Here is a 125,759-nt window from a genome sequence, read left to right on the forward strand (position 1 = left end):
TCCCCAAGACCCTTTATGACTGCATAGTTGGGATCTATGCTTTGGTTTCTGCATAGCTTCAATTGTACAAGAAAATAGCTATATAACACTTCAGCAATCAGAACAAGAGATTTCAGTGGAAGTGCCATGTGCTCTGAATAACCGGAGAAGAAGAAACCTCTTAGAATGATGAGGTCAACAACATGCCCCGCTTCTCATCAAGAAAACATGTCACAGTTTTTACTACTTCTTGAGAGATTTGTGAGCCAAATTATAGTTCCTATATTATTGTCAAACACAGTACTCAGGTTCCCAGTTTATTAGTTAGAGGCAGACATTTTATGTATCTGTTGTGGTTACTGGGGTTTCTGTTTTTCTTTAGATTTCTCTTTGGCTCAGGTTTTTTTTTTTTTCCTCTTGAAATTGTTCATATTTTGGACAAGAAAACACATTTGTTTTCTGTGATATGCTTTCAATGGGTGATATCAGAAAACGAGTAGAAGAATGTGATATAGGTTTCAGGTTACACATAGGAGCCAATTTTCTAGGATTAATGTCTCAATTAAATGGAAGTACAACTTCAATATTCTTTTTAAAAACGTGTATCAAACCACAGTCTTTCTCCTTCCTGGCAAATGTTTTAGTTATTTTACAGACCAGTGAAGTTCTGAGAGTCAGGTCTTTTTCTGTCTCAATCACAACAGGGTAGACTTAATTTTCAAGCATGTATACATACAGATTTCTTGCAGGAAGATTTATAGCAGTGCAGGTTCGGTCAATACCTTAGTTAAAGAAACAACAGGGCTTTCACACTAGCTATGACTGTAAACTACTCTTTACCTCACTGTTCAGATTATTAACTCAATTCACTCTTTTGTCCAGAAATCACCCCCTTATAAAGACTCTTTATAGATCGTTCTTCAACACAAAGGGCTAAATGGGAACCATTCAGGCAAGACACCTTTCACCTTCTCAGTCTCAATATAAATATTGAAAATGGTTCCTATTTGGTTTCATGTATTTAAAACAGAAAATATTGCAGTTCTACGTTTACTACAAAACAGCTTATGTTGAGGTTTTTTGGGTCATCACTGTATGATGCAAGAATCGAAAGCTAATGAGCAAATTCCAGGTAGGTGAGAAATCCTTTGGGGGTTTTCCCCACTCTTTCTAAACACCGAACTACGGCAGTCAGATTTATTTTTTGTTAAGTGAAAAGCATTGTACTGTTGCAGTGTATTCCAGCATTAATATAGCACTAGCCAGAATGAAGGAACCACATACTAATCTTACGTGACTCTAAGAAATTCTCCCACACACTTGAGTCATGGTCAAGCTGTTTAGCCTAAACATGTCGTGATTAATGTAAGTAGCAAGTAAAATTGTTCTTCTCAGCCAGGATATTTTGACTCCATCTATATATTTTCTAGTTACTCCAGACCTGAAGGCAAAGAGAAATGATCTAGTCAGAACCATCTAAGTAGGTCTGATATTCTGTATAAGAAAGTGCTCTAAGACTTTTGGCAGGGACTGGTGCCTCCTCATCAACAGATTTAGTTCTTCACAATGCAGACAGCGACAACAGGCACTGTCATTTCCCCTAGAACTGGAGTGCAAAAGCCCTCAATACGTTTGATTTGCCGTCTCAGAACTCCAGATTCTCCAGGTTGTCCCTAAACATAAAATGACAAAAGAAGTTCTATTGTTCATTTTATAATTAAATATTTCAGCATTGTAGCTTATAGTTTGAATGGTAATAAGGTATTTTTGATCTTCTTTTGAATGCTACTTTTTTTATTTAAACATTTTTTGTTGTTGAGCAAACTGAGGTATATTCCTGGCTGCCACACTACAAACAATTCAATTCAGCAGATGCTGCACCTGTCACTGTTTTGTGTGCCTCTGCAGAAGAACAGAGAATTGCATTGGTGCAAATGTCCCTGTTGATCTGCTTCTGTCATCAATGCTGCCTTTACAGTTGATGCTGGCAACCTTCAACCACAGTTCTCACTGTGTTCATGCCAAACAATATAGAAACACCACACATTCCAAATTCTGGCCACAGTCCGAGTAATGCAAACTTAAACCTTCTATTTCTCAAACTTCACACTCCAACATCTGGAAGAAATAGTAACTACAATGCAAATTCTTGAGTTATACTACGCTATTAGAAAATCAAGGAAGTTGTTTGTGCATATATATGCATGAAGATCACATATTCTACCAAAAGAAACAGAGCACAATAGAGGTTTGTTGTGCTTTAGTGAAAAGGTCATTAGATATTTGAAAGAGTAATTACCTGCATCTAGTCACTATCCCCTATGATAGGTCCTTAAGAGTTCTTTATCATGCCTCTTAGACAGTATCTTTCACAAACATTAGGAGGAATGCAGGAACCTTTTTTTTTATGAATTACTTTTATGATTTGAAATAAATTATTCCATAACACTTTGCAGGGGGTCCTTTCTTTTATGAACTTTGAAGAAGAAATTGCAATGCCTAGTAGCAAAAATAGAGAAATATTGTTAGACTTCTCCATAAAGATTAACTAAACCCCAGAGCACTGCAGTGAGTTAAAGTATCTATTGCTAACTTCTGTATTTTAGAGATTGGAGGAGGTGGCAAGAGGCCAAGAGAGTTGTTCAAGGCAGAGATATTGCATGACGCTCAGGCCGTGATCAGTTGTTTCATAAAAGCAAGATCAGACTATGAAGAGCAGCAGCACGAGCCTAGCTGCACTTACCTTTTTTTTTTGGTCCCTGAGAAGACACTTAATATCAAGTTTAATGATGCAAGATTGTCAAATCCAGGGTTCCCTTATAAAAGGGTCTCCTCACTGAAGGGATATTGAACGTTTAAAGTTTTTGTGCTTCACATTTGAAATGCCTTTTGCTTTTCCTTCTTTTTCGTACCTTTAGTAGAAGCTAAAAATATTTTTAATAGTGATTGCCATGGCAATAAGTAGGCTAAGCTCTCAATATTCGAACTTCCAACTAACACTTGACAGTTCAACGTTGTGCACTGACTCCGATTTATTTGTTACATCCGGTTTAACACAACGAACTCCACTGAGGTTCATCATGGCTTCACACAGGGCAGCACAGTGTGGAATTTGGATCCAGCTGGGAAAGGAACAAGGACACATGAAGTGTAAATAATTTCTTGAAAGCAGCAGCGCTATACTTTAATACATGGGAACGCAGCCATAATAGCTTCTGCTTTCAGCCAGGGGACTGATACGGATGGTGGATATGGAGGAGTTGCTCTGTATTCTTTGCATGGGCACCTCTACCCAATCCTCCTCCTTCGCCTTTTTCTTCAGCTTAAAGGCTGTTTTACTTCCATTTTTGCAGACACAATAAATCCAGTCCTAAGTGAAGAGGTACAAGTCTTTGGAAATGAACTTGAACGTACTGAAAGTGCGGCCATGTCTTTGGTGAGATATCAAGAAAATGAACTTCTATTGATATGAAAACTGTTATTGATAAGGCATTAGGACCAATTTTATCTCTGTGCTTTGTTTTTAGTAAAGAAATATGGTATTTCTCTTGAAATCACTCTGGAATTTAGTATATGCTTGATTACAGGGTACATAAAAGATGTGTGATCAAGAAAACTTTCAACGGTTGTTCCTGCTTGACTTGCAATATAAAGGGCAAGGAGCCCAATTTTATAGACCTTAAAATATAAAAAGGACTCAAAATCCAATATACAGCTTTTTGTTGTTGTTTGCTTCAATAAATCTACATTTTATCTTCTCTGCAGGGCACAAGTTTATCTTCCAAACAGCGTCCATTTTGAAGATACACTCATCAGCACTGCAGTATGATTTTTTTGAGAAGTGCTGCAGGATTTCTGACTCCTATGGAGTAGGAGTAACAGAATAATATAAAGATTACAGCTTAAAACATAAGTACAGCAGAGTATATTTGCCCTCACTTTCTGCAACATACAGTGCTTCAGTATACAGCTGTACTGTTAGAAAATGCATAGCCTTACTCAAATCTGTAAGAAAAATATCAATATCATGCAGGTGTATATTCATGAGGCATACCAGGTGCAGGCAAATATGCCTGATTCTGAAACTACATGTAGCTCGTCACCTGTAATTTATGGTTTTTTCACTGACTCGTAGTTTTGCATCTCTATAACTTTCTTCAAATCAAAACCCTAGCTCATCATACTGCACATTACCACTAGGACCCATTACCGCAGCTTGATCCTTCATTAAGGTATCAATATTCATCCCAGCACTCTTTGCTCCAGAATCCCCAATTAAATTACTGCTTTAATTGTCTGCTGTCACTGACAGATAGGTAAGTGCATGTGCCTAGTCCTCAGCAGCAACCAAAGGTACTTGTCTCAGTGCAGAATTACAGTACAGATTTAAATGTTCTTTCTTTATGCATTAGAAACGGTCATAAATCACTGCTTCAGCACAGTCGTCTCCAAATGGTGGGGATTTTTTTCTTTTCCAAGTTGTGATTCACACTTACACTTGCCACTGACCAAATTTAAAAGTTACAGCCCATTCTGCTTTCCAAACCTTATCAATATTCTGATGCTTCTAACACAATAAGTATTTCTCTTAAAATCCAGGGACTTTTCAAAGTAGTTGTCCATATTTTGAGTGTCTGGGAACCCTTTTTATATTTTGATGGACATCCAAGAGTGAGAAAAGGGATTGGCATTGACACACTAAAGTTAAGTTAGAAGGCCAAATTCTCCAAGTTTCCTAATAAATAATGCTACTGTTTTACCTGGGCTAAGCCTCACTCTCCCTCACATGCAGAACAAGACCCACCCAAAATGATGGGGAGCAATGGCATACACCTGCACGTGGTTAGAAGTGACAGTGCCTCCAACCACACAATATTCCTTTTATTCTGTTTTGATTGGTTTATACCAGATCAGAGATTTAAACTGTGCTGAAGTGGTTTATAGTTCTAGCCAAGTTAAGAACTGACATTTTAATGGCACGTTTGAGGAATTTATATAGACAAGTCATATGACCCTAACGTGATAGCTTAAATGTAGCCCTGAGTAATTCAGCCCAGACCCCAAGGGTTCAGGCAAAATCGTAACTCTCTTTAGTCTTTGAGCCATTAAAATTCAGCTAGACTGTGAAGTTGACAGCTGTTTACTGTAAGGTTACCTCCTGCCTGCCAAATAATAGGGCTGCTATTGGCACCCTTCCACCCTCTTAGTTGAGAGAAGACTTCCTTATAGTCAGAATGGAGCTAAAATGTTACATTCCTCAAGCTGGAAAGGTGTGTGCCTTTAAAGAGATTTAAGCAAGATTGAACCAGTCCATTACCTTACTTTGGTTCTTTTCAAAGTAAATGTTACCACAATATTTGAGGGGAAAATAAATGCCAAATGGAATTTAGCCTAGTAATACTAGAAGACCCACAAGAAGATCAAGAGTAATGGCACACACTCTTTCAGAGCCTCCCAGCTCACATCTTTCTCAGGATGCCCACATTGCTGTGGGAAGACAACTAGGGTTCCTGCTTTGCTCCCTTTGCTATAAATGAAACGAAATAATTTCTCCTTTGTCACATGGAAAAAAAGCCATCATTTTGTATTACCAGCTGCCAAGAAGATGCATATTAGTGATAAAAAAAAAAAAAAAAAGACAAACGTCATGTCAAGGTCAGGAAACAGTGCAGAAAAGTCAGCAAAACCATCTCATTAGAGCCCCAAGCCCTCTTTCGCATCATTTTGTGCTTCTGTGTTTTACTGTTTCTAAAACCATTCTCAAGACTGTCGAAAACATTTTGCATTACACCAGTACTAGCTAAAAATAGGGTGGGGAACACAACAACTCCTCTTTCTTCCTGGCTTCTTAACTCTCCTATGTGCTCTCTACTGCAAGCCCATGAGTTTTCACTCCCTGCCACAAAGCTTGTGCATCTCAAAGAGGACAGACCCTCCTCATTTTCCTTCATAATCAAAAAAAACATGCTCAAAGGTACAATTTTGAACCACTCAGGACGCATGTTGACAGTTGAAATCTTTCATTTTTCAGCCACTCTACCTCTAGAAGATTACACAAAAGGGAGTAACCATGTGACTGCTTCCTGTTGTTATATTTTAAAAGAAAATAAAGAGATATCTACTCATTTCTCTCAAAAACACAGAGTAGGTACCTACCTGCACCAGCAGAGCTGGGCTTCTAATCCTCACAACGTGAGCTGCCAGTCCACCACACCAGCTGGCTCAGCTGCCCAACCTTGAGGAAGAGAAGAAACTTAAAACACCTCTCCTTTTAGCATTTTCTCTTAAATAGCTCTAAATAGCTTTTCATGCACCTGTCTTGCTTGGGTCTTAGGCACTATGTAAGAGACCCCAGGTGCCAAAGTCAGTGTGGGAGTTGGCTGTAGTGAGCAGCAACAGCTGTGTGGGTGTTTCAGGAACGCACTGGGAGGCAGTAGTTTTTAAGTCATTGGATACTTCTGAAAATCTTGTCTAAGCGCTTTCAGCAACACCAAATGTCGACAAAACCGAAATGCAATTAGGATACTCCTTGTGAACACATAAGTTCTTTTCCTGAGTGGGTCATTAGGGAAGTGTTTCCACTCTAAAACAAACTGCGGAGCGGATATTTGTACAGTCATATCATGGAGGCACCAAGCCCAGGCTTAGCACTGGAGATAGTGCAGTTCTAACACCGCAGGCTCCAGAGGAGCTTGCTGATGACTAGCCCTATGTGCTGCATGCCATCGCATCCCTCTCCATATCATCCAGTGAATTTTGCTGGTCTGGGCGGGTACCCCTAGTCTCTTCAGCATTCGTCAATGGTCTACTATTGTGTCCCCAAAAAAAGCAATCCGCACCCTTCCTGGGCATTAGGATGAACAGTAATTCCCATTTATTTTACTTGTCTTGCTCGTTATTATTTACCATGTCTTCCTTGGCTTTTGTGTTGTTAGTTCCTCTGTTTTCCGTGACTAAGATGGATGTTGAACTCTTTGCAAATGGGACTGTTCAACAGATGGCTGTTCAGTTCATGCTCTATTGCATTGATTGTTTGGTCTTTTTATAATTAGATTTTTCTGGTGCTTTGTATTATTTTAATGAATACTTATTAATGGATGGGGCTAAACAAATAAGGCTTTCCTCAAGTGTAACGACTTTAAACAGTTAAGAACATGCCTTCTTATATAACAGTAGTTGAAACCATTTTGGTCTGAAAAACCATCTTCAGACTGTCCTTGTGCATGTGCAAGAAATAGTTTTGGATGCCATTTTTTTAAAACACTTAATTAATTTTCTTCAAACCAAGATTATTTTCTTCCTCTAATGACAATTATAAAACCTGTCAGGTCTGAGGCTTCTATCTTTAGTCTTTTTTTCGGAATTATGCAAGTCCAGAATTTAAAATAGAACATACGGAGGCTCCTCGATTCGGTTCAAAAATGGCAGAACTAATTCCATGGAAAGATTTCTCAGAAAAAGCTGACTTTGAAGCCAAGTGGATCATGGAAAATTTTAGCAAAAAGTATATTTTGAGAAGGTATGAGTTGCTTAAAATGCTGTGTTGCATCTTAATCTTAACTTTAGCATTTGCTATCAGGAATGCTATAATAACATTATAATTATCTATAATATCAGAGAATTTTCTGTTCATCCTACTTAAAGGTAATGCAGTGTGAGTCACTAAAAATTATGAAACTGAATTGCCATTTTAATTTCAGGATATCATTACCTCAACTTGCACAACCTAGATACACCTAGCTAGGAAGCAAGTTTTCTTACATATATATTTTTGTACAATGTATATACTTACATAGACCTTTGGAAAAACAGACTCAATAAAATTTAACGTCCCTGATCTTTTGGGTAGTATGGTGCTGGACACTGAGATGAAGTTGCTCTGTGATGCTTCTCTTCCCATCTGTTATTTCTCTCTCTGATTGTTGGCAGTTTTTCCAACTGACAACACGGCGGTGAAGGTCTGAATCCAGCGATCTGAGTGGGTGATATCTATCAATCTTGTGCCACACGTATGCAACATTGCTAGGCAACAGGTAGCAGCATGACACCCACATTCTGCAATTTCCTTTTGGTGACTGAGACTTTTACTATATTAATTATACTGAACTTTATTTCGTGTATTTCAGGCATTAACTTCTATGGAAAATATTTTTAAAAACTCTTTGAGCTAAGATTACTTTCTGTTGCATAGTGAATGAACAAATATTGGCAACTGATAAAGTCGTCATTCTAACAATTGCTAGATATGAATGTGGTGCATGAAGCCTTCTAAAATTGCAGATAAGTGGGATATCAGATTATTCTGTGTTGAAGATAACTATGCTACAAGAAAGAATTTTTGCAAGGACTTCAAAACATAAAAGACATAAAAATATAAAGTGAGGAGATAACTAGGGAGGAAGTTCCTTTTTTCTCTACCTGCTTTCTCTACTCTTTTTTTGCTGGCTTCTCTTTTTCAGTGGCTAGGATGCTACAGAGGGACTAAGCTACAGATCTACTTTCATGTCCCATCACAGACTTTTTGTGTGACCACAGGCAGATGAGGCTATGTTATACTACACAGAGAACACAAGTGAGCTCCACTCACTTTACCTCTCTTGAATTAGCCTAACTTAGGAAAAATAGCCAGCCCTTCAGCATTATTACACCCTTGCAGGTAATATATTTTTCTATGGATCTGGGATTTCTCAAGGATGTGTTCCACAGTTATTTAAGCTGCAATAAACTGGGTCATTCTACACATTTAATTTTGAAATAATTTGCCTGTCCTTTCTGAATACGCAAAGGAAATCCCTGAAATGTACTCAAATGAAGCCAGTCTGTTTGTTGTAAAGTGCTTGTGTTAGCCACTGATGAGTAATAGTAAGTTCAGCTTTAGTTCAGACCCTCTGAGAAACCAGCCAAATCAAATTAACAGCAGCAGCGCACTCATATTCAAAGTTTTGCCAGCAGACAGAACATTATTCGGGGCAGCCCTTGAATTACAACCTGAGTTATCTTTGCAGCAAGACAAGGCTCTTTGGAGGTGTATGTTCAACTGATCATGAGTGATCACAAGCAATCAAATTACCATTCCTTGCAGAACTACCATTGGCTTCTATGCCTTGGCTAAACATGAGTAATTCAGTATGCCAGTATCATTTATGAGAACCTGAACAGAGCCTTAGTCAGCCTGGGCTTCAGATTCCCACCTGTATCACTTTATCTCCCACAGTGTTTGTGAGTTGCTCGTAACCTGTGTGTGCAGGTACATAGTTCCTTGAGACCTGCAAATGCCATATCAAGGCAGGTAGTTCCTTAACTAGCAGCTTCATTTTTACTATATTAAGATGGATGGAAAGAGGGAAGAACACTCCAAATCTTTATGTAATTTTTGGTCAACAAGACAAGTACACTTTTATGCTGTATTTTGTAAGGCAACTATTTTTATAAATGAAGTCTCTTTTAAGTGCATCCATGGGACACTGAGTCTCAGCACCATTTATTGTACAGGCATGACCAGCAGTTACACGTCTATCTGAGAGATATTTGCTGTTGTTACTCACTAGTTTTTATGTTCAGGTTATATCCATGACTGGAACGTACTTTCTGTACAGAAATTTTATCTGTATATAAAGGGAATGGCTTCAAGAATCTGAAATGCCTGAAAAATGTCTTCTTTTCTTCTGTAACTGTCCTCTCCTGACATTGGCTCAACACTGCAAAGGGAAGCAAATTCTGAACCTGAACAGCAAACCTAAACCAGATAGGAAAACTTGTACTTAGCTGTGGGGTATATCAGGAGAAAAACAAGAGAATAGTTGCTTCAGAAGACATTTTTTCCTCTCTGTTTAGACTTAAAAAACGATGCTGGGATAGTACCAAATGAGTAGCTTTGTTTGAGTGCATTAATTTCTCCCGGATGACGGGTGGGCTCCAGAAGGAAAGTCCAAGTGGACACACTGTCTACTAGCTCAGAGCAGCAGGTCCAGAGACAGTCTGTGTCTCCTTTGCTAGAGAGCAGCCTGGACGAGGTGTTGCTTGAGATACCTGTTACACGTCCAGCTGTGATTAATGAGGTTGGAGAACAAGCTCTTCAGCTACCAACACGCCTTTTTAACACTGAATCCCGCTGGCCTAGGAGAAAAAATGCAGGCTGACAGACACATAAAAATCTGGATGGGTTTTTGATTAGTTTGTTCCCTGTTGTGGCACGTTCTTGTGCCAGACGTGAGCCCAGTAAGAGCAGAAAAGCCTGCCATGTTTGCAAATATCTGTTGGTAGTCAAATAGGAGCATGACTTTGAGAGTCAGAATTTATCACTGAAATATACTGTTGTTTAAGCAACAGAGTGTTTTCAGTTGCCCTGTTAGTATTTGGATTTTTGTAATTTCTGCTAAGAATTCAGCGGGCAACATCAAAAGCTTTAGCTCGGGGAATTCATAAGCAGGGATATGATTAATACAATTTCAGATGTGTTTGTAGAAGATGTAGAACTTGCTGTGGGAACTGATAATTTAATTAGATTCTGGTTTATATGACTCATATACCTAATATTCTGAGTACTCTATTAAAAAATAAATACAACTTAATTTTTCATAGGGCATTGCTTTGTTCTGTTATACAAGCAAACAGTTGATTAGATGGAAGGCACAGCTTTGATTGGCTGTAAAAATTAGGACCTCATTGTGCTGTGAAACAGCTTTCAAATACAGCTAAAGAAAACAGGCTCCATATACATAAATACATAAAATCTCCAGGGAGAAATTAACACCATTATTTGGGAATTTTATGTTGAATCTCACAAATCATATGAAGTCTTGAATACAAGTAGCTTAAACAAAAAAAAAAAAAAAAAAAAAGTTCTTCATAAACTATTTATAATACACATTTCTAAAAATGTTAACTTTTAGTTTTGCAGCAAGATTTAATGCAACTGGCATGAGACTTTTAAGTAAAGTCTCCCTCCTATCTCTAGGCTACATACTATGATCAAAAGCGCTGGCTTTACCATTTTCATAGACACGATGCAGCTGTTGTTCTGTGGTAATCAATGAAAGTAAACCAGTGAAAGTAAGAGAATCAGCCCCACATTTATGAAGTAGAGCAGAAATACTTCTTTATAGGTTCAGGAGATGCTTGATACACGTCTGAATGTATCTGATATGCAGGGAAAACCAGTTTTCTCCTGGACTGACTGCATAATTTAAAATGTACATGCCCTGGGTATCTCTAAAAACTAACGTAAAACAAGTTTGCTGTATTTGTGGATGCCATGAAGGTCAAAAGGATTTTATAGACTTTTTTTCCTTATTTAAACAGTGCTTCAGTGATCAAATTCTGCAGATTGTTAAAACCCTGTAGCTACCTGCAACTAAGCAAAACTCTTGCAATTTACAACAAATACAGTGGCAGAGTGTCATAAATCTGAGTATACAGAAATTTAAGACTTGAAGATCTAAGAAAAAAGAATACTGTGGCAAAAGAGACAATATTTGTATAGATTTTCTATACAAAGCCGAGATCACTCTCCTTCCAATTGCCTCCAGGAAGCACAAAGAATGTTATGTGTGCCACCTATTGCAAACAGGTAGTAATATTTGCTACAGTCTTTTAGAGCTTATTCCATCCAAACTGGTGCCTCTGCAGAACCCCAGCTGCTGAGTTTTGTGCCAGGGAAGAAAGAGACGTGCAGCAGGTAAGTGTAAAATCACACACGTAGCGAATCAATTCTGCACTGACTTGTGCAGCCGAGTGCTGGGAGGAAGCCATCACAGGGAGGCCAAAGCTGGACTCCTGCCACTATGGAATAACTTCTCCCTGTTGTAAACCTGCCATGCACAAAGAAGCAGAGAGACCAGAGATGCATCCCAAATGGACCCATTTCACAGAACTCCTCCTTTGTAAAGTGCCTGTCAATGCTGCGGCTGGAATCTGCCCAAGTCGGGATGGTGTCATGCTTCATGAGAAGTGGATGCAAGGGTGCAGTAGCAGGAAAAAAATAGCAGTATGATGAAGTTGTCCCATATTGTCCAAGAGGCTGTATCAACTGAAAATATTTCTTCCAATAAGTCTCAGAATTTCTCACTTTATTAGAAAAGTTAAGTGGGATTTAGTATATTTCTGTGCATGATTACTCTGTCTTTGTTTTCAAGTTGCAGCTAATCTAAGTCTGAGTGCTATATGTTTCTAAAATTTAGAACACCAGAAGTATTTTGACACTCAGAAGACATCAACATCTAAAGCAGCTTGGCTTTCATTTGCATTGCATCTTTTCCCATCCTTTACTCCTCATCAGAGTGGACAGAGAACACTACCAGACTGCAGGGGTGACATTTTGCTTATGTGCAGGGCAGCTGACAATAAAAAAGGCAATAGAGCTACGTATTGCATATGTAGATTTTTTCCCAGTGCTGCACGGTGGGTTCAGCTTCATAGAGTGACGATTTTCTATTTGCTTTTGAAAAGCTAGAATTATCTTGAAGCTATTTAGTCACAAAATTTCCTCAATACGTATATGCATGCACAGATAATATAACTAGAAAACAATGAAAAGAATAGCATAGCTTGATTTCTTATTTCTTTTGTTGAATTATTTCAAGTTCTTTTCTTGGAGGAAGATGTGTTTCTAATAGTTTCAGTTGGAATATACAAAGCTAATGTACAAAACAGATTTCCTATTACAAGGAGCCTTAGACAATAAACATATAATGAGTCCACAAGTAATTTCTCACTGAAAGCTAACGGTGCCAGAGTCCTTGACCTAAGCGTGGGATCTTTTTGTCAAGATGGCCAAAGCCATCACGAGTACATAAATTGAAAAAGTGCATAATTGCTATATCAATATGTCCAGAAAACTATCCAGACTCATGAATGCAATCTACAGTAAGATCAGCCAAGGTTATCACCAGATGTTTCTTCCCCCACGTGCCACAGCTTGATTGTATTGTAATTAATTCAGCTGAAAAGTCTCTGCAAGAACTGTGTTTTCAGCACAATTTCAAGCTTGGTTTCAAATACCAGAAATCATTTCTGATTTCTTAAAACATCCCAGACAAATGTGAAACTCTGCAGTTAATGTATGCCAAAAGTATTTATAAAAATAGCATTTAAAAAGCATTAAAGGAGTATTCTCAAAGTAGTTACCATTAAAGATAGACCTTTGGGGTTCAGAGCCTTAGGTGTGTCTAGCACAAAGGCTTAGGGCCTCATTCGGTAAACTATTTACCCCAGACCATACTGCAAGTTCAGAGGTACAACAGAAATTTGAACTTGGGTTTCTACACCAAACCATAGTAGCATTTATCCAGTTAGCCACCCATAATATGAACAAAAAAAAAAATCCAATATTTCCCACAGTATTTTACAGCTCATCCTCCTTTTTTTTTTTTTATGGCATACCAGACCAAAGATTTACTATATTCTTGTTGTGAAGAAAGATGCTTTTAGTTATTTGAAGTTTCAGGTCCGTTTAAAAATTAATTTCATTAAAGTCAAATACCCACAGGCATGAAGTTAAGACATAAATGAAACAGAACATATTTTATTGTAACATACCACATTATTTTGCTGCAATATTTGCAGAAAGAGCACACTGAAATGAACTTCCAAACTACTTTAAACCTGATTTGGGACAATACAAGCCTGAGACAAAATGAGGTATGTTAAAAATTACGGTTCTGGTTTTCAGAGGTATTGACCACCAAAGCCTGTATTTAACTTCAGGTAGAACTGTGTTCAGTATGTCTGAAAATTGGGCCCTAAATTTAAGACAAGTGTTTTTACTTAGGTAACATCCCTTTAAGGACCACCCACAAATTATATTGTGATAGTTCTTCCCATAGGAAAATTGTCTTTTGGATTATTTTAAGATAAAAGCACAGACCAATGTCAGCCCTCTTACAAGTTGCATATTAATGTAAGGAAGGGAAGGAAGGATTTATTTGGAATCTTCTAATTGACCTCAGTGGAATTGGGCCTGGACCCACTAAAACATTTATGAAAAGCAGTTATGGAGCATGAATAGTACCCAATCTAAAACATTAATGTCTAGGTAATATTAAAAGTAATTTGTTTTAAAATAGCAGGGAGGGGAGGAGCAGGAGCCCAGCTGCATTACAGACTAAATCCCCCCAACTTTCTGTTGGTCTTGTTTTATCATCATTTTCTAAACCGTTCTAGAATTGCAATTAGATAATAGAAGTTGCTGGGCTTTTTTGGGTTTCTCCTTCCCCAGTACAGGCCTGAATGTTAGCGATACTTCTCATTTTCACCTCAGTCCTGCATTAGCCCGATTTTTAGACTAATATGCCAACATATCACAGCTTCATCCTTTCTCAGGAACGACATAGGCAGTTAAAGGCATTAAAACAAATAAGCCTCCAAAATTAATGTGTTTTGCAGGAAGTAAGCGTAGGGGTATCCAAAGCTAGAGGATAGGGGGATTCAATTCCAGGGTGTCACAAAATATTCTCCATCGCCTCAGCATGGCAGAAACCTGTTCGTAATGCTATGATAGATGCTCTAAATATGCCACTTACTCAGAGTTATTGGATATGGGAACATGCAAATCTACCAATAATGCAAGAGCCTATGCTTTGTGAAGGGCACAGCTACCAGAGAAGTAGCTGCCTCCCTAAGGATTTAACAGTAGCTGTGTAACTCCATTGTGTCTTGAGTATGAGCCTCTGCTCACGTTCATTAATCTTGATAAGAAAGGGGATTTTCCTCCAATAAACAAAAACACTAGGCCTCTTACAGCAGCTTTTAAGATAGCTCCTAGTCCAAACAGAAGCTGCTGTTAGTGTATGATCTGTAGCTAACAAGTACCTGCACAGAGATCGCCTAGCAAAAGTTAACCCAGTTAGCAATGGGGAAATGAGAGTTAAAAATGAAAAGTGAACAAACAGATTAGTGGGAAACATCTGTGACACCCCCCCCACCCCCCCCCATCCAGTACATCTTTTCTCCAGTTCCCAAAGCACTGACTTCTCCTGTGGTCCTTTCTTTATTTCCAGAACCTCCCAACATGAATAATGGCCATATGCACATTTACCTTTGAACACAGGAATGTTTAGTTGTACCTCTTCAAGGGCGAAAGAAAGGGCCATGTAGTCATCCTAGAACTGTAAAAGACATCGTTTCAGTAAAAAATTTAGCATCCCAGCTTTTGACCAGAAGATCTGCAAGAGTATGTGATGCCAATGCTTGTTTTCTCTACTGCTCTCAGAGGGATGTAGCAGCAATGCGACCGACTCATCTCACCAAGGGCCGTGACTGCTCCATCCGAAGGCTGCCCGTGCTGGAAGCCAATGCCTCACCGTTTGTCCCAGCCACTCTCCAAAGCCCTCCTGCCTGCCTTGGGCTACCTGCAGTTTTTCAGGGTTTAAGACAAGCCATTTTGGACATGAAAAGCAAAGCATTTTGATTTTAAAACTCTGTTTCCATGTCTCGTGAAAGGCGTGTCCTCAACGCTTTGTGTCCCTGTGTTTAATTTGTGCTCCCTGCTGCCACAGTTTAGGCCCCGCCGGTAACCAACCACCGCACAGCCCCCGCTCACTCCTTCCCCTGCAGTGGGGTGGGGAGGAGGAAATGTAACCAAAGGCTGGAGGGCTGAGACAAGGACGGGGACGGCTCAGTCACCAGCTAGGTTCATGGACAAAAACCAGACTGGACTTGGGGAAAAAAAAAAAAAACAGCACTACTAGTTTACCACCACTAATTTACCAATCAAATCTGAGTAATGAGAAATAAAAACTAAAGCTTAAAACACCTTCCCCTCACCCCTCCCTTCTTCCCGAGCTCAGCTCTGCTCCCGAATTCCCTAGCTCTTCCCCCACAGGGGCGCAGGGGTTGGGGTCAGTTCACCACATGCTGCCTCTGCCGCTTCTTCCCTCTCAGGGGGAGGGCTCCTCACACTCTTCCCCTGCCCCGACATGGCGTCCCTCCCGTGGGAGACAGTCCTCCACAAACTTCTCCAACATGAGTCCCTCCCACGGGCTGCAGCTCTTCACGAACTGCTCCGGCGTGGGTCCCTTCCGCGGGGTGCAGTCCTGCAGGAACGGACGGCTCCGGCGCAGGCTTCTCTCAGAGTCACGGCCTTCTCTGGGTACAGCCACCTGCTCCGCCCGGGGGTCCTCCACGGCCTGCAGGCAGCCATCTGCTCCACCGTTAACCTCCATGGGCTGCAGTTGGCCACCTCACCGCAGGCAGCAGGAGAACCTCTGCCCCGGCACACCTATCCCCCTCCTTCTTCATCGACCTGGGTGTCCTTTAGTTATTTCTCTCACATCCCACTCCTCTCCTCCACTCCAGCTTGCCCAGCAGGTTTCTCCCCTCTTAAATGCGTTATCACAGAGGCGCCACCACCGCTATCTGAGTGGCTCAGCCTTGGCCAGCAGCTGGTCCATCTTGGAGCCAGGGAAGTTTCTGGAAACTTCTAGAAGTTTCTCACAGGAGCCACCCCTGCAGCCCCCCCCCCCCCCCCCAAACCAAGCACACCTGCTTGGGCTATGTCTTACAGAGACCACTGCAGACTGTTTCTCAGACAAGACAAATTTTAATCCAACACAACTACTTTCTGTTCTTGTTCATTTTTCAGGAAAAAAAAAAGATTTTTTTTGGGGGGGGATGTTTCAAATTTTTAGGGAAGAAACAAAATCTCCACTAAGAAAATACCTGACAAACATTTTTCAAGTAGGCCTACTTTTTATTTTTTAAGGTTTGTTCCTAGTAAGGAATCTTTGATGTAGTCAGCAAGACTTTTCTTCTGCCTAGAAGACCTATTGATATATAGCCAAACAGAGAGCAGAGAAAAAAATCCACTCTTGCATGTCACCGGACTCTCAATCTATTTTATGAGCCTTAAACACTACAACTCTTTGCACAGTAGAAATTTCAAAAGATCTAGAAACTCCATTTTTTCTCCTTATGTGGCTTTTCTAAACCTGAAGTTTTACTTTTCATGAATATTTTTAACCAGCACAAACCTTTTTAGGCTTTTTCTTACATCTATCCTTTGTCAAGGAAGAAAGAAGCAATCCTGTGAATCAGATCCCATGTGCATAATCACACACCTATACGAACTAATCGCATCCATAAAAAGCATTCGGTTCAAACATTGCTGTATAGGGAATGCTTAGCCTTAAAAATTATGCTGTTTGGACTAGCAACTTTGAATACATCTTATGAGCAATACACCTGCACTAGTACTTTTTTTTTTTCTTTTTTTAACTTAAATCAGGGGACATGAACAACCTGACAGTGTCTATAATAAGCCTGCTGATTACTTCACCTTTTGTAATTCTTGCTTCTCTTTTTGTTTCACATTTCTGTTATACCAAGATGAACGTTGTTAAAATGTTTTAAAAAATCAATCAGATCTTTATTTCCAACTAGGAAGTTTAGAGTAGTAACCTCAATAAAGTTTATAATAAACTTCAAATTTGTTGCCCCGTATAGAGCCATCACCCATCATAAATAACGCAAGTTGGGTGGGCTGGACATGCCACTTATCCTGGGAGGACTCATTTACAGCATAGATTTGCCATCTTTGTTTTTAGCCACCGAGTCATGGCCAAGCCTGGGGCCTTGTCGTGCAGGTGGAGGGGTGGTGGCAGGCAGTGTGGTGGCCGGGGACGAGGGGTGGTAGGCATGTGGGGACATGCGGGACGTCGGGTGGTGGCAACAGGGGGAGTGCCAGGGGTGTAGAGAACACCAGGTGGTGGGGACAGAGAGACGCTGGGGACGTTGGGTGGTAAGGATGTGAACACCAGGGATTTCAGGGAACACGGGGTGGTGAAGATGCAGGGGTGCCAGGGGCAGCAGGCAGTTAGGGCATGGGGAGGCATGCGGTGCCCTGGCAGTTGGTTTCCAAGGAGACCGCAATGTTGTGGTTCAAACCCCCAAACATCCCACCTGGCAGTGCAGCTGCCAGCAGCAGAGGAGAGACCTGGCCAGCAAGAGAGAAAGCTGCCTGTGTCTCTGCCACACAGAGAAGGACAGCAGACAGTTTTAGGAGATGCGGACAACAGGCAGTAGGGTCTTCAAGGACACCTGTAATGTTGGTTTTCAAACCCCAAAGCCTTCCGCCTGGCAGTACCATCAGGTAAGTGAGAAAACTGCCCATATCTCTGCCTCGCACGGAAGGGGTCTAGGTGGGGCCTGTGAAATGTTTCCCTTTGAGGGGTAACGAGGTATTGACACTTTGTTTTTCCTGAGCTGCCGGTAACTGGTGCTTGCAGCGGGGATAGTCCTGTGAGGGAAGAGAGCGCTCCTGGCCATGCAGAGGAAACCCACGTCTCCTCCTCTAGTACCTTCGTGCTTAACGGGGTGGGGACTAATAAAGGAGCAGCTTTTCATTTTCATCACCTCACCCAAATTTACAGTTCAGCCTCAGCACTCTCCAGAGACGCCAACGGGTTTCTGCCAATCGGCTGCTCTTCCCTCTACCCGAAATCCCTTGTTTCTTTCTATCACCTAAAATTAACCTCTCTACATCTCAGCCATCTCTACTCTGGGATCTCAGCTAGCAATATGGATCTTTTTAGGGCACTCATCTCAACTGATCTCCAGTTTCTCTCCATCCAGATGTTTTTTGTGCTCCCATTAGTCATTTAAGTTTAAACAAACTTAAACAAACAGACTTGAAGATTTAGGTGGAGAAGGACCTTCTCCTTCTTTATTTCAATTTCACTTCCATTTTGCATCTTCCTCCTTGTCCCATTTCATTCTGACTACAGCATTTTGGTGGGGTTTTTTTTGAGGAAAAAGGCTTAATTATTGTTTATTTGGATCTCCCTGGATCCTATCTCCAAATTACTGCACCGTCAACAACCCCCTAAATAGACACTAGGAAAATTCACATGAGGGAGAGACACTGTAAATACTCCAACTGCAGGGAAAGCTTCAATCAGAGTTTGCAAGCTGTTAGACACCAGAGAGCCCAGCTACAAAGGCCCAGGAAACTCGGTATCATTAGTTCTACTCATCCTCCAGCTACATGTTTCACACTCCTATCATCTTCCCTTATTTCTCTATTCCCTCCTCAGGTCTTCAATGCTTCTCCCCTCTTACTGAATCCCTCGGTATTTCCGTTTTATTTCTTTCCCCCTTTTGTTGCTTTAGCCCTGCTGCACTTTTCCCCACAATTGTTTTCCTCTGCTCTGCACTTTTGAGCCAGCAGATCAGCAAGCGTGGATAGGATGCAGTGATTCATTCGTCTAGGTTTCACCTCAACTGCATAGCTAAAGTAGGGAAATTTAGATGCCATACTTAAGTTGCACCTGGGGAAACAAATTTGCAGAGGAAGCAATAGGGCTGAAGCTACTGGGGAAAAAAAAAAAAAAAAAGGAAAAAAAAAAAACTGGATTGAAAGTAAATGTATTCATTTATCTGCAAAACAACATTTTTTAGCATTATGGCACGTGGGCTTTGTTTTGAGATTTTGTATCTTAGTTACTTGATTAATTGTGCTGATTTTGCTTTGTGTTTCTTATTCATTTGTCTCCCTCTAATCATAGGATTCTTTAGTCCTCGGCACCTAGGAGGATAGCTTGGCACTAGGATGGGCCTGTTGTCTGTTAGGTTTGCGCCATTTTCTAATCTATTCTGAAATGCTTGTTGAACCCTTGCAGTGTTCCAAGTTGTGAACATAGCTTCCGTGCATCTTCCTCCACCAGCTCTGTTTTGTGGCCTGCAGTTACAAGGTTTATTTGTCTGGGTTAGAAGCAGCAAAGACTTTATATTTTACTGCACTTTTTAAATGCATTTTCAGAATTTCTTTAGAAAGGAAGGTTAACAATTTGCTCCTATTTAAGCGTGTTCAGCAATTTAGTCTCTTGACAAATGAATAAGGACCTTACTTAAAACCCTTTTCTAAACCTATTTTAGGTTTTTTTGTTTTATCACATCATCAGTGGAGCTCAGGTCCTGATGAGCATGAATATACCTCCTGCAGTGGCCCGAGGTAGGCAGAAACCTCTGCTTACACTCAACAGTCTGAGATGAATGAGGTAGAAGCAGGGTTGGGGTGATATAGATTTCTCTTTTGGTATTATATAGAAGTAAGATAACTTCCAGCAGGTTCAGTTTCTTCCATTTCCAAAATTTTGGGCTGAACAAGGAGGTAAGGAAGAGCTGAGCTGGAATTACTAAGCTGGGGCACGCTGTAACGTATTTAGGGCCAACTGCGTCAGGGACAGCCGTGCAATGCCCAAGTCTGCTCATATTCATGTCCTCCAGTAAGCTCAAGGGCTTGGACTGAGCCAGTGCTTCACTTCCCTAGCACTTCGCCAACAGGGATGCTCCTCAAGAGCCCCCAAGGTGAGTATAATTGTGCTAAAGTGCCTCAGCACCATTTTTAAATGGGACTTAGGGAAGGCAAGTGCAGGAGCCCTAAAAGTGAGAAGCTGATCTGCCATGGGTCTCTTTTACATCTCCAAGTAGGATTCATTTCTCTGTGCTTCATTTCCACATCTCCATTTGACCGCAAAGGATACTTCTTTCCTCCTCTTGATCTATTTAAAAACACCTTTTACAATGAATATGTAGAAGTATAATAGGAACCTGATCTCAAATGGCACCATTTAATTTTATTGTACTAATAGTAATAAATGTACTAAACACAAACAATGTGTTTAGAAATAGATTTAATACATTTAACTGGATTTTTAAATTGGTTCTCCATGAGCAGACACCCGTTCTTGTTCAGATCAGAAGTGGCATCTCAGATGGTACTTTGGAAGATGACAGAAGACCTGTCATCCTCGTACTAGGATAAAGTAGAGAAGGAACATTAGATTTCCACTGCAGGCCTGTGAAAAGAATATTTTTTTTTTCAGATACTTAGATTTTATTTCATTATATTTCCTTTTCTTCATTTAATTTAATAATATGTTCCAACTCAATTTATCCCAATGCATCTGTTTTGTATTTGGGGAAATACAATCTGAAAAGAAAATGTAACTTTTTTCCAGTAAAGTTAAAAGAATGGAAGGCAACTAATTTTAACATATTGCCACTTAATGTCATCTTGTTTCCTGATAAAATACATGGTAAAGCGTTTTCAGTAATCACTTCTTGAAACAAAACAGAGCTTTCCTGGCTAATGAATGGAGATACATTTATTTATTTATAGGACGTTCATCATTCTAACTCCTTTGTGTTTCACAAATATTAGTAAGTTGATTCATGTGGCACTGAAAAGAAGTGAAGTCTTACTAGCTCGATGAGGCACAGAGATCACATGATCTGCCCACACTTACCAGAAAGATGCACATGAAGTATAATTAGAACGAAAAAAAAATGTTGCTCTTATAACAGTACCTAACCAATAAAAACCTTCCTCTGTCATTCAGTATTGTTAACCTTAAACATTAAACATCCTCAGGCAGGCAACCAGGAACATCTAACTAGATTAAAATGGAATATTTTTTTTTTTTTTTTTTTTACAAATACATTCTTTGACTTTGTTCCTTTTATTTCCTGAGTCTTTCCATGACACTTAAGTTGTATTTCCAAGCTTTTTCCTGCAGCCATGAGGGCTAGGGAACTTATTTTAAAATAACATTGAGATTGTCATCTAATTGCATACCTTCTAGAAGCCAAGTTGTAAGCAGTCTGCTAAATAAGATTGTTGTATTTCAGGGTGGCCATGCAGCTCGTTTTGAACTTGCACTGTTTTCAGGAATTATGATACTGTACTGCATTACATTAGAATCAAAAAACGAAGTCTTTTATTGGATATGTTCCCTTTATGGTGCCTACTCCTTAAAAGGTCGTTAGTTATCTCTGCAAATTGGTGGTATTGCAAGGATATCCATACCTAATCTTGCAAAACTATTTAAGAAATATAGATGAAATACTGTGGTAATGGTATTCAAATGTGACCACTGATAAACATTTATAGGCAGTCTCCGGACACACGGAAAAGTAAGTACACTTGTACTCACATGTAAAAGTGAGTTTTACACATGTAAAGAATTTTGCATTGGATTACCTTTGCTCTAACAAACTCATTAAGGCTTTTACCAAATGGTTGAAATGATACGGCCAACAGTGAGGCAACTCCACGTATCATTGCTGTTTTGAAAGAACTTACAGAAAATTCAATGTAAAACTGCAAATTTTTTTTTTCTGCATTCCACGTTTCTTCATTATAAATATAAGCCCTAGCTCTGTAACTGCTTGTTTGCATGTCTAATGTTATGTGACTCTGTGAGACTACTCACTGCTATAAAATTAAGATGCTGCATGTGTGTGTTTGCAGGGCCGTGACCATGAGCAATACTCGCTCAATGCAATAACTACCAGTTGAAAAACAAAACAAAAATCAACGCTAATTGTGCCCATTTAAATTCAAACACTGAAAAATAGCTTAAATATGGTATTTCAGAATGTAAATTTTATAAAAAGTCTGAAGATTTTAGGATTCTGTTAGCTCTTTAATCCCTCTGTAACGAGGCTATTACATAGCATCGCTCAGATTGATGTCGAAAATAATGCAGCTGCAAGAGCAGCTGCAGCAAGAATTCACCGAAGCCAGCATGCAAAGCAGGCCCTGCTCAAAGTCCCTGCCTTTAGCTTTCTGTTGTGGGGTTTTCTTTTCCCTTACTTATTTAGTAGCTTAATTCCAGCATCCTCTGAAATGATGCCTTGCTGGGAACAACTGAGAGTTAAAGCTTTAATGGCTTTGCTTAGCCTCACAAATGAAAAACCTGGAATTTACTGTCTTCTGCAAACCAGAGCCACTCTGACAGCAGCAAATGCTGGATTGCTTTTTTTTCAAAATGAACAGTTCAGTGTTGGTCAATTAAGACAGTAACTGTCAAGAAGAAAACAAAGCATCAAAAAGGAGGCAAGATCCTTCACAGTTAGGTGAAGTTAGGTATATACAAGTTAGGTACAAGAGCATCTTCGTGCTTCTGGTATTTAAAAAGACATTTATGCCCCTGGGCAGGAGCTGATGAACTTGTGGTCTGCCACCTCAAAACATTTGTCTGTCATGCGGCCTGTAGGCAGGTTTGGAGGAAGGTGCAAGTCCAGCACCCACCCTCATGCTTCATTTTTCATGACATACGGAGGGTGGCGGGAATGAATTGCAGCAGCAGAGTGCTGGGCCACGGGTAAACACAGATTTTGGTGATCCCAGAGGGATTTGCTACCATCCTCACCCCATTTCCTAACTCTCAGTTCTGGGGAGGATAACTGACACCTTAGTTCTTGTTGGTCCTTTCAGGTTGATACTAGATTAAAAAAAAAATTAAATAATTTGTAAACAAAGCTTTACACGTAACTTAAAACCACATGAATAAGTCTCATCACTCAGTCTTTCATAGCCACCTTGTAAGAGCTTCAGAAGAATGGTTCCCAGGGAGATTTACAGTAACAGATAATACAAAAATGCAAGGCATCATCATTCACCTCCCAAATCTGAATATACAACAGCCAGTTAATAGATTCAGTTACTGGCCAAAAGTGACCTGTACTCAGGACACAAAAGCAATTGTAAACCCTGCTCCTCTTTAAATCTAAATTTCAGAGCTAAGAGAACACCTTGGAAGATCTCTGCTAATGTCAAAGTTCATAACATGATGTTTGCATCCCAGGTGTAGCCATACTGAACACTTCAAGTTTCTCCTGGCACAATCAGCTGGATAAAAGGAACTAATATAGTTCTCTTTCGACTGATATAACATGTTCGGTCACCTTATTACAAGTTAATATTCAGGTTGCAATATCTTGCACCCATTGGAGCTTTGCACAATTTTCTCAGGAAGGTCATAAAATAAAACATTAGAGTAGTATAACTTAAAGGTTACAAAAGCATGGGCTACAGAATCAGCATTAGTCTGTGACAGCGTTGGCTCCAGTCCCAGTGGAGTTTATAGGAAATAAAAGCAAGGACCAACCACATATTTAATAAAATGAACAAAACCATGTTAGAATCAACCACTGGATCACATCTTTTTGTTGTTTTTTTCAGTGGCTCACAACTGCCACTAGAGTTCCCTCAGCTGTCACTGCTTTTACAGGTTTTTGTCATTGCTTATGGACATGTCAAAGACCAGATTCGCTCACACATCCTGAACGGGAAATTCATACCTATAGGACTTGTGCCGTGTACCTTTCTATTCATCAAGGGGAGGAAGAAAAGTTTCCTTGCTGTTCTTGTAGCATTTCAAGGTTAAAATTCATATTGACAAAAATAATACAGCAGAGGTAATAAACATTCCCAGAGATTAAAATAATTGCACAAAAGGTAATTTCTTCACTGGAAAATGAGGACACCAAGCTAAAAGAAGAAATTAAAACCAGAAGCCATACTAAGAAACTAAAAGCTGTCAAAGAACTGCCTTGAATGTTAATCTGAGCTATTTCAGCCAGTCCTTTTTCACATCCTTTTCTTCCCTGATAACTTTTATGTTACAGCTCTATTGCCTGTACAAAGTTGCTGAATTGAAGCTCTGCCTGTCAGGAGCTCTCATCTGTGCATGTTTTAGCTCTCAGTTGTGAGTGGATTTGCTTCGGCTGCCACTATTAAACCTTTGCATGTCAAATTACAAAGCAATTAAGGTGAAATGCATAGCTGCGATACACAGGTTAAAAAAAACCCTCCAGAAACCCTAGCTCTTAAGTTTTCTAGGTTTGTAATGATGACTTTGGAAAGTATTAAAGTATCTTTTTAATTAATATAATCCCCAAATTACTGACATGTACTTCACCTGGTATCACGTAAGTTTTTTATCTTTCCACCTTTCCCTTTTTACTTCCTCCCAGCCTTTTTTTGCCTAGGAATATTTAAAGTTCATTATTGCCCAACTGTGAGAAATGGAATAAGCGTAACTTGAACATTTGCTAAAGCAGCTAGTGAAGTAAGGAGATGGACAGATAAATCATCCAAATGCTTTATCGTATATTCTGACCCCTGAATTTTGCCTCATTCTGTCTGTCATTACTGCAGAAATACTGTATCTAAGATGAAATCCCTTGGAGGTATACCATTAACATAAGGCAATTGTAGTGGTGGTATGAAGAAAAGGAGTCTAGAGGATGGGTCAGTGATAGCTGCCACCATTGTGCTCTGAATCAGGAGGCAAAGAGGGACTGATGCACAGCTATGGCTAACTCGTTTAATATCTCTGCTTAACATCTCTACATCCCAGTGGGACTCGTAATATTTAATTACATATCTAATGGGAAATTCAGCCTCACCCTGTGAGTTATTGTGCTTCCTCAATTTCTCTTATATTGTAGAAGCACAGCCCTTCACAGGACTTGTCCTGCCATGAAAATTAATTAGTTTATGTCTGAACAGGGCTTTCAACATACAGATCATTCTGTATGACAGAGTAGTATTAGATAACAAACCAAGTTATTCAATTGAATTATGGAGCCATAAGAAAATTATTGTCTCTTATTTCTAATCAAGCAGACTCCAAGCCAGATTAGTCCCTGATGGTGATGCTTTGGCTATTTGGTTTTATTGCAACCAGAAAAGTTTCTCCCTCTTTTTGCTCCTGTGCACTGTACAATTTTCACTGCTGTATACATAATCCACTCAATAAAGCCAGCTCTAGGTTTCAGGTTAGCGCTTACCTTCAGAGAACAGTAATTGTTAAAACAGCTCCTTGAAGGTAAATTCAAAGCCTTGTTGGTTTGGAAATAAACCTCTCCACCTTGCTTGGTTTGTTGGTTGTTTTTTTTTAATAAACATCCTGTTTAGCAATCACTTGCTGCAGGGATACCCGAGTCTGGAAACAGCTCTGAAAGTCTGAGAGACTTAAGCACCAATAGTTCTGTATTTCTTTTCATGGCACCAGAAAAATCTCAGGTTATAGATGTGCATATGATTTCATATGCATGAATGCTTCAGTGCCCTCCCACCAGTTATCAGACTCTTTTATTAGCCTCCATAGCCCAAGCAGAAGAATTTCAATACTGCCTTTAAGGGTCACTTGAGGAGAAGCTTCAAGGCAAATTGTGCTGCTAGGGTCATAGAAATTCGGTAGCTAACTTGGCAAATGAGAACTTAGTTCTGTTTGCTGAGGCATATTGTTTGCACAGTCTTCATAAAGATGAATTTCTGATCATAGGAATACATTTGTAGTCAAAAGGTTCATCGGCTTCCATCTTTCCAGACTTGCTACAATCTTTGGGACAGATCAGTGTTAATTTATACCAGTGGGAGATCTAGACTAAGTCCTTAAGATTTCCCACTTAGGCTATGATCTCCATGAACCCCTGCTGCAAAACCATCCTTATTACAAGAGCAGGAGGGACTTGCTAGCACCCACTGTTTGCTCCCTTGTTCCTTCACCCTGCATTGTGCATTTTTACACTTTTTCTTCCATTTATTGTTCTTAAATTGGAAATCAGATACAACAGTCATAAAGAACAACGGCAGAAATAAAAACCACAACAATAAAAGACAAGAAAAGGAAATGGATCTTTAAAGTCCTTTCCAACCCAGACCATTCTATGATAAGTAGGACTCTGAGAAACTAAGAAAAGGTTTTAAAAGGCCATCATATCAAGATGCAAAAATTAATTTTAGTGGACTGAGGGGCTATCTTCCTTCTGATCCCTGACATTTAAAGTTCCTACCCCCTTGCCATGGGCAGGGACACCTTCCACTAGATCAGGTAGCTCAAAGCCCCATCCAGCCTGGGATTGAACAGCTCCACTACTTGATAACTTCCTTTTCTTCTTCTTCCCATTCTCATGCCTTCCTTTTCTTCCTCTTGCTCCCTTTGGTTGACTTTGATTTGGGGAGGTTTATTGTGTTATTACTAGAGCACAGAATTAGGCACACAAAGAAAGATTTTTTTTAACTAAGTGTCCAATAAAATTAGTGACTTACGAAGCTCTAGCACTGATTTACCGAGTTTCTGTACACCCCAGCTTCATTCTAGTTACATAGATAGTGTAACCGAAAAGAAGGATCGCTACCAAATTTGTTGTTTAAATGGGGTGGTCCTAGTTAGGAGCTCAGATGTTGCAGCTAACTTTTTACCATATAAAACATCACAAGAGGTAGCGGTTGAGTTTTGCATTTGGTGAACTGAAACGTCAACAGCTAAAATGGTAGCTCTCGTCTAATAACATCGCTTTTCGATTAACACAAGTTAATCGGCAGAACTGAGGGGGCTGTAAGGGGACAACTAGGGTTGGGTTTGATCATGGTAACCTGTTTGTCTGGTATAGCTAGAGCAAGAAAAGGATCTGTATCCTCAGTCACATCCCTCTTGCTACACATTTCATCTAAGTGCTGAGCAAGGTGTCAGGCACCTTCTTTTCTGTGGATCTGACAGCTGATATGTTTTGTGTACTGCTCAATAAGTAATGGAAGTCGTTATAGGTCTCCTTTAGGATTGGGCTTTCCTAGGCCCTGGTCCCATAGGTGTGTGATTATTTTGTGAAGTGAAAGAGAGCTCTCCTCTGTACTGTGAAATCTCATTGAATTCCTGCCTCATCCTGGAGGCAGGGCTGCCCAGAGCAGTTCTGAGATGCAGACCTCTTAATAGCATGTTGGCAGATCTAATCAAGCCCACAGCACAGTCTGCGGCAACCCTCCTAAACCAAACTTTCCCCCTCTGCACTCGTTCTTTACAAGTACTCAGCTCCCACCATTTCAAAGCAATCTTTTCAGAAAATCAATAGTTCTTCATCTCCTTCAGAATGAGAGCAAGTAGGACACTTGGACGTTTGCTTTGTAATCTCTTCAAAAATTGCTTTCTTGTCTTCCCAACAGAATTAGGAAATATTGCAGTACCAAAAAAAAAAAAACCTCAAGCTTTTTCAGAACAAAATCTCAGTTGTAGGACCAATCTTTGCATTCCTTTTCATTTAGGGATTACCCTAAGCTCACTGGTCTGTTTATACCTTAGGCACACACATACATCCTTGTTCCTCACACAGAGGAATTATTTGTTCTCACAAGTCCACTTTTCAGGAGCCTGTTGTAGAAACCTTTACCACTTTAAAATTTCCGTTGTCTCTCCCTCTCTCTCCTCAGTGGCCCTTTAGCTATGAAAATGAACTGCTCTGCTCCTGCAGTGCTGAGCTGCTGAATCCAATCGAGGAAGGCTGGCCAGGCTTCACATCCCCGTCAGACACAGTGTTGACCTTTTTTCCTAATTGACAATACGGGGCTTTGTGCTAATAGGATGACATCATTACGCAGAGCTGAAATGCTTTCCCTGCTGTCTCTTTTGTCTCTCAGTATTTTTCTCCCACACTTTTAGAGGAAGTATTTCACTAGGAAGGAGTGTAAGGAAGACAGTTACACAGTGCCTAAAAAAACACATACAGAAAACATCCTCAATTTCTCTCTCTTCATTTTTCCTTAGTCACACTAGTTACCAAACACATATCCTGAGCCTTCACTATGTACTGAATCTTCCTTTTCCTTCTTCCAGGTTGTGATCACTGATGCTTCTTTTCTATATTTGCTTTGTCTCACTGACCTGAGATATGCTGCTGGGAAGGTTCTGATTCCTTCTCTATTTTGAATTATAATTGTAGTTGTTAGCCTACTGTCCTTTTACAGCCCTAATTTTATTCAAAAAACTTGTTAGTAAGATCCTTGCACGTCTCTACAGCAATAAATAGCTAATTGAAGTGCCTAATTTTGTGTTAAATTGTTGGCAGTTAACTTTTGCTGAGATACTCAATAATGTAAAGTTTTAAAATAATACTTTAAAGAATACACGACAGTGAAGAAGCCCCAAAGAAATGGAAAATATTAAGAGCTTTGTTTTAGCTGTCTTGTGAGATAGGCTCCCCCATCTTGTGAGACAGGCTCTCCCAGATGCTGCCTTAAAGCTTAAAAATATTGCTGGTTATAGATTGGCAGCCATGTGCCAAAGCTGCAGTCTTGGCTAACCCAACAAACCAAATAAATACATAAGATGTGCTTTTGCTGGAGAAGACAGAGCAGAAATTTCCCCGTTCTACCTATCCCTCTGTCTTTCTCCCCTCTCCCATGGCTGACATATTGGGTACTCCTAGCTCATGTCTGCTTCAGTGCCTAGTGGAATGGATTAACTCAGATCCCAGGTACTTCAGTGAATCTGTTTACCCCAAGCTGTTTAATTTGCACAGAAATGCACTAGGAGCTGCTGCAGTAGAAGGGAAGGGTAGTATTGACCAGCTGGGAGAAGCAGCCTCTTAAATCACTCAGTCTAGCTCTACAGGACCATGGCTGTCTGTATCCTTACTTCAAGAAAGGCAAGCAGGAACGATAAGACAGAAAAAACAGAGTGAAGAAGGGAAAAAAAATCAGGAGGGAGAGGAAGCAGATCCCATTACTATTCAAGACTATCCAAAGTTGGCAGGAATAAGGATTTATCTATTTTCTTTTTTTGCCCAATTGATGCCCAGCTATTTCATAGAGGACTCTTGGATTCCTGGACACATGACAGTAATCTTCATGCCATCCTTTCCTTCCTGCATTTACACATTGTTCAAGAAGGGAATGACAACCACATTATTAACATATCCTGTGAAAACTTCTCTTGACTATTTTAATGTATTTCTTATTTCTTTTTGCACATTATGCTTAAAGACACGTTAAGTATTTTAACCAGGATTTGTTTCTTACATTCTGTTTCTGTCACATTTACCTTCGACTTTAGCGAGCTTCCATAAGCTCTTGTGAGTAAAAGAAAGAATTAGAGTTGCATTACTTTGAACAGTAAGCCTAAGCTTACTGTCTTTGCATAGAAGTTCCTAGTGAACTAGCTATCTGATAGCTGTGAACAGTAATTATTACTACAGTTTAATATTTCTCTTATGTCTATAACCTAATGAGATTAGTGCTTTGTGGTTTCAGCCTCAAAGAGCAATTATGATAATATGGTAAATCCCTGCAAACTACTATGAAAAAAATCACAATTACCCTTGCCAAATTTCAGTCCAGAGCCCAATTTATTATTATTATTTTTATAAACAGGTTAAATATAGTGAGTGAAAATAGTGTTTAGAGTGGAAGCGCTGACAAAACCTTTACTGCAGCAATGTGGACAATGCAGCTGTAATAATGGCAAGTGTGCTCTTATCACAGCAAGAAAAATGTAAGGAGTTCTGATTTTGCACTGAATGAGCCATTACTTATGTCTATCACAAAGAAATGAGTACTGAACAAAAAAAGATACATTAAGGTGGGGTTTTTTTTCCCCAAAAAAAGAAAACTAAAAATAAGAAAGATCAGATGTGACTCGGGCTTTCAAACAATAAAAATAGCAAGATGAAAGAACTAGGTTGCTTCATTGCCTAAAGAAATGGCTAGAATCTTAAAAAGTCTGAAACCTGATTGTGAGAGACTCACTTTATGGGCTGCTAAGAAGGTGCTGACCTTCGTCATCAATAGATTGTCTGAGCCTTTGTGGTATTCGGCAGTAAAGGAAGTGCTTAAAAAGTCATCCCGCTGAAAGATGGACTGGAAAAATCTCCAGTTCAGATCTCGGCATGGCTGTTGTCAGCGCACATGCTCATTCAGAAAATCTGTCTGTAAATCTAAGACAGATAAATCTTGCTTCATTTTTAAGTGATAAAACTGGAGCATCCTCACCTTAGAGATGGATCAGGATATCTAGAATTCAATATAAGTGAAATTATTATAGGGGAGGGCAGCTAATGACCTATCTGTTGTGGGGCTTTCGATATGTTTTGTTACAGTAGTATATTTCTCTGTCTGTACCAGAGGACATTGAAGGAGTGGGATAACCCTTGTACAAGTACCAGCGGTATAATTTTCTTATACTTGCTCCATAGTTTTGGATGCAGTTCTGCCTGTTCCAACATTTACACTGAAATGAACTGTAGCAGATGACTGCCCTGTGATTTCGAATGGCCTTCTGGGAGAAAAAGACTGTTATAGATGGAAGAGTTCAGCTCTTATAACTTTCTGGAAAAGTCCCATCACTGTCTAAGTAGAATATTAATATGGCAGTTGTCATTATATGTGTCTTATAGCAGGGTGAGTTAGCCTGGGTGGGGTATCAGGCTAACACAACTATATGGTTATGGTTGCCAGTACACAAGTGAGCTCACTGAAAGACAGATGGGGTATCTGTGCACAAAATGCATGTGTGTTGCAGATACAGTCATGCTCTGGCTGAAAACTGTTGCAACGTTATCCTCTAGAAACCGCGCAGCGTTGAACATTCACAGCAGAAAGCACAAAATACAGATGGACCACTAATGACTAGAGCTTCTGGGACAGCAGATGAGGTACAGCCAGACCATCCTGAACGAGGCAGCTTGTACCTTATGCTGCAGAGGAATTAAAAACAAAACAAGACAGTGACAACAGAAATCTCTGCCAGTTCTGATCAGGGTCACGAGAGGGAGAATTATTGCTGTCTCCAGATCTGATGCCTAATTTGTCTCTGAGTTTTAGCAAGGTGCTTATGGGGCATGTTCAGTGTCAGAGCATGGGTCCATTCTGCTGTTGAATGGTCAGTGTAAGGAACCTGCTTCAGAGTAAGAAATTAAATGATCGGGTCCCCTTTCTACTACCTAGCTGCCACATCATCCCCCTAGACCTCTGAACTATGCAAGGGTATTATCCAGCAGGCCAAGACTGGGGAGTCAGCAAGCTGGGCCACTACTTGTTTCTCACAATTCAGCAGCTAGGATGCTTTAACTTCAACTTACTGTTCAGAGATCTCTCTGGGCTGAAATCTCTCCTTGAATTTGCTTCTTCCTCCATAGCCTCTGCCATAAAAGACAACTCTGATCTTCAGAAGCAGTGACTTGTGCTCTCTGCTGAAAGATTTTACTGAAATTTTTACCTTTTTCTGAAGCACAACCCCACAGAATTCATGCCCCGAAGAGCTGGTAATGGCAACGTAATGGTCCAGTTTCAAGGCAGCTTAATCCCCTCTGAGAATTGCCAGAAGAAATCCCTCTCTCCTGTCACTCCACTTAAATCAATGCTGAAGTAGCCCAGTGATTCTGCCTTGCTACATGTAGATTCAGGAAGATAGCACTGCCGTCTTTGGTGTTTAGAAAGGTTTTACTTCACAACTGTAAGGGCAAAACCTTTTTTGGTTGAAATCAAAAGTTTAAATTCTGAAGAAAAAGGGCTCATCAAAGAACTGGCAAAGAATTTAACAACTAGGTTCCAGCTGAAGTGCCAGTGCGATTTATCAGCAGGTTCTTCTCTAATCTGATGTGAGATAATAGGAGATGTAGAAAGCAGATTCAAACTAGACACAGAACAAAAAGCATAAGTAATAGGGTTCATAAGACCATGCACATAAAAAAGTTTACGTTATCTAGTAGGCAGGCCACTCTCCCCAAGAAGGTTTTCTTAGATATGTTTGGAAATCAACAGACAAACCCGGAAGATTTTAAAAGATAAATGAACTTATTTTCCTTTTGCATTCATATTTTTTGGGGGGTAAGCGCTGTTCTCGAAGAGATGTGGTTTCCTTACCAATGGATCCAATAAAATACTTAGCTGTAGTAGCTGGTAGTGCCATGGACAGACATCTCTCAGGAAAGATTAACCCTCAAATATGCAGAAAGCTGAACTTGCTTATTACTGATCAGAAAGATCATTCCCGAGAGTTCACATATTTAGAGTAGTTTCCTTCTGACCATAGCGCTAAATTGTCTGTCTATATTCCTCTGCATAGCGATTCATTAGAAGCATTTTACAGCAAACACTTCCAAAATAAAAACCAGACATTTTAACCAAAGTCTCAGGAAAATACTTAACTGACAAAGATAATGATTTTCTAAAAGCTTTTCCCTGGAAGTGGATTTTTTTATTGAGGCAGTGATTAAAGTGAGCCTGCCTGAGTTATAACATGCTTCCATTGCGCAACCCAAAGTCATGTTAATCAGCTTGAATACCTAAAAATACAATGGAGACAGTATAAATCCACGTGATACTGCAAAGATCGTTTCAGGTGGTGGTCCACCAGAGAAATGTCTGTAGTGATTAAAGAATTATTGGTCTGTATTTCACGGTTTGTGGTCTGCATTTTTTATTCCGTGGTAAATTGTTTTAAAATTTTTAAGACAGTCTCACAGAAAACAGTTTAGTCCAGCCAATTTCCCATTCACACTGATATCAACCCCTTAACAGATATAGGGCTTTGCCTTTGTTTGCTCTCTGGTGAGGAGAAGAGTCCACTAATTCTCCTTGAGGGCTCCTCGGTACTACATGGCGGCTCAGGGGAAAATTCCAGCAAACTTGTGTCTGATGTAGACACCTTAATCTTATTTTCTAGAGTTCTAGAAGACCACTCAAGAGGCTGTGAAAGTCCTGTATTCCTCCTCCAGAACATGGTATACCCATATACTGTGGGGCCACATGGAGGTCCAGGTCCCACATGTGACAGTTATGTTGGCAGGACTTGGCACCAAGATCATCAGGCTCATCCCCTCAGCTGGTGCTGGGTCTGGCTGGAGTATCTCTGCTCTGCTGTACAGTGAAGATAAATCATAATTTCCTAAATTACCTAGTGCTGAAGCCAGCACTGAAAAATGCTGCTTCCAATCTTTAGGCTATGCTATGGTTTGTTTTAAAAAGGGATTGAATGTCTTACAAACAGGTAAAATTGCTGCCAGATGCAAGTGCATTAGCCTTTTCCAGCTGCTTTACTGCTGCCATTCAAAATAGCTTGCTATAAATATGATTCCTTTGAGCTCTATTCTGACAAGTGCGGAGCACTATCTAGGAAGGGCCAGTGGTTTTCCATCCCCATTGAACTCAGTAGGAGTTGTGATTGCTCAGCACATTGCTGAAAAACGCCTGCTGAAATTACCTTAAATCACACAATTATCCCCTCACCTCTCGCTCCTTCTCTTGCAGTCGTGGAAGGAAGGATAAGTTTCTCCACAGGCAGTTCTGCCACAGTAAAGTTTTCAGCCTGGAGATTGTGAACAAATGTCAAAATCAACAAGTTTTCTGCTTCAGGGCTGGTGACAGTCCTGGCGGCAATCCGGCTTAGCCAGAGGAGCAGGGAAAGACAGGACAAAGATTTGAAAGCCTATTTACATTAAAATTCAGTACCAGCTTCTCATATGGCCTCAAACGCCTTCACGTCTTCCCTTTACACCATTCTATAAATTTCTGCCCATTGCCTAGTGCCCATTGCCCTAAACAGTAAAGGTTCACCATACCACACCATCCAGGACGCATTCCAGCAGAAATGACACTTCTATGAGTGCAGTAGTGCAAACTGTAGGGCCCTCACTAAAACTCAACAAGTTGCTTATTGTTTAAAATCCATTTCTGGATGAACAGAAATGCTTTTATTATGTATCTTTCTTTTGTACAATCTGTACCTGTAGTTAAGTACATTAAACTGGTGCTAAACATATGGAGGTCTGTTGAACAATAACACAAGGTTAAAGACTGAGTGTTTATGCTTAACAAACCATTCTGAAAGACAATCATCCTTAAAACTATTTACAATTAAACTTTTCATAATTGATGGAAAAACTGAGAAGATAATTACCTCTGCCTTCCACCTTTTCACTCTGAAGTCAGCATAGGCAGATGAAAAACAGCATTTCCTTTGAATCTGAACACAATTATGAGTTTACAATGCAGATCAAGTCAACTTTCCTATTGTATGGGAAGTGGTGTTGAGAAGATGTTTATGAGCTTGATTCTGTACCTTGTTGTACCAGTTTGAACCCACTACCAGTTCCCTGAACTGAGAATTAGGCTGTTAACTACTAGGGGAGGGTTGCTTCTTAGCAGCAACACTCCTATGTCCTTTGCAGACAGTTCAATAAGAAATGGCTTTGAAACCCAAATCCAGATCTGAATTTGGCTGAAATGCAGCTGAAGCAGGGACCCCACCTGGAGATCATGCCCCTCTGGAATACATCCACCCTGCCTGATATTTGAACACCCTCTCTCTGACCTCAGGCACTGTGCTTACCAGCTCACAAAAATCAGGCCACAGTGATTTTTTGCACCCTATAATAAAATACAGCATGAGTCAATCAGTCACAGGGTTTTGGTTGTTTTTCTTTTGATTAAAAGCCTAAAAGATTTTCCCTTCTTGTTGCGGATGTTACAAACTAGTACGCTGGCATTACTTTACGTAAATAAACATCCATTATCAAGAGCTATCAAAAATATTTAAGGGGCCTTAAACTTTTACACAGGAAAGAGAAAGTAATTACAGCGAGTCTGATATTCTATGTACTAAATATTGCAGATTTTTCTCTCATAATGGTGCCTACAATATGCCTAGTGGAGAAAGCATTTGCGTGCTTTTTTTGGCTTTGCAATATCCGAGTATTCTTAACTTTTCTACATTTTCTCCTAGGGCTCTGTCTTTGGTCAAGTTATGCCATCAGGAAACAACATTTACTTCGAAAATTCTCTCATAAGCATGAGTGGCAAGAATGAAATCTCCCAGCAAATGCGTATTTGTAAGGTGCCATATGTATCACTACACAAATTGAATGATACTCCAGAAACATTGCAAGAGATCAAAAAACACCTTGGAGATAGAGCAGCTGAAAATGCAATGGAGAAAATAAAAATGGCAGAGAAAAAGGCGGCAAAATCAAGTAATGATGTAGACAGAGCAAGCCGTAAACGGAAATCAGAAAACTATGAAAAAATAGCTGCGGAAAAAGAAGGCACAATGTCAGAGACTGGGAATCAGTCAATGCCGACACATCTGCCTCATATTCCTCTACAAAGCCTAATGGAAGTAGAAATGGAGTTGGTATACACTGAAGAGGAGGACATTTCCTTCGAGTTTGCTGAGCCTGTGGTCTGTACAAACACTCCATCGGCATGTCGTGATTCTGAAAAAGCATGTGCTCGGAGCACAACTAAGGGCAGGACTTTGCCCTCCATTGACAAAGAGCTCCAGGCGACCCTCGAGGAAGCCAGTGCTTGCTACAAGGAGAACAACTACACAGCAGCAGTGGAGCGGTTCTCAACAGCACTGGAGGTATGTGGTTAAAGGAGTACGATCACCACAGCAAAGTAAATGAAGGCGGTCGTTGTACTGACTAGGTGTAATAATACCAAAGTGAACAAGGAGCACAAACCTGGGGTGTGTAGGGTTTAATGAAATCCGTGAGATGCAATTTCACAGGAAATCTAAAAATTAAGAGCTATAAATAAATCATAGAAGGAGGGAGGCACTAGACTGAACCAAAAGATCGCAGGTGATCTTATATTTTTCTCTAAGTCTTCAATTTCCTCCATACATAAATACAGTTGAAGTCCCATAGAGTGAAAAAAAAATTTCCTCTTTGTAATCCCAGCTCTGTCAGGAACAAATGACATCTCAACAATCAGGGGAGGTCCCACTCTACCCCAGCTGTCCATGCACTACTGGGTGAAATGTTTAATCCTCTGGTTAAACAAAAGGTCTGGTTTAGTGTCTTATTTTCCCCTACAGCTCGTGCACACTGTTTCCCTTTTTACTCTAAAGCCAGAAGATGGCCACTGGATCTCTGTAGAAATCCTTTTCTTTCTGCATGAGAAAGGACAGGTTCAGTAGTGAGCAACCCCCTCTGCACATAGATGGCTTTCTCTTCAGCAGCTGAGTCCAAAAGCTGGGCTTTTGTGGAAAGAAAGACTTATTGCTTGCTTGCCTGAGATACTAAAGAAATAATATGACCTTGGCTATGATCTTTGAAACTAATCTGTGATTTTCATGACTTTCTGCCTTTAAGTGGTCAAACTTGAGCTGTCTTAAATGGATCTTTTCTTCAATAAGTGGATATTTCTATGTTTTCAAAAGCAGAGCTCTTTCCAGTTTCAGGCTGAGTCCCCTAAAATGTGGTATCTAAAGACCTTTTGACATTTCTGAAAATCTTAGCCAGCCTTGAGTTTTATCAGTATAATATGAGAATAAAAGAGTATAAGAGGGAGCTCCTAGTACTCTGGTAAGGTTGCAATTAATTTCATGGGGGGAGGGAAGAGAAAGGAGATGCAGGAAATCGCAGCAGGTAGGTCGTGGTTACATCCACCAGCCTCCTGTTTCCTGGAAGCCAGAGCTAGCAGCATTTACAGTAAAACTGATTGTTCAAAGTTGTATCATTATTCCCAGATTTCTCTAGTGCTGCTAATCTCAGTTAATTATATTGGAAATCCCTTGTATTATGACCATGTAATTCATAATGTGCCAGTAGAAGTCATGGTTCATAATAATCACATAATGGGCAAGGACTTAGACGTAATCAGATTTTAGTTACCCTGTCGTGTTTCCATAATGCTGCTATAAAACCGACATAATCACAAAAAAGCACCAGTTATTTAAACATTTTTATCAGATTGATGTACAGTATCTTTCTCTCTCTTTTTTAAATAGTGTAAGATAACAAAAATTGGATTACAATTGCTGGGAACAGACTATGATAAACTGTTTGCTTGTGTGCAGAATGAAATTTAATAATGGCATCAGCATCTCAAATTTTGGTAATGTTAAACCTGTTAAATAGTAGCACTCTGCAGCCAAAGGCTGTTTTCAAAGAGGTAGCACCAGAGCATTTTGAAAGCAGTATCTCCAAGAGCATAGCTGTCTTGCAAACCTTGAAAGACACCCTATATCCTCGCAATTAACCCTGCTGCTAACATTTACTGTGCAGATGAGGACTTGACTTTTTCCACGATATATGATGCAAAAAACCACTCTTAGTAGCTGTCAAGATTTTAAAAGTCTGTGTCCACTTCTCAAAAAAAAAAAAAAAAATTAAAAAATTAAAAGGACACACCTTCCACTTTACAGGAATGTGGTTGGTGAATAGAATAGAGGACTTGCAAGCTGGACTCTCTGGACTCTCCCTAATATCTAATCTCCACTTTGACTCCAGTCACTTCAGCCACGCACTTGACATCCCGAGAAAGGGTCCAACTATACTTGTTTCAGTGCTGTACTGCCAACCTTGATTCAAAAGCATTTGCAAAACATTAGAGTTTTGCAATCAACAAGCAAATATCCTCTTCCTATTTTTTTCTACAATATGGAAGGCATTTTATTTTAAAACAGTAAATATTGTATCAGTGAGTGAGTAAAATTAGAAAGCATCATCCTTTTTAGGCTTTTTTTTCCCCCTACACTTGGAAATGAGCTTTGATGGGGACAAAAACCACTTGTCACTTGAGAGGAAAGGAGTACTTTACTGCTCGTAAGAGGAAATGGAAAAGCTAGCTAATAGACATTCTGGTGAAAGAAGAAGAAGAGATTAAAAAATTCCTTCCTGGGACTGTGGACAGAGTGATTGGGAATTGTAGGGCTGGGGCTTCTCAGTAGTCTCTTGATCCAGCTCTCCTCAGAAGCAGAAACAAGAGTATCCCTGAAAGACACTTCTATACCCCGTTTCTCAAGATCTCCAGTAAGAGGGACTTCTCATCTATATCAGCAAGATGATAGAAATTTTTTCCACATCTTCTATGCTGAAAAATAGCCCATAATTTTTTTTTTTTTTGTATCTTTATTTGTTGTGAAGAGCAATTAAGCACTCTATTCTCTCTGTACTTGCAACCTTTTAGCGTATCATTTTTCAGTCTTCTCTAAACAAAATAAATTCAATCCTCTTAGTATTTCCTCTCAGGTCATGTTTTCTAAACCTCTGTATCATTTTTACGTCATCTCCAACTGCCTATTTGTTCAGACATAGACAAATTGGAGATGGTGCAGGGAAAACCAGAAAATTTAAGCTGCTAAGATTGGAACTATGGTTGCTTTGCCCATCACTTTTCAAGAAATAAACAACAATTCATCTGCATTTCATGTGGGTGAAGACACACGTGATATGTAACAAGCTCAAAGGTCAGGAAATTCAAAGTTATAGTTTCTGGTGCAAAATGTTTACAGTATTTTTCAGATTTAAGGAAATTAATGCTTTAATCTGACATCATTAAAACATTTTGGGTTAGACACCCTGATCCAGAAAAGTGTGTGCATAGCATTAAATTTGAATAGTATCTCTAAAATTAGCGCTACCTTACATATTGCAAATATCATACTTTTCTTGGCTCTTTAAGCCAAAATGTCTTTTCTAGATCCATCTATATATTCATTTCATATTACCATTACTTAGATCATGTTATTTTTCAGATATGCAAATAACAGGCAGCTCTGAAAGTCTAGCACTCAAATCATTGGATTTGGAAAAAAAAAAAAAAAAAGGAAAATTATTAGTCAGAAAGGAAAATTGAAATGCTTGTTTAATTTAGAGACTTTTATATGTTAGACAGCATGCTGCTGATTACTGCAGACATAGAGAAGGCAGTGTTATCAGAAGAACTGGTGGCTTCTCGCTATTTCTGCACTGTTTAGCTACCATTAAATTAATCAGGAGGGACTTAGCATTAGTCAGCTGCATCATACTTGGCCTGGGAGAGGAAAAAATAATGCTCCCTTGGAGAATTCTCACCATTAGACCTTAAGAATTAAGTGCTTTCTGTTGCTAGTGAGGGAAATAGCTAAAGAAATTGGGACAACAGTCTTCACTCTTCTACCTCCTAGCTCAATAATACAGTATATTATACATACTACACTGAGAAACAGTGTAAATTTCCCTAAATTTTTGGCATCCATCTGTTGGAACGTAGGGAAATAGGACTTGAACATCTGGACTGGGATACAAAGGGTATACGAAATCACTCCTTAGCTTAAAACCTCAGTGGAAACCATATACGTATATCTATAAAATCTCTAGCTAATTATTAACAGCTTAGCTACAAAATAACATTAAACCTTTATGAGGATCGAAAGATCGTGTCTCAAACTAATCTCCTAATATCAGAGAGCGTAAAAAACTTCAGAAATATCAGCCTGTTTAAAACCTGCACAAATTTAAATTTCAGACTCTGTTGTTCTGAAAATAATCCTCCCCTGCGACTGAAAAATAAATGAGAAAGGTTCATGGCTGCTGTGCACAGAAAGAAGTCCACAGTATCTCAGCACGCAGCTTTCAGCGTAGAATATCCGAGAGGCACGAAATGCATCCCACGTGTGAGGTGAAGGCCTCAAACAGTGTGTGATTAATTCACCAGAGTGCTGTTGTGGTGCCTTCCACAAGCTGGAATATCTCCATTTTCCACAGATGGCTATTGTGGGCACCGTTCCTATGGCAGGGAGATAAACATTGGTGCCATCTTTTTTGTGCACCTTGAGTTTTCAGATTAACCTTTCCTGTGGCTCATTGCTTTGTGATTCACTGCTTCCAGAGAAGGCTTTGTCAAGACCACACTCCCTCTTCCAGGCAACAATATCTGCAAAAAGCTAATGTTTTGAAAGCGGCTGTGGCACTGGTGCCTTGTGGGCATAATGACATACCAATATAGAGTTAGGCAGCATGATTCAACCAAGTCTTCCATCAATTTCATAACATGAGAAGCAAAAAATTAAGCATTTCCTATAGAAATACCTACATGAAAAAGAGGTTCGTCTTAAGTAGTCTATCCACTGGTAGAGCACGTTACAAAAGCACAGGCAGCTTTCTTAAGAGGCATCGCTGCAAGGGCAGTCCTGGGAGCACCATAGGATTAGGATCTTTGGGTGTGCTCCCTGTTGTGACCATTGGATCAGTGCTAGCTGCTGCAGAAAGACTAGGGCACAGCCACATTTCTGCCCACCCTTCCTCCCCCCACATTGTCTCTTTTTGCAGGTGGGTCTTGAAGTCCAAGAACCCATCAGTGTATAAAAGCCATGCTTTATGGAGCATGGAGACTGGAATTCCTGGTCATCCACTGGAAAGAAAGGGGTAGAGAGTGGGACTTCGTAGAGTTTTCCCTATCCCCTCTCACCAAGAAGAGCTGTGCAAGGTCTAGTCACATTTTAGCACCACAAAAGTCCTCGAGAAAAGCAAATGAAAGGCTAAGTATTTATTTTTAGCACCAACTTCCTGGAGCTAAAAATCAGACTCATAAATTATCTGATTATCAGCAGCAGAGGTTCTCTATAAACTTCCCAGGACTACACCAGTCTTAGACACAAAACATCAAAGATGACAGTCACTGATCCCCCAAAGCCTTAGTGCAAGATGCTGACTTTAACTCTCTAGAAATATTCTTTTAACCTCTAATAACAAAGTATTTTCCTAAATACGGCCTAGTCATTTCACTTGCTTTAAAAAGAAAAAAAAGGCCGTGATAATCAGCAGTTTTTCTCTCCCTATAGTCCCATCACTATATTTTTAGGCTGCAAAGCCAAGAAATTGATTTTTTTTTTTTCCCTACTGATACTTATTGTCTTTTATGGCTGCAGAAGACTTTAGACCAGGAAGGTGAAGCTTACAGATGGCTCAAATCTGGCTTGTGAGATAGAGTGGGAATCTGTTATAATGATCCATTTGGACATGTTCCCATTTTTTGATCACTGAATTTGAATCTATTAATCATCTAGACATTTCCAGCATGCCCATCACCATGAAATAAAGCTGAGGAACTGCACAGCTATTCATCTATAAGGATTCATGCCCCTGTTCTTCTTGCCTGAACTGCTGTTACATATCTGGCTTATAAAGTACTTTTTTCCTCAAAGGAATACTACGTGTTGACCATAAACCAATATATTTCCTCACTCACGTGTGTGTACAAGAGCAAAATCCCTATTCCAGAAAGGACAGGCCATATTTTCCAATCCTTTTGGTGCCAAAGCAAATCAGTCGATTTCTAATTAACTCTAATTGACTTCCTCACATGCTATTAAATTATTTACCTGGAGGTGACAGGTGCTCAAAAGCACCAAATATTTTCTCCATACTTTGTAAATGTTAAGCAGTATATTTAATTAAAAATAATAAGCACCCACCATTTGTCACTTACAGTCAAAAGCTTCATTGACCTAAACACATGCAAACCATATAGTTTGCAATCACTGAGAAATGGAGACAAGGTTCATGTAGTAGATTCCTCAGTAGATAACATAAGGAGGGGGGAAAAAAAAAAATAAAATAAAAAAGAGAGAGAGAAAGACTTGGGACAACCTTGAAGGAGGCACTAGCCCATCTTGAAAGACATGGGCTCAGACTTCTACTCAACGGTCAACATCATGCACAGCTCAGGGCAGATCACTGCTGGCTGGATCCATAAAGGGCTGCGCTGAAAGCTGAGCAGCTTAAAAATCTTTAGGTGCCTGAACCCACAGCTCCCCCACATGTATCGCAGGCATTGTGGTACCCAATGACAGATAAACACAAAGGTGCGATGCTACCTCACCTCTCTCAATGTAAAGCAGTGCCTTAGAGCCTCTTTTGTGTTCAGGGCCCTAAGAAATTGGAGGTATTTATCCTCCCAGCTGCCATCTGCTCCTGGAAGGTATCGTACAGGAACAGGGAGGGCAGAGCAATTTGTGTTTAATTTGTGGCTTTGGGTGCTTCCTGCCTAGAGCCAACGCAGAGCAAAAATGCAATGGGCAATTGGCTTGATTTATAGCAAGAAAATTAGGCAAGTTAGGAGAAGGTTCAAACACCTAAAGCAGCTAATGCAGGCAAGTGGCTGTCACAGAAGGTGTAACGTTAAAGTATTTTCTATCTGAAATATCTTTAAATCATACTGCTGCATACCTACACAGATTCTGCAGAGGAGAGACAGAGATGCAGGCTGAAGTGGGCACCGAATTGGAAAGTGTTCACAGACTGATTTGAGAGTAACTTTATCCATGAGGACAGTTTAGAGAAAATGTGTTATTAAAGTACTTTATTTCCATTTAGAGATTCACACAGGCATACACAGACAGTAGGTGGTGACAGCTGCTACCAGAACCATTTGTTATCTTACTCCTGTTCAGCTTTTCACAGTGTAAAATGAATATAAATGCTGAAAAGCTTTACAGAGGTGAACCAAACAATAAAAAGTAGTGGGGAATGAATTCTGGCTAGGTTACTTTAGGGAAGAGCTTTATTTCTGTTTATTCCTGAGGCATGGATATGTGCTGTGTTTCTAATGCTGACAATACTGTTGAGAGGATTCTTGGTGAAGTTTACCAAATCCACACCATCCTGAGGTGGGGAGAGAAGGGAGAGCTGGCCTTGCAGCTAACTTTAATGTCATATCCAGAAATGGCATGAAAATAAGTCTTCAGCAAATTATTGCTTTTCCCTAATAATCCTGTCCATCAATAGGGAGTGAACCTTTCACATAGTTTGCCTTAATAAAAGTGCTGGTGAGATATCTCTGTGTTTGGATTTAGCAGTAGCAAATCTCTTGGCATCAAAGGGATTAAATTAGTTGGCCTGAAATTATATTGCTTTTTCCAAGCAATCATGACAGCTCTCAAAATCTTGCTACAATATAGTCACATCACACCATCTGACAGTTGCCTCCAAAAACACATTCATTTTGGCCAGCTCCTCCTGTGAACACCATCAACAGACTGATGCTCCTGCTTCAAAGTCCAATAGGCATTTTGAACTACAATCCTATCAAGAGGAGGCACTGGTATCAGTTTTGACTTTTATCTGATCGTTCGGTTTTCACATGGAATATTTACACCATCCTCGGTTTGGTTTGATCTTGGATGGACTCACAGTGGAGAACAGACAAATTTTGTATTACAAAGGCAATCTATAAAGATTTCAGTATGTTGTACAGAATATAAAAGTCCTCAGAAATTATGATAGTATAATGATTCCACAATATATGTTTCATTAGAGCACTTTGGGTTTTTGGGGTTTGTTTTTTTTTGTTTTGTTGTTGGTTGTTTGTGGGGTTTTTTTGCTTCTGCGACTACTCCTCTCACCCTGGCAGTACTGATAACAGGAATGCTCCTTAAAATAGGGATTGGTAATGAGAGGCACAGATTTATAGCACAGCACACAGATTAAGCTGAGGTCAAACAGATGATATTTTCCTAAAACCTTTGCTCCTGATTTAATGCTTACGAAGAAAATTATTTACAATAAGAGAAAGACCCATAAGTTTGCACTGGCGGAGGTAAAGCCTTGATCTGAAGTTGGGCCAATAAACAGGAATGACTTAGGCTTAATAGTGCTGCAGGGAACATCGTTAGCTTCTGTGGGAGGGAAAGAGTCACATCAAGTTTATTTTTATAAAGCAGCATCCACCTAGAAATGAGCACAAACTAAAATGCTATATCCTCTGAATTTGGTGAGCACTTGAAATCTCTTTTTTTTTGCAGAGAGGTCTTGTCTCCAAAAAAGGCCAAAACGGTGACATATATGCAAAACCTGTCAGCCTAACATTTAGGTTTGAACTTCTCTAACATTCTGCCCCATCTGGTCACCAAATCCTTTCCATGTACCTCTTGTTCCTGCAAATGGCTGGTTGTAGCCAAAGGAAGAATTTAAGCCTAGACACAAACAGGCTTATGATAAACCCAAAGGAAACGTGGGGAGAGCAGACCCCACGGCGAGGACAAGCAGCCTGGTACTTTCATCTGGTAAAGTCAATACCCACCAGATCCATGCTTGTCTCACAAACAGTAGTTTGCTGAACAGAAACAGGGATCATTTCTCATAACTTAGCATACCTGAGGTATATTGGTTACACAGAACCGGCTGAGAGCCAAATAATGTGCGCAAGATGGCAAATGTGCCCTGCACACACATTAGTATTACAGAATCCAGTGCCAGCTCTGCACACAGCAGCTAATATGCCAAAAATATCATATGTACATATTACTTGAATTATCCATTGCAGAGCACATTGCAGGAAGCCTAGTAAATTTAGTTCTTCTTACCTGACATCTGCATTCGTATTTAGTAGTGAATTATATATTTTCAATGTTTTCTAGCAAGTTATTTACACAAATCTCATTAACAATAAAGATAGGGGGTTTATATACAATTCCTGCTCTGCTGACTGAAATTGCATACCAAGATGTCAGTATGACTTTGAATAGAAGCTGGAAAGTTATGCTGCATGAAATCATATCATTGAGAGAAAATCCTCTCTCTTTTTATTCCCCTTACTGGCATATTTTTTTTTTCCCTCCACTGAGATAAAACTGCCATTAACTGGTTCTTTGTTACGCTCTTTTCCTGCAGTATTTTTGATAATGCCTAATAGTTGTAAGGACTGGATTACAATGCAATATACAAAAAGCAGTGTGTTTTCAGCCCTGTGTGAGGCTTGCTATCAGGTTTTGAAAGTTATTTTCAGAAGTGGCCTTCCTGAGCAGACATTTTCTGGGATGCAGTTAGTGTTCAACTTGCCAGGTGCCTGATGTGCAATGCAGTGATGTTACCAGGCTGATTACTTGGATGGTTCTGAAGTGAAGGCATCTGGTTAGGACTGTTGGCTAGTCAGAAGAAAAGGCACTAATTAAATATTTCTTGCCTTTTCAGGTTTGTCCCTCTGATTAGGTACTCTAAAATTCACCCCAGGGAAAACCACAAAGTTATCTATAAAAGAGAGGCATGATTAAACATTCCTCAGCTAACAAAAAGAAAAAGCAAAGCAATCAGCTCCAGCAAGGCTACCAGCTTATTGCTGTATTCAAACTAACCCTTAACTGTTTCAGCCTGGCAGAGGAAAGCATGAGTGATCTCATGGAAGTTGCCAAAGAATCTCATTGCCACGCACCATTTGACCAAATTTACTTGTTTTCTCAAGCTAAATTAGATATCAAATATATATCTACATCCACACACATAGATGGATATTTATTTGGCATCTTCTTCTTTAAGGCAAACCGTAGTCCTGAATTTAACATAGATCAAACCTATAGTAGTGGTTAGTAAACTGCTACCATTGCCAGTTTCTTACACCTGAACCTTTTACCTTGTTTTCAGTGAAAACAGTTCAAAACAGTTCCAACTTACAGATCGCCAGAGCTGTAATTTTATTCTTCCACATTACACACATACTAACTAGGAAGCTACCTTGATGATCAGCATTTCCACTGGTCTTTTACTAAAGCCGTAGTGGGTTGGGAGTATCTTTCCCTCTCTTTCTTGTTAGCTAGTACCTGAGAGGTCTTTATTCATAAAGTTTCATTGCTTGCTAAGGCCAAAATTAAAGCCTTAATACCACAAGGTCTGCACCATGTTCCCAGCGTCACAGACTTGTTCTGTGACCTTTGACAAAGTACTTTATCACAAGCACTTATATGACTGTGGTTTCAGCAGTATATTTGTCGGGTCCTACACATTGCAAGAGAAACGTCCTTCATCAGTGAAAGTGTAATGCAATTAGCGTCAGCTCGCCACTAACACAAAAATTGCAGGTAACGCTTTCGTTCCTTACATTTCAGTTATATACTTGATAACTCTTTGAACGGGATAATTCAGCAGTCTTCTAAAGGATGCATGTACACAAAACCTGCATGCTGGCCTCCAGTTGTAACAAGATCCCCTAAAGAAGTATAAATATCCTTTGGGAGGATTTTTTTTAATTTAATATTATTTCTGGAAAAATATTCTTAATTACTGACAGGGGTACTCTCAGGTAGGCTAAGTCTGAAAGTAAAAAAAAACCCGTTAGCTTTGCTAGCTATGGTAAAAGACATAAAATGGTACATTGCAGGTTTTTAACCCCAGATTGGCTGTAAAGCTTCAAATGTTTGTCTGCTTCAATTTCATAGCCTCTATAACCTTTAAGATATTGGCAGGTTTTCAGCAGACCAAAAGCTCAAAGTCTTAGGTAAGACGTACCCCCAAAATTCCAGGTTCAGAATTAAAACAAGTTCTGTAACATAGCTCTGGGAAAAGAAACCCTTAATTGTACAAAATGTAACTGCCCCTCCAAGCCCATATGTGTATTTGAATGTCCTTGTGACAAGACCTTAAGGTTTTCAGAGGAACAAAATGGAGCTGCTTTTACCTTTTACTTAAAGCACTCCAAAAACACCAATAGCCCGTTTGATCTCCAAAGGCAGTGCTACTGGACTGCAGACTACAGCAAGATAAAGAAAGCTCGGTTCTGCTAGGTGAAACACGAAAATTGCAAACAAATCTCCTCCCTGCTTATTATGTCTGTGCATGGCACAGCCTTTCTTCTTCTCAGACTCTCAATCCAGTGGGGTTTCCCAAAGTTATGACAATCTGTAGCTACAGAGGCTTCTTTGGATCCCTAGGAAATTTTCCTTTTTCTCTTCTCCTTTGAAACTCAGATGTGAGTCTTTCTACAACTCTTCTCCTCATCCTCACCTGTGCTGCAAAATCCCAGCTCACTGTCTCCTTCCTGCCTAACTCCTCCCCTAGGAACTTCCCCAAATGAACTTTCTCGCATGCTTTCTGGCACTGTCTTTGCCTTGCCCCTCAAAAACACTCAGTCAGATTCAGTATTCAGTGGCAGACAGGACAACACAAGAAAACAGTCCTTCTCCTACTGCATAACCAAGTTCTTTTATCAGAAAGGCCAGTAAAATACAGTAGAGGGTGATGAAACATGCACAAAAGGTATCATCTCCATCAAAGCCTGGAAAATGATGATGCGCTTTTTGGGCTGCACTGTGGTGGTTTGCCCAACAGAAACCTTTTCCCTTGGTGTCTATATTGCTACCAAAAAGGTTGCTTATACCAGAGAGTACATTTAATTGTGCATCTCACTAATACCAGGCACTAGGGCTATTTTGTATATTCATAACTTTTCTGCTTAATACAGAAGGAGACATTTCTGTAAAACTGAGCGTTACTTTTGGTGCATGTTGCTGTTGTTTGCATCAAACTAGCATGGAGGGGTCTATCTCAAACATATTGTTCCACTGTAGTAATGCTACACGAAAATCAGGAAAGAGATTGGGACGTAAAAAGTATACAACCTAGATGGTCCCAAACACAGCCAAATCCCTTTAAAATATTACTCTGATTTTGTGAGATTAAAGATTGAGTTATCATTTGTTTCTTTGAACTTTTACTCTGAGATGCCTTAGAGAAGACCTGGCGGAACCCAATCTTCACTGTATTTAAACATATTTTCTGAATCCTTATCTGCTCAGATATGGTTTACAGAGACTCATGTCTTGGTTTTTGTCAGAGATAACTGAGGCGTTACATAGGTCTAAACATAACTCTTCATATCAGCAGTAAGGCTTGAGGAAACTCTGAATTGCAACACTTTATACTGAAGGGATCCCTAAATGATTCTTTTCTTCTCCCAATCATTCAAGAACTTGAAGGTCCAGGGAGTAGCCTCAAATCTCTCATTCCCATAAATTTCACAAAGGTCACAGCATGGCCAATTCAGCTGAAAAGTGTTATTACAGAAAAATTTGATGGTACTTTTATGTTCACTGATGTGAACATAATTCTGTGGGACTTTTAGCTACATATAGCCTGTCTTATCCATAGAGACACTTCAGCAGATATATACGGTACCATCAGCAAAGTTAAAAGTGATGAATTCTCTGATTTATAACTTCTACTGATAACAAGATGATAGAAAATCTTAAATGTATGGGTGTTATTATATACACTGTGTAACTCCGCTCAGCAGAGAAGGGATGTGAAAGAAAAAAATATTTATCACACCTGAACTAGGGGACACTTCCTTGAACGACCCTTGTTGCCTGTAAAGGATTGAGCTGATCTCTAACCAATGCGCAAAAATCTTAAAGATAGGGTTAGCTTTGTGTGTGTTAGCTAAGCGTGGATGCGGGTCTGTAATCCTTCTTGCTTTTAAGGATCACATGTGGGAAGAAAGGTATGTATATATGAGAGCTTTTTTTCTTCACAGATTTAATCTTCTAAAGAGATCTCAAACTGCTGAGTTGACATTGCACCTCCTGGAGATCAACTAGTGGATTTTAACTACGTAGGCACAAGAAACTGTTATAAGTAAACTGATTAGCAGTGAGGAGCTAAACAAACAGGCCAGATCCTCCTTCCATTTTAAAGCTTTGGCGACTGCCAAAGCTGGACTCAAACGAGAGTCCCTTGGTTATACCCCATTTAAAGCAGAGACTGCATTCATCCACATTAGGCTGCAGATGCATATGAATGCCATAAGGGTCCTCAGCAGTGGTCTCAGTGTGATCCAAGAGTTTAAGCACATAAATATTAATTTGTTAATCTTCACTGCAAATCAGCTTTAAAAGTAGATTTCTAATGAAGTCACTTAGTCAGACGAAATCATTGCGCACTAAACAATCCTGTTAGGAATGTTTATCCAAGCAAAGGACATTCAATTGCATTTTCATTAGTAGCACTACATGGTTATTGTCCTTAAAGACAGAGCTCTTACACTTAATCTATTTGTTTACAGTTGTATCTAATTGCTTACAGTTGAATTTCCTTAAGAACTAAAAACTAATTTTCACTGCTCTTTGGCATTACAAAATCAAGCTGCCTGTAGAAACAAACATTTGAGGACCACAGGTTGTCCTGCCCAGTATCGTAGCTCTGCCAGTGCTGAGGATTCTCCAAAACTTTAAGGAGTTGTGGGTTACCTAATTCTAATGATGCACGTTATGAAATAGAACATTATTTAACGAGAAAGTCACTGGCTGTGATGAACAGCAAGTGATTTATCTATCAGGGAAAGAGTTGTGGGTTTGGTGGTTTTTTTAAAACAGAAAATATGATGTTTCTCACCGCTAAATTCTATATTGCTCAAGATGATGGGAAAGACGGTTGATCTTTTCACTTTCTATAGCAGTCTTCCAGAAGAACTAGTCCTCCCATTAAATGGGGTGGGGGAGAGTTTCTGGTTTCTTTGTCTTGTGTCACTTTCTGCTGTCCTACCCATGGGACAAAGGCAGCAGAACCTAAGGCAGAGTTCACCACTGGCTTACTGAAATACGTAAATAGCTGTCTGAGACTGCTCCTTCGACTTTGGTGGCAAGACAGCCATGGGTTTGGGGAGCCTGAAGCTGAGCCTTTATTTTTGAAAATGGGGGAAAATATAGTTTCTTTCCTAACAGTGCTTTTTAGTTTTTAGGATATTACCTGCTCTTTTGACTATCCCTTCTGGGAAGATGACACTGCATTTTATATGGTGTTCATATGCATTTGAACTGATTTTGTTGTGTTAATTCTACTTAAAGTCAGGGTATATTTTACTTAGAAGTCGGTTTTCTCCATTTATCAGTTACAAAAAGCATTTCTAGCTAACAAAAAGTATGCTATAACATTAGTAAATAACATTTTTGTTTCTTGTACAGCTTTGCAGTAAAGGTACTTCTACAGAAAATCCCGTTACGGCATCTCTAGGAGACATTTCCGGTATTGTCAGTTTTATTGAGACAAGGCTTGCGACCTGCTACTTAAAAATGAAGAAGCCCAATGATGCTCTGAATCATTCACACAGGTAAAAATAAATATTGATTAGATACAGTGCTAAGACTGAAATCAAAAATTGAACAAAGACTATGAAAGAATTCTGTGCAGGAACAATAAGTCTAATAATGAGAAAAGAGGAATCAATAAAACACAACTTACACATGGCACTGATATTTAGATTGAACTAATTCTCAAAATTTGAGACATTAAGCCACGATAGCCATGTATGCATTCACTGCTTTGATAATGCAGTAGGTAAGGATACGCAGGTGAGTCACATGCATAGTTCAGGGCACCCTTAAGAAGCTAGGCAAATACAAACATGCTCAGCCTTATATGACAGTAATGATATTACAAGCTCTTGTTCTTTTTCAAGCCAGATTAGGTCAGGGATGGCTTCAAATTATTTTCATCACGTCATTCCTCATGGGCTCACTTGTGATCCACATCGAAGATCAGCACCACCAGCAAAGCATAAATAAGCCAGAAACAAAACTTGCACATGGTGGAGATGAAACTCCCATTAGTTTCAGATGAGTTAGGATTTTGCTAGGTTTGTGCTGCCTTTAATTACCATTCAGGCACAGAGATAGTTTCTGTTAAGCAAGTCCATGTCCTGCCAGCAACACTTCGTTAGTGAGGTCTCCGTTCATTTTTTTTTCCCTTGTATGAGATGTATTAGGATGGACACTGCAATTAGTGCAAGGTGGGGAATTTTTCATAGAATCATCTCAAATGTAACTACAGAAGAGTAGTAACAAGAAAAGAGGAGGCACCTGCTTGTGCCACACCAGACAGTGGTGAGGAATAATGCACTAGTACAGAAATATGATGTCATCATGGCAGCAGGTTTATTAGCTACACACAAAGTCACGGCAAGTCCGAGAATCCTGACTTAATGACAAGGTCTTTGCCTCCCATCTCCACTCATCCCCACCCCTTTCCCAAGTGCTTTTTTGTCTGTAAAGCTATGCCTACCTGGAGCCTATCCACCTTGTGGGGGTGCACCCTTCAGACTAGTTCCAAGTGCCATCTGGGCTGGGGGCCTGACTGCCCATGAGTGGTTAGAGTAGAGCAGGTGCTTTCCCAGGGCACATCTAACAGGCGCACAGACTGTATTCCTTTCAGGCACAGTGTTCTGCTAGGTGAGCCAAAGCATAGGAAGTGGGAAAGACCGAGATTCCTGTTAAAAATGAAAGTAAATACATTTAAAAAAAAAAAAAAAAAAAAAACACACCACCACCGAAAAATGTACACCTCATGCAAACCGGTTTTTCATGGCTTCTCAAAGATCATGTTAGGAATGAAAAAAAATATGTAAATTTTGACTGGACTCCCAGCTTTTGGAAAAATGGTAATGATCGCTCTCTGTGATTTCCAAGGACACTAAAATAAGGAAGATATTTGAACAGTATAAATGTAACTAGAACAGGAAATACTTTTCTTTACCTCCTTTAAATTATCTTGATTTCAAAATAGTAAAATGTATTGACACTAGTGTCACAGAAACTGAAGCCTATTCAGACATGCTTTGGTTTCAATTGTCTTAATCCGGAAACCATGACCTACAGAAACCCATGACCTACAGAGAAAATAAATGGAGGTAGATTGAGATCACAGGAAAACTGAAGTAGGGAAAAAATCTTCACTCTTCATTCTTATGTATAACAATTTATTCTTAACTCCATTAGTTATGTTGCACAAAGAAAAGTGGCAGTCTAAAGCCAATTTTCAATACAATTAATTTATTAACTTGCAGAATGGGAATAAATCTACTGACCATGGTCGTCACATTGTAAAATGCAAGAATTGATACAATAGTATACCAGTAAAATATTCTAAGGCATAATTAACATAAAGACAAAACCTGAAATATAATCAGTAGCTACATTTTTCAAAAAGAACAAATAAATTACTCTGAGCTGTCCTACTAAAAATAGCTTACTGCCATCAGTTAAGTAGTGCATATAGAATTTTTATTCCCATTGAGTTTTTATGTCATCACCACATTGTAATGGTTTGCTGGTAATCCTTTGGCATTAATCATGAATCCAAATTAAAATATTCATTTCTGCATTTATTTGCATTTACTGAACTATTCTTTCTTTAATTTCATGTAAATTTCACAGCTCCTGCATTCATTTCTGAAACCTTATTAGCTAAAAAATCAGCTTTAATATTCTCACACATAGTTGTATCCAATATATAGAAGTGGGCTTCGCTAGGAAGAAATCTTACAAAATATCACAACTAGAGAAACAGAGAAAATAATAGAGAAAAATTCCAGCAGCTCGGTTTTAAAATGTTCAAAAACAGGCGTCTGCAGGGGAATAGCTTTCCCATTCTTAAGAAAGGAAAGTGAGTACAATTTATATCTTATATCATCAGCTTTAGATCCTGTATGAGAAGTCAAGTCTGGGTCCTCCTGAAAAGTGGAAATTGTATTCTCTGGCTTCTTAATATCAAAATTTAAGGCTGCCTTTAGCGTCACTGGCACAATTGAGGACACTGCCTAGGTTCTTATCATTTGTCAGGCTGATACGAAAGACTCACCCTTTGCAATCAAACACTATTAAAACCACTTCTCATCCGTCACAGCTCTGAACAAACGCGCCGTGGATTGACCTCACCAAGCAACATCTGCAGTAACCTACTTGACCACCACTTTTCATCATAAGATAGCCATCCAAATAATTCTTAACTTGCAGTCTGAAGCTATAAAATGAATCACACAATATTTACATGCCCTGTGGTCCTTTTGGCCCAGGCATTATGGCATACCAGGGTTTAATGATCTTAATAACCCCATATGGCTTGCTGAGAAATTAGATTTTCTCTTTGGTTGCAGAAGGCAATTTTCAATTATAGCAGATGGTAAAACAGTGAAGGTCTGAGAAGTCAAGAACTGACTAAGAAACCTCAGATTAGTACTTAGGCCTTATGTTGCTCAGCCTCATAATGTCAGTGGTTGAATTTTTGCCCCAAATGAAAACAATCTTGAAGTAGAGCACAGCATTTCAGCGGAGCAGTCCCCCAATTACGCCTGCTCTTCAGAGGGCCAGGCCCAACAGAGAAATCCATAAAGCTGCCGTCACATGTGGAAAAACAACCCACGGTGCACCACATACATAGCTCAGCAACTGTTAAGATTCAATTTGGTTTGAAATTGGAGAGAGCAATGCTGAACTCCATGACATTTAAAGATAGAGGATCCTTCAAAACACAATATACACGACATATACAACTTTCTCAATGAGATTCTATATCCCTTTACAGTTTCTTTATTTCACTTTTTTCCTCCAAGCAACCTAAAATAAATCTGCATTGACATCATGTGACTTGCAGTTTGCACGAGGGAAAACAACACAGAACCTTTCTATTAGAAATATGGTTTTTTTCTGCTGCACTTACTTACACTTTCTCAGCTGCTAAGATCCTCATGGCACACAAGATTTGAACAATGGCAGACACATGGCTTGATCCAGTTGCGTAAACATAGACTCCTCTTCGCAGAGATCCAGTACATGGATCAAGTACCAGAAAAATGGGGAAGAGGTTAACGTCACCTACCCAGCAGCAAGGGACAAAAAGCATTTTGTTTCCCTTCTGTGTACTTTTGATCACTCCCTACCTAGCTGTAGTATGTCTGCTAGTGCCATAGGACTCCTCTGGAAATAAGCTCCTCAGTAGGGGAATGAGGCTGCCCACCCCGGGTGAAAAGTCACACCTCTTCCCAATGGGATTGCCATCATGCCATAGGAAGCCCACGGCTGGTGGTGATGGGAGGTGCATTGGGAAGTGTCATCTGGAAGGATGTTTGCCACCTGCCTCCTCCCAAAGCATCCCTGCACTTTGCTCCCTGCCCTCCTTCCCTCAACCTGGAAATCATGGATGTAAGTACTGAGGGGAAGAGGAATCAGACATTGTGACGTGTTTCTTTAATATTATCTCCAAGTAATTAATGGCTGAAAAATGTTCATGGTAATGAGGACTGCTGTATGGAGCTAGTCAAAATCTTTGAGGGTTAGCAAAGATTTTCCTGCATCCTTGCAGACTCTGCTCCGCAGCATGACCCACTGCCAATTCTCTCCCTCCCTCCCAGAAAGGCAACTCACAGAGAATGTAATAAATCTGTAAAGCTTTTTCTGCTATGCCTTTTTATGTGTTCGGTGGAAGGCAGGGCTTTCTAATGCCTCTTGCACAATTCATAGGGAGACACATGAAGTAGAAAATAGCACTTCTACTAAGTAGTACATGATTGCTTTAGTGATGACTTAACAGAGGGAATCTCTTATGGAAGCACAGTGGGGAAAAAACGCTAAAACAGCTCCAACCTCACAGATTTAATTCCAAATCCTCTGATTGTTCCCAGTGACTTTTCAAACACTTACAAAAGTTTTAAAATAATTGTTAATGATCAAGCTTTATGAAATATCTGTCAGAAAAAAAAGGCATCTCAAAACTTGATCAGTGCATTATAGACAGGTTAAGTCAGGACTCTTCAATCCAGATTATTTCAGAATTTTCAGACTAAAAATTTAATATCCAGCTCCTTTTCATTCCCTAGCTTCCTTATTTTGCACCTTTAAAATAGGACTATATTAAAGTTGAAGAATGGAATTCTAGTGAAATATTAAATAATCAAAAATAAATAATGCAATGATGCTATGATACAGTGCAGTCAGTGGGCATTAAAATGGAGACAGAATAGAAGAAGAGCTCAAGAAGAGCACAGATTTTTAGGTAGAAGTAGAAAAACGAGAAACATAATGGCTGATGTTGCTAATCTGTGGGAAGTCTATAGTGTAATGTATACTTTGCTCTAAACTACTCTCCTAATCTCTTTACCTCCTCAGAAAAAGGAAGAAAAAGAAAGAGAAGAATTAGCAGCGCCTAATTACTTCAGCAATTGTGTTAGGCATATTGCAACATACATAATAGATGAGATATTATTAATACAAACTTATTCCATTGAGATGCTCTGGATAATAGAAACCAGAGTACTCTTAAAAAATAATTCCTTCTCATGCAGCATTTCAAATATTTCTATGTATTTTAACTTTTTATTACTTTTTAAATGAGAAGCCTTTTCTCTGGATTCTGATTGTCAACTCTGAATCACATGTAATTTCCAGGCTGCTGTATCAGTAACATAGTGCCTATTTTATGGGCTGAGACTTCCTCCATTGAGGTCAAAGACTGTATTCCCCTTGACTTTGATGATGCTATATTGCAAAAACATTTATCTACACAACATGTGGTGGGATCCTATTAAGGAAAGGCATATTTGTAAAAAGAAAAAAAAAAAATCCTGGAAGAAACACAGTTACTCATAGAAGGAAAAGTCTAGCAACATTGAACTGTTTTGTAAGAGTTGAGATAGATGACAGCAGTCCTAATGGCATCAGAAAATTTGGTGGTCAAGAAACTGGTACTTGTACAGCGGGAAAGTGAGTGGGCAGTACATAATGCAAACAAGACAGGGAACACAGAGTATCTCCACTTTTGTTGAGATGTTTTGGGAGCTTTGAAACAAGATCTTTTTAAATATCTTTTTGTTCTGGACCAGAGAACATTCTCCTTTTTACCACCTTCACAGCTGAGGAATCGAGACTTGTATAGCACATTTATCTTATGCTTGCAATTCAAAGCAAATTGCTGCTGCAAAACCTTTTAGCATGGCAGTTATATTTCACTTTACTGACAGAGAAAAGGCGTTGTGTGAAACCTTTTTTGGGAACCCACACTTCCTCCTTTCCTGTCTGTTTAGATAGGAAAACTTCGTGAGATGATTTCTTTTGTGCACTGAAGGTCCTCGCCCATACGTGCCATAACTGCATTCACTTCTGATTGGTTATACAAAAAAATCCAACTGCATAAAGACAAGTCAGGTGTCCTCCTTCAGTGTAAGAGCATTTGGTCCTACCTAAGTTTGGTAGAAGCTTTTCTGTCTTTGTTTGCAGCTATTTTTTTTTGGTTCTGTGATGACAGCTCTATCAGAAGAGACTCCTAATGATTTATCAGATTACCAAAGAGACCCATTCTGAACTCTGCCAGATTTGCTTTGATAAGCAGTATTCAGCACAGCTGCTCTTGTAGCTACACCTACCAAGTGGTCCTGGCCTCTTTGTTCTGCAGCTTTTTTTCTCTCTAAAACACATTACCTAACTTTGCATGCCACTTCTTTTAAAAAGAGTGGCCAGCTCCTTCCTTGAGGGACCAGAGCACTCACGCAGGGGAAAAACATCCCCAAGCCCAGGGCAGGGTGGACACAGCCACTGCCAGGCATTTGGTGGCAATAGAAACAAAACTCACCACAGACCGATGGGTCTGAACCTGTCCAGCCACCAAGAGACTGAAACCGATCTTGGGAGAAATGCCTTACCGTCCTCACACGTCCCTTCACGTGGCTCTCCTCACCAGAGACACCCTCCTTCTCCTTTTGATTAGTTAACACCCACTAGCACTGAAACCACCACACTTGTCCACTGGGACAAAGTGCTGCTGCATGCCTGCTTTCTCAAGCCTATCAATTATTTCCACCAGCTTGTTGCAACAGGGAGGGGTTTTTTCGTCTTCAGGACGTCAACTTTGGTAAGCTTCCACACAGACCAAGGGAGCCCACAAGCTTTTTTTGTATCCAAGGCACATCCCTCTTAGTTCCCTACACAGCACCAGGAGGAGGAGCGGTTCAGAATACAAAGCTGGCTGCAAGCAAATGTAGCATTGTGAGGTCCTCAAATAAAACTTAAATAAAATCTTAACACAGCTTCACATGCAAATTGCAGGAAAATATGATAAGGTTGATTCCTGGCTACCATAGGGTTCAGGAATTTGAGTCCGAGATATTTGACTGCCTTTAGTAGAGCTGAACTCTTAAACCAGCCCTTGGGATCACAGAAAGGAGCATGGCAGACTCAAACAGATGTAAGACTAGTACTACACTGCAGATAATAAGCTACCTGCCATACAGATGAAACAAGGAAGAAGAAGAATGTTGAGGTTCAATGTAATTGTACAGGATTTGTCAGGTTCATCTGTAAGTATATTGGGGCTGGATCATCAGCTGCACTGATTGACAGTATTCAGTGAAGACAAAAGCATTGTATTAGTCTACAGCAACTGAATACATGGTTCTGCTGAATGCTGGTTGACACATTACTTGCACTGACATTGTATTTAATGTTGTGGTGCAGAACGCCTCAGCGACTACATTTGTACAGTCACTCAGTACAGCAACACGTGGACGTGCCAGCACAGCACCCTGCCATACCAACCCGTGCTAGCTTTACATCTCTCTGCAGAGGCACATATTGCTTTAGCACTGAATTTTTACTTCTGATAAATCATCTAGTTTCTCTCTAATAGTCAATTATAATTGACTATTAAAATGCATTTCTACAGAAGACCACAGTGTATCACAGGAAAGTACGGACAGCGAAGAAAAACAAGCAGCATTTGCCAGTCTCGTTAAAGAAATAACTGCATGCAACTCTATGAACAAGCTAGCTTTTACTCACAGTACTAGCAAGAAAAATGAGTTTAGCTGCTTTAGTGGTGAAGTGTATTTTTTCACTTATTTCATCTATAGAATCATCTCATTGACTTTTTCTTGGCCTATAAAGGCCAAACAGGAACGATATGGTGGATAGTAGCAGAGGTACTTTTTCATGTCAGTCAGACTGGAGCTAAATCCCCATTGCATTTAGGAAGGCATTTGATACAGAATGTGCACCTTGGAGAAAAAGCAACGTGATTTCTAGCAGCCAGTTTTGATGTAGCAATCTGAGTTTCTTGCCACACCTGTTTTCTTACCACAGGGCAGCAAGATTGAAAGAAAAACTTGGAAAGAAAACCACAGACTAACATGTGCATCTGATTCACATACTCCAATTGCTACAGCGGGGAGAGAGTTGACGCATTCTTCCCCCCTCCTCACAGTCTGAAAAAAGATAATAGGACAAACACTGTATTATTTTTAAGAGAAGATGTCAAGATGAAAAAATGAAAATGTCAAAAAAGAGGCTGATATACGGCATTACTTAAGGACTGTTTTGTTGAGAAAAACTGACCAAATGATTTACGAAAGGCTTTTAACAGGGCAGTCTTTGGATTACAGTGAAGATGAAAAATAAATGAAAATCTATTTCAAGTTTACTTTAGCCTAGTCATTTGACAGATGAGGGCAAAACCTGGCAAGAACACAAGTTTTAATCTTCAGATGTAGTGACTTTATTTGCAGTTTTGCGGATTAGAAGTTTTCTCTGTGCAAAATAAGAGCTATCCATTTTCGGACGTTTCCTGTCGAAACTACTTTTTCTCCCTGAAGCTCCCATGAGAGACACATGAGTAAAAAAAAAACAAAGGACTCGATGCTTCTGCTCATGAGACGAATCACCACATACAGAGATTGTCCCGACTATGTTGCAGCTGGTGTGTCCACCACCTTTGTCCCTTCCTAATTCTTCTTTCAAGCCTCCTTCTTGAAACACGTCCCTCCTAATTAATTACTGGATTAACCAGCGTAGTATCAGGACTGCTCATGGCTGGAGGTGGATCTTGGAGCATGGACTCATTCTCAGTATGCACAGCCTGGCACATTTCTGCCTGGCCAGATGGGTCCCCCATCTGCTCCTATTTGAAGGAGAACTTCCTAGAATTAGGGTTTTCCTCCTAACCTTTGTTTGTACGATTCCTTTGCTTCCTATTTTCATTCAAGTTTTTTTTCCTTTTCACCAAAATCACCTGAAACACGTCACAGTCATATTTAAAATTCAAAGGGGTAGCTCTGCACAGTTTTCACGTACACCTGGCATTAAATTAGCACTGCTCTGCACAAAGGCTACTATACTGGAGCTGCATCAGTACAGCAAAGGGCTACTTTGGGGTAGAGTAGTAATACAGCAGAAAGTATTTCTAGTGCACAGGCTACAGAAAGCCTAGCACCATCAAACTAAACTGCCAGGAGCCAAAGGTAGCTTTGTGATGTTTGCTCAAGCTATCGGGGCGTGCTATAATATTTTTCAGTACAGAATTTATAGATTGAGAGAAGCAGTTGATCTTTTTGAGACTAGTAAAAAAAAAATAAAAAATCAAGGTGGAAAGAGGAAAGCTGATATCTAATTCTATGAAAATCTGCCGCAGTTCTGTATTTATTATAAGCCTATCACAGCACATCGTGCTCAAAGACTTACAGAAAATGTGTTGCTAACTGCCAGGCAATTCTCGATTTTTTAATTTTTTCCCCTCATAGTGCTATTGCATGGCTGTGGTAGAACCAATAACTTGGGGAGGGGGGGGGGGATCAATATTACTGTTATCAACTGTTGACCACAGTTTACAGCAGCAATAATCTCCTTTAAAATAGCCTGCAGAAGTACCAGTTGTCATTGACATAAGGTATTACTGTTTTGGTCAAATCATTACATGCTGATGGTATTTGATGTTTTGATGATTTTGTTTTGGTTAAACAAAGTTTTGGTGACCATCAGTATTGTTTAAACTTCAGATCTGAACCAAGTTTGCCTGAGAACGGCAGCGTTTGCTGTTGGCATTATCTTTTCGTTACTGATGAGTGATTCATTCCCCTCATTAAGGGCAACTGATTTTTAAGCATCCCATGTCTTGTTGTACATTGTATTTTAGATCAGTATTTAGATGTGCCCCCAGTCAGTAAGGTCTGCGCTTCTTCCAGTAATGTCTTAAGTTACACGATATCATTTGTCACTGGTTTTTCCCCCCACACCTTCTTCCCAGAGAGGTAGTTCCTGCAGGGTAATGTTTTCTCTCAATACAGTTTTCTCAGCATTTTTTCAAGTGTTGGACTGGGAAAGCATAGTTCTGAGATGCTTCCTAGTTCCTATACCACCCTAGGATGATCTTCAGCAGACCTGCATCTCCAGAGCATAGAGCAGCTCTGCTCATACAGAGTAAAGCTTTACCATGCCAGAACAGAAATGTGACTGGTTACATCTACCTTAGCATTTTGGTTTGGCACAATAGTAGGATTGTGATGCACTTTAGTCAATTTTCTCCATTTTCTGCACACTAGATTATTCACAAACCAATTTTGGCACTTGCAAGCTACATTAATTTCAGAGAAAATAAGCTGCATGTTCTGCGCACAAAATACAAGTATCACCTAACGAAGGCACGGGAATACAAACCAGCCACTGACCTTCAAGACAGCTTTGAGCAACATGCACAGGCACACTTTGCTCAAGGGAACAGACTAAGTCTAGTCTGAGATAACAGCCCCAACTGGCTACAATATAGATCTAGAGGCCTCAACATTAGCTTCTCTGATCTACTGATCCACTCATGTATCTGTACATACCTCATATATCTTTCAGAGCTTTAGGCCTTCTTCTGTATGCCTTGGAGAAAGTGCCTGCAGGGTTAATTTATTTCACAAGTCTACAGCATCTTGGAGACACTTTTAGATTTTAATTTATTTTGAAAGTTCCTTTTGAAGACCACAGACATACAGTCCATGAGTGCTGCATATATACAGGAAAGCCAGTTATTGGTCTTCTAAAATGCACTGTTTCCATAAACGTGAATTTATAGCTGAAGGTGTTTACATATATAATTGTCATAGTTTCAAGATGATAAACTTTAAATACAGTTGGTTATGAAGAGGATTAGTTCTGTGGTTATTAGTAGACTGAAAACACAAAAGCAGTAGTTTTTAATCTAACATGTTATTCAAAACTTTCAATGAGGAAACAAAAGCCAGTTTGCAAGTTTTTATTGTAACAGAATGTAGTGTTCACCCATTGATGTCACAAGCTACCATTAAATACTTTATAAAACATGTATGTAATGAGAAACATTAAACTTTGCATCCTAGAACATGCTATATGTACCTTTTCTCCAAATACTGGAAGAGGTGCTGACCAGAGAAGCCAGTCACTTGTTGGAGAGCTCACAAGTGGAACTAACCAGATGTAGAAGGAGCTGTCACTCTTGCTCTCCCCCTGCTCCCATCAGAAAGCCACCCTGCCTACCAGTCTAACTGCTTAATTTATGCTAGTCTTACCCTTCCATCTTTGTCCAATATTGACTTAAAGCCTGTAATTTGTTACACCTGGAATTGCATCTGTTAAAGTTAAGGGTCTAAGAAACATGCCGAGGTCCACCCACGCAGAACCTATCACTTGTACAGAAGTATTTCAAAATCTTCCAAGTTAACATTAAAATACATTCTAGAGGCATTTTTTTCAGGTAGATGGGTCAGACAACTGCCACTCATGTTTGCAGAGCTAGGGGTTAGCAAGAAGTTGTACAGTTTTGCTTATGTTATCTACAAGCTAAAAACAATATAGACTATTACCACAGGAACATTTTTCTAGAACAATACACAAAACCATAATGAAACTGCATTTATGGTATAGTCTCAATAAAAGTTTTAATAATACTTGTTCATATATCACAGCTGTCAAGACAGAGAAAGTGATAGTTCATATTAGATTTGAGACATACAGCGTTGAGTTGTATAGAGTAAGTGTATACAGTTATGTGTCTTAGTCACAGTTTGATTATTAGTAGCTTTTAATGATTTAAGAAACAGAAATCTAAACTTGTCCATCTTTCTCTTCTTTTAAAGGAGCATTACTCTGAACCCAGCTTACTTCCGGAACCACCTGCGCCAAGCTGCTGTGTTTAGGTGCTTACAGAGATACTCTGAAGCTGCAAGGTACTCTAGTGCTCATGGATTTCTGATGGTTTCTCTACATCTCTTCCATTCCAGCTCTCAGTAGTAAGGATATCGTCTTATACCCAGGCTTTTCCAAAATCAGTGGGAGCTTTGTGTTGGCTTTGTGTATATTATTTCACATGCAGCAGAGCTCCAACGCTCCCAGTTGGCGTAACATGAATAATCCCAATTATGTTCCTAGTTGCAGTTAGGCTGACGCATGTAGAAGTATTTACTCGTTCTCGGGCACAGGGGTGAGCCCTGATCGGGTCCCAGAGCTGCGCTGGGGCAAAAACTACATGTACACAAGCATCCGCCACTCCCTGGTTTCCCCACAACCCTGGGCAGAAGCTCAGGTGTGCTCTGAGAGGATAGGGGGTGGGGGAAGGAGGAAGAAAGAAGAAAAAATGATAATCAAGATCTCAGGGTACACTATGATATGCTGCAAAATTTAGCCTGCGTGCAGCTGATGAGATTGCTGGTGTGAACGGGAACTGCTGGCAGGAGGAAAGCCAGCAAGAGCAAGCTCTGCTTGTACGCTTGCATTAATGCTGCCAAAACCTAAAAGTTTCAACATGCAGCAGAAGTTTTTAACCACTTAACGTGCTTAAATGAAAGAAATGCATGACGAAATGCAACGGTGACTTGGTATGTATCACCGTTACCACTGTCATTAGACACTTACAGAGGACTCTTCAGCTGAAGACCACAAGGTATATCACAAAATATTTCACAAATCATTAGCTAACTAATGGCAGAACAGTCAGTGCGAATTAGACAAGAGACCGAAAGGGTCACTTTGCTCATCATTTGTGATGGATGCTAGTGGTAGAGCTCTGAAGCTATTAAAATAGCAGCAAAACAGTTTGTACAGGGAGTGGAAGAAGACTTTATCCAAGCAGAGTTTCAGAGAGGATTTGGGAAGATGAACTTCAATTTTCTGTGCTGGACTTCAGCCAAAAAGTCCAGGACAAACGCTTCTACTTCTGTAGGACACACATTAAGTTTATGTCAAAGTAATCTCCACTAGCTTCCATACATCGGGACAGGGAGAAGAAATCAGTTCCCCAAGGCAAGGAAAGAGTTTTTCCAAATTTCTTTAGAAATATGATTTCAGATAAGCCTGGAAAGTTTCATTTGACTATAAACCCACCCACCCCTTTTTTTTAAAAAAAAAAAATAAATAAAAAATAACCAAACACCAAAACAACACCGCTCACTTCTCAAACAAAGCTGTTTCAAACTAAGAAGTGAAACATTTTGTTGAAAAACAACGAAGTGTTGTGATAGTTCCCAGATCTCCTTTTATATCTCACTGATAACAGTCTCTTCTTCCTAAAAATCTTGTTGGGGTGTTGATTCAGAGAGAAATTCTCGTCTACTGAATCATCAACAGTTGAGGTCCACTGATCAGCCAGACATTTTAGAGCTGCGTTAGGAGAATATGCTGCTTTGTGACCGGTGGGGAATTCTGCCTGGGGTACTTACAAACCCAAAGCTTCACTAGTATCCCAACAGGTGAAGCAATACAAGGGGAATTATTTGGGGTGCTGGGGGAGAAGAGAAGAAGGGGTTTCCCCTTGAAGCCAGGTTGAAGATTTTTTAAAAATAATAACATAAACATAATAAAAATAATAACAAACAAAACTATAAAAGTTTAAAAAATACACTTTAAGAAACAGATCTTTTCCAGTAAGCAACACATATAAATACCCATATTTGAGAAGACAGTATAAACCAAGAAGGTATTCATAAATATGATTTCAAAATAAAAAAAGTGGTGATTGGTGTTACTGCAGATAAGCAATCAGTAAGTTTACTACCTCAGCAGGCAAGAGGGAACTGTGTCAGCCTTTTTTCCCCACATTGAGTAGCTTTCAGGAAACTAGATGATTTTAAATGAGCTTATGTATTTTGTAGAGGAGAGGAACACTCTGACAGACTGAATCCAGAGTGCTTCCAAAAGCAGCGACTATAGCAGTATTCAGAGTTTAGCCTAGTTTAACATAGTGTTATAGCAACTGTGCAGAGCTGCTTCTGCAGATTGTGTTAAACTAAGCTTAGCGCTACTTCTGTCATCTCACTGGAGCCATTGGTCTTAACCGAACCCCACTAACGGTGCAGAATGTACTCTGCTCGTTACAGACAGACCATGGCATACAGGCGTTCAGTTGCAGTTTCTGGAAATACAAACTTAGTTTTTGTTAGCATAAGCCATCATTTATTTCTGCTTGCTTTTTTTCATGAGAACAAGGTCACTATTCCGTTTTCCAAGTATCCCTTGCCTTCCCACTCCTTCATGTGATTTTTAAGTTATTGCATAGTCCATTAGATACACCCAGAACACTGTATCGGTATGTGAACAGGAGTGGCTGGTTGTGAACAGTTCTGCTTGGCACAAGCAGCATGGATAATAGCACTTAACTCAGCCTGCCTGTCAAGCTGAGATCCCCTGAGATTTTGTCTCTGAGGACATACCAGACCGAATTCTTTGGTTCTTAGAAAGTCATAGGTTAGAGTGGGGTTAACTGTAATTTAAGCATCTCTCAAGTTCCTCTGTGTATAATTCTCGCTAGTACAGCCCAGTATCAGGAGAATAAGCATATGAAGCAGTCTAAATGCAAGGACGTCTGAATTAATCTAAGGAGTCTGATATGCCCATATCTGCATCACTTCTGAATTGTGTCAGCTGCATAACAATTCCTTCGGGATATCGCTGTGGTAGGATGCCACCATGTAGAGTGTGGCCTAAGGCCATCTGGCATTGTAAAGCAGTCCTAGAAACACCACTGTGGGGCCACGGCATCTGCAAATGATGAATTCCAAAGTGCTGCAACCACTTTCACCAAGTCAGTTAGTAAATACATTTCTCCTGTATTGGTATCTCTGATGTTAGAAGACTGATCTTGACAAAGACAGTAAAGATTTAAACCTCAGAAGTGAGAAAACCTGTTTCAGCAGAAAGACCATCTTGGCCTTTGAACAAATGCATTATATATATATTTAGTCTGGAAGTTACCAGGAAGTTTTAGGCATTAGAAGGCATTTAGGCTTGGAATCAGCCTCCAATAGCAGCTACTGTTAGTGTCCTGCCAAAGGTCACAGCTGATCAAAAGATCACTTAATAACCAGAATGGAAAGTTCAGGGAAGAGCCAGCCCTGGGCTCACTTCTGTCCTAAAACTGAGAAAACAGAGAACTCCAAGGAGGACTCAACCTTCCTGGCAATATAAGGACTGCCAACTTAGGGAAGGATGAGACACGGGACATGTACGTGCAAGTGGACATGTAAACTGCAGAAGAACCTCGGAGGTCCATACTATCTCCAAGGACAGAACAGACAAACCACCAGCCCCTGCTTTCAAGGACAAGAGTGCTAGAAAGGGAGCATGCACCCGAGGGTGAACCGCAAAGCTCGTGAAGGAAGAGTTATCAGAGGCTATGCGTCCTTCAAGTCACCAAGCCCATGGGCTGTGACCCCACAGCTGCCTGTTACGCATCCACAGGAGAAGGTCTAACCAGATGAGCAATAAGGCATGAAAGCAATTTTTCTTCTTTACTCAAATAGCGCAGGCTATTGCTGACACTGAACAGCCTTGAATCGGTAGTGAGGTGAAAATCTGTCACTTGAAGAAAAATATGGCCACCTATTTGCTTCAAAACTGGAGTTTTAAGTACAGAAGGGATTTTTGCCTCTTTTTCTCATTAAGCTGCATAGTTCTCCTTTCTGCTAATCAAAATGCTGTGCTGATTTAACAGTGTCACTGTGTTCTGTGAAAAGCTTAAGATAGCTCTTTTATCACCAGTTAGAACACTAGTGACTTGAAATTAGTTGTATACATGTAGGGGAAAACAGACTGTCTGTCCCTCTGCCAGAACAAACAACTCATATTCATCTGACTGCACAGAGTAGGGGTGAGCAATCCTTAAGGAGGAAGAAGTTTTAGGATCTTAATAGCTGTGGTATGGCTGACTCAGCTTTTTGACATTCCTACTAAAAAAAGATAATCCCATCAGCTGAAAAGCAAACTAGGTGGGCAAGCAGTAAACCTCAGCCCTCTGCAAGAAGTCAGGTCCACGTGCCCTTTTGGGTAGGCTTGACAATGTAGCCCGAGCAAGCTCAGGTGAGTAATTTGGGTTAGTTTGTGTGTGCGGATTTGTTTCACAAAGCACACAGCAGTACTAAGGAAAGACCTATAAAGAATTGGGGTGGGGGATACAAGCTCAAGGACCCACCAGCTGACGGCCTCTCGCACCCACACGTTGCCCTTGCATCCTGCCTGGGTGCCTTTTCTCTTGGAAAAACAGAGGAAAGTTTATATTCTTTCTCTGTCCTCTGTGTTTCAGTTTTCCTAAACCGAAATAGACAAAAAAAAAAAAAAACAAAACCAAAAAAACACTATAAAAAGGAGGTGGAAAAAAATCGGTTGCCATAGCAACGGCCCCCCACCCCTCAACACCGGGAGCCCCCGCTGTTCACCGGCACCGGGGGGCTCCCGCAGGCAGGGTGGGCTGGTCGAGTCCCGCCGGGTCGGGAGCTGCGGGGAGTCGGGACCCGGCGGTGCCCCGCGGTGGGAGGTGGCGGGGGTGGGCAGCTGCCACCGCCGGCGGGGCTGCCCCAGGGGTGACCGCCGACACCCCCCCGGGGGCTGCCCCAGGGGTGACCGCCGACACCCCCCCCGTTCCCCGCCCCGGGGCGCCCCCACCCCAGTGCGGCTCCGCGACGGCGGTGAGGGGTGCTCCGGCGGGGAGCAGGGCTCCCCTCTGCCGACAAGCACCTTGCACGGGGAGGACACGGTGCTCAGGACTAGGAAAGGAACGGGGAACGTGGGTTTCCCCCGCCCCGACATGAAGGGATCCGAGAGCTTCTGCTGGTTTCGTGCCCCTCGTCCTCCCCAGAGCGACTCCACGAGAGGAGCGCTCCATAAATTGGATCTAGGAAAGCAGCTCCGACAAGCGCTGGGATCAGTGAGAGCCCGAAGTCCACACGGCCTATTATTTCATTTGACACCAACATATGATGCTGGTCTTTGTCTGAAATTACCGGCCGTTAGTTCGGCGCCGCACACATTATTCTTTATCACTCGGGATTGTCCAAGTGTCAAACAACAGCTCGCTCAGACAGGGTCACATCAGAGGCATAGGCAGCCTTCAATACTAGTTTTTCCACACCCCCTGCCAGAAATAAATCCAAACATTGACAGTACAGGGTATGTCCCTAACCCAGGGAACACGAGGTACAAAGAGCAGAACAAGCAGCAGCCAGAGTCCGGGACATGCACGGCCCGTGTACCTCAGAGTGTCACGGCATCTCTGTCACAAGCCGCTCATCCCAGCTATCCCATCCCTTCTCCAAAGGGCTCAGCTGTGAAGCTAACGCAGGCACTGGGGCCTCCATGCCTCCAGGGATTTGTACAGCACATCCATTTTGACTGCTGCTTGTTTCTATACCCAATCACAGAGAGCCCAAGATCTTACTGGGCTTAGCGACCTGTTTTCCTGAACATCTCCTGTCATTTTAAAAGCCTTGTCATTTCCCCGTGCATTGCTCAGCTCACGTCTGTAAAGCAGCTTCTATATCCCTGCATGGCAGTTGCCACTGAATGAGAAACATTTATTATCACTGCATAGCAACCTCAATACAATGCAGAAAGTTGTTACCTGCATGCAACCATGGGACAGATAATAATAAATATAATAAATGTATTCTAAATACAGGTGCCATTTTCCTTGCAGGAAACTTACTTCTGCTTTCTAGCAATGGGCTAATGACCCAGAAACTTCAGCAGAGGCAGTAAGTGTACCCCACCACAACCTGGAAAGCTTTGGCAGGACAGAAGAGTTTTATAGCAGCTTCCCAGTGCATTTAAGGTTCACTGGTGAAATGTTTAAAAGGAAGCTTTAGCCAGTCCTCTGTAGGAATTAGCAACATCAAAGTGTTATGCATAGAGCATATAACTTTTTGCCCCATTTTGGGGACTAGTCTACATATGGGTAAATCCTGACATTAGTCATTTCCTTCCTGCTCAATATTCTGGAGTTCTGTTTATTTCTCATCATCTAATGGTTTCCAAGTGTCTCCATAACATCGAAGTAATGAGTTGACATTTATTTAGGATATATGGAGATGTTTGAAAATTAACTTATTATTTTGTTCGCTTTTCAAATAGGATAATTGCATTAAAATTACTGCCTCCTACTTATTCCTGTTACAAACATCACTTTCCTTTTCTAATCTCAGAAGAAAATAAGAAAGGTCACCCAGAAGAAAGAGAGCAGTAGCTTGTTTTGCATCTTGTACCTTAAACTCAGTACTATTGTCTTAGAGATCTCAAAACCCAGGTGTCTGCATCAGAGCTGATCTAAATAGGAGTATGAAAATTCCTGTTAAACTGAAAAAAAAATAGAGATATACTTACCCTTTCCAAACAGCCAGTCTGCACAGGACTAACATCACATGGCAGTGCCTGAGGCCTTCTATTAGTACCACTTACTGCAGATCCAGGTGAGATCACTTGAAGTAGGGAGGAAAAGGTAATTTTCTGCCACTTATCAGCCTCCTGATCTTAGCAGCAATTGAGGCTGTATAGCATAGAAAAGTGAAAGTTACTCTAATGTGCATAGGCTGTGATTAGTCCTAAGGCTCTGCCATCTGCAGAGAAATCCTCCTCTCCCCTTCAGGGCTTCTTTCCTTTCTGTGCAGCTCAAAGGGAGCAGGCAAGGCTTAAGGAGCTGACCTTGAGTCTTGCCCTCATATTTTTTCCAGTATTTACAGTGGTAAACGAACACATAAGTATTTAGCAACACTGCTAATTTCTTGTCTTCTTTGGAACGGTAACACTTTGGTGCATTCCAGAAAACTCTGCATATTTCTTATACCCGTACCGTCCATTTTCTTGTCACAGACTTGGGTAGCTGCTGTGATGGATTTGGCTGTACACTGGCTGTTAGTGTCAGCAGCTGTCATGCAGCAAAAGCTACTGCAAAAACTACCTTTGACTCTCTTATTATAAGTCCTATGCACGTCTGGAGATGGGCTGAAGGAGACAGTTTAGGATCTGTGGTGTGATCTTCGCTCGCTCATACAGAAATATATCTTATTATTCTGCACCACCAAGTGGCCAGATTGAGCAGACATTGCAAGACATCTTTGGATCCAGGCATTAACCCAGATGGGTCTGGTCATGTTATGGAAGTTCATACTGGCCCAAACCAGCAACTAGAGAAAAAAAAATTTAATATAAAACCTCGTGTGTTGAAAGAAGGAAGTGTCACGTTTTCTCCAACATCCCCCGAGGTGTTCCTGAAGGTGTATTATCAGAACTACTTCAGTTCTCGTGTCAGGCAGAGCCCTTTGATGGGCTGCACACCCGAAACTCAGGCATATTTTAAGTATTTCAAATTAGTAACTCAAAACTGGTGGATGGTTTGGTAAATACGAGGCAAATATTTCTGAATAGCAATGAGGTGGTTGTGTCACAAGTAGGAAGAGAATACACATATCTCTGTTCTTTACCATTAGAGCTTAATCCCCACTGTCTTCAAAAACTGTAAAAAAAAAGGAAGACTGTATTTCATCCAGAAAAATGCATTACATGATCTAAATGGGAGCTATTTTCCCATTGTTTTGTACCTCACATCGCTTGTGCTCAGGAGGATTCAAAGTTGAGCTCTTACGCAGTCACTCTAGAGGTACAAATCAGAGCGAGCTCTGTTGCTGGCCAACATTTCTTGTCCAAAATCTCCACATGGCGTTAACAGCTGATCCCAACATTACATACCGCAATCCATATACAGTCTTGATATTGCAACAGGGCAGGGAGTCGTCCCTCATTCTGTTTCTGGGAATATCAGTTAATGCGTCAGGAAATTTCTTCTTTCAAGGACTTCTGCTCTCTGCTCTTCCCAAATCTCTGTTGGGGAAGAGAATTAATCCTGCCCATCCCTACCGTACTCACCATAGAGCTTCTTTTTATCCATGGAGTTCCAGTGAACAATGAAGCAACTCCACTTCATTCTCAAGATATATAATATCCCCATAAACCTTTACTAAAAATGCAGTCCTACTGTATGTCCTAGACTTTTGTATGCTTCATTCCACCGACAATTTTACTTATAAAATTGACTGTAACTCACAATGGATGGCTAGTTTAGTCATTACAGATTCGCCTGTTGACCTGTGTTTAGATTTTCTCAGTCTGCAGATTGGACCAATGTTTTCAGTGTGCAAGTAGAAAAGAAAATTACAGCTGGTTCTGTAACTACTGTTCAAACTTTTTTTTAAAATTGACACAGCATGTATTTAGTATAGGTGAAAGTGTAATACTGGGCTAACCAAAACAAGAAGAGATTAATGTATCCATCCAAACAGAAATGGCAAGAATAATCTGAATTGCAGAGTTACCTGTAAGAGTGACTATTTCAGCTGAATTCTTTACTTGTTTGCCAGACAATTTCATCAGCCATAAGAAGGGAAGCTGCAGAGTCAGACAGTTTGAATTCCTTCCCTCATTTTTTTACATTTCCATCTCAGTTTAAGCAAAGCAAATTTCTCTCTTCTTCGTTAGGACACTGAAGGAAATTGAAGCATTGCATTGTACAGTGTAAAACATTATTGCAAATGAGTCTATTTTAAAATAAAGAAGGGCCCTTCAAATAAAGAAGAAAACCTCCAGGTAGCCATACCATTGAAGGAAGTTGGTCAGCTTTGTTGAAATGCTGTTAGACATGAAGCCATCAAAACAGAAATAAAAGCAAGTGTGGTGTCTTGAGATATGTGCATGAGGTAGGCTTCCACTCTGAGGAAGAAGGGAGAAAAAGATGTTAATTAGTTGCATCACTGGCTGAGGATCTTAAATAATAATTTCATAAATAGTATTTCCTTAAATAATATTTTACTTAAGTCTCATTTCAGAGTGTCTCACCGGCTCATCAGTCTCTTACTGAAACTCTTTGTTACCTGGATTTCTGTGGGCCACATGGACAGATGCTCCCTGGGAGTTAGGAACCCAGCTCAGTGCTTTATGCCTTCCTGTATTCCAATGGGAGCCAGGCTTTCAACCTGCCTAAATATCTCAGTCGGTCCTTTGGTTCCTGAGCATTTAGGCCCCAAAGTATTTTTCAGTGCCCAGCCCTGTAACCATATTCCGACAGCATAATTTCACCTGTGTCCCTGTGTCTGGAAATTCATAGTTCCCTGATGCATGTGTCACTTTAGATCTGTGAACTGAGCCTTGGAGGCCTTCAAAGAAAACTCTCTGACTTGGGCACATTGGATGTTGGACACAAGCCATATACATAGAGCCTCAATGCTTGTGTTTCCCTTGAAAGTAAAAATTTTAAGTCACTCGTAAGCCCCAAGGTCACAGTAGCAAGCGTCAGTTCTGACCTGTGTCTGCTGCCTGATGGCTGAGGAACTGAGAAGTAAAATTGGGATGGAGGCACTTGAAAGGCTCGGAGGGATTTTATGTGTGTGCCTCTCCATTCCTGATGTAATGCACAGCAGTATGGGAGAAATCTAGCAGGGATAAAAGCAGATGTTGAAAACTAAACACAAATACTGGAAATGTAATTGTGCTTCTGATTATTTAAATAAGGACAAATTAAGAAGGAAGAATAAAGAGGAAAGGTGTTTGTCTGGAGCGCAGCGATGCCTGGAGACCTCTGCCACGAGCAGAACGACATTGTGCTGAGCATTCTGCGAAGAATTAGCAAGATTGCACCAGGAGGACTGACACACCAAATAAGTAAATCAGTAAAATATGATCGTCCACATTTTACAGCTGATTCTGAGAAACAGAGAAAGATGAAGCGACTTGTCTGAGAATTGATTCCAGATTTGCCCAGGGCTCTGCGCACATTTCCACCTTGGAAAGCAGTGCCACGCTGGGAGAAGAAAGCATTGGCTACCACCGAGGAGTGGGAGGTCACAAATTGGATGCCGTGTTGTGCTGCTGGTGGGATGGATCCTCGCTTCACCAGTCCGTGGCCTGCAGTAGGGATGGCAAAACACCCTACGGCTGTCTCTGTATCGACCGAAGGCATTTGCCCCATGGCAGTGGTCCCGCAGCAGCAGGCAGCAACAGGGTGACACTCCGGGGTTAAGGATGTGACAGTTTTAGTCTTTGAAATGACAGCAGTTGTGGGACAATATATCTGTAGGATCACAAATTGTAAAAGACCGCTTGCAAATGTCCTTTGACTCCAAAAAGACAAGGTTTTGGTGCTTGAGAATTGCTCTAAATTTAGATTGAAAGTCCCTTCTTTCTGACAAGATGGCCGCAGGAGGCCACTACTACTCACGTACTCTGCTAGGGACTAGCTATTGCCATGGAAGCGGGAAGCTTTGTAGACTACCTCCAGTAGACCAAAGGTACAGAATAACATGACAGATTCATTCAAAGTCTTCCTTCAATTTTGTGCCGCATCATTATTTCCCTTTTGCACCTCAGGGCACAGTGAAGGTCTTTCCTCAAAACCATCACCAGGTCAAGCAGGCAAAGCTGGATGCTTTCCTCACCTTCTCTGCTTCATCCACAGGACCCATATGTCATTCCTGGGATTAAACCCTGGCACCGTTTGAAGTCAATGAGAGTTTTGCCAACGATTTTCAATGCAATGAGGATTTCATCCTTTGTTCATCCTGTGCCGGCTGGGCTAACGATGTTCAATTAGAAACTGCTCTTTGTTCTAGTGCAGTCAAGAGGATTTTTGCCAATGATTTGGATGAGCATTGGATAAAGCTTATGGCTAAATCCAGTCCTTACACAGAAATCCATGGATCCTGCTGAATTGTTTTTCTCCCAGTGAAATTAATGGGAGCTGTAAGAGAACATCTAACGGAAGATTTAGTTCCTGTTTGTAACAATATGTTACCCCCTGATACTGGGCCTGCTTTGAAATGTTTATTGTTAAATCCGTGTATTTTTGGTTATATCTCATTAAGAACATAATACAGCCTTGGAAAGTACATTCTGAAAGGGTATTACAACAGGATTGGGATTACTGTTTGTGAGGCACTTTTAACTAGGGGGAAATTTCAAATTCAATTTACAGTAATGTCAAAGCACAATTAATATATAGGCAATGATAAGGGGAACATGCAGAAGTACACATTGATAGCACTACATCAACAAATAAACTTTTGGTGCTAGTAATTAGGTACACAAGATTATTATATGTTTAATTGACTAAAGTGACAATTTGGAATTACATCTAGTCGCATTTAATTGGATTTGGAATCTCTAGAGGAAAGGAAATGGAGAGCAGCGTGGAGAGGCAGCCATAAAAGCAAACTGATTTTCTAAAGTCTGTTAAGACTCTGCATTAATATCCATTGCACAATAGTGTTTTAATATCCTCAGTCTAGAAAGAGTAATGTAATGATTGTCACAGACAGTGGGAGTACTAAAGCATACTCTATTAGGTAGCAAGATAGCTGATTACTTTTAGTTGGGTGGGGGGATTAAGATATAGTTTAATCACAGCTGAACTATGTCTGAGTTTGCCATAGATAAGTGATATTCTCAGACTACCAAGCTATGGGGTGTTATACATGTTGATGCTGTCCTAGAAGAAATACACTAACGTATATTTCACCCACAAATACTTCAAAGCAAAAAAAAAAAGAAAAACCAGACTAAAATATTGTATAGCAGTCATTAAATGTTTGCTCTGAGTGAAATATGGAAAAGCTATTAAAAGAAAATGTAGGGTAGTTCTCTCACAGTTAGTTTAGCCAGCTTAAAAATGTTTACTAATGCTTGTCTTAAAGTTGGACAAAGACTGAGAGTTTTGTGTAATCTTTTGATACAAACCTCAGGTTACCCTCTTTTAATATTACCTCATTTAAATATTGCTATATACTTCCTTCTCTCCCTGTACACTCATTTATTTTGCTTTTGTCATCAGGAGCGCCATGATTGCTGACTACATATACTGGCTGACAGGAGGCACTGATCGGCTTACAAGCAAGCTCATCAAACTGTATTGGCAGGTAAAAATTGATAGCCCAATGAGGAAGGAGGTGCCTATCTCACTATTAAGACAAAAATGAAGGATTACTGCTTAAAAGACTGCCGACAAAGGTAGCTCTTGGGCATATCAATCAACAGGACAATGTATAGAACTACTGTATTTATAATGAAGTAGATTTTCTTGGACTAATTTTAAGGGCAAAATTCAAGGTTGTTAACCCTTGGCTCATACGTCAATTTTATGGACTGCTATAAAATTTAATTCTGGATACTGTATAGTCCCCTAAGCTATTTTTTGTGAAGTCTTCCTACCTTAGTGACACTTTCTTTTTGCAATTTGCATGATACTAATCCTCTGACACCTTTCCAAACTCTTCAACCGGAAGGGGAGGAAAAAAATGACTGTAACAAATGGTCTCAGAGAAACTTAAAGTACTCTGTGAAGGATGGCTAGGTAAGACCCCAGTCCACAAGGATTACTTATGTGGGGAGTAGTCCATTGACTTCAGTGAGACTCATCTCTTGAGTGATACTTATTTGAGATGGCTGTTCAGCCACATCAGCACGAATTTAAGTTTAAGGGTACCTGCTTCTTCTTTGAGGAGAGCTCTTACACAAACTTGGAGGTGAATGGATGCTAGATCCCTTGCTGGGAGAGACTTATCCCTACCAGTGGTGTCTCAGCCTTCATCCGCTGCCCTGGTTTCAATGTGACCAAGGGGCAATTCAGAGGGAGTGCAGCGTTTGGGCCTCAGCAGTGGAAGACCCTTCTGCCTGCCAGATTAGACCTGGCCCTCGAGTCCTCCTTGTCCATACAAGGAATTTAACGATACTGGGACAATACCTGCCCCTTGTGATAAAATTCCAGAGTCTGATTCCGATCCTGTTTATTTTGGGTTTATTCTGTGAGAACATCTGTGACATCTGTACTGTATGTGTAGTGGTGTAACATGTGTCTGACATAAGCCAGAGTAATAAAGATCAGAATCTGGTCTTTTATCTTGACTTACACGGTAAATTCTTCCTTTTTAAAACTATTATTAGTTGCAATCTTATTGGTAAAATGGAATAAACCTCAGTCCTGGGAGCTACTGAATTTCAGTACTGCTGTGAGTGCAAAGTGCATCTCATTCAGTGAATTACCCACTGGGCTAGTGTTTGCAGTGCCTGTGAACTTTCTTACATGCTTTCCAGCAGAGAATTTCTTCTGTACAGAACAGTTTGATTTTTTTCCCCACTGGGTCAGACTCGTTTAAAATCTTGAGTTCACAAACAGGTTTTATGAAGGGGTCATTTCTTCGAATGGAATGTCTTTTTTTGTCTCTTAACACTGGTATCCATTGACTTCCCTTCTTGATGTCATGGATATGAAGCTTCAAAGAATAAACCTTTAAAGGAGGAGCTGTCATAGCTGTCCTCTCCCCCAGGGGTTCAGACTGTCCTGCTATGTAACAGGGCTGAAAAAGTGTCATGAAGGACAAGATTCATCATAGTGCCTTCTCGTAGAGTCTAAACCAGAAGCTGTGGTTGAGCTAAGGTGGGAATGAACCAGAACAGAAGTGGGGCTCATGAATCACTTCCAGCCATTAACATCATCTTCTAGAGCACAAGGGCTTTTTGGATTTTGGCAGTGGTAGGACTCTGGTTCACCTCTGCTTCACTCCAGAGCTCACAGCTCATTTCTCTTCCTGACAGTGAGTTCGTGCGTAGGCCTCCCTGCATCCCTGTAGTACCAAGAAGCATCACCATGCTGTTTGTGCCCCATTCCCTTTCCTTCTCTGCCTTTCTCCTGAACCTGAGTTGCTGTCATCTTTGCCTGCAGAAGCTTTGAAATGTCAGTAGAGATCTAACCATTTGTTTGATCCCCCCCTCCGCTTGATTCTCACTGGGAGACAGAGATTGCTCTGCAATTTTGTGCCTTTTGTGCGTATGCCGTGGCGTGGGCTAGGCTAAGGATTCAGCGGTATCTATACGCTGACACACACGCAGTAGAGGCAGCTGGGTGCCCAGTACTGCTCCCACTCAAGTTAATAGCTAGCACTTAAGAAACGCTGTTCATGAAGATATATCCCCAGCACCAGTAACAACCTTTTCCTTCCTGAGCTGATGAGCTCTGTGCACTCAGCATCAGGGGTGACTTCAATGTCATCAGAGCGCACAGCAACAATTACGCAGGGTGATGTGGCATGTGACACTGCACTGGGACTTTCCACCACAGAGAGACCAAGCAGAGGTAACATAATCTGTTTTATTAATATTCTCTCTATCTCATGGTGTAAAGCTGAAAATAACTTGTCACGACTATACATGCTCATGTGCCTTTGTAACCAAAGCAACAGCTATTGATGCACGCTTTTCTTGCTAACTACTCCTCTGCCCCAGAACTCGCTAGCGTTAGCTCACAACCATGAGCAAAATTTTCTGAGGAGGAAGAGAATAGATGGAGAACAGGATGGTTTGTTTTTTACTTCTGTGAAGAAAGATTTTTAGATTAGATATGTCACTCTGCTTTGATCAGTGGGTCATGTATATAATCTTCTGGTGTGTCATTGACTACTTTTGGGTTTTCTTTTCATTATTCTTTTAACTGCTGGAAAAGGCTTTTCCTCCTCACAGCCTGTCTTCTACTTCTTTCATGGCTTCAAAACATTGTACAGACCACTCGAATCCTTCAGCTGATGTCTTTGCTGCAAAAAAAAATGGCCCTTAATTCACATCTGCAAAGCTCTTTATTTATCCTACTTCTAAATCACTGGTTTTTCTTTCCTGATCTATTCCTCGTGCTCAGAGCAGTCTTCATCTTGTATCTGCTTTGGTTTTCTTCTCCTGATTTTGGTTTTATACTTTCCTTTGAACTTCTGTCCCTGACATCAACTGCCAGGAGTCCTCTTTCTTCAAAACTCTTCTTAAAACATCCTCAAATCGCTCCCCTCCACATTATTAATTTTCACATATTTCTTCTTCAGCAGTAATCTGTTCCGTGTGACTGTGTACCTCCTCTTAGGCACACTGCAAGGTTTATACTGTCAGATTTTTTAAGGCCAGATGGGCTCATATTGATGAATTATCTGACTTCCTGCATAAAAACACAGAATTGCACCCTTACCTTCCTGCATTGGTGCCAAAAGAGGAAAGCAGAGACTGGTTTTGAGAAAGTCACCTAATCCCCATTCGAACAGTTTAATAATAGAATATTTACCATAACCCATCTAACAGATGATTTGTTGCATGATCGTCCTGTTTCTCCCCCAATTTACGAACTGGGATCCTGTCCAGTCCAAACTTCCAGCAATTTATGTTATGCATTCATCTCTGAAAGCTTAAAGATCCTTTAGTACTTGCTATCTTCTCTCTGTATATGTACCTATGGATCATGATCAAGGCAACTTTAAATATTCTTTTTGATTAGCTTTTTGATTAGCTTTCTTTGATTATCCCCTTTAAAGTAAATCATCTATTTCTGGATCTTCTGTACAGTGATATGTAATATCTAATGCCCTGTGTTGGTTTTGAATATTAATACCTGCCTTCCATTCCACTCTGAGATAAAGGTATAATGCTGATGAGAGGTGAAAAAGTAATTTGCAATGGATAATACTATTCAGTGTGTTGGGCCTTTTTCTCTGTTCAAATATTTTATTCCATGGATTGAAAATATACATTCCAAGTTAACATATAATCAAATGGATGGGCTTTTTTTCGTAACCCACTACAGAATATGCACTGGATGATTTGTGTATCGGTTGTTAGATTAAAAATAGGTGAGTTAAATAGAGTTCTTCACAATAAATAATAATGTAAAAGTTATTAAATGTATTATGGTAGACATCTTCAGAGTCGTAGCAGCAAGACAAAGTTTAAACTTACTTATTATTATAGTCAGGTAAGCTTCCCAGCATTTATCGTCAGCAATGCGATTTCTCAGCTGAATAGCAAAATGAACAATAGACTTGAGATATTTCATCCCATAGACAGAGTCCCTTTCCAAAGTGTCCAGTTTTACTCACACCTGTGTAAACTATTTCCACTGGCTAAAAACTGTGCAATAGACGCTGGATATTTCATTCTATGAGTAAGAGTATATCACACCAATACAACAATGTCAAAACTGCCCAACATGGTTAAACAGGAACTTTGCAAGTATCTTGACAGTCACAGCCTGATTTCACCAATATCTGGCACAGACATTTAGTATAAAGTGTCTTTATTACCTAATTTATAAACATCTCAGGCTTAACTCATTAGCACACTACAAATTTAATTGCTTTTATTATTCCATTGTGAAAACCATGTGGCCTATTTCATACTAAAGGTTTGGCTCTAGCATCCGTTATGCACTTCTATCCAAAGTCAATCCCATCTAGGCAAAGTCTTACACTAAGTGCCATGGCACCATGTCTTGGTTTGAAAAAGACAGGTGTCTGTGGAGGAAGGCAGGAGCCTCCCTTGAAATGGAGAGTGCAACCCCCTTCCCTCCAAACTATTATAATTTTGAAATTAACGGGCCTTCAGGCAAAGATACGGGGAATAGGAATAACAGTTCTTTACTAATATATATATATATATAACACAAGGCAGGGAAAAAACAAACAACCCACTGGTTTACACTGACAGAGTCAGGAATACAACCTGACACCCTGTTAGGGTGGCAGTAGCAGTCCGATAAGATGCTGGCTGCAGTCCTCCTGAAGTAATGGGTGTAGTTCTGTGGAAGCAGCGATCAGGTAAAAGAGTCTGGTCTTCCTCCGAAGGTCCAGTGGTCGGCAGGTAGCTCTCGTCCTCTGGAACTCAGGTGGGGGGAAAAGCTCCTCTGGGAATCCAGTGGAAGAAAGGCTGCTAGGGTGTTCAAAATCTCCGTTTTTATTTGGCATGGACTGCTTGGCTCCTTCCCCCCCCCTCCCCGGGCGGAGCATCTCACAATGGGATGGGGAGTCGTGAGGCAGTTCCTTGATGGGCCATTAACAGGAGATAGCCCAGGAGCGAGTTACCGATGGGTCAGGCGATAAGGCATTGTTGTGCCCATGAACAGGAGATAGTCCAGAGGGGGGGGGGGGGGGGGGGGGGGGAGACAGGGAGCACCGCCCCACCTGGTCTCAACAGCTCCTGAAGATGGTAATAGAATATATTTTTTCTTTTGGCACATTTTACACTGTAACCCAGGACACACCAGCAACACATACGTTGCAGAAAATAACAGAACCCCGGGAAGGCATTTCAAAGCTCGTAGGTTCATATCTGTGTGCTTCCGTAACCATCTGTACTGAAAGCCTTAATTCCATAACATAGCCAATGTGTATCTGCTACAGCTCAAATGGGGACCTTCCATTTGCATTGGAGTAAACTGGGGTTTAACTTTAGTTCCAGTTCAACCCCAGCATTTTGGCCAAGATTGCAGCCATCACAGAGCCGCTCTTAGCACATTGAAAATATTGGCTCTGTGACTGCTGCACACGGAGCTCACGAACTTGTGTTTCTGAGAATATTTCTGTCAGTTAAACTCAACATCACAGAGAAAGCTTCCAGTAGCACATATATTGGCTGACACGGAAGTTTGGGTATTCAGACATTTGTTTTTCTCTCTTGTTGCTGTTGTGAGCATCAGGTGCTTCCACTTCAAAAATCTGGGCCGTTGCAAGCACAGAGCAATACACTCATCACACAATAAAGCGAACGATAACCCAGCCCTGCAAGGTGGCTGAACACCCACAGCGCAGCAGTGAACACTGTCAGTTCCTTTAGAGCTCAGCTTTATCTCACACCTTGTGGGGTGACAATCCAAGAAAGTTAGAAGGAAAAAGCTCTTGGTAGCCAAAACCTCCTCCCCAGCCTCAGCCGGTGCCGAGGCCCGTCAGCAGTCCTGCGTGCTCACGCTTGACCTGTGCCCTGCTGTGGAGCGGGAGGTCTCCAAGCTGGCAACGGCAGGGATGTTTTGTAATCCTCCTAATGGAATGACTGATAGGAGCTGACAGGCAGCCTCTCTGGGCAGCCTGGCCATCATATCACTGAAAAAATGTATTTCTCATTAATCCTTGAGGCTATTTTAGCAGATCATGCTGTGCCGCACTTCACTGCAGAAAAGTCCCTTCTTTAATCAAATCTGGGGGAAAATCCCATCGAGGTCGATGACTTGTGTGTACAGGCAGAAGTGTCTAATATGTGTAAGCCTACATTGTCTCAGAGGTCTGTGGAGCTTGTTGCTCCACAGAATTTTCTCATGTCAGAAAAGAGAAAACATTTCTCTTATCCCTCTTCATCAAAAACCAATAGGTAATCCTCCCTCCTCTGTAGCTATGGCCATTTTGAAGGACAATATTTCCCTTGAAGCACTGAGCTTTTAATTTTCTGATGGAAAGTTGGAATGTAATGATTTTCCTCATCCCGCACATTAGAAGAACAAAAAGATTTTGGCCCATAAGCAGGAAGATCAGTTCATTCTTGGAACACTGCACTGGTGTCCAGCTGATCTCAGTGCATCTTCTGACCAGTTCTCATTGCATCATGGCTGAAGCAACTTGATAAAATTAAAATTATTCACATTTGTTCCAGGCAGAATGGGCCTCTTCCTAGGTATGTCATTTCAGGGATTCAGACCAGCCTGGCTTTGGAATACACTCAGTTGTAAGACATAACACTCAGCTGCAAAAAATCTGCTTCGTTCTGCTCTCAGGTACAATAGTAAAAATACGGAGTAATTGAAAACTGGATTGAGAAGGCAAATAAAATAACATAACAGAGAGTTTCCATCATGTTGATACTGATTTGGGAGCTTTTTATTGCTGCTGTTACTGCTGATATTTCCATTCCAGAAACAATTCTACATGTACAAAACCAAGAAATTTAACATTTTTCTTCTATTCTTTCTTCTTTAATAATATCTACCTCCACATATTTTCTACCTACTTCTATTTTTCTGGTACCAGATCATTCATGGCAGAATAACTGTTGCTTGAATCATACTTTTATTTACATGCTAAGAGAAGTTATTTGTTTAAATGTCACAATTATTAAAACAGATGGATTAATTGTCTCTAATTTCAGGAAAGACGGATTTCTTTAATACCAGCTGAATGTAATAGGCAACACACACCTTGCTGTAGCTGGTAGCTGTTGAAATCCCAATATGAAGGAAAATACCAACCCAATTAGTGTTTTAACTGTTAACAGAGGCCCATAAATCATGTCTCAAAGATGTTCAACAGGAACACCCTGGCCAGCAAAGCTCCAAACCATTTAAAAAACCCTACAGGGCAGCTCAAAAGTAGTGTGCATATTACACAAGCAGAATTTTCAATTCATTCTTGCTTTTACTGGGTCTCAAAGCAGAGCTTTAATATTTGCAAAAGAAACCTGAGAAATCAGCATAGAAAAAACAGCCATTTTGTGCCGTGCTAAGGCCCTTATTGTTCCTTTGAGTTGCAGAGGTCCTTAAGAAGTTAGACATTCGTTATCATCTTCCCTTTCTTTGTATACCATCTCCTTTCTTTGGGGAGATGAAGCTACAGGCAGGAGTCTGTGCTGTTCCCAGGATCATTACTGGTTATGTGGCTTTCCATCTGCACATCTGTTCTTGCAGGACTACAGAGGACATCACACAGAAAAAGATGAAGTCAGTTTTCAAAAACATCTCTGTATACAGTCAACTTGACTTCTGCTAAATTAGCAGCCATTCAGCCGCATACAGTCGTTTACTATTGCAATGACTCAGGCACGATTTTTCGCTGCCCCTTTGAACCGTGCTGTCCATTTTATGGGCTAACCACATCAGTCACCATCTCTGGCTGTCTGATCCAGCTCTTCACATATAAGTCAAGTTCCCAAAAGGTCTTGAGCTCAGTGCTAGGAAGGACTGACATCTCCTTCAGTTTCTGAGGTTTAGTTTCTTTCTCTTTTTTTTTTTTTTTTTTTTTTTTTTTACTTTTTTTCTGTTTTTAGGTTAAAAGTCCTGAAAACCCCCTACAGCAAGTATCCCACCTTTCTCCCAGGAGTATTTCCTTGCCAGGGTCTCTCCCTGTCTTTCAAGCACTGGCCTGAATAACCAGATGGATGCAGCATCCAAGTGTTGGCCAGTGGGTTCTGACTACGTTCACGTAAAGCACTCAGCAATGCTCAACCTTTAGCTCTGACTGAGTTAAGATGTCTCTCTGAGCCCAGGCTACCAAAGCTGTTCAGCTGAGCACAGTTTATAATCTCCTTTCACAAAAAAAACCCTGCCGTTTAAACTGTGACTCATTCCTGACAGAGCGGGAGCCCTGTGGAGCTGACCCAACACTTGCTGAGGACTTGTGGTGGCAAAAGGCTTCTCCCAGCACTGGAAGAGCAGTCACAGTGAATTGCTGTATTGGAATTAGGGTATTTCTCATCGTGAAAACTTACTTATCTTTAAGAAAGCGGCAATATTAACAGAACTGGTTAAAAGCTGTGGTTTTGGCCAGTAGTCTCATGTAGAGGATAACTGGCCCGTTCGTGGGGATGGTTCTTTGATGTTCGCATCCACTACCCCACGGCAGATTTACGCCTGCCTCTGTCACCACGCCGAGGAAGCGCGTCTGCCCCGCAGCCAGCTGGGTGGCCGAGCGCCCGCCAGCCCAGCGCGTCACTCGCTGACCATCTGAGGGAGCCGGGCTCGCTCCGCTGACCGGCGCTGCTCACGTCACAGCGACTCGGGGAGTCACAAGGCCCCAGCTGGGACAGGGGTAGGTGGCCCAGGCCAGGAGCCACCGCTGCAGGGGTGCTCGGAGCTGGAGCTCCCGCCTGGAACGGATACACACGGTAACAACCAACGGCTACAAACCGTAATCGGAGCAGTAACGGGCTCACTTTGTGAGCGATCTGGATCAGCCTTGCAGGGCAGATAGAGCCTCTCTTTCCTCGGCCTCAGCGTCGCTCCACCATAGCAAAGAAACACTGAAATCCTTCGCATTTACCCCTGGGCTGAGATGAAAGGGCAAGATCCTCAGGTGGCAGTAAATGACACAGGAGCTGAGGGCTCCTGCGGCACCCTCCATGCGCGTGAGTGTGTGAGAACAGGGGACAGGCTTGTGGGCAGAGAGTTTCCCAGAACTAGAATTGCGTTTCCATATTTGTGCTCAGTCCCTGCTTTCCCACCTGCTGGCATCATGGACAATGAGTTTCAAGAGCAGCCTCCAGCCTTTTCCATACTCTATGTATTCCAGGGTTTTTCTTTAATGAATAGTGATCACTTTGGAAGGATGTAAGCATGGATTTCTTTTCTCCCAAAACATAAAGAGATACTTATTAGAGTATCAAGCAGATCTTGAAGCCTAAGGTAACTCAGCTGCAATACCTCTGTCCTTCAGAAGTCAGCAGAATACACGGATCTGTCGTTGTGGCACTCTGCAAATCCTCTTTCAAAATATACTGCATACGAAATAACTCGCAGAGACTTAAATACGTTAATAACTTAAGAACCTAAATAAGCTGATATCTTGTGTGACCTACATTAATGGGGAGGCATTATATGGCAGATAAACAGAAAGTTCTCATCTATTGTACAAAATATGATTTATTCATACCATAAACATATTGAGAAAAGGATATGCTCTTGCATTCTGTCTACTTATTTTTCCCACAGAAAAAAAATAAAAATTATGTAAGAAGATCATGCTGGTGAGAAGATATTCATATCACAACAGCAACAGACTTAGACTGCCAGATACTTCTTTATGGTTGGAAAGATACAGAGAAAAGCGCATAGGTTGCACCACAGTGCACCCATAATTCTAACTACCAGCCTAAGAGTGGAGGCAGTTCATAGAAGAGGCTAACGACTTTACCCTGACTGATATCATTGCATTAATAAAAATCATCAATAAAAGCATCAATTCCAGCTGTACTGTAAATGAGACAGTGGCTGAGCATGCACTGCAGCTGCAAGATAAGGCACTAGAAAGATATCTAAATTTTTGGCTAATTCTAGATGTCAAGATAATTGGATTTTCCAAATTAAACCTTTCTGTAGTTAAAGAGGATTAAGGTTAGGGACTGTAGCAGGGAAAGCTACTGTCACTGTTATAAAGAATTTTTGCTACAGTGCCATTTTTCTTCTTCTATGTCTGCTCTAAGCAGGCAAAATGGCAAGAGCTTCATAAAAATATCAAAGTAGTTGTATCATTTGCCATCAAAAGTTGGCATGGGAAAGCTTTGTTTCTTGTGCAACTACCAATGTATTTTATGAGCTCTTAACAGAATTTTAGTAGATGTTGAAGGGACAATAGAAGATTGTTTAAGTTTTAATAAAAAGTCTGGGAAATGTAGCATTACTGGATGTGGTAAAATGTAAGGATATTGCAGAGGTGCTCAGAGAAGAGAAGTATGTGGTGTTGGGTCTAATATATGACTAAACTCCTGATCAAAACAAACTTTCTTGTTTAGGAATGTCTTTTGACTTTTTAATTGTCGTGATAGCAATGTACATCCCTCAAACCTTGTGAACACTTGTGTTTCATGAAGGAGTTAATTGGTATTTTAGTAGAAGTGTCGATAGTATAAATACACCTTGAGACACTTTGTCTCCAGATGGTTTCTCTGCAGACTTTCTCTGATTCCCCACACTTCCAAAACAGGGATATAAACCTCCTGACATAGCAGAGCATGAGTCAGTCCCGTAACTACAAAAAGAAATCTTCCCTATCATCAGGTTACTCTGCAGCCTCTTCTCAAGTGAGTTCTTGCATCTTTGCTCAAGCAATAGATTTTGGCTGCTGCTGAGGTAAACCACCAAATTCAGTAGATTCACGTCAGTCATAGTTCTTACATTATTGTGCATTGCTAGGGGAGCTCTTTCTTACAGTTTAAGGTCGTCTGAAGGACTTCACTGTTTCTAACTCTGCTGGAATTGAAGGCTGGAGTGTAGCACCATGTGATGAGATATCACTGCAGAGCTCATTTGCAAGATATGCAAAAGAAAACTCATCTTTATCATCTTTATTAGTTTAGCAGCTACCCCCATACCCATGAAAGAGCCTGACACTTCTTCCACTCCAAGGCCAGAACAGCAACGTCCTCCCTGATGTCTCTGAGAAAACATTGCAGAAAGGACCCTTCAGATGCAAAGACATCAAAACCCATGCAAACGGGAGAAAACAGTTGTTATGTCCTCTCTGCAAGGACTGTCTTGAAAGTCCATTGGAGCCCTTGAAATCCTCTCCACAGTGTGACTATATCTTGAGTAGCTGCATGGTGTACAGCACAACAGATGATGTTCTGTAGACATCCCTGTTTCCTGGACACATTGCCAGATACTCATCCACAGATACGGACTTCAGTGCATCAAGGCTTAAGCAGAAAAATCCTTAGGGATTCCACCATATAAAGTTTTCTCCTCCAAAGTTTTTATGAGCTGAAGTTTTATATCCTTAAAGACTTTACCCCATAAAAATCCAAGAGGATAATAAAACAAATAGCATCTATGTCCAGGGTCAGGAGCTTAGGGGAAAAAAATGCTCTTGGGTAATAATAATACCTTCAGTAGCAGTATTGACCAGAAACTACGGATCTATTATTTTCCCCGTTGGCTGACATTTTGCCGTTATTGCCCTCTGAGCTAGTCACTATTTGCATGCTGTGCAGAGTAGCCATGGGTACATAGCAATGCAGAGATATTACAGGTGTGACTTTGAACTGTTCTTGAGGATGATAAAGACAAAAGTGAACTTTGCAGAATACAGAGCTTGCCTGGTCCAGCCACTCAACATTTTCATCTCGCTGCCTCACTGCATGTATTTTAAATCTGAAGTGTGTGGATACACCCAAAACCATATTCACATGCTCATATTAATCCAGATTAGGAAAAGGCTGCCAAGCTATAGAAAATAAAGAGAACATCTCGCACAAAATAGGGCTGACCTAATTCTGTGCTTATATTTACACATGAAATTCAGTAAAACTTGAACAAGTAGGCCTCTGCTTTTTTTAAAAATGTACCTTGGGAAGCTAGATTGGTACCATTGTTTTGCTACTGATCCTCTAAGGGCCCTGAGCATCAAGATAATTAAAGTCCACAGAAATATGGAATCCTAAAATCACTTTCCTATAAATCAGTGCGGACTGGTAAGTATTCCCGCAGGGAGGAACGGGTGCAGATCCATTCATGGGCCCCCAAGCTCTTGGCAGGAGGACGCACTTGCTGTTTTCTGGTCTGATACCTCCAGATCTGTGGCATTACCTATGGATAACACGGCTGTGCCTACGGAAAGCTGGAACTCCTTCTCACCAGGGAGGGAATGTTATTACTGCCCTGAGTGGTCATGATACTATTACACACATTTGAAGCTTGTTAATTTTCCAGGGCTAAATACCAGCCACTCCAGACTGCTTCCATTCCTGTAAATGCAGGATAATGGGCTGACTAAATATAGTAATCTAAAATATAAACAAATCCCCAGTGATACCCTCGACATCCAGGCAGAGTATTCAGTGTAAGAGCACTCAGGGTACGTGTATGGCAGCCTATCTCAATATCTGCACAAAACAATTATAGCATTTCTATGGTATTTCTGCATGCCCCATACCAATAAACAGGACGGAAATAAACTGGAGTAAGACCTTATCAGAGGACCTGTTGCCTAAAGCTGTTAAAGAGAAGGACATAGATACTTAACTAATTGGCACTCTCAGCCTTCCATCCTGGCTTGGTGGGAGCAGCCATCAGCTAAACAAACGACTCACCAAGGCACACTATGTCTTGGATAGTTTTACATAGGTGAAGGATAGACTAGAGAACAAAAGTGAGGACTTGTCAATAAAACACCAAGCTAGTCCCACAGTGATACCTTCTGTGAATCACTTCAGTGTATAAGGTGATCTGGGAGATTCATACACCCTATTAAAAATATATATATCTTTTCCTCTCATGTCTTTCTGACCATCTCTATTAACTTTGTGTTAGTATTGTCGCTATGTTTATGCTTTTGCCAAGATACATTAATGAAGCCTTGTGGTGCCCCCAGTTTCCAGAAAGGACTGCCATGTCAAGAAGACAAAAACTTTGTTAGCAACAGATGGAGCCAAAGCAGTGCTGAATGTGGTCTTACCCAAACCCTCGACCCAGGAGGAGCTGCAGCTCAACCGCCCTTGCGCTGATCGAAACGAGTACCGAGCAAGGCTGTTTCCAGGCTGGCAGCTCCTCCTGGCAGTTCCAGCACCAGTTCATTGGGGTCCACTGAGTGTGAAATCCACCTCTTTGCACAAGACCGGCACAATGCATCACTTGAGTCATTTTTAAGGGATGACAAGGTTCATAAGCTTCTTGTTGCCATCTGCACAAGAGTGAATTCTACTCTTAATGCAAACGGTGTTTAAATGCAATATTTTAAGACTAATATTGCATATAGGTACGGTGTCTGATTCATGCCAACCCAAGGGGTAATATGAATGCTTAGTATTGTTTAACCAGCTCCCAAGGACCGAATAAAACCCTCAGATGAAAGATGTGACCTTCATAGAGCATGGAATTTTTTCTTTTCATCTAAAAGATAATTTACCTAATACTTTTCTCCTCATTGAAGACATAGGCTCGCTGCACTGAAAACTGTTTACAAATGTTCTTTCTCCATTAAATTGATTTTCTGAGTATAGATAGGCAGTGTTTTCTGGAACTAATTTAAATTCCCCTCTAATTAATATTCAAGACCAAAATATGTTATCTTTGCATGACTGTGCAATTATTAAGGGAAAGTATCATCTGTAAAAGTAATTATTTTTCTTTTTTCTTTTTTAACTCGCCATTAACCAACATGAAATGTATCTTTTCTTTTGCCTTTTTTAGGCTATGATTGAAGAAGCCATCACTAGACACGTATCTTTTTCAGTTATGTACACACCACTTGTGACAGAAGACAAGGCTGAGACACTAAATAACGTGTTTGCTAAAAAGCACCCTGATTATGTGGAGCACATATATACAGGTAACAGCAGATTTCACATGCTCTTAAGCACTGTATACTGTTCCAGTGTGCGTGGCTGACTTTAAAAGAGTTTGAGAGAGTCTGGAATTTGAGCTCCAGACATTTCTACACTTTGGGGGGGGGGGGGACGGACACTAAATTCAGAGATTTGCTGTGTGATTGTACATGATTTAGGTAATCAAGCACTTGGGCGAAGTACAGACTTTACACCGCAAGTCCCCGTAAAGATGACTTTTATCCACGAAGCCCCATGTTTCCATTGTTGAATTTCATTATTGCAACTGATCTTCTGTTCAAAGGTAGATTTGCAATGTGTTGTGGTGACAGCAAGACCCAAGTTCATACCCATCTCCATGGATTTCCATCAGATACCGATGGTCACCCCTGCAGTAGAGCCTTCACTTTCCAAAAATACCCTCCCTTCTGGGAGCACTAATGGACTGACCACCACCTTTGAGCCAGCTGCTGGCACAGCCAGGTTTCCTTTAGCCTGTTGAAGACAAATAGGATCCAGAGTGAACAAGGGTTTTGCAGAGCCAATTATCATCTCATGGCAAAGTGAACTCAAATAGCAGCTCCTGGAGTAAACAGATGCTTAACTTCTGGTGACCACAGCCTTATTTCAAGAGGAATGGGCGTGACATTTTGGCAAAAAAGAGGCAGGGGGATAAAAGGCATTTCTTACTATCATTAACCTGCTGACTTGGAACATAGTTGACCCTGATAACACTTGGCTTTGAGTTGGTGATTGAGAAACACAAAGGAAAAAATACATTTCTCAAGTCAATATCTGCAAAGCCTCTATCTTCGTCGCACAAACTAGATGTGTAGCTCACCCCTCACTGCCACTTTCAGCAGGGTGATCCAAAAGGCTGAGGTGCTGCCATCTCCCCTCCCTGTAAGAGTTACACCCAGGTCAGAGACGATGGCTTAGTCCTCACACCACCACTGAGCTCTAGTACTCTGCAGATAAATAAGGCTTCCAAAAGGATACACATTGCATTTTGGGGGAGGAAAAGAAAATCTATTTGAAAAACACAAATAGGAAACAGGGAACCAAGTGTTCACCAGAAAACTGTGCAAATATTTAACACAAGTAAACTTCTTTTGTTCATTTTTTAATTTGCTCTAGGAAACCAGTATAAAATTAGATCATGTTTTGCAAGTTTCAGACCACCCATGTATTGCATTTCTGGCAGTAGCTTTGAGGTTGTTCAAAGATGGAAAACCAGGACTGATCTATCACAGAGGTTGTAAAATCCCTCTCTACAGTTTACTTGCCGATGTGACTTTGTGGAGAATTTCCTGGGACAAAAGTATTGGCATTAAAAGGAGCATAAAAATAAAACTCCCTGAATCTGATTTTAAAAAAGATAAATTCATATTTCACATAACCCCCTCAATTTACAGCAAGGGTGAGACTTTCAGGAGCACATAAGCAGCAAAAGTGTGCAAATTTTGCACAGAAACTCAGTTTGTGTTCATAAATCACTGAATGACTCTGAAAGTGTCACCAGTCATTTTCTTACTCCTCCCAACAAGGAAAAGGAAGAAGGAAAAAAAAAGGAGGGATAAAAGATCCCAGTCCTATAGTATTTTAGTCAATTATAAAACAGATTGAATAGAGCCAGTTCTACCTTCAGATATGTTTGTTTACAAATATCTAACAGTTAAAAGAATTGCTTCGATCTTACACAAGTTCCTCTGAGTGCAGGTTCTGGGATCACTGAAGTTTTTAGGAATTAAATGGGACAAACAGCCAAGAAAAAACAATATGGGTATCAGAGTTTTGAGAGTGCAGTAGCATGAGAGGTCTCACACAGGCGGGACCTCTCCCGATCACCCTCCTTTCTGTCCTGGAAACCCTCTCAGACAGAGCGGACGCAGCACCTTTTTCTACACTCGATGCTGAGATAACTCACAACAGTGTTAGATGAAGTCAACCGAAGCAGTAGGGGTTTCTCAACTCATTTCTTCAGATTTGACCTAAAATCACACTGCCCACCAGTAAAAACGTCACAAGCAACAAGTTTAGCTCATTGTCAGTGTGGTACCACTGAGCGTTCAACCTGCAGATCTGTGTCTCACATAGGTGAAATTAAAAATATCAGCTAAGCCCCATTTTAACAGCAGGTGTGAAATACCAGACGTCTCACGAACATGTTATTTTAAATAACCTTCCTATTCAGTAACAATCATTCATCCATCCAATTTTAGTCAAAGTTCTGCTAGAGTGTAAGGACTGAACTGATTTCAGAGTTTTCCTTCCTGCTAAGGAAAAAGGGCAAATACACATTTAAATCCAAGAGTACAATGCAGTTTGTTGCAAAATTGAGAATCAATCAGAAGCAGAATATGCTGCAAGGGAAATATCAGGTCCACTCGCTTTGATTTATATAGGGGTAGGTCCAGAGAGCTCTGAGTTGGGTTCTCCATTTGTCACTGTGATCGCACAGCCTGGCATCTTAAAAGCAGAGCCTACCGAAAACAGAGCACTCCTTTGTGAAAAGTGACACTGACACTCAATCTAGGCTTATTTTTTTTTGCAGGGGAAGGGGAGGGAGGAAAGGACTGGTCTGATTCCCTGAGCAAAGGTGGTTTATACGATTGCTCCGAGCATCTGTCCTCCACCGAGGTCAGGGCAGACCACCTCAGCTGATACACGAGTTTTTTGGCAGCAACAGTCACAAACTCTGGACAAGCCACAGCACAGGCTGTCACGTGCCAGCTGGGTGGATCAGAAAGGACATGCAAGAAGCCTGAGGTTATGGTGGTGGTGATGGCAAAAGCACAAATCTGTAGGAAATCAAACCTCACGAATTCAGGGAACAACAAAACAGCTTCTTTTGCAGTTAAAAGATCAGGATGTTATGCTGCTGAAGCATTGAGTTGTTAATGCTTTGGAGGATCAGCATTGAAAAGTGCATAAATGGAAAGAACATGTTTTATCTTATGCATCAGCAAAATTAAAGCTGTTGATGCAAAAGGTTGAAAAGTCTGGAATTTCAAAACCCAGTTACAGCTGGATGGGTTGGTTTGGTCACCTTTGTTTCGGCAAGCTTTCTGGATTACTTTTCACTCCTTAGGCTATTTTCCTTCAAGAAAGTAACTTATTTTACAACTGAAAAGAATTGTCACAGTGGAAATTATTTTCATTTTCCCACTCCAGAACCTCATGGACGTCACATCTTGCCACAGACGTCTGACTGGCCATCTCAGCCTCCTCAGCAGTACTCACTGACTCTGGGTTTCAGAAGCAAACATGTTGGAAAAATCTTGGAAAGGTGGTCAAGGAGAAAACTGCCAATCTTCTCAGGTACACCAACTTACTTAATAGCTGGGGTAGCTCAGGGGTGACATCCATGATCCTTGCTAAATGAGGGGGGTCGGGTGGGTTCTCAGGACCCCTTTCTCTGTGCCAGCAGCCCTGGCTGTCCAGACAGCTCTCCCCCTCCGCCTCTCTCCTCCTGCACTTTACCCATCTTCTATCTAGACCCTCTATGGAAAATGTATATGAATAAATAGAGTATATGGTTTTATGATTTCATTTCCTAGAGCGGAGATCACCATACACTTCTTTGACAAAGGAAGAAGCAGAAAGATCCTGGAATATCACTGGGAAAAGGATCGTGCCAATAATGGATTTTATAAGAAGCACCAAATTAACTGTGAGTACAAAATTCACTTTCTGCTGTGCAGTGTGTATGGCAGCAGAAGCCTGTGCATGTGTGAATGACGTGTGCTTTTTGGTGGGTAATTCACTCTGCACATGCTCCTCCTGTGTCCAGAAATGCTCAGTGAATTGCATCAGGAACACAGTTCAAATGGGGTTTAGATACTTTTTTAAAGTATCCCTAATTATTTAACAGTGTATTCAGTTTATTTAAAATCACTCTGCATGCAATTTTCTCAAAACGTTATGGCCTATTATACTATATCTGTCCTTCACATAACCACCAAAACTATTTGCTATATTTAATACCCATAGTATATTGCACATATCACCAGGATCTCCATCAAGAGTTAATAATTGCTGCTTGAAGCATTTCTAGTAATCCCTGTGTAGTGAAGTATGTGAAATAACCTTCAAATCTGTTACAACCATATTGGAGGTATATTAGTTAATTCTACTCCATACTTTCTGCAATAATGTACACAGCTTTTTAGCACCGTGGCTTTTGATTAGCACAAAAGGTCAAAAATCAAATTTGCATGTAGACTAGACTCTTTTAATGCAATTCTTAAATTATTCTCCTGAAAATAAGTGGAAGAAGCCTTTCCTCCCCAGATTGTAAATGCTAATGCTAACGCTTTTTCCCTAGCAATAACAGTTTTTTAGTTTTCTGTGTGTTGAAGGAATCAGAGCCATTTCCTCGTCAGGGGTGTCTTAGCAAATCACAGGATTTATATTCTTAGGTTTTGATACTAGATAGGAGGTTGACAAAAACTGCTACTTAGCAACCCCTAGCAAGGCAGAAACATTAGCTAGATATTTGGGGAAGCTATATCTCCTTTACTTTCTGAGAGCAGCTGCTGAAACAACAGTAAGTGCTTGAACTCACATGCTTAGTGGGAGGTAAAGGTGCTTAGTGCTTTGCCAAAATGGGTGCTCATAAAGCATCTGCACCGGTGTGAGGCAGGTGGAGCAGGCTGAGAGCAGACATCCCCAAGGAAACACACAGCTGCTTCTTTCCAAGTCTTTCCCGAAGCCATGTGCTATTGGCTTTGGATGACGGAAAGCCCAAGTTACTGATGTGCAGGCTAATAGAAGTGGCATCTTTGGGAAAGTGAAATATCTGTTATTGCTGTGTGCATTGCACTTCGGCATTTGAGAAGCTAGAAGTAGAAACAGACAGTGGGTTGGATACTGGATACAAAATAAAACCCTGGTCTTTCTGAAAGCCCCAGTAAAACTCCAAGTTTTAAAATTTTAGTTTGACCCCACAGTTCTCTCTTTGGGTATAACACAGAGCTTTTAGAGGTGAGACTCCTCTGTTGCAGTTACCCAGTCTTTAAAGAGTGTCAGGAAAAGAAAACACTTTGAAATCAGGTATCTTTTGGATTCCCCATAACTACTCTATTCCATAAGTTAATTTGGAGGAACGGGACAATATGGTTCAAGCAGAGATACGTGGTATCTGGTATCCATGGTACAGGGGAAAAAAAACCCAAACTCATCATGTAGGAGATGAGAGCAGAGTGGTGTGTTAGGGTTGTTCAAGCCAGTCCCCACTAGCTGTATGAATTTATGCTGCTCCTACACAGCAATATTTTCTACCAGCTCTAGACCTCACCTCATACATTTAAATATTCTTGCTGAAACAGGAGGGCTCCCAAAAATACAGAGTGAAATCCCAGCACTGCTGAAGTCAGCAGCAAACTTGCCTTTTTTTCCAAGGAGGTCGGCATAGCATCCCTGCGGTTCAGGCAGGGTGTACCCCAGTGCCACCTTTAGCAGCAGCAAGAGTGGGATAACAGGTCTGAAACATGGCCCTACAGATTTATAACCAGCCACCACGGGGTCAGTATGGGAGCTTTAATGGAGAGGAGGAAAGCCCCAAGATAGAGGAAATTATCACCGAGTTAGAACAAACAGCTGCCAATTCCACATCCATTGTTGGTGGAAATATATTCACTTTCTCTTCAGTTTTCATAGCGTTGAATGACCCAGGCAAGACAGAACCTCTGACCCAACGAGCAAATGACAAAGCCAATTATACCTGATAATACAGATAGGCACAGAGCCAGGACTGCTCTGCTACTGGTGATTAAAATCTCTTTATGGGCCAGGCAGAGATTTGGCCACTTTTGCTTCCTTGAAAGTATTCCAAAATTTTCTTCAAGCTAGAAATATGATTCCATCATATTTCCATCACACACAAACTAAATTAAAAACTTCTGTAAGACAAACTTCAGATACAGACCCTAGCTTTACAACTTACTTTAAGATAAAAGAATATATTTGTGTTTTAATAGAACAAAGATTCCTTTCTGCCTTTTCCTTGATTTGCAGATGCAAATGTAAAATCCAAAATGCTAGTCCTAATCAGATTTTTTTTGACAAAAACATCTCAGTACTAAAGCAGGTCTTATTAAGCTATGGCAACACTTAATATAAGTCAATTCTGCCACCTCAGTTTTGCAGCTACACAACCTAGAGTTAATAATATGATTTATACACACACCACGGTTGGTAAGATGTGAAGTTAAAGGTTAAAAAAAGAGTACTTTCTATAGTCCCCTCCTTTCTTCATAAAGAGCAGCCAGTCTCACTTAAATCAAGGGGACATTTGTGTGTTTTAAAGCAAGAAGCATTTGAGAAAAAAATGTCACAGTCATCATCATCATCAGCTGCTAGTGGGGAAATGCCATAAACCTCATCTACCCAGAAATACATACCACGACACAAAGGTTATTCTATTTGTCTTAAAAAAAGAGATATCAGTCAGACCTTCTGCCACTCATATTCCAGTTAAGATTACCAGCACTGACAAGTGGTTATTCTATCAAGCAATTTCACTGGGGTAATTTCTGCTGCTTTGTACACACCAAGTTTGCCTTTCTCCTGTTATAGTCCCGTGTCGACGGCACATGATGCTACTTAACAGGAGAAGCAGTGGCCAGAGGGGCTTGTTAGACTGCTCATATTATAAAGGTGAACAAAACCTGCCATATGATTCACAGCACGGTGCGTACATTTACAGATCTCACTGGTTTGTTGTCTATTTTTTAAGTAGAGGTGAAGTGTCTACTCCATAAGAGATTTCAGCATACACATTTTCTGGAGGATACCGAGGGCATTAAGGAAACATTATGATGGACTTTTTCCACTTGTTATTGCAATACACTACAGAGCTGCTTGCAAGGTGTAACTTCATTCAGATTTTGAGCTGAAAAATAGTGGTAGAGACTCCACAAGAGAAAAGAAGAACTACTGGGGGGGCATTCCAGACATTTGCAAAGTGGTGCTCTTAAAGCTAATAGTTAAACACGCCACACGTATTAGGTATGACAGATCCTGCTTTAAATCCAGGCTGACCAGCCACCTCACTTTCTTTTTAATTTAGCACTCGGCAATTAAACTTTACTTATAAATAGAAGTGACATAAGGGATGACTCCTTTCTTGAGTATAGCGAAACCCAAAAAGTGGGGGTATCATCCCAAAACTCTCAGTATATGAAAGGACATATGATTCATTCCTCTCACATGCTCTCCAGCTCCTTTTTGCAATGAAAGCCTGTCCTATCTTGGCTCTCATTTTTAGTGCTGGGTATTTAGCAATAGCAGGTAAGCTCCATCCAGACCAGGCTGATCTGCTTTTTGTAGGTACTTTTTCATCCCAAGGTCAGAGGAATGAGGATGTCACAGGGCCGATCCTTGGGCATCAGGACCTTATTTCTGTCCTAGAAGGAAGGTCTTCAAAGACCTTTCTGGGGAAGGCTCTCTCTTGGGAGGACCCACGCCTGAGGCAAAACTTCCCATATGAATAAAGTCCACAAGAGAAAGTCCCTCAATTGCTCATTTTTATTTTTTTCTTTAAATTCTCCTTGGAATACCAGACAATAGGGGTCTGAGTCCTCAAATTTATACTTCTTTTCTTTGTTAAAGGAGCCAACTCTTTTCCACTGAAGTCTCCATTTAAGTTTGCTCTTTACTTAACCTTCACTGTCCCTACCTGATCTGGTTTCATCTTCATCTGATTGCTTGGCCACATTATTATGTTTTTTTACTGCAGCTTAGTAGCCCCTTGAATCCTGCTATAGTTCATGTAATTCTCATCATGTGGTTCAGCTCCCCATGGAATTTTTTCTCCTGCCAGCAGCAGTTATTTACCTTCTCTTTCTGCATTTTTCATTGTCACTGAAATGCCACCTCTGACAACGTTCAACCTCCTCTAATCCCTTCAAAAAAAAAAAACCTAAACCTGCTGTCAGTTATTTATTTATTTACTTCCAACCTACAATAAACTTCAATAGCATTGCTATGTCCACAGAGTGCATGTTGGCACACATACCCAATTTGTTTCCCATGGCTACGTAGCACGCTTTCCTATTTTTCTGCAAAGTCAAGCAGAGAAAAAAATGTTCTTTTTTGCCTTTACTTTCTTAATCATTGGAGAAGCTCCCAACAGACACAGCATGACGAGAGAGGATTTTTACCTGCTTTCTTAGCTGATGACTCAATATACTTATTTCTTAGTGCTTACACAAAAGATTTTGGGCGGATTTCAAGAAAAAAAGCCCCACATACTGCATCTGAAATGTTGTGAGACTATTTCATGTTGATAAGAGCTCTCTTTCTCTCTCATTAACTGATTGCTTCTCCTTAGTTTAATGCACACAGCTCCACCTGGGGACACAGCTTCCTGGCTTTCAAACACTGATGATCAGGTGGAGTTGGGGCACCATTTTGTTCCTTGCTTCAGTGCCGTGCTAACTGGACTGTCAGACTTACAATTTCACACATGAGAGATCACAGAGATCTTTTTTCTTGCTGATGTCCTACTAATAATACTAGGTCAGGTCCTCAGAAAAGGACTCTTCAAGTGATAGAAATAGTTTGTAAGAAGGTTGTCCTCGTACCCCTTCCTAGAGGTGGGTCAACAGAAGTTCATGAGAAGGTAGGCCTGGAAGGGCTCTCCTGGCTCCTCAAGTCCCATCACCTGCTATTACACAACGTTGTGTCACCTAGTATGCTATTCATAAATTGAGTAAAATCCATCTTAGAACTGGTTAGGTTTTCTGCCTTTTCTACTGTTGGTGAAACGCTCTGCAGACCTTCAACCTGAAATATAAGAAGCTTAATTGCCACCCCAGTCTTATTTGTACCTATTTATACACAATGGTCCTTCTGTTATCATTGTCTTTTATCTCTCCTTCCCTTTTCAGTTGTTGGCACTCTTTGGAATTTAGCCCTGCATTATGTTTATTGAGAAGAATAATAAGCTCTTGGCATTTTTATTAATAGACTAATCAAACCACACTTCTCTCGAAAGAGGTATCTCCTACCATGCTGGCTTCCCTGCTCCATGATGCTTGGGTTTAAATTAACCTCTCCAAACACAGCTGACTGGAGCTATCTGCAACACTCCAGAGAACTGCTGACCAGAGCTCCTTTTCCCTGTGCGCTGCCCGATCCTCTCCTTCAGCTAATGGAAGCACCAGTTCATTGGCTCGGCTCTTTCTTTTTCAGCTGCTTTCATATCTGGAGGTCCCAGATAATGACTGCATTCCTGCCACTGGTCTCCAGTGCATGGTCTTTTATTTCACACTATTTTACAATTATATTAGGTATTACACTAAAAGGGGTAAAATTAACTATACCAAGATTATTTCTATCTTTCTAGAGTTAAAAGAAAACTAAGCTTTTTACTACTATTGTTCTTGTAATATGTTTAGAAAGTGAGGGTGGTGAGACACTGGAACAGGTTGCCTAAGGAAGCTGTGGATGCTCCATCCCTGGCAGTGTTCAAGACCAGGTTGGATGGAGTCTTGAGCAACCTGGTCTAGTGGGAGGTGTCACTGCCATGGCAGGGGGGTTGGAACTAGACGATCTTTGAGGTCCCTTCCAACCTTAACCATTCTATGATTCTGTGATATGATACGTTATTAAATTCCTAGACTTGATACAAGAACTATGTTGGTAGTCACTTTGATAACACTTGATGCTTGCCTAGTGAAAATTCCTGCAAAACCACAATCGAGATGAAACCAAATTATCAAGATTCTTTGACAAGAGAAGTTCATTTTAAAAATGGGACACCATTTATTGAAAAATAAATGTCATTCAAAACTGTCTTTTCACCTCGTTCAATATATGATTGAGCCTAGAATCACCTACCTGGAAGTGTACGTAAATGGCAGCGTCAGCATGCCACCATATGTAACTGCCAGAACAAAGATCTGCTAAAAATACTGGAAGTGGTTTTGAAAATCGATGCCAATTCTTGGAATTTCAGGCACTTAAATACAAAACCCTGATGAGATGAATGGAAATTTCACTCGGAAGGGCTGAGCATTCAGATATGCAATGGCTACATCTCGTCGGGAATCTAGGCCAAATTGCTTTTGAAAATCTCAGTAGGGTGCTTATTTGCATTTTTGGCACCAGAATACTTTTGAAAATACGGTGGTAAGGCTGCCATCCATCAAACACTTCAGCAGGTGCTGAGATTTTATGCAAGCACTTGGCTGAGTTTCTGTATTCACATGCTTAAAATTTACCATGTGCTTAGCTGCCTGGAGGATCAGAGACCACCTCTGCAGGTTTTAGTCCCTCAAGGTTATGTATTTGAAACCTATGGATTTGCCTAGTCTGCAAACAAACCATAAGCTGACACTGCACGGTTTCCTCAACCTCTTCGCTGAAGCTTTAAAAGCAATCCATAAAAGTCAGGTAATATTTAACAGAAGGGATTATGGAAAAGCCATTTCCAAATGAGAAAATTGCATTCATGTTTGTTATCTGCTCTCTCCCCTTCACATACATTATGACTGCATATTTATTTTTCTAGTACTACTAGATAGACTGTGGCAAGAAAGTCTGGGGGTTTTTCTTCTATAAAGATTGTCAGCAACATTATCTTAAAGGTGTTGGATGCCATATTGCTTATAGTATTACCAGCACGAATGGATATGATGATAAGCCTCAAGGAGCAGGACTCAAAGGATAAGTGTGTTTCTGTGACTCTCCTCTAACCTACTCGCTTTTGCTGAAAAAACAGGATGATCTCTGCCCGTGTTCACGTGGGATAGAGAAGTTGCATTACGCCAACCTCCTCGGCCGTTTGCAGAGAGTCGAGGAAAAAACCCAAGTGATTAATCAAGCATTGGCTGAGCTAGCAGTTGTTCCCTACCTGCAGGACATCAGTAATAAGGATGCCAAACAGGTAAGTATTTATTTCTAATACTTGTTTTGGCCTTTAGAGGCAGGGAGCCAGGGAGGGAAGGGCTGGGGCAGAGCACTGTGCTGCATTTGCTCTGGACGTCATTTTTTGAATGTGAGGACCTGAAGTAGTTTTAAAATCCTACTGCAGTGCCTTGTAGAGGAGGTGCTAATCACCTGCAAGAATGGCTTTTATAGAACCAGCATGATTCATCTGTAGGCATATTTTTAAAGCCTCTTCTTTTCCCCCAAACCTCCCCAAATCAGTCTGGAAAAATGATTGCGATTATTCAGATCATGCTACTTTAAGATACCTAACATCAGAAGCCACCTGCAGCAAAACAGGCAGAATTTAGTTAAAGCTGAGGAGCAGGGGAAAAGGAGACAAAATATTTTCTTTCCTGGCTCCATCTATGACTTGCTCCCTGCCTCTGAATATACCTATCTACCTGCTATGCTTTTGTTTTCCCTTTGTAAAATGAGGGCGGTAATGCTACCAGGGCTGTCGCAAGACTAAAGTCGTTAATAGCTTGATAGTATATCAATAAGCTGCAATCAGAAAGTACTGTGTGGTTATTCTTCCACGAGGCTGTCGGATTTTCTGATGGGGGAGGGAGGGAGCTCACGTACACACAAATTTTAAGCATCTCATTCTAGCAAAAAAAAAAAAAAAAAAAAAAAAATAGTCCCTCCACAGTCCCTGCATTTAAATGCAGTCCAATTTTGATGATCCAACTTCGGTTCACTAAAAACTCTTGGTTTTCCCAGACTCAGTCCCTTGACATTTGTTTGCAGCCCTGCAAAGCTCCTAAGCTCTGTAGAATTAAAGCTTCACAGCAGCTTGCTTTAGGGAAGACGAGCAGCGGCCTGCAACTGCAGGAGGTGGTTGCCAGGCTTTGAAGTCTGGGCTCAAGATAAGGGGAAACGACACTGCAAAGAAACTGTGTTATTAAAAGACATTCTCCTTGTGATGCACGTTTTCTAGTATGAGACGTTGGCAGGTCCACATTTCAAGGCTGACTAAAGGGTCTTGAGTTATTGGTACATATTTCAGTTATAGGTTTTTCTCCAGGGTACAATATTTTCAGTACATCGCACGTTAGGCACAGGCTATTACGCTGTTGCCTGTATCTTGTCATGTAGTAATCATAAGCCTGACCTCCCTGGAAAGCTTTTTCGAGGAGGCTCTCTGCCACCCAAGACAAAGGTCTCCAGTCTCTTAGGGCAGGACTGGGCAGAACAAGGGTCTGTGCTAGAAGATTTACGTGACAAATTGTAAATCTTTCCAAAAAACATATATGGTTTGTTTACTGAGCCCAAGAAAAAAATGGGGGTTTTAAAGAGTAAAGGCAGAAAATCTCTACCAGCTACCCTGGCCAGAGCATTAAAATGTATTAATTCATCATTCATTTATTTTTCTTTGTCCTGTCATCCCGCTCTAAAATATATCTTTGGTCTGCGTGTGCAAATGGAGGCTCAGATGCTCCGTAGCTAGAATGCTTTAGTAAACTGCAGGCACCACAGTGTTAAGGCACAAGACTGCAAGCAAGAACTTGCAGAGTGACTTCACCAGGGAGTGATTAATGGGCTTTGCCTTTCCTGGTGGCACCAGCCTGCATGGCACAGGCTTCTTTTATGCCAGTAGGGACCGTTTCCCTGCCACATCGCAACTGCATCATCTGCCCATCGTTGGGTCTGCATGCCCAAACCTTCCTGGGAACGAGCGAAAGGTCCTCACTTGCTCAGCCTACTTATCATCCTCCTCATCTCACTGGGATTCAGGCAGGACGAAACATTTGCAGGACTGGGCTGTACGGGTGTGAGTCAGCAGCTCTCAATAGGTGCTACAGAGGCAGCCCCTCCATGTCTATGGGGTCAGGATCACAGCACCCATGCAGACTCCATGTGCTTCTCACTCTTCAGCAGCATTTCCAAGAGATATCTAAATTTTTCCATGAAGAAAACTGAGCTGGCCAAATTCTAATCTCACTTGTACTAATAAAAATTTAAAGTAATTCCTCTGAGGTCATTCTGAGATTACATTGGTAAAACTGAGATAAGACTTTACGACCGAGCAAGGCAGTTAAATTGTGTGAGTTAGAAAATGCTAAAGATGCCAAATGTTTATTATCACATACAGTATAAGTTGTATAAAGTTTAAAGCACACTGAATTTATAATAGTGCAATTTGCACTGATACAGCAAGGATCCCAAAGGCATTTCAGTTATAAACTCTTCTGTGTAAATGTCTTCCTGTAAGTAAATAAATAGAGTCCTAATCTATGGCACAGAGAACCTCAACTGAGGCCTTTTTAGATGAGTCCTTTATTTATTCATAGACCCTGGGAAAATAAAGATTTCAGCTAGCTTGAACAGTTGAATACAAGTGGGGAAAAACCCTGAAGAAAATCTTTCCAAGGTTTATGATTTCCATGTCACCATATTTGTACATCATAAATCAAGATGAAAGCCTGTTAAAAAAGCAGAAATCTATTTCAATGTAGAAATCAAATTAGGATAAGATTTTTTTTTTTTTTTTTTTTTTTTTTTTTAAAATACAGCATTTTTCCTTGGAGGGGATTTCCCTAAAAAGATCAACTTTGGGAGAATTACTGTGGTTTGCCAACTGCCTACTCTTGTAGCACGCACATTTTATCTGCCAGTCGAGGTGGTGAAAAACTTTGGGTGATAAAAATTAAGAAACAGAGCACATGCTGGGCACTTTTCACTGGCATGTATCAGTATCAGCAAAACTTCAACTGGAAAGGTTTCTTGGTTTAGCTTCTTGCCCAACACAGTGAAATCTCCAGCCTGGTTGGGCTGTCCGAGTGGCCCCTTAGGGGTGACAAACCGATGTTCTGATCCCTGCCCTGGTGAGTACTGTTCGGCCAGTTCTCTGGAGACAATCACTCCAAGAAAAGCAATGGAGAAATCCTCCCCTTCCCCTGATCGGTTCCTCCTCTGCCTGCTTTGACACAGGATCTGTGCTTTGCCCATTCTGCCCTTAATACCCTTAATCTCTGGGCTGTGTCTATTCTGGATTCCTAGAAGGAGATTATATAAAATTATATAATTTCATATAAAAAATTGCGATGGAAAATTTCTGACAGGTTCTTGACTCTTTGCATTAAAGTCAGAGGCAGAAATCTGTGGTTTTGTTTTTCATGAATACTGCTGCATGACTTAGGAAAAAAAGAATAAATTAAAGTTTTCATCAAATGTATGGACCAGTAACATCCAACTTAACGGTTGCACAAGCACAGAGAAAGCAGGCTGGAACCGCTCATAGCAAATTTATTTAGAAATTCAAAAAGATTCCTGCATCCTTTATCCAGTGTTGGGACACAGACAAAGAATCTTAACATCAAAAACATGAATGCGAAGGTGAACTTGAGGAAATACAGAACTGCTCCTTGAATCTCAAGGCAGCATTTTATAGCTTGCACAGATGAGCCTCAACGCTGACATTTTCAGTTTCATCACCTCATGTACTCACTGCTGCCCGTCTAGGTACAGAAAGAGAAGGCAATTTCTCTATGAATGCTCAAACTTATACCGCCCAACTACTTGTAATGAGTAACAAATTTGTGAAGAAACACCAAAACCTATTGTTTGGGTTTACTTTAACCAACTAAACATTTTGGAATAGACCTAGTGGAGCACAGCAATATCACAGGTATTAAAACCAATTTTCTCCCAGTTTGTTCCTAAATGCCGGTGCTAATGGCTGGTTACAGAAGGACACCCTGGGTCTGTCCCTTGTCTCTCTGTTACTGAATTAAGAGCCACTGAAACACTTTCAAGTGTTTGGGAAGGCTGCAGGGTGAGGCAATGCTATGACTAACCTGGAAGGGTACTGGAGTGAGTCAATGCTACAGCTAACCTGAATTTTAGCCTTCCCTCTAACACTAAGGACTGATTAGCAAGTATTTTCCTACAGCTTGTTTTTATAGTTTACACTAGAAATTGTCAGCCTCGTTTTTATGCTCTGTTGTGCTGAATGATGGGGAGAAGGAAGGGTTTGCCAAAGAAAAAGGATAGTAAAAGGGGGGAGAATGAGCTAGATACTTCCAGCTACAGTAAAAGCATCTCAGCTTTAGTGTTGTCCTCTTGCGAGGTTTTACATGCTGCTTTAAATTATGATACATTAGCCTTGGGAGAAAATACTAAAAAGCATTCATGTACAACACAGAATATCCCAGACAGCTGAAGAATGAAATATGGAGCCTTTATTCTTTACAACCCAAGTCTTCCTTTACTAAGTATAAACATTTACTGCAGGAAAACATATAGGCTTAAATACAAATTTTCCAGAGGATTTTTTCCCATTGTTAAGTATTTTATATCCACAATAATACAGTGTAACGGCTGAAGCAAAGATGAGGTGGCAGTGCTCATTGTGTGAAAGATGAGTAATAAAATCATCAGCGTACAAATGATTTTTTAATTAGGTTTTAATCTGTGTATTTAGAGAAGTTATTTCTGTGTGAATTCCACACTGATAATTTTTATCTTGGTGCCACAGCTGCAGTTGCTAATGGCAGATGCCGTGGACATCCTTGACGGAAGAAGTGAAAGAAGACGTGTGTGGAATAAAATTCAGAGGGTAAAAAACCTGCAGCAAAGGGCAGGACAGTATATTGTTCCTTGGGGAGTAAATGTCCACCTGAGTCATGTCTGTTCAAAAGGTAGAAAAGAAAGTAGGTGCCGTTTGAAGACTGACTGTGTGCCTCGACCTCTGTTAGAGCGTAGGCACTAGCCACAAATATTATTATATGCTGTAGCCCCTATGGTTGATCTTTGTCCATGTTAATAGTCTTATGTGGCTATCTAATGCAAAAAAAAAAAAAAAAGCCCAAACCCCTTAATAGCTTATTTTTGCTTGATAATTATAATTCTTTTCCATCTTTGTCATATGGGATAGTGTGCTAATTGGGGCGGGGGGGTGGGGGGAGTTGTTCGGGAATGAAATTCAGTGCAACAAATTAGGTCCCTTAATGGAGCTCAAATGAGGCTTTGGTGCTGTGAGAGGTAAACGACATGAAAATGCCTTTCTGGAGTCTCTGCACAGCAACTGGTCAATTTAATTCTTAAAGGATTTGCGAAAGGCAGGAAGTCTTGTGTTGGTTCTCTGTACAGATGAATCTGACCCAACGTAGGGAATAATAGGTCAGGCTGGGATGTAATAAGAGTGTCTTACATTTTTACAAAGTCTTTCAAATCAGAGCAAACCATGGCTCTGGGCATTCAACACCATCGACATTCAGCCAGTTCTGAGGAAAAGGACAGCAATGCGTCACCAGGAAGGGAAAATGTTACCAAAGGTTCAAAGCATTGGCCTTACCCTCTGTCTTATGGCTCCGTCAGATCCCAGACAGGCACACACTCACTCTGAATTTCTGCACTGGTAGGACTTGAAATTGTCCCTCTTTGGCGTTTAGGGCTTACAGACGTCTCAGGGAAGGTGCTGAAGACCCAAACCCTGGCTGCACTGAGTCAGTGTCACCAGGATAAGCAAATAAGACAGATGTCTGAAGGAAATCACAGGGGCGGAGGGTCAAGGTATTTTCAGAGTCCATACTTCCAAGTGATTGAAATTAAAATTTTAGAAGGCATCCCCTCTGAGAGAAAGTCTGGGTAGGTGTATCACCTCGGTTAGCTGTCAGATTGGTGGCTCTTAATAAAGTTTTCCAGGTACAGAATATTTTCAGAAAGTAACGAAGAATGAAACTAAAAAACAAAAATCTTTTTCTATATTGTATGAGAAAAAAAGAAATTAAGAGCATCATCAAATATTTCTTTTCTACTTTACTTTTTACTAAAAGTATATTTCAGCGTATTCAGTATGTTCTTAGGAAAAAATTCTCTTTAAATAGAGGAGACGGGAAAACAGGGAGCTTGGGCGTTTTTTTTTATTGGATTTTTTGGTCGGTTTGTGTGGTTTTTTTTAAAAACAGCTCTAATTAAGAATGTTACGCTAGGTTAAAGAAGTCTAACACATTACTAAGAAGGAGGATTAAATCTGATGATTAAAAATTGATGTGGTGTGGATTACCTACCACATGTCATTTGTGCTAGAACCATTTTGAGAAGTTCAGTATTTCTCAGTTTGCTCATCACATGACGCTGATTGTAGGAGCCTACAAAGAACTTTCACACATGTCTAGTTACAAGGTGGTTATTTGTATTTTTGCAATTGAATTAATTTACATATATTGGAAACCGAAAAAGAACATAAAGGAGTTTATACAGTCAGCTATAAACGCAAGGCTCGGGAAAGCTGACAGCTACGCTACCACCAGTGAAGTTTGGCTTTTGCAATAGAAACAGCTGTTGCACCTAATGAAAGCACTCAAAATTTTTCTCTAATGCAGCAGAATTATAGCAGTGCCTATTTTCCAAATGGTTGAAGGGTCTGTCAGAATTGCCATTACAAACCACTGTTTTCAGAGTTTTATATTCTAGAGTCAGCCATAAAAAATTCATTCAGGCTGAAATTTGACACAGAAGGGCACAAAGCCTGGCACCCAAATACTTTTCCTTTTGTCACAGTGGAGGGCTTATCAAATTAGTTCAAAATTAATCTGGGCGATTTTGAATTTACAGGATTGACGGAGTAGTAATATATGTGTAGCTTCAAGTGGTTTGGGTGCCGTGCTGCTCATCCAATTCACTAACAAATTTACGTTTTTAAGCAAACTAATTTATCAAATGGGCTAATTAGTTTTGCAAGATTTGATACAAAGAAATTAAAAATTACCTCATAGGTAGCTGGAGAAAAAGAGAACATTGCTGCACTGTCTCAGTGTTACCAGGCTACAGACTCTCCAGCCACAAGGAGAGCTGACCCAGGAGAGCCTGGATTTCCTTGGGAGATTAAGAAACATCCTCCTACAGAGGCTTTACCTAAGTACTAGATATCCTTGAAGAATGCCTCAGAGGCAGGAAAAACGGGCCGGGTCAGTCTCCCAAAAATCCCTATTCTCCAGGATTTTACAGCCACTTTTCCCTGCAGGTCCCCTCGCAAATGTGAGCTTTGTGTTAGCGATTTGGGGAAACAGACGCCTGGGTCTAAGATCTTTCAAGCAATTAACAGCGGGACTGAGTCCCAGTCTACTTCAGGAACATGGGTGTTCCTAAAAAACTTTTTTACCATCTTCCTTCTTTTTATAGTTGTCAGAAATTCCCAGACTGAACTTGGTGGCCAGACTGCTGGGCCTGAGGATTCAAGGCACCATACTAGGACTTCGGAATTTTTTTTTTCCCCCCACTTGCTGGCTCTGTCCAAATTGTGTCATAGGTTGAGTCACAAAGGTACTTAAATAGCATGCTATCAGCACTACATGAGAATGGACTTCTCTGAAGCCACTGTTATGAGTGGGAAGCCCACCTAAAGTAGTCAATAGAAAATGTTACAGGAAAGAGCATCAAGCCCTCTCTTTTAAAGAGCCTTAAGTCTTCCCCAGTGAACAGAGATAAAAGGTACTTTTGCTTACTGCACTTTAAAGTGTAAATTCTCTTCTCAATTCAAATTACATTTGAATTTATTATTTTAACAAGACTGATTTAGCCCGGTGGTTTGAGCAATGACCTCTAATGAAGAAGGCTCAGCAGCAATGAATAAGAAACTTCCAAGAGAGATTGAGGGAAAGTAATCTGATAATTCAGCTCGGTCCCACAAGACTTGGTCCAGCCGCTGGGTCTTAAGCGGATGGAGACACTACCGCAATAGCCAGGTCTAGCCATCAATGCCTAGATTCTTTGCTGGCAGAGTTACATACTGTGTAGGTGACATCTGACAAGAACATGAACGCTGGGACTAGCAGTAAAGCTTGACCCTGTGTCACTCAAGCAACCAGGTCTCTGCACGGCCATTGCAGGACTTTATAGCAGCTACAGACAGGCAGAGGGGTTTAGACTATCTCAGACAGATAAAACAGCAGGAAGGCTCCTCCTTTCCTCTATAGGACTTTTGCTTCTCTGCAGTCTTGTAAGGGAAAAAAAATAAAGAAATAAAAAGAGATTACTTTCCTATCTCATAAGAATAAATTCATTAATAAATCCTCACAATATTGGTACAGTGAGAGGCATTTCATTAAATAAATAGATACTTTAGAGCCTATCAACCAGAAACTTTCAACATCCAAAGAGAGGAGAGCTATATAAGTGCAAGTGCCAGTATGGCCCTGCTTCCCCTATGAAGACAATAATGTAGTTCCACTTCTCTCCTCCATTTAGCCCCTAGGCTTTCATAGCAGTTTCACAGGATCCTCTTAACATCATTGTAACAGCCAAAGGAGAGACAGGAGCTGGCAAATAAACACTTTCCTACACTTCCACATGTGAGACACTTCATAAAACCTTCACATCTGAGTTTACCTCAAGGGCATCACATACTTTGCAATTTAGATAAGTTATTATGCCCATCATTTGCTGAGCTCAGTGGAATGCCTGTTTCATAAATCTGAAAGCAGAGCAAACATGGATGAGTGAATAAAAGAACAGATGTAACTTACATAAGGATAAGTATATAACAAAAGCTGCACTAAAATATGTGAATATGAAATGAAGCAAAATTAGCCTAACGTATTACATAATCTTTTAGCCAGGCACGTAGATTTTCAGCAGTCGACCTCTGCTTACTATATCTCTGCCTTCTGCGACAGCAGGGGAACACTATCTGATGAACTGTGCTCTTCCACTGACATTCTCTCTTAATTGAAAATCAAGCCATGGAAAAGGGCCATAGACTTGCTGGGCTTTCGGTCAGACAGAGGAGCAAGGAGGGAGATTCATAGTATGTTGATGGAAAGGGGACGTGTTGCTGAATAGTATTGTGCTGGCTACTATGACAGTTACTTGATGTATACGACTTTGTAGCGTCTTGTAAAGTCATCCAAGCCCATGCCAGAGCCACCAGGAGCTGTTCTTGTTCTCAGAGCATGCAGGCTTCAAAAGCTGTTGCATTTTGGTGCACTCTCTCATCTGAAACTTGGCTATTCCTGAATTCATAGGAGGAAACTGGTTCCTGTTTTGTTCCCCTCTCGAGGCTGTGATGAAGCTGCGTGTTTCATCAATGCATGGACACATTGTGAGAAGGGAAAGCGAAGGACGGGAAAGGATAGGAAAAGCACATTTTCTGGAACAGGAGTGGCCGCCTAATGGGTAACATCTCATGTGTAATGAAGTCAGAAAAGTGCAAATGCAAAAAGAAAATAATGCTAGTGGCACTGATTCAGGTGGACTGAGAGTGAGGGAAACGAAGAGCAGAGCAACCAGGTAGAAATGCTGAACTCTGTTAGAGTTGACGAAAGATTGGTTTCACGCTAAGATTAGAGAAAACATATTAAGACATTCTAGAAAGGATTAACTTGGAATCAGCAACAGCTTCGAGAGGGACAAGAAGTAACTGCGGCAGAGGCTTCTAACCTGGCACTGAGCGAAGTTTTCAGACCAGTCAGAGGAAGTTAGGAGAGTGCATGAGCACCAAGTGAGCTGAACCCCATTGAATCTGAGGCGAAACAAAAGAAACGTAGGCAACCAAAGGGTCCCATTAATAAATTCAGCTCCACTGTAGGGACAACAAAAGCGTGACAGCATTCACGGAGCTCTTTGTGTAAGAGAGAGGTGACAATGGGATTTCAGCAGTTATCAATACTCACGGTCTCCAAAATCAATTCCTGCCCTTGCGAGTCTCTGGTTCTTTGTGTCTTGCATACAAGATAAGAAAAGATGCCCCAGCAAGATGCCTATGTGGCCCTCAGCTGCACTGGAAGAAGCAGTTGCATCCTGCCCAGTTCCCACCCTCCAGACACCATAAAGCTGAGCTATTTAGTGACCACACACTAAACAGCTACACCTCCGGATCACAGCCAGACCAGCATCGCAATTTAAAAACAGAGGCTGTCACTACCAAGAAACAGCGAGCTTTTGGGCATGCAAGGTTTTATTCGAGTCTGAAGCAGATGCAGGAAGTTTCAAGTTTGCTGTTCCACACTGGAAGGAAAGTTTCTGTACATAAGTACATCGTTTTTTTCCAGCTCAATCGGTTGGTCTAATAACAGATATCATCTATACCCATAATGCTTAAGCTATCACAGCTACAACAAAACAGTGCTAATGCTAGTGGGAAGGAGCGTTTTGTGATGAGAAAGGCATTGGTCTATTCCACCAAGCTATAGGCTGTGATAAGTCACTGGAATAATTTTAAATAGCAACAAATCTAGCAACTGAGCAGTAAATGCCCTAAACATTGGAATAATGTAGCTGGTTGTAGCTGCCTGGCAGTTAAATCACAGGCAATTCTGGGCATTAACAGTCCCCACATAAGGATTCAGATAAACATTTCCACAGCCCTTGCTAATCATGCTGTCAGTTATAAATGAGCAGTCTGCTTACCTGCTGCCCTCTTCCAGAGAAGGTCTCCAGCCCTATAAACACTTGCTACCGTGTATTGTTACTGCTGTGAAAAATAGTATGAGTCAACAAGACTGCTCGTAGTAAACACTGCGCTGGACAGTGATTTCAGGAGAGCTTATAAAGTACAAATGGACCATCTGAGTTATAAGGTAGTTAATAAATGTAATTCATTACCAGCATCAACATTATTTTTGTTCAGTTCCTTATCAACAAGCACTCTTTCCTCCATCTGCTTTTAGCATCAGAGCTTTGCTAGTGTGCTAAGAATCCACTAGTGAGCACTGGTTTTCAGTGTTTCACTGAACTCATTCCTTTACGGTGGAAAGGCACAACCGAGCTGCCTGTCAGACTTCTTTCTCTAAAGAAAGGCAGTGCGTACAAACGAGGCGTGTGAAAATACAGAAACATGGAAAATACAGCACGAGCGACAACATTATTTATCTTTGCCATCAAGATCTGAAGGTATGAACATTTCTAGAAGCAGGAGCAAGGCAAGGCCTGCACAGCCAGCTGGGTTACGCTGCCAGACAAGTGTAGGGAGGTGACTTTGGCCTGCCCGTGGCAGTTCAGATCATGCACCACTGTGCAAACCAGCACCCTTCCAAAAGCAACCATAGCAGCTCAAATGTGCTTCACTTAACATACAAACAGTAAAACTGTGTCTGGTTTTCTTTATCCAGATACTGACCAACCTTTGTTCTAACTGACCTTAATGGAAGGTACAGATTGGGATTTAATTTTTATTAGAACATCAGCATCTTTTCTCAAGCTTTTCCTCCACGCTCTATACAGCCATCCCTACCTACTCGTAGGCCCTTCAAGTACTGTTCCTTCGGTTATGTCACTCCAAAGGGTGCTTCAGTAAGTAGCTCTGGGAGACAAAGGAAAATGTTGAGAGGTACTTCATGTTTAAAGGCAGCTCATTTGCCTTCTATTACTAATAGATCCCAAGTAATAAAAATAGATTCTGTGTGCCAGAAGATCCTTTTTGCCATTACGTGTTATTTATAGCTCCTGCACATATTTTCGAAAGCACCTGTTTCTTATTTGAGAGTGACTCCCCCGATTTGTATTGGGATTTAGGAAGCTCAGATGTTTAGGCATTTTAGAGAATGCATACACGTGCCTCCATGCGAGACACACTTTTATGATTTTACGGTTTACAGAGTCTGCTTGCTGCTTATCCACCTACACTTTTTTCTAAACAAAACTATTTTCCTACAGGAGTTTGTCCTTGTGGGATCCTGGCTCTTTCTCATTTCATTCTAGACTCTTTAGCAGGTACTATAACTGATATTTTTCATTTGTATTCAAATTCATGCTGATCTTTTAAAAGATGCGTCTGCTTTCAAGTTAGCTTGTGACAAGAATAACTCCCCTGTTTTTGGATAAGCCACGAAGCTTCCTTTGGACAGTCAGTAAGCCGTAGAACACAGACATCTGTTCCTTGGAACAGCCCCCTTGCAGCAAAGGTTGACAAGTTTCATGGCATCTGTGGCCCATCAGGACTTAGAAGAAGCCACGCTGAATGATGGATAGTATCGCAGTGTTCCCTCGTTGTAGTTGGTATATATCACGTAATTAGGAACCATATGTGGGATGTCTTATCCCAATGATTGCGTAGGAAGGGCAAAGAATACACTTGCTTTGTGGTATTTCAAGGCAAAACCAGAGGCATCCAGGCAAGTTCAGAACGAGCTGATAGAGCATTGCCAGAAATGCTGCAAGTTTTTCAGAAAAGGAGTTGTGAACTTCCCACAGCGCCCAGCTTTGAAGAGGAGGTTGGTCTAGATGATCTCCAGAGGTCCTTTACACAGAAATCTTTCGATGATTGTAATTCAGCTGCAGCCAGCAAGTGCTGCTTACATAGCCCTCCACACCGCGAGCGAATCAATCAGGATGGCACCCAGGGAGCAAGGCTGAAGGCTCACAGCAGCAAGACTCTCCCCTTTATCCATCACCGGACAACGTGTACAAAAGGGCAGGAACAGAAATATTTTTATACCCTCCAAACGAGGCCTGTATTGTTCTTTATCTTTGTGTGGATCTATACAATGTCATTATCAAAAACTCCAGTAGGTCCGAATCAAATCCTAAGATAAAGTGAAACCATATATTGCCTCACCTGATTAGAGTCTCTGCAGTTCATCCCTCCGGCTAATCCTGTTGCATCGCCTGTTTCCCAAAGAGCTCTGTCTCTTCATTGCAGACATAAACTGCGTTAGACAAGTGTACCAAAACCACGAGTATTTACAGATTCCATCCAGCTTTTGAGAACGATGTAAAATCACTTCAGTTAAGAACGAGCTGATCACCTCAGTATTCGCATGGACCACAGATCATTTTCTTCTCCCAGCAAACTCCGAACTCGAATTCAGAGCAGACTAATTGACTTATAGTCCGTCCTGGTACTTCTGCAGCACTAATTATGCTTTTCACCTTCTCACTCCATGTTAGAATAAAAATCCCTTGATGTGCAGCACTGCGGACAGGCAGACAACCTTGCTCATTTAGCTGGTTTTCCCCAAGAATAAAAGAACAGAAACACTTCTGAGATGTGGCCTATCAGTGCTGCAGCTCTGTGCTGGCATCTCAGCAACGCAGCAGAGGCTGTGCCACTGAGGCCAGTAGCTTAGTGTGAGGGCGCAAACGGAGGTTTTGTCCTTCCCATTCATTCCTCTGGCTTAAAAACCAGTGTCATTTCCTTCAGGTGGTCCTGTTTCTCATTTTCATTCAGCCACCAGCCTAGACACCTCTCTATCCTAACTTCATTCCCTGAAGCATTAGGCGTGCAGACCCAGCATTAGCCCATTGCTTTGATTCCCCAGGTACCTTCATGGACTCATGGGTATAGAGCTGAAGGCAGACAGTTGAAATGCCTACACTACGTATCTGTACGCTTGCAGAAGCCCAGGTGTTTTCTTGGTGTTAATTCCTTCGCTTTTTGTTCTGCCCTCCCCAAATCAACAATTTCCACCATTGAAAGCTTATACAACATATTATCAAGGCAAGAATTTGAAGAACAAAGGAGAATTTTGGGGCAATGTAAAATAAACGCAGTATTAACATAAAGAGCACAAAATAAACTCTACTGAGTACTTAGTTCATTTGCAAATTTCTGTCCCCAGATCCCTACACTTCTCTACTTAGCTTGATCCCAAAGCACCTTTGGGTACCACACAGGTGTGCTGTAGACTAAGCATGTAATTTGTTTTAAAGGCATCTGTTATTTCTGTTTCTTCCCTCTTTCCATTTGATCCTCATCCTGTCCGTTCCCTTTTTTCGTTCTCCCCCCAGCTGATCACAGGGGCCAGACTAAAGACTGAGAGAAAAATCCAGTGAAAGAAATAGGGTCAGAAGCAGCCTGAAAATCAGGAACTAATGAGGAAGAAACAGGAGGAACTTGAATAGATGGGCAGTCGTGCACCAAGGAGCCTCTAGCTGGGCCAGGGCTGTACACATTGATCCAAAGTACAAGTGCTGCCACTGCACTGCTGGGAGTAACTGGGGGGGGCGGGGGGGCAAATACTCAGGATATCTTGAAAGGAAGATGTCATAGCAGCAGAGGATAAAAATAGGTTGAAGCCAAATTTGTCTTCATAAGTTCTCAGGTCACCAGGCACTTCAGAAAAAGCCTGTAAAGACACTGTATAGCTGGGTAGATGGGAGAAGTGGGGTTTCATGTGTTCAGGAGAGTATTTAAGGGACTTCACTCCAAGGATGTGACCAGCTGCTGAGCAGCTCCAAGCACAGACTGTGGCACACATGGACACTGTGTGGGTCAGGGGATTAGAGGTGTGGAGACACAGTCCAAGTACAAATAGCGCAAAGGACTGACCCAACGTTGTTGAGCTCCGTGCAGGTTGGGATCGGGCCTAAAGTGAGCCTCATGTCAATCACTGGCAACACCAGTAGCGAATGCTCTGCTGGGAACCAAGTCCTGCAGAGCTCTCCTCTTGGGCTTCAGTGCTGCTTTAGCCTATATAGTAGCTGCAGGGTTCAGCTATATAACCCTGGGGTTTGGTCTCATCATCAGTCTGTAGCCAGCTATTGACTGCTTGGGAATAAGTCCCAAGTCTTTTCCAAAATCCATTTTCCTCCAGCAGCTGTTGCTGTAACACTAATCACGCTTGGGCTGGCTACAAACCATGTCCTTCTACCTGCTCCCATCCACATGGATTCTTATTTCAACAGTTATTGAGGGAAGGAAAAAAAAAAGTGAAGCTATTGATTTAAAAAAATTTGCATTTCCCAATGAGAGCCCCCAAGGTGGCTCACTGCGGTCAGACAGCCAAAGAACGGGCACAGGGAGGTTTTAAATCAAGGCAAAAAGGCAGAACATAATGCTTCCAATTTGCTTTCTTAAAATGAAATGTGCAAGCTAAAAAGCCGTGAATAAGCACTACTGAACACTGCAGCCACCAAAAAGAGAATTTTAAGCCATTCCCTTCCCCACCACCACCCCCCACACCTTTATCTTGTCAAGAGACAGTGTTTTCATTGTGTTCATATGGTAATTTAAATCAAGCTAGGGCTCAGAGCATACAGCGTAATTGTAAGTCAGCAAGGGTTTGAATGCCATCACTGCTGTGCAAATAACATCATCAGCTCATCAGCTGTGTCAGTAACATTGCAATTATGTAAGCAACTATTATTTCCATCCCTGATATGCCATATTAGAACTTATTTTGGGGGCTGGAGTTGACAGGTATTCCATAAATATGAAAAGCACACAACAGCAGATGAGCCGTGGCTCGAGGTAGGAACATCATTCCACCGGGGCTTTCTGGTGGCACCACCAGCAGTGCAGGCACTGCTAGATGGTCCTAAAGGAGCTGCTGTAAAAATTGTTGCTTTTCTGGTGCCCCCTTTGCCCTCACCATACCCACCACCTGAGACCCCTTTCCTTTCCTCTTACCGCCCTTTGTGCTCACCCAAACTCAAGCTCTACCCCCAAAATACTTTTAACCGCAGAAGAAGGTTACGTAGACATTTTAATCTGGTCTGTTGCAGGAGAGTCTTGGGGGTTTGGTTGTTGATTTTAATATGGCTAAGCCCTTGGACTGGAGCTTGGCACTAAGTGATTAGTCTTTCTGAGGCTTCCTGTGTGCTTTTGGCCAGATCAATGATTTCCTAAGCTTTTATTTCAGCTTCTTAAAAATGAGGCGAGCATAATGATTCCTTTCTCTAATCCTCTGCATGTTTATACGGTGAGCACATGGCAGCTGAGCCAGCCTGTGAGGCTGCCTTCAGAGAGCCCCAACCTCCCTCTGCCCCTCTTGCAACGGATCTCTTGGCAACAGAGGAGCAAAAGCCCACGAGCAAGGGCCCATCGAGGCTCATCGCAGCACAAAACTCATTTCCATGGCACCATGCGTGGTGCTACGCAAAGCCAACCTGCTGAAACCCTCACCCCTGCAAGCTTCGTGGGGAGGAGGAGGCAGAGCTCCTCTCCCAAACGCATTCCTTGTGCCCTCGGCACCCCAGGGAGGCAGATGGAATTGTCCTTCAGCTCTTCGGCGTGCCTCGTTTGCTCCCTCTCACGCACGCACACCCCTCACCCACATGGACTGCGGCCAGAGCGCACAGCACAGCTTCGAGTTCGGGGCTGAGGAGCTCTTCAGTAACAGCTCAATATAGGAATAAACACAATAAATACAGCTCAGATTAATCCAGTCAGCTGTTCTGTATTGTGCCTAAAGAAGCAACGCTCCACTGAATGCATATCAGGATGATAGATTCTGAATTTAACTATTTTTTTAAAAAATATTCCAGCTTAAAACACAATTGGGAGATCAATTCTTTAGATCCTCATATTATATAGGGTTTAGGACTCGAGTATAACTCAGTGTGAAGGGAGATGATTCTCATCTTCACCTTATAGAAATGCTGCATATCACAAAAGCAGACAAAGGGTACTAATAGGGGTAAGGTATGGGGAGAGACAGCCATAAAACTGTGTATGTCTGGTATTTACAGAATACCTGTACACAGTATGATTAATCTATATTTTTGGTGGTTTTGAAATCATGCCTGCAAGGAAGATGTGTCTATCTGAATGTACTCTTTATTAGAATAATTACATTGTTATTTTGGGGGGACACTGAGGTCACCTATTCTTTTACTGTTTTCTCTAGTGTATTATATTCATGGGAAAACATATTTATTCAGAACTTCATTTTGATTTAATAGAAAAATGGTTCTTGCCACAGCAATGTGAAATACTCATTTTTCTCCATGTGTTGATTTTTGGCATATAAATGCCAGAAGCCTCTGTTCTCTTCCCCTTATCAACAAAAACTTGCCTGAGATTAATTTCCTCATCATCCCTTCCTTTTAAAGTGGCTGTTTTTCAATGCTATTTAAAGACAGAGTTGTGATAAATTCCTGTTTTCAATGTACAGATTCCAGTGAAAGAGCCCATTGCACAGCAGTAAAGTAATTGAATCCAAATAGAAAGGGACAAAACCAAAATATATATATATATATAAAATCAGGTACTGCTACTCCAGCCAATTGTATAAGAGGCACCCTTCATCTATTTTTCTTTCTAATGACAATTAGTTTTAAAATAAACTAATTGCAAAAGTTTTTGAAGTTTTTATAGAGCAAAAGGGACATGCTTCTGACACCACTTCTTTATAATTGCAGATTGGACTAATTGAAGACTACTTACAAGAAAAAGGAGACAATTACTTAAAGAACAAAAGGCGGCGAATGGCTAGAGTGAAAAGAATGAAGCATATTCGAAGTATACAGCAACAGTAGAGACTAGGAAAAATAAAACTGTCCCTTACCAGCCCTAAAGACATGGCCACACGGCAAACAAGAAAATTAACACTCTAGATATTTGATAGATAGGTCAGCAAAAGCCACCTTTCCACTTAATGAGCCTTCCCCTCCCTGTGGGGTATCTTTAGCAAGACACTCCTGCACTTCATTAGTCTTAACTAGCTGGAATAAATGTCTGTGAAAGTCTCGTTTTAAATTGTCTTGTTTATTTAAATAGTTCACCCAGCCAAAAAGGGGCCTGTATTTTCTGCTCCAAGAATGTTCTGCATCCAAACTCCATGAAATCCTGCTGGCTCGATTGTCGCCCAAGAAGCCCTGAAAACAAGGATCCCTCCATCTTCAGCTGAGAAGGATTCAGCCTCACGTTACCTTCTCTCCAGGTTAATGCCTTTTACACTAGAGACATTGGTACAATCTATAGGCAAAAAGTGGCATCCTGCACCTTACATCTGTGGCAACTACAAGTGCCAGAAACACGACACTATGAGAAGAGAAAGAAAAAAGAAAAAAAAAAAAAGGAGCCCAGCTCTTGCCCCGTGATTAAGAATGTGAAGTCCTTCGCTCTTGTCTGTGCCCTAGGGATCATTTTTCCCCCCATTAGATAGTAATTGTTTTGGGTTTTTGTAAATGCACAAACACTCCAGGGAAGAGAACTGCACCTGCCTTCTGCACCGCGAATCTCTCAGTTAAGGATCAGCGACACGTGTTGCGCTCCCGCGGCAGCAGTCTGTCGCGGAGGCGCATCCTACATCGCTTCAGTCTTCAAGGGAGCACAGCCTCCCCGATCCCCCGAGACCCGGCATCAGCCAGCAAAGCAGCACGCCTACTTTCCAACAGAGATCACCCGATCAGACGATGTTTGACAGGCGTCCCCAGCTGATGCGCACGGCCTCTTCCAAGGCTGGCACTTCCTTTTTGCTCACCGTGTTTGCTGGGTATGAAAACAACCTCACCCTATAGAAACAGCATTCGGTTCGTTACATTTTCTCGTTCAAGGATGACTTTAAAACAAAAAGATAGAAAGAAAGGAGAAATCTCCCCCTCAGCCCTAAGTTTTAATTAAAAACCCAGGACCTCAAAGGTATTTAGCCACTTAATTCCCGCTATCTATTTATCACAGATAGGAGTCTAAATCCTACAGATTTTAAGCTGCTAGAGACCATCTTCCTAGGCTCTCACAAAAGGTTTTTGAAAACTAAGAAAGAACTGGCAAATGCTTTGATGGTCCTTTGTTCATTGTTAACAGCATAAGTATAAAGAACCCTTTCTGAGAAAATCTGAGCTAGCCTGAGCTCCTTAAACACGCGGGACAGAGAGACAAAGAATTATTGCCCTTTGGAGATGGCATTATTTTGCTATGGAGTTGGTTTTGTCAGATGAAGTTTTATGACACGTAGTGGCAATCATCCATCTTTGATGAGCAGACACACTCTAAATCAGAAAGACTGCTCCCCACGGATCATCAAGTCACAGTCAACACACAGTTTTGTAAATCATGAGACTCTTAAGCAAATACTCTTAATTTGATGCACGCTGCCTTACTATTCTGCAATATTTAATGCCAAATCAGGTATTTTTACCTAGAATGATGAAAAATAATGAGGTGCACTGAAAACAGGCGATCTTTGGGAACAAAAAAGCAGCATTGCCAGTGAAAAACTGTTGTCTGTGTAACACGAACAAGTTGATCCAAGCGAGAAAGATGTACCAGCCTCATCGCAGAGCTTTGTGAGGCACCCAGATCTGAGACAAGATGTGACATTTCACTTTTCAGATAACAGATAGGGCAGAAAACCTGTCTACGCTGCAGATCAATACATGACTGAGAGAGAGAGAGGCCATAGCCCAGATCAATCTGTAAGGTGTCGGAAACATCTAGGCCGATGCCTGGCTACGGTGCCCTTTAGCCTCCCGAAAGCCACAGACTACAGCAGTTGTCAGGAGATAAAGCTATGAAACAACATAAAGCAAACACAAAAGGAGCCCCTGTCATGGAAAAAAGCGTTGGTGTTTTCCAAAAATGCCCGTCTGTAATGCATAGATTCCCAGGCCCAACTCCACAGAGTGTTTTATTCAAGACATTTTGAGAGCCAGCTTTGCTCCATGAATATACTGCATTTTAGCTGGACAACGGAGAAGGAGGGCTGTGGGGGATCTCCGCTGCTTGCTACATGCAGTATAGTTTCTAAAGCATGAGATTCACTAGGATCACCTAAAAAAATAAAAAAAAAAAAAAATCAAACCAATAATAATTAACTTGCCTTTTGAAAAAATTGCAGACTGTGTTCTAATGATGCTCTAGTCTGTTAGCTGGTGATGTCTATAGGGTGATGACATAGACTGTGGCTCCTTTCATCCAGGAAATATTATTACAATTTGGACTTCATTCCTCATCCTCCTTTTGGTTAAGGTCACATTAAAAACAGTCCGGCCCATGGTTGCTGTGGCTATTTTAGTCCTGTACACGAGGACAGATCCGAGACCACTCCCCAAGAGTGACTTTCAGGTCACTTCTCTTTCAGAAACTAGTTTCCAAATGAATGATGGGGGCTTGTTTCCCTCCATCACTGAATTTTTTTGTCACAAAAATGATTTATCTGTTGACAGCTAGGTTCACTGGCCTCAGGCAACTGCAGTCAGTTGAAACCACGCAATGAAAAGCAAAGAACTCCACACCAATTTGAAGAAAGGGGTGGGAAAAAAAAAAAAAAGAAAATGTATAAATACCCTCTGCCCTAAGATTGCCTCGTAACTCTTCTGCTTGCTGTTGCAATCCTTGCTTCCTTGTAAATGCCACAACTTCTGTACTAAGCCCTGGAAGGGACAATGAGCACAAGCAGGGTCAGCTCCTTCAGGTGTTAGGCTTGTGTTTACTGCGGGATTACAACACTAAATACGACTCAGAGAAGGTAGACCACACAGTGGCTGGTCTTAAAATCAATTTTCACTTTCACTATTTGCGAATTCTCTTCTGTCAAAGCAGTATGGTGAAAACACTAGAAAAATACAAGGTTGTGATTCAAAGCAATGGAGAATGGGTCTCCAGCTAAAGAATTAAAGACACCAGAGAGGAAGAAGATGAGATGCACTCATGACATCCAGTGGTAGGGACTAAATGAGGACAGGCACTAGTGGCATCCACTGCTAGGGATGAAATCAGTAGTCTGCTGTTGCTAATCTCCCTCTGTTAGTCCGTGAGAGGGACAGTCCTCAGAAAATAATTCAGAGCACCTCAGTCACACTCTTGCCTCTGCAAGTATCTCCCTCTACCTTTGTTTCACACCAAAGGTGAAGGAGAAAAGAATGGTTACATCAAGTTTTCCTTCAAATTTGACTATACAGATTACAAACTCCAGAGAACAAGGACTGTCTTACGATCCACTCTAGGTTTGTTGCTAATTCTTCTTAGGAATTAGCACATTAATACTTCTAAACAAAATACCACTTAGAAAGGAGTCTCATATTAAGATATCTATAAACTAATTATGAGTTCATTGACGCAGAAGACATAGGAGGGTTATTAGGCACCACACAGTACTTCCAAAACAAAGTCCACGGCTAAAATTAGAAGAATCTATACACATTTACACTGTATGATACAGACAACCTGGCTGAGAAGTTGTACAAACCTAACCTGTTGCTTATTGCGTGGCCAGATGCGATCACACATCTTTAATCTCAAAAACCAGAACAACAGCAGTCCACAGCTTTACGTTTTTCCATTTGAACTACAGTCATTGTCACAAGAGCCAATTTCACGTTGAGCTATTTCTTGTCCGTGTTGCAATTCATCACGAGAAGACATGAGATCTAAGATACCTCGGCAAGGCATAGCCCATGAATAATACAGCGCATTGCATTGACCTTTTCAGTTTGCTTTGTAGTGTGATTGGCCAACCATTCCTGTCCTCCCCTGTTAACCACCCCATTAACCTGGGGAGGAGAAGGTGGGACAGGCAGACAATTAGCCAGCAGAATACTAAAAACATTAACATGGGAGCGCACAGCCCTGGCTTTCTTGAGCTTCAATGGGTATTAAGATTCTGCAATCTCTTTCCTCTTTCAGAGTCTGCAGGGACGAAATAAGAAATCGCACAAGATGAACTTTGTTCTCATTTCAGATGGTAATCATGTAGTTCCTTTCAGATGTCACACTTGGATGATTCTAGTTTACGCGTGAATAAATCGAGAAGGATGTTTATTTTTACCCCTCTCAATATGGAGAATATTCAATTAGAGTGGTGAACTTTTTCTTTGAAGCTGGTCATTCTTGAGTAAAGGAAAATTAGAGAAAGTAGAGGCGAAAAAGCTCCATACGGCGATCTTTAAAAAGGTCACCCTTGCTACACTAACTACGCCAGCTGAGTCATTCCAGTCACTTCCTAGTCACAGAGAAGAAACGGTGGAACTTTTGCATCCTGTGGGCTGTCAGCTGCAGAAAGCCTTGTCTCAGTATCCACCAAGACTGCCCGGGCAGGCGGACCTCACCTGCCTCAGGCACATGTAGAAAACGGGGCACAGTATGTCTCGGTGGAGTTTCAGAAGTGCCTGGTGAAAACAGCCCCATTTCCCTGGGTTTCCATAGAGCTTTGTAAAATCTTCCTTTTTTTTTTGTTTGTTTGGTTTTGGGTTTTGGGGTTTTCTTGTGGTTTTTTTGTTGTTGTTGTTGTTGTTTTTTACAGATCACATGATCATGAATGACAGAGTTACGTAGGCAAGCATCAGAAATTGTTTTCTGAAGCCTTGTAGTCAAAAGACCTCAATTCAAGACTTCACATGAGCTTCTTTTGTTGTAAATATTTTCCAAACATTACTCCAGTGGTTCAGTTACGACGACCCAGGATAGTTTGTTTTTCAGACATTGCCGTGTTCTTGTCTTTGTACCAATGTGTTGCTCTGAGTTGCTATTAATAGCAACGATATGAAATACCCACTTCAGATGGAAGAAGTGGGGGCAACTTTTCCACTACCCATTAGAACACCAAATTTTACATTTATTACAGATACTGACTGCAATAACGCAGAGTCTTTTTTATTATCTCACACTAATAATATAATGTCTATTTTGCTTAAGGTGAACAGTGATATTCAGGCAGGAAGAATTACTAACAAAGAAAAGATAAAGCTTTAAATTATAAAAATTACTCCATAGCTTCTCTCTGTATACATTTTTAAGTCCAGAAGGGACCGTTAAGACCACCTATACACCAAGGATTTTTATACTGTGCTTTTTGACATATGGGATCTCAAGTAACATTCCATTTCTTTTGACCCTTGCTCTTGAGCATTACTTCTGATGGATTTTTACAAACTACGTATTGAAATATTCACACACTTAGGGGCATGCTCACAAACTGAAAGAGATTAGAGTAGCCTCGTTTCCTCTCAGAGGAGCAGTCATTCATTCTTTTTAGGATAAAAGTTCTGCTGTGTTTTTGTAACAATTTCAGTGAAACCAGCACAAAGAAATGTTTATCAGGCTGCTATATCTTTAATGTGTTGATTTGAAAAGACCAGTAACAATTTTAATAAACCCTTATTCTTGATTTAAAGTCTGGAATAGAACTGAATATTTCTGGGCATTCAGTGAGCAAAGTTAGAGCAGTTACACCATTTACCCATAGCGCTAGCCGCTGCCATTCAGAATTAGAGGGACACCACCCTCATGAGAACTCCCAGCCTCGCCAGCTCATTTCTACAGATCACTATCACAAATTAAAACATCACAAATTAGGAGAGGGTAATCCTGTTAAGAACCAGATTAAATTCTGGGTAAACAGAACAGAAAAGGCAAACGAAGAGAAAGAAAAAGACAGACAATCCATTCCTGCATTCCTTCTAGCGCCTGGGTGACCTAGGGAGTACCTACGGCAGTGAATGAATTGTTCCCTCCTGCAGATAAAGGGCTAAAAATCTCATTGTTCTTTGTGCTCACTAAATGAGGGTTGAGGCAATCCGTAAGAGAATGAGAGTGCCAGGAAACACGCTGAGTTGTTATACTGCCTTGAACAGTTTCTCTCCAAGGCCTCCTTTATAAGCAACACAGCAGTAACTTTATTTTTGAAATAGATTTATCCACCACTATTGTTAAACGTGCCCTAAGAATTTTTATTTTCCGGAGGGATGGGACCACCAGCTTTTACGTATCAACAAACACGCAGAGAAAAAGCTTTTTTTGTTAAGATACGGAGTGTCACTTTTCGTGGGGGTAAAAGCTGGAGGTGCATAAAACTGAATTCTGCCATTTAATTAGTAATCAGCAACGATCTGTCAGTCAGAGTTACTGTAATTCATGAACTGTTAAGTCAAAGCAAAAATGGCAAGTAATTAGACTGTATGCATTAGAGCTTCACTAGCACTCATACAGCTAGGGTTCCAATCTGAGGAAGAAATGGAAGTGTGAAACTCCTTAATATATTCAGCTTTTTAATTAGCAATCAGTGTTGATTTGTCAGCCATACCAACTGTAATGCAGGAGCCATTGAAACACAGAAAAAAGGCACATTTTCAAAATCATTTATGCTTATGTTTACAGTCCCTCCAGGCTGAAACATTGGAGAAACGACCGAAACATCATCTTTGCCATCACAGAGCAGCAGAAATCACGTAGGAGCTTACATCCAACATAGCCAACGAATTACTGACTGTTTGGGTAAAGGCAGCAGTTGAGTATGTATGAGAAGTAGGTAGTGTCTCCAAACACAGACAAATGAACATTACCATTTTTAACCGTACAGGAAACAAAATCTCCAACAGCTGAGGTAATACAACTCCTATTCCAGTTAACCCCCTTTTAAGGAACCCGTTAATAAATCGGTAGCGTGCTCACCAGGCTGGCGGCGCTTTCCTCAGCCTCTGGAGGTGGTGGAAGAGAAGCACAAAAAGTCAGCCTTTACCCGATCTTCGCTGGTGCCAGGGAAACCTGGGCTGCCTGAGCTGGCGAGGCAGAATGCAGGTGGCTTCTGGGCCTTGGTAGGAGCAAGATTTTACTTCTCCCAAAAGAGGATGGGCTCTGCAGTGCTCCTGGTAAGCTGAGCAGAAAGCGGGGCTCTCCAGCATTAGGCCAAAAGCCAATTCCTTCTTCCTCAGCCCTCAAAGAAACTGAGGTGCTAGAGGGAGAGGGGGAACGAGAGGTATAAAGGTTCTCCTCTTTCTACCACTATTAATATAAATATCAGAACTTTAATTGCTTAATTTTGCTAATACAAAGTACCTGCACTAGGCCTCCCTATGTAGGGTGAAAGCAAAAGGATGTTTCACATCTCTTTTTAAACATCTTTTTTTCACTACTTTATACACATTATGTATTTATATATATATGTGTGTGTGCGTGTATATATATATATATTTAAAAACTTGCTTCAACAACAGAGGGTAGCTCCCACCATAGTGAGGGTCTACTTAAAGTCAGTATATGGATCAGCTGACAAAGCCACCAAGACAGCTTAAACTAATTACAATTTGCAGGTAGGGTGGTAATTGCACTTCTAACTGCCAGATTAGGCACACAAACACGTGGCTGCATTTGTACAGAAGCTGACAGAATACTCTGTGCCAGCTGAAAATTCAGCCCTAACTAGCGGTAATGTTCTTAGCTAAAAGTGACTTTTGTTTGCCTAACGCCTGACAGCGTTACATCTATTTCACTAGATGTTGGATTAGTTTGTTTTCATGGTGTTCTCATTTCCATTTTAGCTTTCGTTACCGATGGGAGAGAGCAGGTTTCTGGCTCTGCTCTTAAAACCAGTCCCAAAGCAAAGAACGTGGCACCAGTTTGCCTTCACCCTTCCAATGTCAGCTGCATAGAGCACTCAGCCAATATTTTAAACTCTCAACAGCTTTTGTGTTTTTAAAGTACAGTCTAGCTAGCCCCTGTTTTGTCTTCGATGCCTGGCTTTTAGAGGTTGTAAACATCCATCTCACAGTGGAGTTTTCAGTTCCTATTTTTGAAACAGCAACTATTTTTCTGCAAAATACAGGTCAAGCCGTCCTGTTAAATCTACGACAGATTCACAAACAGGCGCTCTCAAGCAGCTGTAATCTCTCCACCTTTTCTCTTTGAACAAAAACCTATAAAAGATTAATCATCTTAGTCCATAAATGCTTTAATAGCTTGCCATGAGTGGATGTTCGTGAATTCTAGGTATAGGCGTGTGAATGGCTGGACTGCTCAAACCCAGACGAAGCTACGTGAGGAAGTTCACACCATTCAGATGCCAACAAAAGGAGGAGTTAACCTCCAACCTGTGTCCCAGACTTCCTCCGGTCTCTTGGCCAACTGCCACCTTCTTTGATCTCAGTGAGGTTTTTCTCATTTTTTTTTAAGCAAGCAAACAAGCTCTTGCTTCCTTATATATACTTAAATAAACGCCGTGGCAATGCACATACAGCACACCTGCTCAGAGGAACGTTCCTTCTCAGAGCGCTACTGCCCAGGCCCTCGAGATACACACACTAACAAGGGAAGCCAGCAAGCACGCTGCGAGAAACCGGCGTTCTCCTCGAGAGCTTGGATCAGAAGAGTGAGACATCCCCACCTAACACCCACCCAACAGAAGACCCTTTCCTTTGACAGCTCTTCTTCAATTGTAAGAGGCACCAATTCAGAGCAACGGTCAAGAGTAGAGTCTTGTAGCAACGAGCGTGAGCTCACTGACCTGTAAGATTTTGTACAGCCTACAACCACAGAAGGTTGTGTTTTAAACAAAGATTGTCTTTTGACCTCCTCTTCAGAACTCCAGTCTTTCTGAATGAAAACAATTCTTCTGTATGCTCAGTGTGTGCTGGCTCACTCTTCAGCACAGCAGCAAGTCAATGAGAGCTGCGTTAGAAAGAAATGTCCTTTTTATCACAAAGTTTGTTCCTTAAAAGTGTTGCCGAACAGATCCTATAGTTCTACTGATAGAGAAATCGCAGCATAAAGACTTAAGAAGTTATATGTCATTCAACTGAACTCTCTGAATTGAAGCGTAAAAAAATCATTCAGGAGATTTGAATTGTCCGTATCATGTTTGAAGCTAGGTATTGTGCAAAACCAGATGGCTGCTGTCACTCACCAAGGCACATCCTATAGTGGCTGGACAGTAAAAGCATTGTTGTTTAAAATTCGGGTTCTGAGAACCAGTCCCACCTCCAATTTAAAAGAACGCCAACCAAAATACCCCCCAAAATGATGTACTTGTTCTAATGCTACAACACGTGCAAGTAGCATTGGAAACGGAGGAGGTGGAGGCAAACCTCTCACTTGTAAAAATTTCTTATTTTCGCTCGTTTCGGTTACTCTGGAGCACCTCTCTAACTCAGAAAGCTCACTTCCACCTCTGCTCCCGTCCTGTCCTGCGCTCGAGCTGCTTGCTGCTGCGTGACAGCTGCAGAACAAACCAGCACACTCTCCCGCTCCATTATCCGCTCGGTCAATGGAAATGCTGAGCCGACCCCGGGGAGCCCCACTCGACGCGACTACAGCGGATACCAGCAAGATTTGCTGTCCAACTGGTACAGAGCAGCCAGCTCTGTACCACCCCCTCGCCGCTCCCCCTCTGCAGGCAAACTGGTAACAGTCACACAGCACAACGCCTTACTGAAACTGCGTCAGACAATTCTGACTGTTTTCTCCGGTATCCAAAAGACTTGTTACGCTGCTCCGGATAATTAGATTTGGAACAAGTTGTCAAATCAGCATTGATTATGACCTATCAGCTTGGTGTTTTAACACAAAATTTCACTTTATCTCACTGAAAAAATTCTGGTCCTCTGACAGTCAATATCCAAAAAGCAGGTAAGGGCCCAGGACAATCTTAAAATGAGACACAGTGGCAGCATGTCCTCGCACCAGTTTGGGACCAACCGCGCCTTCACTTAACTGCTGCTACAGGACGTCACCTCAGAGTGCAGCACAGAGGAGCAGGCAAAGTAATGAACACAGTGGCTATTTACAACAATCTCATTTAGTAACCATGAGACAGTTAAGTCCTA

General features: G+C 41.0%; 1 protein-coding gene across 1 annotated transcript; it reads left to right on the top strand.

The window, feature by feature from the left end:
- The first annotated feature begins 17,977 nt into the window (after positions 1-17,977).
- On the top strand, positions 17,978-115,760 carry SPATA16 (spermatogenesis associated 16). Its single transcript, XM_086468612.1, has 11 exons — positions 17,978-18,064; positions 35,262-35,900; positions 49,974-50,119; positions 61,700-61,789; positions 73,699-73,783; positions 87,550-87,688; positions 90,858-91,004; positions 91,244-91,356; positions 98,413-98,577; positions 103,099-103,179; positions 115,644-115,760. The coding sequence occupies exons 1-11, from the start codon at positions 17,978-17,980 to the stop codon at positions 115,758-115,760; spliced, it is 1,809 nt and encodes a 602-aa protein (XP_086324738.1).
- Positions 115,761-125,759: the final 9,999 nt, after the last annotated feature.

The sequence above is a fragment of the Leptosomus discolor genome, chromosome 7, assembly GCF_034619465.1.
Source record: "Leptosomus discolor isolate bLepDis1 chromosome 7, bLepDis1.hap2, whole genome shotgun sequence".
NCBI classification, from domain to species: Eukaryota; Metazoa; Chordata; class Aves; order Leptosomiformes; family Leptosomidae; genus Leptosomus; species Leptosomus discolor.

Coding starts and splice junctions, on each gene's coding strand:
- SPATA16 (XM_086468612.1), top strand. CDS start 17,978: ATGCGGACAACAGGCAGTAGGGTCTTCAAGGACACCTGTAATGTTGGT. Junction 73,784..87,549: donor TCATCAAACTGTATTGGCAG/GTAAAAATTGAT, acceptor TGCCTTTTTTAG/GCTATGATTGAAGAAGCCAT. Junction 91,005..91,243: donor AAAACTGCCAATCTTCTCAG/GTACACCAACTT, acceptor TTCATTTCCTAG/AGCGGAGATCACCATACACT.